This window comes from Rhyacophila brunnea, unplaced genomic scaffold (assembly GCF_057557595.1).
Source record: "Rhyacophila brunnea isolate RB1 unplaced genomic scaffold, BYU_Rbru_1.0 scaffold_23, whole genome shotgun sequence".
Classification (NCBI taxonomy): domain Eukaryota; kingdom Metazoa; phylum Arthropoda; class Insecta; order Trichoptera; family Rhyacophilidae; genus Rhyacophila; species Rhyacophila brunnea.
Window position 1 is genome coordinate 6,363,751 of NW_028232893.1, and position 100,958 is coordinate 6,464,708.

The window sequence follows — 100,958 nt, forward strand, 5'->3', positions numbered from 1 at the left end:
ATGTAACGTAGATAATTTTAAATTATAATAACATCAATATTATAATAATAATATATTTTGTATCGTCGGCCCAATTGAATCCATCTAACTCCTAAGTTAAAATGTATATTGAATATTCAACTATACTGCCATCTGTGTCTTTATGAAAAAAAAACAATTTACGATAGCTGAATACCTAACATTTTTACAATTTCACGCATAAACTATCGTGTCTTATGTAGGTGATCCATTGTCACGCAAGTGAGAAGACTAAGCCATACCGCGCGGAGGACAGACTGCTCTACAGTATGCTAGGCGTGATAACCTAGTCCGGCTGGCATCTTTTGTTGCGAAGGCTTTTATTTAGATCGGTATTGCCTAGAGTCGTCTGACTTGCGTGACAATGGAGTGCCTGCATAATGTTAGGTGATCATCGATATTTTTACAAAATATTGTAACCGTCATCGATGATTCTACCCCGTACTTGAAATATCGTAACTCCTAGGGATACGATTATAACCTTATGTCATGAAGATTTTCACTGCATATACAAAATAACAGAGTTAGATGTTTTCATTACACTGGGCAAAAGATACGACTACCGTAACATCAAATGACATGTCGCCGACATTATAGAATAGATTTCCCAAGTATACGACCACCCTCATTACACATTCATTAACATAATGATACCATAGTAGCTTGCGCAGTCGTTTTTAGTATTGTTACAAACAGTAATCTATAACACGTTTGGAATTTGGGGAGATATTTCTCGGAGACTCGCTCGCGGCCAGAGATGCGGTAGTTTCGAGACCGGATGGAAAATGGGAATAATAGTAATAATAACGTGGAAAGGAAATAGGCGGCTCGCGGGGATTCCCCCTAGCCGCTCTTGAAAAGTAGAATGGCGACCTGGCCAAGGTAGAAGTAGATGAAGTGGCGAGTCTCGTGCGTCACGTAAGAGCCGAAGTTTCGCCCCACTATGCAATGCCATGTCGGGTTGTATTTCTTGTCGAATTCTTTTTTAATATACGCTGCGATATCCTGCAAGCGAATGACAAAAACAAAATCATTTAAAATGGAAAGCGAAATCATCACGATGAAATCGAGGCAATACTTGTTACAAAATCTTCCAAAACCCACTTATCTTAGGATCAATTTTCAGACCATTTTAGAAAATACATTTCATCGGTGTCCCCCATAAGTCAGTCAAAAAAATCATCAAATTTGAATAAAGTGAATATTTAAAGTGCAATGTTTCTTCATATACAATCAGAACGAGTCATGGATTAAAAACACATAAAATGACATATAATGGTGAAAAATCATTTAAATGCGATATTTGTTCATAAACAATGAGATTCAATCATTCAATTATACATAACATTAATGATTTATAGTGTTGAAAATGAGAGACGTTCTGTATTTGTCATCCTTTTAGACTATTTTGGAGCATCCTAGGGTACCCAGGGTGGCATATGCCCGGAATCACTACTCTAGCTGGAATTATATGTAAAGCCTGTAACTTCAGTGATCGCCTTCCCCAGAAATTGTATCAAGGTGTAAAAGGTTTCAGCAAGGTGGCTGATGGGTATTACTTTTTCAATGTTGTATTTTTCGAGTGCCTGCGTTGCGCAGTCCACCGCGTCTTGCTGCATCTCGTCTCCCATGTCCGCATTCTTGATCACCGCCTTTCTGTCGCACATTTTGTCGTCTTGTCTATCACGGGGAAAAAAACAAAATAAATTAAGCATTGTGAGTTTATCTACAAAATTACAAACTTTGCAGAGGAGGCATAAGATTGATTTTATCAGATGTTCTTTTACGAGACGCGACACTAAATACATGAAAGTGAAGATGGAAAAGGCCTTAATGTTAACTGTTTAAAAAGTTGAAATTGCGTAGGCACAGATATCGCACAAATTCCAATTGTCACGTGAAAATTCAGACGCTTCTAAACTTTTTTGATCTATGCATGCAATCTTGCAACGTTCAATACGTGTTTACACATGCATTTTCTTGTTATAGCTGCGATAATACGTACAGGGCAGCACGTGAGTGGATAACTACAAGGTTTTAAATATTTGGTCTTGGTGAAACAAAAGTAACAATGAGGCAGCTTAGAATACTACTTCATTGATGGGTTCGTTTTCTCAAGGTTAAACATTTAGAACTTTGTAGTATTATACCCCATTTACACATGCGTGGATTTACTGCTGACAGTAAGTATTATCGCAGCCATAACAAGAAAATGTAGGTGTTAACATCTATTATCCTGCAGTTGGCAAGATTGCATGCATGAATCAAAGAAAGTTTGGAAGCTTCTGAATTTTTATGTGACACTTGGGATTTTTTCGATCTGCACCTGTGTAGTAGAACAATAGTGGCGAACCTGCCGGAATAAAAATGAACTAAACCGCGGAGACTCATTTTGAGGTTAATCAATTTTTACGACCTGTCAAATAGTACCATAAATGACAACATCGCGTCTCGCTCGCTCTTGAAGAATAAGATTGGAGAGACAGTCAGCACTTTTACTTGTAAACAGTTATTGTCATGACAGTTTAAAATAAGCACTATTGCAGCCAATAAATGCATGCACGTGTACAGGCATTATTGCTCTAGAATAATGAAATTGGAGACAGTCAGCACTTACACGTTATTGTCATGATAGTTTAAAATACAGACTATTGCTGCCAGTAAATCCATGGACACGGACACGTAAATGGGGTATTACATTTTTCCCTGTCTTTTTAAATCATAACAATTGTTTTAAAATGACCTCATTTACCCAGAATTATAAACGAAAAAAAATCCTTGAAATGCTAGAAAATATCTTGAAAAGGTTATTGCAGATGTAAACAAGTGTATATATTTTTCCCCATGTTTATTATAAGTCAAGTTCAACAAATCTTTGACCTCTAGTTGAATACAGCAAAAGATTATTGCATCAATAGTTGGCAGAGAATATCATAGTATGATTTATTTAAAAACATTGTTATCTGACACTAACTACAATATAATATACGACATTTTTAAAGATTGATTTGCAAAATTTTGCTAATCATTTAATGGATTATTATTAATTGTGTGAAATCATCGGAAAATATTACGAATAGTAAGGTCATATTACAACGCAAACGTAAAAATGCAAATTTTTATTCCATTGCACAATAAAATATTTTTTCAACAGGCTGCAAAATGTTCTTTTTTCGAAATTAAAAAAAAAAGAATGAAAAGAAAAATGTGCACGTTACCGGCCGTGTGAAATGAGTAGGCGGTAAAATTAATCTAGCCCAGCCGCGGGAGCGAAAAACTACCTACCACAAAATGCCCGATTGTACAATATGAAATGATAACACAAAACGGAAAGTAATTAATGCACTGGGACTCCGATCATGTCTTCGGTTTAATTGTTACCTATTATTTAAGTTGTACGCCGTTTTGTTTCGCGTGAGAACTCTGACAGTTGCGCTAACGTTCAATTCTGTCATCAAATATTTTGAAAGAAGAAACACGGGAAAGGGTGAAAAAAATTAGGGATGTAAAACATAAATCACCTTTATTTTAGGGCGAAAATCGCCATTCGAATCTCAGATGTGCTTTATTGCCTAGACAACGCTTTGTCAATATCTAAATACATTGAAATCGTGCTCATTTCTAGAACGAATGCAAAGAATGTTGGAACGAATATGAAACGCCGACGGTGATAGCGGGGGATAAAATGCAATATGAAATGGGCTTACCTTTCTAATTCGTGTTATTACAGATGGAATACACTAGATCTTTAGATCCACAACGAAAATCTGCAAACGTACGATGAAAGTTGACTGAAAATTTATATGGTTCCCCTATTCGCGGATAATCTTCAATAAGATGGATTTTGATAACTGCAAATCTACCATTGGTCGGGTTCAGAATATCGTCTTTCAGATGCGTCTTTCAAGGATGTAGAGCTAGCAACATTATGGTGATATTAGCATCAAGGGATGCTTAAACATATAAAAAACGTGTTATTTTTTTATTTAGTAACTGTTTTTTAAGTTCATAAAAATATTATTTAATTATGAATGTTTTACTAGTTCATCTTACAAGCCCAAAAAATCTATTTTTGCATCTAAAAAATATTTTTTTACCTACCTATCAAACACCTAGGTAAAAATAAATTATTGTTTTTTTTGTGAACATAATGATTAGGTTTGACTTTACAAAGAGATTTGATGGTGCCAATCTATTTGTATTATTATTATATTATATAGGTGTAGATCAAAGAGATTGGACTCCTTCCTCCAATCTCTTTGGTGTAGCTGTAGATATAGGATATTACAATCTCTTTGGTATCTATCTAAAAATAATATTATTGTTATATTTTCTTTGTGGCATAACTACTATAATATGTAAGTAGGTACTTACTCAGAATTAATCCAAAGGTAGTAACCTACCTACTTGTTTTCAGTATATTTATTTCAATTATTGATGAAAGAAAGCTTATTTAGCTGGCACTAAAATGAAAAGGGATGTAGCAGGATTGCACGGTAATGAGGGTTATATACAGAGTAGCTTTATATTATATTAAAAATTCATACTATCTCATAGTACATTACAGACAACGCCCATGATAATAGCTGATAAGTCTCACGATGGACAAACGATAATGTGTGAGCGTGGGTCCAGGGTTCAAATTCCGGATCTGGAATATGCACAATATGTTGTTTTTTAATGTGTGCTTAAACCCATAGATTATTAATAGGTTAAGCCGCGTTGACACGGTCCAAGTACGATCCAAGTACACTCGGACCGAGTGCCATCCAAGTGCACCCGTTTGAGACATCTTCATACTAATTATTATTCCTATCCAAACTACTTGGACCGCGTCCTACTCATCCAAGTTAGCTTGGATAGGAATAATTAATATGAAGCTGTCACTTGGATGGCGCTCGATCCAAGTGTACTTGGATCGTACTTGGACCGTGTCAACGCGGCTTATTAGGATATTAAAATGTTATCCAAAAAAAAAAAACTTTTTAATTCTGATTAAATTAATATTTTAAAGCAATAAGAATTAAGATGATGAAAGGTTGGATTTGTTATCATTGCTAGCTTCACATCTGTGCCAGCTATCTAGGTGGTCCTTTATTATTTATTAAAAAATACAAGAGGCTTTCGGGAATTTAAAAAATGTAACTGGCCACAAAATTTTAAACGGCTTCTGATGTACGCCATTTTGTAATTCTTAACTTTATTTTATTTTATTGCGGCAGGATCGGTGCGTTGTGCGGTGTTGTGCATTAACTTGAATTTCTCGTAATTATAAAATAACAATGTCCGGCGAACGAAGCGGCGGTGGCGAGGGCGGCGGCGGTGGCGGAGGCGGCAGCCGCAGCAAAAACGAATGCAGGATTTACGTGGGTAATTTGCCGCCCGATATCAGAACCAAAGACATCCAAGACCTCTTCTACAAGTTTGGCAAAGTTACTTTTGTCGATCTGAAGAACCGACGCGGGCCCCCCTTTGCCTTCGTCGAATTCGAAGATGCCCGGTAAGCGGAATATCAGCTATTTCTTCCACCAATTGTACTCCGGTATCTTTAAAATTTTGACCCTGAATTTTAGCATAATATTGTGATAGCGGTGCGCGTAGTAGGGCCTATGTCTTGTTACGGCAATTTTTATCCGCAAATGTTACTGTTTGGTGTTTTTAAGCTTGTCTCTATAAAAAATGCTATATTTGCTTCCAGGACTTCCCTGTTTGGCCAAGTTCTTATGTTGATTAAACCATACTGGGTTTGTTGCCTTTTTGAACTTTGATACTTAAACTTTCTTATCTCATTTGATTTATTGCCTACATTAAAGATAATTTATTTAAGTAGGTATAGTAATCTCTTTACAGAAACTGGTTTTGTGTGTTATAGATTCAAATTGACATTTTACAGTGTGTACCATTTATTATCATATTTTAAAATGAAATACAGGTCAGTAACCAATGCAAACACTGAACATGAAAATGATGTTTCTGCTTACAAATAAATTTCTATTTTTTTCATAATTGACGTACAAAATAGCATTATTGAGACTTGTGTACCCCTGATTGTGATGGTATGTTAGGGCAGTGGCTTACAAACTTTGGGTAATGGTGCCGCAGATGACAGCATGACTTTTTATAACTTTCATTTTAGACGGTCAGAAGTGGAGGTTAGTAGTTTTCATTGTGTAGCGTCCAGAATCTGACAGGTAAACCTTATATTAGTGCCCACTTAACGTGACGCATCAGTGAAACGGCAAATAATTTTCAACTGTAGGCGCGATTAAATTTTGGACTCGCTCGCATTCAGTGAGAGAACGTCGAGCTAGAAACACGTCACTTTGCTTCGTGATGGCGACGGGCCAATTAATTCTTAAATCGTGTAAAGATGACTAAAAACGTTACCCATTTACTTTAAAAAGAAAACATGTCAATGAATATATTATTATTGTTACTAATAGAACAATAAACAGAACATAAAATGGACGTATGTTGGATTTATATGACAAATAATATTTCGTTTGACAGGCGTCATTTGCACCCGCGACCTGCAATCCGCGCATCGCCTAGCAACGATCTTTTTAGACCGTGCCTCAACTGATGTACGGCCTTAAGTCCAAAATCAATAAAAAAAGGGGTAAATATGTCGTATTCAGGTACCTAATTATCCCGGAAAGTTAATTGTCAGGTTAACACAGCCGGTCGCCCATGACCGCGTTAACCGCGAGCTGTCAAATGACGTTGAATACTTGATTCCAGAACCATCCCATTCGAATCGCCAATTGGATGTAGTTCAATAATATAATTAACCACCTATAATGCAATATCTACACCTAAATAAACTCAACTTTGAAATAAGCACTCCTTGCTTAAAGGCAGGCCACGTTAAACCTTACTTTAGCTTTTATGTCCAAAATCGTTTCAAGATGTACCTTATTTTTGGGTGAGCTTTTCCGAATTCTCGTGGAGCCCTGATAGATCTAGCGGAACCCCGGTTAGTAATCAGACTTCTATGCGGTCTTTTGTTCAACTTTATGAGTTCATCAGCGCATCAGGATTGCTTGGAATTATTACAATTATCAAGTATCGGGCGCAAAGGTTTATATTTTGATAACCTCTGAGGGTTTTATGTCCATGGGTAAAATCAAGAAAATGACAGAAGTGGTCTCAGTAGTATAGCCAACGCCCAACATGAATTGTGGAGAAACCTGAAAATTCATTTGTATTAGGCAAATAATTGCAAAAGCTAGTTGCCATAGACCCAAGAATTTGACAGCAGTTTTGGTTTATGACTTAATTAGGGGCAGGCCATTAAATGAAAGAAATTTGACAGCCCCCTGAATGTACTCAAATATTACCAATATTAAATGCATGTTTCCGTTATGTGACAAACTTTAATGCATGGTAAATATTGAAAATAACATATTCTTTAACATGTGTTTAAGTTTTTCCCATATTTCCCCACACTTGAGAATTAATTATTGTCTCGTCTAATAACCGCTTTTCATTATTTTTGTGTTCCTTGGAATTATGTGATTGTAGGTTAGGTCAGTGGTTTTCCAACTGGGTTCCGCAAGATATGCCAGGGACTGCGCCGGTATTCACAAAACCGTCCGATAAAAGATATAATTTGAAATTTTTTGGTTGTCTGCTTAAAAATGTTTGATGTGACCTTCTTTCAAATAACGAATGCGAGTAAGTAATTCACGCATTTTTCAGGGACGGTATTTAATACAAATTTTGAGAAGCAATTACACAAAGATTACAAAAATTTAGACTGCGGCACCAGTAGACAAGATTTTTTGTAAAATATGTTCTTTGCATGTTACTTTGGAAGAAACTGACAGGTGTAAGGTTTTTATAGAGGCATCGTTTGAAAGTATCTGCAATACTCATTTCTCATTGTTTGACAGGGATGCAGATGATGCAGTGAGAGCACGCGACGGTTATGACTACGATGGCTACCGTCTGCGCGTGGAGTTCCCTCGAGGAGGCGGACCCGGTGGCCGAGGGGGTGGTCGCAATGACCGGCCTCAGGGCGGGCAGAGGGGCGGCAGAGGACCCCCGGCCAAACGGTCAGAGTTCAGAGTGCTTGTCACAGGTAATGTCAAATGAATTTTTTGCCTTCTACAATAATCATAATATGCTCATCGATTTATCATAATATAGGATTGGCTATTGGTTAGATGCGCATTTGTGTGACATCACAGACGTAGTGGCGAAGGTTGGAGGTAGGCTGTCAAGATCTCAAATAAATAGTGCACACTAAAATTTGTCAGCCATACAATGTATTATAATTATGTTTTCATTGAACTACGACTACAAATTGCAGATAGTGTTGGTTAGTTTTAAAAATTCAATTAAAGCCTGCATAAACCAAGCTATTTATGTTAGATCTTAACAGCCTACCTCCATCCCACACCACTACAGCCATACTATATACTCGCTGAATAACGCAATCTGATGGCAGTGTTATCTATTTTGCGGGATTTTTCATTTCAAACTTCAAATGTAATCCAATATACAGTTAGGTGTACAGTTCACTAGAAATGAAGTGTTTTTTTTATAGAGAAATACTCGTCATAGTAAATTTGATTTACTACATGCAAGTAATTCTTTGTACAGAAAATACTTTGATAAAAACAAAAATCTTCTTCTTCCACCCTGTCACGATCCATTATTGGGGCATACGGCAAGCACAAGTTCGTGCCACTTCCCTCGGTCCATCGCCAACTCTTGCGCCTCCCGCCATGTCAGACCTGCAGCATGTAGGTCGCTCCTGTAGCACCGCTGCAGGGTGAGGGAGGGCCGGCCACGGCGTCAGAACCCTTGAGGCTGTGCCATAAGGTTACGAAGTGTCACACTCTTTGGCGGCATCTCTGCATATAAATATAAATTTTTTGCACATGGCGAACTTATACCAGGTTGCATTCGAAGTTAGAAATGAAAAATTCTATGAAGTAGATGGCACTATTATCGGAATGCACTATTCGGCACCCTGGCCGAACATGTACACAGTTTCTGACATTCCTATTACTGTAGGGGTTGAATTAGACAGGGGAAGCATGGTCATAAAATACTGAAAGTGGTATGACATCATTAATTATAGATGGTCGGCAGGAAAGCGTCTCCATTAACGCAGCGAAAAAATATCTAAACCTCTTGATAGAGGTTGTTAGCCGACATTGGTTTGAATATGAAAATAATAATGTAATAAATTCCTTACAGGTCTTCCGAATTCGGGTTCATGGCAGGACTTGAAAGACCACATGCGTGAAGCAGGTGATGTCTGCTTTGCGGACGCCTTCAAGGACGGCACCGGCGTTGTGGAATTCCTCCGCCTTGAAGATATGAAATATGCCGTCAAAAAATTAGACGACTCCAGATTCAGGTCTCACGAGGTAAGATTCAAATTTAATAAAATGTATTTACTTTGCGGCGTCCTCTGCTTCCTTCCATTTTAACCCAGCAACATGCATAATTTATTGTCGATTGCGGTTTTTATACCAAACAATTCTTCCGAAGGGTTTCGAGCTGTTGTAGTGGGAACATGTGCCTTTTGAATATATGAGGCGTCTAATTCCAAAAAGCGATAAGTCCACATTTGGTCAAAATCGAGAAAAAAATACGCACGTATTCTTTGTAAAATTTTACACAATATGTATTGATCTATAAATTCCAAAACGCGACATAACCCTACGAAAAAAAATATTTTAAGTCTCGATTTATTACAAAAAGCGCTAAGTCCGTGTTTCATATTATTTAAAGCTTGGTTGATTTCGCGCGTGTTTAAGTCAACCAATAAGGGAACGTTCAATATTGAAAAGGGCGTCTCCCATGCTGTAGCATCTGGTAAACTCATGACAGTGCCACGGAAATATGTGCTTTATGCTGAGTAAACTAAAAAGTTAGGTACAAATAGCGCTACGTTCAATTTTATTTTGCCTATATTTATTACATTTCAGAGTTTATCGGCTGAAACAAATTGCGATTTGGTTCTAATTTCGACATAGAATACAACGGAAAAAATAATCTCACGTTAAAACAAATAATTGAAACTTGAAACATAAAAACGTTGTTTCCCGAAAATATTGAATTGTGGACTTGTCGCTTTTTGTAATTAGACGCCTCATATGTAAATTTGGCATTTTTTAAAGATGGTAGACACATAGATAGATAGATACTTTGAGATGCAATCTAATATGTACATAGAAGTGTCTTGCAAACGACTTTATTACTATCCTACTACTAAGTACAAAGAAAAAGGACAGTGTTATTGGTTTTAGTGAATTGAGAAGCCAAGTTTTAAACTACCTTCTCTTTTTACTTAGCAGGGCAGATTAGCTTATAGCTCTACCAATGGGAAAAGATTCCCCATCCGTAGTTTATACTAATAGTGAGGGAAGTGAGCCTATCGAATTGATTATAATCACTGCATTAAATTTGATCGTGGTTCCAGAATATTTTTAGTATGATTAAATTGGTAACTATGGACTGGTTAAAATGTTGGCAGCACTGAATACATTATCAATAAACTACAAATGGTAATCTGCTGTTGAGGTAACGGCAAATAATTTTCAACTATAGGCGCGACGAAATTTTGGACTTGCTCGCATTCTTAGAGAACGTCGAGCAGGAAACACGTCACTTTGTAGGTAGGGTAGGAAAGTATCGAATTATAAGACGGTACTTCAGTGAAACGGCAAATTATTTTCAACTATAGTTGCGACGAAATTTTGGACTGGCTGGCAGACGGAGAGCGAAAGTCGAGCTGTGAACAGGTCAATTTGTTTCGTGATGGCGACGGGCGTATTAATTCTTAAATCGTGTAAAGATGACTAAAAACGTTACCCATTTACTTTAAAAAGATAACACGTCAATGAATATATTGTTATTGTTACTAATAGAACAATAAACAGAACATAAAATGGGCATATGTTGGATTTATATGACAAATTATATTTCGTTTGGCATGCGTCATTTGCACCCGCGACTCGCAATCTGCGCATCGCCTAGCCACGATCTTTTTAGACCGTGCCTCAGCTGAGGTACAGCCTTAAATGCTGGTTTTATGCGATTGTCCATCTAAATACGCATAGTTTATTTTATAAACAAAATCTTTTAGATTCCAATTGATTTGTACTATTCCATTTGAGTCATTTTTTGCGTTACCCATTTCCATTGTCTACGAACAATGATATTTTAATGTGCTTATCTACTGAATGTATTTGTGATGGTATAATATTGTATAGTTATTTACTTTGCATTTTTACAAACACTTTCAATATTCAAAATATTATAAAAACGTTTTTTATATCTTATCCTTTACTTGGGTAATATGGTTTTGATCTTTTGTTATGTAAACAATTTTTAACTGTATTCGTTGCCAGGTGTGTACTTGCCATTGGTGAGTGCACATAGTGCCTGAAGATGCCAAAAGGCGAAACCCGGGTTGCAAAAAATGACTCAAATGGAATAGTACAAAACTCAAATCAATTAAAATTTAAATACAAATTCCATCAGGCACCTACTTTTGGTCGATTGTATTAAAATCTTTTAGGTTTGTAACTTTGAGCGAAGGATTCCTGCAAGCGCCGTGCTGCATCCATTTTCTCTGCCTATGAACATTGACAAAGATGGAGACTATTATATTAAATTAGCCTCACTATAAAGTGATGATCTGTCTGCATTGGATGAGTGGCTTCGTTTCCAAATCCTGCGTGTTCAAAATCCTCTAATTGCAGAGCGTTAGATAGTATAGATTGTCAAGACATTTTATATCTATTTTATCTGACTTTTTTTCATGTTTAAACTAACGATGTTCATAAATTATTTTCGTAACGGTCTAGACATCAAAAGATAATCGCACGGTTATTAAGATTAATGCGCACAGATAGTAAAATGAATGAATCGCTAGGACGACAAAAATGTCAACGCAGAAATATTTAATCATCAACAGAATTGAGGAGTTGCCAAGATAAAAAAAAAACATCTTCATCTTAATATCTGCTATTAAACCACTTTATCAAAGTATTCATTCTATTTCTGTGGGTAATTAATATTCCTGTGGAGTATGTCTCGTAATAATTTTATTTTCGAGACGGATTATTATTTTTTATGAGATTGATGAGTTTTAAAAAAATATTTGTTTATCTAATTAAACTTCAAAGGCCGAGACACTTATTACATAGGACAGTTTCATAACTCAAAGCTTGGTTTTATCTATCAATGTTTTACGATCGATTTAGATTTATATACCTTCACAGTGTCGAGGCCCATAATGTTCGTGTCTCGGAGTGGACACGGTGGTAACCAAGCCTTGAAGGAAATGTGAAAAGGAGAAAGCATCCAACACGCGCTTAATCTCCACAACATGTTTTAGAGGAAGGGGTGGGGAACCAGGAAAGACTCGATACACCTTAATGAAATTGCATAAAAAAATAAGCGTGGTGTCTGTCATTATATGTATGCTCAAAACTTTTGATGACCATGATAAGAAAGTCTTTTGATAACAAGGCTTTTTTATTGTTGATCAATTCAGACAGCGCTTGAATAATTTTCGATTCTCAAAAATGTTCAGAAATCGATTGAAGTCCGAAACCAGTATCCAAATTCTTCTGATATCAAACAGTCCTAATTTTTTTGTATATCATGTAATTTGAAAACATCTTAGATATTATATTGTATTAGGTCATTAGGCCATGTCCGATCCTAATAAGATCATATCGTCACTGTTCTGTCAGAAGACACTAATTTGAAAAAATGACATATTGAGTTAGTTATACCAAAATGTTCCTTATTTCAAACATTACCGTCTGGAAAGCTTCTTAATAAATAGAGTCTTTATTTTAAAGTCATCCTTTTAACGATTACTTAATACACTCACATGATAGACCATTTCAAACATTTTAACAACTTCAAAGTCAAATTACTCAAAAATAGTATTCTCCAGTTAGTGTGTTCTGCCAGAACAGAGATGATATGGGCCTCCATAGGGTGGAGGTTTTGTATCAGCAAATTTTTGTTTTTACGATAAACGGATGTTAGCCACATGCGCAAACTATTAGGTCCATACTTTGACTCAAATACACAAATTGAAAAACAATATGTATATTTTCGACCCAGGATTCGAACCTGCGCCCACTGCATTATAAGCCGACATGTCAGCCGCTCAGCCATCGTATGCGTTAGGCATCTCAGATATACCAACAGGAAAAAATCTTTGATAAAAATTCAACGTTAGACGGGATTCGAACTCACATCCAACAAATTCGCGCCAATGTGCTTTACCGATTGATTCACCTGCTTCCTATCTAATAATGACAAAGTTCGCTGATATTCATACATCTGAATCGCCCTTCATAAATTGCGTTAATTTTGGCAATCGTTTTTGTGTTTTCAATCATGGTACTAATAGCCAAATACTAACAATAAACCTATAAATGTACCACATAAGCGTGAAGTTTGGTAGTTTTTACAGAAAATATGACCTAGTTAGAGCTACGCCGAGCGAGAGAAAACGACGCAATAGGCTGCGTTAAGAGCACTCGGAAATAATAGTGGTATAGATCGCACAACCAGAGTTGAGGCGGCCGAATACTCACGCAGACGCATTCAAAAAAGGAACCGCCTGTAAAAGAATACTGTATTCTTCAGAAATTCACCAATACACATAATCTTTCGTATCTGTGTTGCACCAACTCTGGCTGAGAGACCTATAACAATAATTAGATTTACACTATCTAATTCGTGTGTAGTAGAAGAAATCGCAATCTGCGCCATTTCAAGGTTTAATTGTTCCACTATACTTACTTTTAACCATTGATATAATACTAGATGAGGATTTCCCATACAAGTGTCATTTTAAAAATGTACCACAAAAGAAGATATTACGAATATCGTCTTATAATATTTCCTTGTAGGTATAATGCATTAAGACCGTTAACATGGATTCCCGAATTTCACCCGTATTGCCCTGGCTGTAAAACTAAATTTGCATTCTTGGAATAGTGAACCTAAGGGTCTGCAACCCAAAGCTTGCAAGCTACCAAAAATTCATGTCTGAGCGGACAGAGCAAGTCGTCATGCGCTGACTATTAGTTAGAGTAAGATGCAAGCTAGATCGGGCTTACTCATAATTATTGCCAGGTCGTTTTCGAGACAAATATTAAGTGAGCTTATATCGAGTTAAGTCCGCTGATATTAAAACAGTAAGTTTTAACCTTTTCCACTCGAAAATTTTTTTATAGGTACATACCACCCACTCGACTTTTTTCTGTAAAAAGCATAATTTCAATATAAAACATTTTTTTTTTTTTTTATTTCTATAAAATAGATTTATAATGAATATACTATACTTATTTTTAGTTTATTTATAATTCTTCATTGTGTGGTATTTCACAAAGCAATCTCCAATATGTAATCCTGGCTTATCACAGAATCGTAATGAAATAGCGGTATGTAGAGAAGTGGCTATAAAGTGTAAATCGTCCATACATATAGTTATGACTGTAAATATGATCCAAATGATTTGCCTTCAAATACACTTGTAATATAAGCAGCCGTCTCGTAAATTTTCTAAATTAGTTTCGGGCTCATAACAACTCATTCCCAGTGCGGTACACATTATCAAAAGATTTCTCAAAAAATAATAAATCGATACGTAATAATTTTCATTTGACTCATAGAGTATTTCACATTATATTTGTAAGGTTCTGAATCGGCATAATATAATAGTAAGTATTGTCATCAAAAACAGTCTATTCAAATATAAAACTGTAAACTATACGAGACGCCCCTGCGCAAGCGAGAACCAATAAAAAAAATAAACACACTTCAAAATCATGCGTGACAAACAACTGCAGTTCACTCTAGTCTGGGAACGTTCAATAAATAAAATTTATGTGACAAAAAAACATTGCTTGCAAGCAAGCGACCTACGAATAAAAAAAGAGAAGATTCCGATAAAAATACTATGTAGAAATTACGCGCGCAGTATTCTTTTGCCGACTTCTTTCTCAGATAAATGTAATAACCTATTATTATTCATTCTAACTTGATTGAAATCGCATTATAAAAATTGCTGAAAATATTACAAAAAATTACTTTATTGGCGTGCCGCCGCTACGGCGGCACTCGAGTAATACGGGAAACTTCTAATGCCGCCGATATGGCGGCACTCGAGTGTTAAGGGTTAACACTGGCCGAGTCGCTGAACATTGGGCGTCATTTTAAGAAGCATATGATTCATCCAGTAGTATATCAATGCTTTTAACATACTTGCTGCACTTGCTCAGCATCTTTTGGTTTACAGGTTAAATTATTTATTTGTAGTGTTGCAATAAACTGAATCTTTTTCTCTTTTGCCAACAGGGTGAAGTGTCATACATCAGGGTGAAGGAAGACTACGGAGGCGGAAGCAGTAGCAATCGATACGGCAGCGGTGATAAGGATAAATATAGGTGAACGTCATCAATAATTTTTTTATGAAGATACTTTGGAGAGTGTAACGCTCCTTGAAAATTGTCTTTTGTCCTTGTTATTATAGAATACAAGGACTTATCCTTTGTATGTGTTACGTTTGTCCATGATTGGTTAATTTTAAAATGATTCAAACAAAATTATCGCAACTTCTTCCGGACATGACGGTAGTGTTGCTACAGATGATCAAAAGATGCATTTGTTACCCTACTGCTAAAGCTGCCCAGGTAATCACATCAAGACAAGTACTGAATTACGTGTCAGTCTATTAGCTGGTGAGAGGGGTACTCACAATCAAAGGCTATGCCATTTGAGATGGCGAAAACACATTAACCTACTCGCCGACCATCCAAAGTTGGCATGATATTCATAGTTATTGATTATTTTCGCATTTATACAATGCAGTAATCTTTTCACCGTAAATGAAGATTTTTTATTTTATATTTCATTCAAACTAATAAACGTATTACATACCATTTATTTTAATATGAAACATACATCATTTTCTACAGTTCATGTCGCACTAGGAAGTATGAGCATTACTAGTACATACATAATTTTAAAACACTTCTGAGAAATATATAACCAATAGAACCCAGCAGGATTCGAACTCGTCTCTCGGGAATCGTGCCCACATGCACTGACCACTATGCTATAGGTATCTTAATTAATTGCGATGAATTTTAACTAATTTAAAAAAAATTTTTTGTTATGTATTACGCCCACGGTGGCCGCGCGGCATAAGCGTTGGACTATAATGCCGTGGGTCCCAGGTTCGAATCCTGGGTCTGGCAAGTACACATATTGTTTTTCAATTTGTGTGTGTCAGGGTATGGACCTAATAGGTTGAGCAAGTGGCTGACATCCATTTCTCGTAAAAAACAAAAGCTGTCAATACAAACCTCCACTCTGTGGAGGCCCATATGATCCTATCAGGATCGGACATAGTCGAGAAAAAAAAAATTCTCAGAAGTGTTTTATTACACATTGCAAATTATTACACATAATCTGTTGTTCACTCTAAATACCTAAATTATCGTCTTACCAACTTTTGGCAGTATCCCATCATATTATTGCCATTAAAGCAAACATTTGAATGTGAAATTTAAGATTGTAAAATGAGTAAAAGCAAAGATACCTCTGGAAAAAAACTTCCTCGTCAATTTTATGTAGACAGTCAAATGCAATTCTTAAAATAAATGAATAATCATGTAAAACATTGAGATATGTGTATGCGAGATAAGAATTGCCTTTTTTTATTCAGTGCTGCCAATAGAATAAGAAAAATAATGAACTTATTAACGATACAACCACATCTACAATCATTTGATTCGAAAATCAAACTACATTTAAAATTCCTAATTCGATAGGTATATGACTCCTATCTTATTTTACCCGTAATTAATAAAAGTAACATGTGAATTTTGTTTTGTGTCTCAGGTCCAGATCGCGGTCGCAGTCGTACTCGTCGCGTCGCAGCTCGCCACGCTACACTCCCGTCCGCCGGGTCTACAGCCGTTCCCGCTCTCGTTCCCGTTCCAACTTCTAAATCACCCGCCGCAAGTGTATGTATTATAAAACCACCACCCCCCCAACACTGCTACGTACAGGCCAGCCAACCTTTAGCGTTCGCGGCCAGAACTAAATCAAACTGCCCCTGTTTGCGCCAATCTTACTTATATTCAATCAAAAAAATAAACTAAACCCCCCTCATACCTTGTTTGCATGCGTCGTTATTCAATTCTCTTCGAGTCACTTTTCGAATCTATCATCTGTGCACAACATAAACATATTGACAAGTCGGATGTCATCGATGTTATTTTATATAATTCCATTCTACCCACATACAACATGTGTGTTAATATTGGGGTTCAAATCTGCGGCTATCTAATTCATACTTTGTTTTTAAATATGCCTACAATCCAACATGGATCAAGGCCACTTCCCAAAGAGGTTTATCAACAGTTTCTCATTCACTCAATTCAATGGGTCCATTATTTCGATCAGGGATTTGAACCAACCTGCAATTCTTAGCTTCAGAATTGTAAATTTTGAATTGGTACACACGTGTCTGTATTGAAATATGTAATTTATCGTCATTGCATTGTAAAATTAATTGTTTAAATTGAATCAAAGATAGACATACAAAATGGTAATTTCGAGTTGTCAATGTATTATGTACTTCCGTACACAGATGTAGAATCGTTTTGATTGTATTCAATCCGTTAATTTAACTGTAAACGGGCAAAAATAGTAATCCCTGTTACTTACTCTCATTGAGTTTTTTTTAACCAAGCACTGACCAACGGTTATAGCCAATGACATTGAAAGCCTTCTCTACTAGATAGAGCCTGACTATATGAAAGTGAAATTGAACAAATAATAAAAATAATAAAACTCGTGGACTGCTTTTAAATTTGTGCATAGCGGATTCATTTCGAGGAAACTTACACACATTATTATCGTATTATGGGCCGCATTTGTTAGAAACCGCAAGCATTTCAAGACCATTTTAGATTCATTCAAGACGCGTCAATTTTGTCGTCTATTGAAACCTCCATTTGTCATTAATGGATGTTAATATTTTATTAATTACTACGTCCTGTGTACCGTACTTCGGCTGACTTGTAATGAAAACCAAAAGATGTTCACAATTCAAGCCAACTAGACAGAAATACAATTATTTAGATGAACTACCTATAGCTGTAAGTCATACGTATATTTTTTTTTGACCATGTCTGCCCATATGGACATCATATGGCGCGTCCAAGAATCCCTGTCGCTCGCCAGTCTACTTGTATCCTCTGAACTCATGCCAGCATTCCGTAGTTCTGTCGTATTCACTCTATGGACGGTATTTATTTGCCAGCCCAGGTCCAACGTCGCGTCTTCCTCTTAGTGTGACGAGAAGCTGCCACCAGTATCTGCCGCAAACATTGTGTATATCATCAAATGTTAACTGCTGAACCAAGCTAGTATTTATAGTGGAACCATTTGCGGTGTGAATATGTACAGGTACGAATCCAGTTTGCAGGAAGCAGGCAGGGATTATTGTTTATGGTCACTATTGTCAACTGTACTTATATGTCTGTCATACACTTTCTTTCTCCTACGTATCAAAATTATCAAACCTCACGGTAATATGGTACATTTATATAAACATGTTTCAATATGCCGAAGTGCTGTCAACCATTTAAATCTCATATGGCTCCTAGTACAGTTCAAGTTCTATGGTTATAGTTGTTTAACAGTGCGCGGAGGACTTCATTGTTATTATAACATGCACCGTGTGTTGGGTATTACACGCTCTCGTAAAAGTTCACATTACAGGGCTAATGCCATTTTATAATTAGGTATAGTCATCGGTGGTTTTTTTTTTCAAGCGTGTGAAATTTAGGAGAGTACCGTAACGATTATTGACCATTCCTATGTTTTTTTTTCTGTTCACCGTTTGATAGATCTAAGCAACCTTTTGTCACTTTTAATAATCTGTAATAACAATCATTAATTATTGTAAGGAATGTTTTTTTTAACTCGTATGACAATCCAGCACTTACAGCCATTGTTGGAAAAAATATTCTTATTTTTGGACAGTTTTATGGCCAAGTTACACCGCCTGATGTCATTAATTCATCGTGGATAAAGGCTGGTCAATTTTTCCAATTGGAATCATCTGAAGTAGTCAAATATGAATCCTACGCCAAGAATTAACTTTTAAATTCAGTATTAACTCAACTGCGGACCAGTTAATTACTATTTAATTACCGCACTTAAATAACATGCTAATTATATCTTATGCCGACACGGCAGCCGTGTTGTCAGCGCTGCATGAGTTAATTAGTGCATTTAAATATTTTCTATTATAAAATTAAAATTCACAAGTAAACAGACAAAACCTGTTGATCGCTAACAGTGACAAATATTTTCTTCTTAACTTCTCAATAGTCTAATGGCATTGGGGGATAATAGAAAATATTTCAAAGTGTCCACGATCTTATTGACTGAAAACTGTCATTTTTATGACAGTCAGACTGGTTGTGTAATTTCGTCATTACTAAATTAAAAAATGTTATTTTAAATGATTCAGATCAAATGATACATGCATTAAATCCGATGATTGAATAGCTTATAAAAAGTCTCCTGTCCGTCTACTCGACGTAGTATTATTGAATAAAATTATTATTAGCTGTTAATATTATTACTTGGCAGGTGGCAGTATTTTGAACTATAGATTTTCAATAAGACTCTTGACACATTGCATAGATAGTGGCGCCATTGTCAATCTGCCAAATTATACTGTTTTCTTTTTGTGTATGGGCCAAGATAATTTAATTTCGAGAGGATGTCTTGTGTTAAAATATCGAATTTGACATCTTGACGGGAGACTGTTAATAATGGCTTATTAATCATCTTTTTAATGCGTTTTCTTTTAGTTTTTCTTCTGTTATTATTTACAAAATAATACAGGTATATTCTTTTATAAGATATGATAAAAGCCAATTTTCTATTGTGATATCGTAACAGCATGCAATTAATAATGAAATAAACTGCTATACGAAACGTGTCGTTTTTAAATAACAAAAATGCCTGTATTACTATGTCAAGTTTATGATTATTGGTTTAATGAAATTTGAAATAATTTTTAGTTGCTAATGTTAGAGTCATAAATTTTTTCTTTTATAAATGAACCGTGGAAATTTGGATGTTCCAAAGACGATGGTAACGCTAAATGAGTTTTGACAAGGAATTTAGGGAAATGAATGCTTTAGTATGTAGTTATTAATTGTAAATCAATTCATTGTAGCGGATTATGTATTTTCTTTCATACGCGCTCATTGTAATATTGTGGAAAATGGAAATATGGAATAAGAACAGTTTTATTGAATATCGTCTATGTCAAATGACATAGAAAAGTTTGTAAATTCATGTCGGGAAACATACATTTGAATTGAGATTAATGCCTGGGCTCAATTTTTGAAATAAACAGTACCATAAAAGATTTCACTTTGCTCCAATATGCGAGATAGTTAAAAATGTCAGTACATATTGCACTTGGAACAGTGTCCGATTTATTGGCCTTAAATTTGGTGCGTGCATTTGTAATCGAGTAAAACTTTGTATAATATTTTAGTCTATGGACTCCATGACAGCTGAAGTTAACATGTTATCAAGAAAATAACTACAGTGGTTATGATATTATCAAATTTCATTTGTAATTATAGACGCCGTATTGAAGGAAACATAATTTTTTGATTTTCTTTGATAGTATAGTTTATTTAAAAAATTGCCCTCCAGATATACTGAATGGTAGAACTCAAATCAAATGAAATAATCCAAGTATCAAGAAAGAATTGCTCAATGTATGGGAACGCTGCGTGTGTTCATAAAGTGATATTTACTTGTCTTTTTGAAGCATCCAAACGTCCCACTATTGTAGCCTAAGAATGTATCGTTGTAATTTTCTGATTAAAAATGAAACAAAAAGAAAAAAAATCTCTGCCAATTGACTAATGTGTTTTTTTCTGTTCATATGTATGATACGTCCGGGTGGAAGGAAGGATGGATAAGGAATGGATATTTAAGGAAACCGATCATGATTGACGGACAGGATAAAATGGAATCCGGAGACGGTTGAATTAGGATTATTGCCCGTTGCGATGCGGACACTGTCTCGCGCAGTAAGGATAAATGGATTGTTATCTTACTCTTATCTTCTCGGATACTCGGAGGACCTTTGGAATTATCAGGATATTCAGGGACATTCGTGATGGATTGCCCCAGGATTTCAAAGGACCTATCTCTCTCGCACACTAGGAAGGATAATATTATTTGGAACCCAAAAATGATAGCTTCAAATGTCGTTATTGACCGGAGGATTTTAGGACCGGACGCAATGGATGGATCCCTCTTTTGAATGTCTTGACTTCTCGCACATTTTGAAATCATCATTCAAAAAACACATAGGATAATATAATTCATAACCCAAACGTAATTTAATGGAGGATTTTAATCTTGGATACATACACTGGAAGGATTCCCCCATTTTGGATATATTAGAGCTTTCACTACCTTCTTTTACGGGACGTGATAGGAAACACTAGCTTCGAACATAATTTACACTGGAGAATTTTAGGACTCTGGATTTCAAACACTGGATGGATCCCTCATTTTGGATACGTTAGACTTTTCACTACCTTCTCTGGCGCTACGCGACGGGAAAAGTGCATTATAATATATGTAATTTTGAATCCAAAATAAATAGCTTCATATAGATGTCTTAATTGACTAAAGGATATTGGATGGATCCTAGTGGATATGTCGGACTTCTCACAACACTGGGAAATCCTCGATATAAAAGTGCATAGGATGATATGATTCGTTAAGCCAAACTAAATTATTTACCGGAGGATTTTGATCTTGGATAATACATAAACATACCCTGGGAAGGATTCCTCCATCTCGGAGAAGTCAGACTTCTCACTAGTTTTGTCGGATGCGATAGGAATACCCTAGCTTGGAATGTAATTGACACCCGAGAAATGTAGGACTTTGGATTTCGGACATTGGATGGATCCCTCATTTTGGATGTGTTAGACTTTCACCACATATAGCCGGATGTGATTTAAAAACAGATTTAGTTCATTCGCCGGAATATTTTAGGACTTTGGATTTCAGAAACTGGATGGATCATTCATTCTGGATACCTTGGACCAATCACTAATGTGCAAGGAAATTATGGAAATCAACCATTTAGTGCATCGAATTTTTCGTAATAGTAATTCGGAACCTAATACTTAACTAATTATAAATAAAATTAATTTTCGAGGATTTTTTTTAGAAAAACAATTACTTGGGTATGTTTTGAATTATTATTTGGAAACTAAACGTAATTCACTGGAGGAATACTGGATGTATCCTTTATTTTGGATATGTTAGGCTTGTCAGAACTTTGCCGGGATGTGATCAGGAACCATTTAAAAAGAGTGTTAAATTATATATTGGTATCTAATACAATTTGAAATTGAATACCCCAAAGTGTTGCCAGCTAAAATAAATCTTTTAAATTCGAGTGAACTAAAGTAACTTTAGTGACAGGATTAAGACAGAGACCATTTAAAGTGATTCGGAATCATTTATAAATGATTCAATTATTGACACTATGATTTTTAATGCTTTGTGACGACAAATCATGAAGGAAAACGCGGATTCCGATGATATTTTCAAAATGGCGATCACCTGGAACATTTAAAATTGTTCTCTTCGGATAATGGACACCCGATGGTGAGCATTTGTCATTTCATTATGATCAAGAACAAACAAAAACATATCAACTTTCCTGGACTGCGTAAGAATTAACTCAAAAGTTTATTAAAAAAAAGATTAAAAAATATATATTTCATTGTAATTACACAAAAATGATACGTATTATAAATAATTTCCTATATGGGGACTGCCTATTTTATCTTGCACTAAAGTAAAGTTTTTTTCTTATATCAAGTGACATAATTAACAGGATTTAAAGATAACTGCTTTGAATGTAAAGACATATGTATGTTAAGGTTCAAATATATTATGATCACTTTATGTTCTGTCACAGTAAGCTGCCGCTACGGGAAAAAGGTGTATAATGTCGTTTCTTGGTTTTAAAATGTTATCAGAATGATGTTCCCATCCCGTAGCATATTATGAACCTTTAAACGAATATCGTCAGTTGACAAAATCTGCCGAAATCAGCAGAACAAAAGTAGAATTTCTGTTTATAAAACAGTCTTCTCATTTCCATGAAAGAACCAATACACGTTAGATCCATTAAACATTCATCCTCTACTTTCACATTTAAATATTATATAAACTACTAATATTAATGTGTCAGTTCGCATTGCGTTCGAAACTTTAAACCTCATTATCTCAGTTTGAGTTAAAATAAAAAAAAAACTAGTTCCTTTCTCTAGTCAAATTATAATCATATTAAAATAATAATAAAATATTCTATTCGGAAAAGTTAGTGTCCATATATTATCATGTAACCCCACTGCTGTAATTATTCTCCTGCCAGATCATTGCTGACTTCACTTTGGTGTCGGTTAAATAGGCAGTACCAATTTTAAAATGTTCAATATACTTAGTAGCAGGAAAGTTGATATTTAAATATAAAAAATAATTGACCCCTTTGAATGCACGTAGTGAATCATAATATTTGTGAAGATTAAGTCGCATGCAAATTAATTAAATTATCGGCTTCATTTTCCGACACTAGAATGAGTAACCAAACCATATATTCAAGTCTTTGAAGTTCCTATAGTTGGTAGAGGTATGTTTCAAATCATTATATGATTAGTATGTGAGTACATATAACACCGTCTTACCAAATCAATTCAATCATAAAGCATCATTTTTTTTCAACCTATTGATTATCCATTTTTAGAAATATTCTCCTAGCTAAAGTTTGGTAGTGTGGCAACTTGACAATTAAAATATGTATAATAAATGAATTAGACGTTGTTATACCCGAACATCTTTTTTCCCATGCGTCATCAACAATTAGCCATGTCAGTATCATTGCATAAAAAAAATAATGGGCATATTTCTGTACTATTGTTACTAGGTTTATTATTAGATGTTAGTGGTAAATGATAACGGGCTGGGGGCCTAATGCATAGTAATTAAGGGGGCTTATACATTTGTCAGACAATATCAAGTAACGGGTGGTGAAATTGAAGCTACCGACGGCTACTGACATGTTCTACACAGAAATCAAATAAATATAAGTTTTAAACATCTTTTACTTGTACCTGACCGAGCAAAATTTTTTAAAGTACCGATTATCTATGCAAACACGAAAGACTGGTGGTAGGTATTAAGAATTTCTTATTATATTTAAACGATTGAATCCAGATTGATATCATTTAATTGTATATAATCTTCAACTGATATAGTGTTGCAATATTCGTAAATATTGTTTAAATATTAGGGACACTAGCGATTTCTGCATTTATTCGATTAACCACCGATAAGCAAATTATTGAAATTTATAATAAATTATGCAATGTTTATATTGTGCAGTTTTAAACAATATGTTAATAATTTGTTGACAATCGTAATTTAAAAAATGCCAAAAGAGTATGCATTGCTACAATGTCATCTACGCATAGGGTTCATAAATACCTTGTTTTGCATAACGTCATCATTCTATGCATTAGGCCCTAGGTATTCCTTAAACATTCATAGATTTATTAAGTCCCAAAAAAATTGTTTGAGTATCATCTACCAGAGAAACCTTTAAATTATAACATAAAATATTTATGAATGTTTTACAGACTTCAATTAAGCACCGTGTTGCATACTTATTTCAGATAGGACAAAATTTAAGAACAACTTGTTCTATAAATGAATTATATTCTATGTACCAAACAAATCATTTACAATAAGTTCAAGTAAAGTAAAACACAATGCGTTGGATTCATTCTTATATCTTAGAAACTAGATAGATATATTATATCTTATCTAAGATAATATCGCTTAGCAATAATGTAACTGTTATCTGTAACGCGTTGCATTAATTTTTTTAAATCGTAAGTTAGGTTATATTGTGGTTTTCATTAGCCGATTTTCATTGGACAAAGTGTGACGTGAAATGTAACATAGGTCTTTCTAATATAACTCTAGAAATCTTTTACTAATTAAGTTAGCTTGAGGCGGAAAGAATCCATTTTAAATGCAGGAATTTTATATTATTGAACAATTAGTTCCAAAAAGTCATTCTGAGTAACGCAGTTATAATTTCGACGCATATGTATAGAAATATTGATATCCAATATGGTAGTTAATAAATTCTATTTTTAAATTAAATGATATAACCCTTTTTGATGTTTTTTTTAGAATAGTGATTATTATGGTTTATAATTTATTAATAATTTAGTTTTGTGTACTTGTGACTTTTATTGTTTCAAGCTTAGGAATGATTACATTAATAATTATTGTAATTATGTTCAGGATGGTAATAAATTCTTTTTCAATATTTCAATGATGAATTTTTATTTTTTTTAAAACCTATCCACCGTAATCCAGGTCCCCATCACCTGACCCCGATTACCACCGTTCCATAACCAGACTAGTAGGTATGTGAAAGATCATAGTTTCGTGATAATTGAAACCAAAGAATTTGCCGTCACTAAATAATAATGAATGGCGAAGGTTGGAGGTAAGCTGTTGAGATCCGACATAAATAGTGCACACTAAACTTTATCACAATATAAATAGTGTTAGTTAGTTTTCAAAATTTAATTAAACCCTGCGTAAACCAAGCCATAATAGATAATATTCAAAAAATATTCATCTATCTATACTTCTATAAAATATCTTAAATTGTGCCATATCATACATAATTTTAGATGGAAGAATATTTTTTATCTATTGTGGTTTGGTTAGGTAGTTCATAAATTAAAAAAAATTGAAAAATTGAAAACACCATCTGCGATTTGTACTATCAATTCAATGAAAACGATTAATTAACTATTTCTTTTATTCAACGAATAATTCAAAAGATTTTAAGAATGTACCATTCTAATTATTTAACATACATAATTTTGAAAAACACTCATGAGAAAATATAACCAATAGAAAAAAATCTTAATCGTAGCATAGTGGTAATGCACAAGGCTCGATACCCAGGATACGCAGGTTTGATTTCTGCCGGGTGTCGTTACTTTTTTCAAAAAAGATTTTTTCTATTTATATATTTTTCTAATGACTTTTCAAAATTATGTATGTTCGAAAACAATTAAGTATGACTGACAAAGTGTAGACTATTTTTGTCGAATCTACACAGTCTACTGGCCTGTTGATACATACATGGATTTGCTGATGACAGTACGTGTTATCGTTGCCATAATAATAAAATGCACGTGTAAACACGTATTACCATACAAGATGCATGGTTCAAAAAACTTCAGAAGCGTCTGAACAATTGGTACCTGCATGGCGGCGCGCATGCGCAGTAGAACGATAGTGGCGAACTTGCCGGAAGACATATGAACTACACTGCACACAACATTTTGACGGTTACCGATCATCCACAAACCCATCCGAGCCTGTAAAATTGCACCATACAATGAGAACATTACGTCTCACTTACGCTTGAAGAATGAGATTGTAGAGACAGTCAGCACTTTTACGTGTAAACAGTTATTATCGCGATAGTTTGAAACGTGAATGTGCACAGCAGTGGCGAAGGGTGGAGGTAGGCTGTTAGGATTCGCTATATATAGTTCACACTAAACTTTTTTAGTCATATGTATTTGTTTTTATTGAACTAAGACTACAATTTACAGATGGTGTTAGTCAGTTTTTAAAAATCAATTAAACCCTGCCTAAACGAAGCCATAATAGTTTTGGTCTAATTTGGGCAATACGACAAAATTGTGCACACTTTTTCATTCATAGTTATTTGTTTTCATTGGATTAAAAATACATATTACACATATTGTTGGTTATTTTTTTTAATTCATTAAGCCCTGCCTAAGCCAAACTATAATAAATAAAAAATATTTCTCTATTTATAAAATATTCAAAGTTATGTATGATTTAATTGCATAATTTTAGATATTTTATATATAGACATGTATTTTTTGACTATTATCTATTATGGCTTGGTTTCTCAGGGTTTAATTGAATTTTAAAAACTAACCAACACTATCTGTAAATTGTAGTCTTATTTCAATGAAAACAAATATGTATGTCTGAAAAAGTTTAATGTGCACTGTTTATGGCGGATCTTAACAGCCTACCTCCACCCTTCGCCACTGGTGCACAGGCGCTATACCTCAACTATGATGGTTTGGTCTGGTTGAATTTTAAAAACTAACCAGCAACATTGTAATTTGTATTATTAGTTCAATGAAAACAGCCTACCTTACCACTGGTATTTGGCATATAGGTAGAAATAATTTGATAAAATAAATACAAAAACATAGAACTGACAGTTGTTTAGATGTAGTAAGTTAAACGTAATAAGTTCGAGCCACAGTTAAACAGCTGTAGTATGCATTTTATCAGTGGATGGCGATACAGCTCATTTTGAACCATGGACTCTTCCAACAGCCACGATCCTATGTGGAACCTCTCTAGTTTCTTTTGTCAGTCTTCACCCCTTGCTTTCAGCGGATCTGTGGTATTACGGTGCATGTGTATATTCATTAGAATTGAGATTGTATTTTTGTAAGTGAATTTAGATTTCACCAAAGATGTTGACAAAAGATGTAATCTACATATTGTCACCTTGTTACCGCCTAAAGCATGGCATCCTCCAAGGCCATGAGGCCTAAATCATCATTGAGCGGGGATTCATGCAGACATGAGCAGATCGACTACGAGACAGAAATTTCTAGCCCTAGCTAAGCTTAGATGTAAGAAAATTTTATAGTCACCCTTTAGAAACTTAGCCAACAAAGTCTAAACTAAATAAGTATTATTTCATAAATACGTAGGTATTAAGAATAATTACTTTCTAAGCATTAATAATTTTATCAGAAGCCTTGCCATTAAATTTGTGCCTAGCATAAAAAAATCATTGACCTAGCTTTATTAAAAAGAACATCTGTGTCGCTACATTTCAAAATCAGCAATTCTGTAAAAGCACTTACCTACTTATATTAAAGTCATGCATAATAATAATTAAATACCTAAAAATTCATTCATTCCATGCCATTCATATAATCAATATCAAAACTGTAACTGCAAAATGTATTTTGTCAAATAAAACGCCCTGTTTTCGCCCGCAAATCCGCATTGGCAATCAACAAGCATGTCCCCGAAAGAAGAAGCCAACAGACGATAAACCTTGACCTTTATTCACCCACGGGGGGGTCCAGCGCAACCTACGCCCCCCCACTCCTCCTTTCGGTGGTGACAACCTCAATGCTTCAACTAGATCAGCGGCTCCCAAACTTTTGGACCTCGCGGACCACTACCATGTATATTTTCCACACTTGTTAAAAATTCGATGTCAATATAATGATAAAAGAATTATAAATAAACTGTCTAAATTCATTACGAAAAATGCAAAAAAAAAACATTTTATGGAAAAAGAATCTGTACAATTACTATTACTAAATTAATATGAATTCTATGAGACGAATTCGACATAGAGGTGCATAAAAGATTAATTGTGTCGCTGAGTTTCATAACCCCTATAACACCTTTTCATTTTTTTGAGAAAATCAATAAAAACTTCTCAGTTTATGGATAAAGGGATTATCGATGTTTTTCTTTTTTGCCCAATGATGGATTATTTTTGGAAATATTTTGCAAATCTATTTATATTGTATTCTAGTCCACTGATTAAATAAAAGACTTAAATGTTTGGTTATAGCGGCTTACTTACATAGTGTTATAGCGGTTTTTGAAATACGCATTGAAGGTTATAGCGTATTTTGTTAGGGAAATTTTTGACAACTTAAGTCGGAATCTTCCATTGGTGGCGTGTGGTAGGATGAAAAAGAGTTACATATTTTTATTTAATAAACGGCTTTTTCATTTAAAATTAGTATTATAAGTAGGTAGATATTCTAAAATAGCAGTTTAAAATGAAAAAAAAAACATCTGGTTCTTATATTACATAAATACAAATTTAAGGGGGAGAGGCATGCCAGCAGAGAACCTAGCGGAAAAATGCGAAGCTTGCAATTTGAGATTTTTTTTTGATAAGTTACAATTTCAACTGTATTAATTAATAAATATGTAAGTATCTGAAAACATTAAAAAGATTTTTTATTTATTTTTTAATTTAAAGATAAATTTACAATTGTAAGAAAATGTGAATTCGTTGCAGTGTCACATCTTATTATTATATTATATTTTATGATCATATTTATTATTAAAATTTAGTTTATTAAGTTTTCAATTTTTCGTCGTTTAGATTTTTGACTAATTTATCGTTTTAATATTGTTTATATATATTTTAAAAAACATTGATTTTTGTAAAAATATAAATGTGTTTAACTTGAAATCGTTTTTATTTCATCAAAAAGGTGTTATAGCGGGTTTTGAAACTCAGCGACACAATTACAGGTAACAGAAAGATAATCAGTGTGTCTTTTGTTGCTGCTTCTTTGAAACAAATATAAGAATATACTGAAACTTTTTAATAAATACTGAAATTGCAAATATATTCAAATTACTCTGCGGACCACCAACATTCTCTCACGGACCACCGATTGGGGACCGCTGAACTAGATAACTCTGATTTGGTCATTGTTGGTAAAATAAAATTTAAACTTTACTTGATTAACATAAATCTAGGCTATAATTATTCGTGTCCGGAAACTTGTACATATGCAGTTCGCCGTATTACACTTCACCATGAAATATTGTACCGGAAATATATGGCCGTTATATATATATATTAAAGACCATCTAACCTCTTTGGGTCGGATAGTACTGACATAAAATTCATGTCCAAATAAAACACGGATTTTGTCGGTTTACAGTATTTACACTTTAGAGGAAGCCAGCAGCAAACAAATTTTGAAAATAGCCGATATACTGGATTATTTGTTAGGTTAGGTTAGGTTTTCATTCTTGAATTCTTGAATTTTGCGAAAATCAACTATTAAAATTAAATTAATGTTCTTCCGATAGAAAGCTCACGGAGAAATGTTTTACCAACAATTTACATGTAACCATAATTATTATTTAAAATAAAAATGGCAAATTGCGCTTGTCTTCAATTAAATAATGTTCAATTATACGAACAAATATTATAGATATATTATTTTATTTATTTAATGCATTTATGGTTTTAAAGTTATCTAATATTTTCAAACACTTAATTAATACAGTTCCTATTAACTTCTGACTTACCTAGTTTTATCATTTTGTAGAGAAGGAAATGTAGAATCATATTCAATAGCTATCTTAAAAACAGTGAAAATCAAGTTATCTAGTTGTAGTATTGAGGTGACGATATATAAAATTGAAGCAAAAATGGACCTCTGTTACACTAATTGTTAAGTTAGCTACAAGTGACTTCGAACTGCAGGTTTTAATTGAATTTTAAAAACTAACCAGCACCATCTGCAATGAAAACAAATACGTATGATTGACAAAGTTTAGTGTACATTATTTATGTCAAAACTTAACAGCTTACCTTTACCCTTCGCCACTGCAGTAGGCCTAAGGAGTCATCGACACAAAGAATCATCTTTTTAAAAAACTTTCAAATATGGTCACGTATAATATGTTTTGATAAGAATTTTTAATAAAAAATAAGATTAGAATTTATTTTCATTTACCACACTGTGGTCTAAAGAGATGTTTTTCATAATAGTTTTATTATCTGAAATCGGATTATATTAAATAAGCTGTTGCTATGAATAAGCTATTTTTATCCAGAGGTTTTGATCATGCAATTAATCAATTGTATTCAGTCAGTTATTCCCAATCTTTTTTGTTTGGCAAAACCCTTGAAAATTTTTATAAAATCTCGAGGAACCCCTAATTGGCTGATACATATTAACTTGTTGACCGCGGAGCATTTAAATAACATGTTAATTATATAGAATGGCCAATTAATTAGTGTACAACAGGTGTTCCGTCCGCGTGGAAAGGATTAAGGTTGTAAGGTGTAAAATTAAAATATAGACATAAATTAGCTATGCCATTTAATTATATATTTCTATTTTACTGTTTTAAATGCAAAAAAAAATCTTTTAAGATTCTGATAGATATAGATATTATAAAATAATGCAGCCTATTGGCGTACTTGGCAGACTCAGATACATAGATTATGTTAATACATTTCTATAGTCCATAACTAATCAGATTAAGCGGTTCTATGCCTTTAGCGAGGTATCTCGCTCTATGAGGCCGTGATCGACAGGCCGAACATATAAATTTCGCAAGTTATCTTATCCTACTTTAAACTCAAATTACTAGTAACTGTCGATTGATTTGCATAATATAAAAAATTAAACACAGTGACATCTGTTTGAATAATTATGAAATACTAAGCCACAAATTATCGATATTACAGCGATTTTAGTAAGTGTTTCGCTCTACATTCAATGTGTGTCGTTAAAAATCTGCAGCCTTTCAGATACTGCCATAGTAATATCGTGAGTCATAGTGTACTTAAAAAAATTCAAAGTCGTTTTTTGGTTGAAACTATTTGCAATTAATTCCAGAAATATATTGTTATCACGTTAGGTGAGCTCAAATGCTAGAACCATCAAACGTATGTTGATTACCTGTCGTTCGTAGCTCCCTTCTATACCAACAGTGACATTCCTAGACAAAGTGCCGTCCCTTTTCATGTTTAGTCTCAGATTGTATGCAAAATTTTTGACTTCATACGTACCTATATTACTATTTTGACTGACAATTTATTGCAACAAAAATCTTGAAAAAAATTATGTAGGTATATAATATCTACTGACGATTAGAGCATTTCTACGAAACCTCCTCTCAAAAAGGGATGGTTTTAGGTTTGTGGAGGTCTGAGGCACTGACAAGCTTGGAGGCCCTATTGTGATTTCTTAAATAACTCACTTAACTAATATGTCAATACATTCTAACGAAAACCGCTATTACGTTCGAAAGTTGTAATGATATGGTTCCACTAGTATAAGCTGTTGTCCGCTGAGTGAGGGCGCCACATGCTAACATTTGGCATAACGTTCAATACTTTTTATACTGTGATGAGCTTAGTTCTAAATTTGAACACCAGACGAATAATGATGGTATATCTATCTATAGTAAGTATTCATTCCTTCATTTACTACCCCTAAGCAACGGATGGCCAGTCTAACCCCACGGGACGTCACTGCATACCGATAAAAACAAAGATATGTGTGGTCAGGTGAGTCGAAAATATGTAAATTTACAGAAAATAAAAATGCTCTATATTACGTGTGAGGTGACTTCAGTATGGTTCTGATACATTTAAATACCAAGTGAAATGACTTTTTCTACGTGGCGAGCTTATGGGAACTCGCATAACATGATAACAATCTGTTTCTGGCTTAATAATTGCGGAACCACTGACACCGAACCTGGTTGGGAATCACTGTATTGGAAATGAATTATATAACTACTATAATAGTTACATAATATGAACAGAAAGTATATTACATTAATATGTGATAAATTGAGTTTACCCTACGTCAGCTGAATGCTGAACTATTCTAACATACATTTGAAATATTTCGGAAGGGAGTTCTTTGAAACAACCTACTTCAAGTATTTATTATTTGTAATAACATATTATGTTACGCCGAATGTGCGAAATTGACTATTACATGAAATGGGCAAAATTTTGGCTAATTCATGTAATAGTCAAGCCCATTGCCTTATTCATGAATTAGGTAAATAATCTGCCGAGTACCTACGTGAATTCGCCAGGGTATGGAATTCTTAACTAACAGTAGAAAAAGTAAATTTAATAAGGATGGTTTTATTAGTTATAATTGGACATAATATATTATTATTATTGTTGAAAAATCTGATCAATGTATCTATATAAATAAAAAATGAACTATATAAATAAAAAAAATATAAGATAGGCTTTTAGCTAAATTCTCATGGATTTTATGCCTACACAATTTCTGATAGTTCTTAAATCAATTATGGCCATTGAGTCAGTCTATCGGTATGCAGCCAATGGGGTGTCGGCTGATTAGTTCGGACCGGTTTTCAGCCAATGAGATTGTATATTGCTATGATGCAGGTAAGCCTAAACTGAAAGTGGGCACTGTACGATTGTTAGCGCAGTGAAAATAATTAAGCCTACAAAATATGGAACGTCCACAGTTAACCGGTGCCGCTGACTTCTGCTTTACATACCATATTATCACATCGCTTCTACCATGGACCTGCACACTTTTTTGTCTACATAATGTATGACCTGAACTGCTGCTGAACGAGTCACAGTAATCTGTCACACTCTCAAGCAGTTATTGTGGGAGCATAGCCTAACAGTTCTAATTATTAATACCATTAGTGCTCGTTTGTGTCATCATGGGTCATGGTAATATTAAAAGCAATCATTTTGTTTAACATCACTGCGGGAAGTAATATTTCATTCACCTAAATAATGTAATAATAAAAAGCACCCTTAGTGTCGCTGTTTATGTATAAATATGAAGCTGGATATCAAAAAATTGCATGTTATTTTTTCAAAGATGTATTTGGTCCAGTGTAAGGATACAATCGGTTGTGCAAATGGCTAACAACTATTCATCTTAAAAAAAGGTCTGTTAATAACATAAACCCTACTCAGGAGGCCCATATGCTCAGATCAGGAATGAACATGGTAATTTTTACTTAAATAATTTTGAGATTATCATGGTGGCCACGCGGGTTAAGCGTTGGACTATCACGCCGAGGGTCCCAGGTTCGAATCCTGGGTCTGGCAAGTACACATATTGTTTTTCAATTTGTGTGTGAGTCAGGGTATGGATCTAATAGGTTGAGCAAGTGGCTGACATCCTGTTGATACAAACCTCTACTCTGTGGAGGCCCATAATATGATCCTATTAGGATCGGACATGGTCGAAAAAAAATAATTTTTGAGATGCTTTTCATTCATCGAGGAGTCTGGGTCTGTGGACCGCCCCCTTGTGTGCCCCCTAGGTAAATGATTATTTGAATGAGTGCTTGAACAGGGTGGGTGGGAGGGTTTGGAAACTGGAGAATATTGGCGAGGGTCGGAAGCCAATGGGGAAGGCCGAATTCTGCTCTACGATGTATTGATGAGAATGAAGAAAAATATTTTCTATGTAATGGTGCATTATTATTAAAGATTTTGAGTTTGAGAGATTCCAAGTGTAGGCTTCTGTGGTATCTTTATAAGAAAAATCTGAAGGCAATTTCATTTTGATGTAAATGCTATTCTGAGAGATTATATAAAAATTAGTGATCCTTTTTTGCAGTTTCATTGCAGCTCAATTTCAATTACATTACATTACCATGTTCGACCGTAGGTGGATCATATGGGCCTCCACGAGTGGCGAAGGGTGGAGGTAGGTTGTTAAGATCCGACATAACTAGTCCACAATAAACTTTGTCTGTTTTCATTGAACTAAGTTTACAATTTACAGATGTGAGGCGTCTAATTACAAAAAGCGACAAGTCCACAATTCAATATTTTCGGGAAACAACGTTTTTATGTTTCAAGCCTCAATTATTTGTTTTAACGTGAGATTATTTTTTCCGTTGTATTCTTTGTCGAAATTCAAACCAAATGGCAATTTGTTTCAGGCGATAAATTCTTAAATGTAATAAATATAGGCAAAATAAAATTGGACATAGCGCTATTTGTCACTCACTTTTTAATTTACTCCGCACTGTCATGAGTTTACCAGGTGCTACAGCATGGGAGACGCCCTTTTCAATATTGAACGTTCCCTTATTGGTTGACTTAAACACGCGCGAAATCAACCAAGCTTTAAATAATATGAAACACGGACTTGGCGCTTTTTGTAATAAATCGAGACTTAAAATATTTTTTTTCGTAGGGTTATGTCGCGTTTTGGAATTTATAGATCAATACATATCGTGTAAAATTATACAAAGAATACGTGCGTATTTTTTTCTCGATTTTGACCAAATGTGGACTTATCGCTTTTTGGAATTAGACGCCTCATGTGTTGGTTAGTTTTTTAAAATTCAATTAAACACTGAAAGCCGAGCCATAATACATTGATTATAGTAAAAAAATAATCGTCTATCTATAAAATATCTAAAATTATTCCACTAAACCATACATAATTTTGGATATTTTATAGATAGAATAATACTTTTTATCTACTATGGTTTGGTTAGGCTGCGATTGTATATTATGCTACTTTTCAACATTCTGTAAATGGGGTCTTCTAAAATTTGCATTCATTCTCAATAAAAAAATAAATATTGATATATCCGTATATTAATTAATGTTTTTAATGCTATACCTCAGATGAGGCATGGTCTAAAAAGATCGTGGCTAGGCGATGCACGGATTGCGGGTCGCGGGTGTAAATGACGCCTGTCAAACGAAATATTATTTGTCATATAAATCCAACATACGTCCATTTTATGTTCTGTTTATTGTTCTATTAGTAACAATAATAATATATTCATTGACATGTTTTCTTATTAAAGTAAATGGGTAACGTTTTTAGTCATCTTTACACGATTTTAGAATTAATTGGCCCGTCGCCATCACGCAGCAAAGTGACGTGCTTCTGACTCGACGTTTTCTCAATGAATGCAAGCGAGTCCAAAATTTCGTCGCGTATACAGTTGAAAATTATTTGGCGTTTCACTGATGCGTCACCTTAATGGATTTAAAAAAATTAACCGATATTATTCACCTGACTAACTCAACTCAACTAACCAATGTATTCTTAATTGAACGAAAACATACCGAAACTATTATCGTTTGGTTTAGGCAAGGTTTAATAGATTTTTAAAAATTAATCAACACCATCTGTAAATTGTAGTCTTAAAAACAAATACGAATGACTGACAAAGTTTAATGTGCACTATTTATGTCGGATCTTAACAGCCTACCTCCACCCTTCGCCACTGGCCTCCACATTGTGGAGGTTGTATTAACAGATTTTTATTTTTACAAGAAATGGATGTTAGCCACTTGCTCTACATATTAGGTCCATACTCTGACTCCAAACTTACACTTAAAAACAATATGTGGATTTGCTAGCCCCAGGGCTCGATGACTTTATACACCGATACGTTACCATTGTGCGAGTCCATCTCTATACAAGAAGCTTTTCTTCAACACCTTTGATTATTATATTATTATTTACTTCCAATAGTTATTATAACGTAATCAAAGTTATTAGTCAAAATTGATAAAAGAGTTGCGTTATTAAAAAACCACATCTATTTGAAGATTTTTATTTACTTCATAATACAAAACCACAAATTTATAACGCTCCAAAATTATACATCAATTATTTCGAATTGGTTTTGCACACAACTTTTTTTCAAAAGGATTGTTTGTATTACTTAATGCACACATCACTGTGTGTTTTTAATTTCATTTATAAGAACAAACATTTACCTCAAATTATCATTGTTAGGTGTGCTTTCATCACAGCAACATTCTATTAAGCAACTAGGTAAGTTATTACTTAATTTATTAGTATTATAGTATTAAAAAATAATAATATAAACACACTTCATTTATCTTAATTAGTATACTAATTCATTTAGATATTTTAGATCTTCACTAAAATCAATAATCTCATTATAAGACATTAGTAAACAAGTTATAAATTAAGCTATTGATTATTACAAAGTCGTTAACTTCCATTTTTAATTTTCTTAATTTATTTAATATTGTCGGTGTTTTGTAAAAAGGGCGAATCAACCATTTTGGCGAAATCGAGATTTTAATTAAAAAACAATATGTACCTACCTCACTAGCTTTGTTGTATAAAAACGGCGAATTTGTATCTCCACAGGAAAGTATTTGAAAACGATAATCGTAATATCCACTTAGTGTTACGGATAAAAAGCGAATGTGACATATTAGGCATTTTAAAATATTACATTATAAAGCCTATAAAGACAGTATTCTTTCTAAGCTTTATTATAAACTTGTTAGACATTTATAATCATCCACAGGTAATTAATAAATAAATGTCAAAAGTTAAAAATCCTCCTGTAAAATAGCATTTTGGTTAATTCGCCCTTTTAGAAAACACCGATGATATAATTAAACCAGAGATTGATGCAAAATCGTTTATATTCATCTGCTGCCATTTTTTATAATTTACAACTGACTTATATTATAAGATTTTCTTATTATTCGCTTTTTCTAATTGAGGCTACTATTTGCAAACACGGCTCGTTCCCAAAAACATAATTTGCGGCAAAATGCAATAAACTCTTTTATAAACTAATTCGTATGATAAACTATTTTTTTTTATTCAACGAATAAGACGCAAGATTTGAGAATGTAACATTCTATATATTGATTATACATAATACATGAAATTAATGAAATCCCAATTAATTCATTTAGTGCTAACACCGCGACTGGCGCGTTTGGAGTTATTGGCCATTATATATAATTAACGTGTTATTTAAATGTGGTAATTAAAAGGTCGGTCAGCAGTGATTGTGTTAATTGCCATAAAAGCATTAAATAATTGATTAAAAATAATGCGACGTTTACATTAAATCTACTGATTAGAAAATATATTAGAATGCTTTAAGCAAGCTACCTACTGACACAAGTGTCGGTTAAGGCACTCACCCAACAAGCGGTAAATTCACGTTCAAATCCCTCTCATTCGAAGATTTTTGTATGGTATTTCCAATGAAGAGTACCACATTATTCAATGTATGTTTTCATTGAAAACCAATTTAGTTACATAACATATATTTATAATAGTAAATTTCTTTCACAAATGTTTTGTTGATTTAATATTGCATTTCTTTCAGTAAATCCAACCAAATCAAAATGGCTGACAAAAATAATCTTCTCCTGCTGTTCGATCGCCCCAGCGAGCCCGTCTTCGTGCCAAAGGGTGATGAGAAAGCTGTCTTTGAAGTCCCTGACATGTTCTTGGTGAGTCAATTAAACTATTCTAACACTTTATTTCAATCAGACTGAAAATGTGCCCGAATATAAAGTCACCTAAGTTTGACACTAGGCACCAGGGAACTCAGAAATAATGGGAACTGAAATACCTAACGGGTAAGGAGTAGCAGGTAACTGATCTCGAGTAAGGAATACTCCGGGATAAACTTAAACACGTGTCAAGAATACGTCATACGTCGAATACTGACAATTGCTCTTGGTTTAACGCATTGATGCTCATTTGATATTGTTTTATTACACACACTATTGCATGTGCATAATGCGTGTTTCATTTTCGTAGGACACTCGCACATAACCCTGCATCAAAATGTAGTGTATTGAATATTGCCTATCGGAATTCCATTTATTATCTGTTCTGTGCTAAATACAATATTATACACAATATATAACATCTAATATAGACACTTAGAGGATTAAAAATAGGTACCGAAAATCGTATGATGCCATTTATATACAACCCCTTATGTGTAGTATCTTCAGATAATGCGTCAATTTCATTGAGCTACTTTACGAGCTGTTTGTTGGCGAATTTAATAGCGGGCGATTCAGCTACTGCGATTGTGATGATGACACACAAAACTTTCCATTCGCTGAGAAGCCACAAGCCAGCGACTATTTTGACAAACGTAGTTCGTTTTTTTACCGGGAGGTTGCCACTGCGCTCTACTGCGCAGACGCAGTAGGCCCACACGCCAGCGTGCAGCGTGTAAAGTTGACCGGCTTTCAACTTTTCTCGGTAGAGTGTTTACAATCTGCTTGTTAGCTTGTTCGATGATGACACTGGGCGACTTTACAGGCAGTTTGTAAATTCACCAACAAGCAGCTCGTAAAGTAGCTCAATGTAATTGACGCATAACTTACTGTTTATCACTATCAGCTTGGTACTTATAACATTTTTCTATTTAGGTAACTAATGCGATGTTTGTCTTAATGTTTCCAGCCTGAAAAATACCGGCCAATCGGTAGCCAGCTGGCCAACAGGTTCGGAAATGATGCCGGAAAAACGATTCAAGTGCAGAATATTTCCATCCCCAACCTTGAGGTGCCGCTTCAACTGGGAAGAAGAGAAATCTTCTCACTCTTCATCCCCAAGCACAGGAAGATGGCGGCCAGGCTTATTGATATCTTCATGGGTAAGACGATAACTTTATTCTTTTTTTCAAGAGGGTTGCGTGAACAATGCCCAGGTTTATTAAAAAAATATTCATAAGCTATCATTCATTTTACATTGCGAATGCATTTGTAGCAAACATCAATATTTTCACCCACATATTCTAAAATTATAAGCATTTAAATCAAATTTCGTCAGCATTAGATTCACTTAGAAATAGTCAATTCTATAAATTATTATATTGTCATGATCAGTTTATGAAGTTGCAGAATAAGAATCAGGCTTTCATGAAATGATTGGATACGAAATGAATCATCAAATGACTTCTTAATATGGAAGATTGATTTACCATACAAGAATAGATTTTCGGCTTATTTAGAATATTAACGCATACATATTTTTTGACATTTCGTATAACAATTACGACCATTCATTGGTCAGCTTATTTGTATTAGGCGGTATGCAGCCAATGAGGTTATATATCGCTAATGCTCTGGTGAGCTTAAACTGATTGTGAACTCATTTAAGTCCTATTAGACCTATGGCCTAATGTCCATTAGACCTATGTATAGATTCAGCAGATTTTGCCAACATATTTAGATAAACAATCAAAAATATGTCAAATGCGTCTATATCGTTTATATCAGGAAATGAAAAGTAAAATTGCGAATATGAATAAGCCGCCATGTTTCGAATTCAAATCTACCAATTTAAAAAACATTGATTTTGATTTTGCTACTAAATCTACTGCTTTACTACATTAAAAATGTTATGCTGAAGTGATCAGAAACCGAAGATAATAACGTCAATTTTGTGTAAAAATTTTGCTTTTCTTTTTTTTAGGCATGCGTGACGTAGACGATCTACAGTCAATGGCTGTGTACTGCCGTGATCGCATTAACCCTTACATGTTCAATTACTGCTTGTCTGTGGCACTTTTACACAGGTAAGAAATTATACAATTAACAAACGATAACATTCTTCAAACGTGAAGACTACATGTAATTTTCTGGTTAAAGCAAAAACGAATTAATGCATCATTTTGTTTTCACTGCATTACGGTTAATGAAATTTTGTTTCCAGGGAAGATACTAAGGACCTTCCGTTGCCAAGTTTCATCCAGTCATTCCCTGACAAATATGTGGACAGCGCTGTTTTCTCCAGGGCTCGTGAAGAAGCCACCGTAGTTCCTGAAGGATCAAGGGTGAGCTGTCTTGATTGTCTAATAGCATTTAATCAAAATAGTTATAGCTATTTTTCGTAAGTTTTCTGACCATTTATAGTCATTTTAATATAGTTATTACTGATCTTTTGCAATAAAATCATGCAGATTTATTATCACGGTGCGAAAAAGTTACTTTATTCCACATAGTTATATCTATCAAATTATGGTACAGGATCCTATCATGGGCGTACAGGCAGAAGTCACTAACTCTAAATACACAGTTCTGAGTTAATCAATGTTTTGTGTTTTTGGTATTCTTAAAATGGTTGTAAAATCTTTATTTTTTGAGTTCTTCATTAGTTTTATTTTTTTATATGTTCAATAATCTTAAATCATGACTTGTGCCAGTCAAGCAGCATTACTTTTTCTATATAATGACATTAAAATCTTAATTTCGTCAAAACTGGAGTTAGTGACTTCTGCCTGTACGACAACGCTATGTCCTTTCCTGTTATTAATTTTTTACCTATTTAACCAAAAATTAATAAAAATTATTATTAATAAGGCGTGGTTGAAAATATTATTAAAATTTTTATTATATCCAACAGGTAAATTGTTATCATAAAATCAATTCGATAATTTGTTTTTTATCACTTGCCCATATCCGCTCTTGTTTCCTGTGGTCGGACAAATAACAGCACTCATTTATTATTAAAAAGGAAATTCCTTAAAGGAAGCCATGAACTTATAAGACTCTTTTGTGGTTTTATGTGACCAATATGATTATGTTTTCGTATTAAAATTGAACGATAATTCTTGTTTACACGTTTTATATAATGCATTTTAAACATGCCCAATGAAACTGAATTCGCATGTAAAGCAATAGATAGCCACGGATCTTGCAATATAATTTAGCATATTATATTTCTGTACCTGAGAGGTAGACTGTCTTATGTCCAAAGAGAACACTTTCAGGAAAACACAAATGAAGATTGTGCCCTTAAAATTAATGTACTTACGGCTTTATTGCTTTAAGAATTTCGGTTTTAGACTCAAAGTGTAAATCAGATTTGACAGATATGATAATTTCGGTTCAAAAGGTGTATCCACCTGACTCTTTTTCAGTAAAAGATATTGACTCTACACGGCTAGTCTGAATAGGTAACACATTAACATGTTTCTGTTAATTTTATTGCTCCAAAATAATACTGATATCAGTCGGAGCAATGCCATAAACAAGGCGGTTATCCGAAATAATTATTAGTACAGTTAACACATCTTACTTGATTCCAAATAATAAAAAAATAAGATTAGTAATATAAGTAAGATAATAAAATTAATCCAATTGGAGATTCTAATATGATGCATTTGGAATCAAGTAAGATGTGTTAACTGTGTTAGTCAACGACATTTAATTTCCCAGGATAATTAACTGCCTGAATACGACATAATATTATATTTATCACTTTTTTTATTGATTTTGGAGTAGTGATATGTACAGATTTAAAATTGGTCCCTTAACAAGTCTGAAATGTAGAGATAGGAGAAGGAAAGTATAGAACATACGATGGTGACAGAAATAACAAAAAAGAAAAGAAGATTGTGTCTGTATAGTATGTAATAATTCTAATATCTTTTAATCTCCGCTGCAGACTCCAATCATCATCCCCAAGGATTACACCGCGTCCGATTTAGATGAGGAGCACCGCGTTGCCTACTTCCGTGAGGATATGGGCATCAATCTTCACCATTGGCATTGGCATTTGGTGTACCCCTTCGATGCCACCAACCGCGCCATCGTGGACAAGGACAGGAGAGGAGAACTCTTCTATTACATGCATCAACAGATTGTTGCCAGGTATTAATCAACTCAATTAACTTATAATTGATACATGAGACAATAATTAGAATCAGGATTAGGTACCTACCTAATGTAGAGAATGTAGTTTTACTATAACGAATACATACTGATATAAACTAAGTACATATTTCACAAGATTAGCAATGAGAAACGTGTTTTATAAAACATAAATTAGATGCATGCATTCCAGTCATTTGCATTGAATTGTAACAGACTGCTGATTTTTAAAAGAAAAAAAAGCAGTTTTAATATAATATAATATGTACTTCTTAAAATATGGCTTCAGTAGTTCTCTGCATATATTTTACTTCAACAATTCATTAGACAGCTAATTAAATATTAACAAACACATTCTATAAGAAAACAATGCCAAATTAAAAAAAGGATAATCGGTAAAATGGTTTACTAATTAATAATTAAATTAAAATTATTATCTTTGGATACTAACTAGACTTCTTTTGTTGAGAATATCACTTGTAAAAAGTTTTCATTGTATTTTTATTTCAAATGCACTATGCTAACATCATTAATGAACTCGGAATGTTTATTTAATATGCCAAATATATATGCCGAATGTTTTCTTACAGATACAACTTTGAACGATTCAGCAACAATCTGGCTCGCGTCAAGCGTTTTAACAACCTGCGAGACCCAATCACGGAAGGCTACTTCCCCAAGATGGACTCCCTCGTTGCCAGCAGGGCTTGGCCACCAAGGTAAGCATTATACATTACCAAGCATGTATTACTTAAATTTTTTGATTATGGCGGCTTTTATAATGTCTTTAAAAGTGACTTCCCATTGCGTCTAAAATACAAAGTTATCATTCTGTGATCACATTGGCATGTGAAGCATGGATTCTCAGTAAACGAGAGATTTACAAACCAGAGACATAAGGTCAAAAAACGAAATAATTTGATAAAGATACTTGGAAAAAATCTTAAATAGAAACAAGCAAGTAAATAATTCAAGAAAACGATAATCGCTGGGAAGACATAGTCATTTATTGGTACTCAAAAGGTAGAAAGTCTTTGAAAAGGAAGACCTATAAGGTGTAGAACTATCTAGCAAACTCAACGCACATGCCCAAGGACAATGGAATTAAATCGGACAGGTCTTAATTCAGCAGTGGATTGATCCACAATGCTGCTGATGATAACAACACGTTTGTTTTTAAATTGTGCGTCTATCTTTTCTAGGTTCGTCAACACCCGTCTGAGTGATATTAACCGCTCCGTAGACCAGATCAGAATTGATTTGACCGACATGGAACAATGGAGAGACCGATTCCGGGCTGCTGTGGAACAAGGATTCGTAACCGATGTAAGAATAAACCTTTCGTCTTGCAATTCAATGCTTTCTTTAGAAAAAAAAAATGATATTCATGCTGATACAACCGATGGTTTGCGCAAATGGCTAACAAACATTCTTTGTTAAAATGCCTCTCAAGATAATGTATATTAACGTAATTCAACTATTAAAGAATGATTGTTATTTTATTTTATTTCAGAGCAATAACCGCCGTGTGCAACTGACAGAACAGGGCGGTATCGATACACTCGGAAACATCATGGAAGCGTCAAGTTTGAGCGTCAACCGAGGATTCTACGGTGACTTCCACAACATGGGACATGTCTTCATTGCTCTGTCTCACGACCCTGACCACAGACATCTTGTAAGTTTTCTAACATACTAAAACACCTCGAATCCAAAATAATTCTTAGTCAACTGTTGAAGATTGGCTATTACTAATTACCCGCTATCTTTTGTTAGTGGTTCTAGTTACCTTAATTTAATACACTTAAACCGATAGCCAAAATTATAACGCAAATCGATAAGCATTTCATGTAACAACTACTAGTTTAAATCGTTGTAATTTTGTAAGATGTCCGTAGCTTAATTGGAAAAGCATACTGGTGCGAATCTAACAGATACAGGTTAAAGTCATATGTGTCATATTTTCTACAAAATGATTTTTTCTAATATGTATATGCATGAGATGTTTTCAAATTATGTATATTCGATATATAGAATGTTACATTCTCAAATCTTGTGTCTTATTCGTTGAATAAAAGAAATAGTTTATTAAATTCCTATAATTATTAATTTTATAATCATCTCACTTTAAGGATGTCACAATAATTAAATGTGGTAGATCGCAAGACCTGACATTTTTTTTTAAAAGTAGCATCTATACCGCTCATTAATTTAAATGAAAAATCACAAAAAATCGCACATTATATTACATATATATATATTATAACAGGTCAAAAATTGCCATTTTTCAATGTGCCAACGAACAGAATATTGAATTTTGTACATATCGGTGTGGCTAAGCCATTTATCAGAGACAGTGGATGATGACGATATATTGTTTTCATAGGAAACCTTCAGCGTCATGGGAGACTCCGCCACAGCCATGAGAGATCCGGTCTTTTACAGGTGGCACGCCTTCATCGATGACATGTTCCAGCTCCACAAGGGATCATTGCCAAGATATACTGTTGCCAGGGTATGATTGTCCACATTAAAAACATTAATTTTATTAGGGTCACTTGCTATGTGCAGTAACGTCAATAATGAAGTATTTTAAGAAATGCACCTGGAAAGCGAGATACCATATATAATGGATCATTTATTTTGATGCCAAAAGGCGAAACCTAGGGTGCTAAACCAATCTAAAAATAATGAAAAAGTATAAAAAATTTTACATACTTTAATTGCTGCCTAATCAAAATATCAATTTGCCTATGGAGTCCCGACTCATGTAGTGAAATAAATAATTGTGTTGGGTTTTTCATGGGTACATGTTTATAGCTACAATAGTATATCGTCACCTTACTATTAAAACCTTGTAAGTCTGTTTGAGAAGAATGTTGAGGGGAAGAAAAAAACGTAATAAAAACAATATTTTAAACACTTCTCACACTGGTTGTGAAATACGAGGTCTTAATTTCATGTTTGAGACCACGAGACTTACGAGTTTTTAAAATTTGTTGATAGACGGACAGCATACTACATTAGAAAACCGAGGTTTTGATATGATTTAAAATATTTTTTTGTTTAAATTTTGTCGAACAAACTTAATTTTTCCATAAAATCGATATAAAAATGACATGAATTGATTTTTGTCCATAGTTGGACTACCCCGGAATAACCGTCGGTGGCATTGAGATAAGCGTCAACGGAGGAGGTAGCAACCAGCTGCAGACATTCTGGCAGCAGAGCGACATCGATCTCTCCCGAGGAATGGACTTCACACCCAGAGGTGCCGTGTTTGCCCGCTTCACCCATTTGCAACATCAACCATTCTCTTACAAGTAAGAAACCAGTGATTTATTAGAACATCCGTGGACATTGTACATTTTTAAAGATATTTCCAACGAAAATATAAGTGAAACTAGGTGTTTTGATCTCCATTTTATGGCAACTGTATACAAAGAATTCTCATCATCACTGTGAACCAGTGATTCCTAACCTTTTTTGTTTGGCAGAACCACCTTTGGGTCTTTTTTTTAAATCTCGCAGAACCCTCACTAGGCTGACTGATAGTAGAGATAAAGGTGATAAATTTCAACTGAAAATTTCACTCCTTACTTATTACCTATTACAATTTCTGCACTGATATCTGTATACTTATGCTATGTGCTACAAAATATTCACCGGATATTAGTGCCACAGGTAAAAAATTTGTAATTATTTGTATTCCTTCCTTAATTTGCTTCACTATTAGAATGTCTTGCCCTAAGCAACGCACGACCAGCCTATCGGCATAGTATGTCACTGCCAGTAGGGTTAGTAAACAATAATTAATAGGTATCTATGTATTAAAAAATTAGTTAAAAACTCCGAGTAATAATATAAAGAGTGTGTATTGTTCAGCTATATGAAGCCGTGTTTCTTGCGTGTAACGTACAGTAGAACCTCAATTTTATTATTATTAACTTAACTATGAAACGTTATATCATTATGTAGCTTCTCAGTACAGCTACCAAATTTAAACACAACATAGTTATCCATATTTTATATTAAATTAACTAAAAATAATTACCACACTTAATATTTAACAGAAAAACAATAAATTTCAGCAATACGTACTAGCAGTTTTTGAATGAATTGTCATTCAAACCAATATTTACCGGTGAAAAAAATATTTAATTCAGCTGTAGAAATTCTATCTTACTCTAACGCATATTGCGGAGAATATAAGCGTGCCGAAAGCTTTCTCACTTGCTCTTATGGTTCGATTTTGTTCAGGCCTTGGTTATTTTTTAATACAAATGAATTTCTGTTCCTTCCAATATATAGCTGTTAGAAAATTCTTTCCTCAAGTAGAATTTGCTCTAGTTCAATAATAACTATGATGCAATACCTAAACCTAAACAAGCCCAAGTTTTCGAATACGAAGTACATTGGTTATAATATGTAGGTCACGATAAACCTTACTTTTAGCTTATTTCCAAAACGGTTTCAAGACGTGCATAGGTACCTTTTGGGTGAGATTTTGCAAATTCTCGCAGAGCACCAGGGTTCCACAGAACCCGATAGGGAATCATTTTTTTTTTTTTTTTTCGACCATGTCCGATCCTAATAGGATCATATGGGCCTCCACAGAGTAGAGGTTTTTGTATTAACAGATTTTTTTTACGAGAAATGGATGTCAGCCACTTGCTCAACCTATTAGGTCCATACCCTGACTCACACACTTCTTACTTCTCATAAAATACTCATGAGTTACATTATCTTCATGACACATTTGTACCTCTACAAAATAATAATTCATTTATATATTGTCGTGTCTATAATGATTCGAATGCTTGATGTAGTACATTTGAGTGTCGACCAGTAATTTCTGTTTGAAACATTGAAATAAGAAACAATTTTTTTTAACAGCATCAACGTGAACAATGGTACCGGAGCTGAAACAAGGGGAACAGTCCGCATATTCATGGCGCCCAAGAATGACGAGAGGGGAACTCCCATGCAGCTCCGTGACCAGCGCCATCTTATGATTGAACTCGACAAGTTCGCCACCACACGTATGTTTTCAATTACTCTAATGCTGATATCTATTAATTGACAGTTTAAATTTGTTTGCAAAGCAAGGCTAGTTTTTACAATTCAATGCAGTTAAAATGATAGATATTTTTAATATTAAACCAAATTGATTTAATCATGACACCAATACTTTAAACTCGTTATTGTCATAGTAATTGGTTATATCCAGGGAATATCCTTGCATTTTATTGCCTGACCATTACCAAAGCTGGCTTTAAAGTCTTATGGCTATATCCGACTAGAACACTATTTTTTGATAAGAATAAAATAAAAGTTTTTAAATTGGTTACATCAGAAATTGTAAAGTACAATTGGAGCACTTAATAATAAAAGTATTTTCTATAAGAGTAAGTTCCTTTGAATTAATAAAACATAGTGAGTTTTTAAATGCCATTATCGTTTCTCAGCTTGGTTATTAATATAACCACAATGGTTGCAGCTGTATGCTTTTGCTATGATCATTAAGAAGATTTTTGCAATTTAAAAAGGATTCAAAAACTATGTTTATAATAATTTTTCATTATAGTACCGAACCGTTATCCATTACATAATATTTTGGGCTGATAATACAATATTGAATGTTTTCATTCCAGTCCAACCGGGAGCGAACCAGATCACCCGTCGATCTGATGAATCTTCAGTGACTATTCCATTCGAGAGGTCATTCAGGAACCTGGATCTGAACCGACCGGCCGTCGACTCCGCAGCTGAGGCTCAGTTCAACTTCTGCGGCTGCGGCTGGCCCAACCACATGCTCATCCCCAAGGGAACTCCCCAGGGTATGCCCGCCGAGCTCTTCGTCATGGTCTCCAACTATACTGACGATAGGGTGATTATATTATGTTTTTAATTAATTATAATAATCATTAAAACATGAATGAGTCTGGCTAAAAAAGATATTGAATCAGATAAAATATTATTGACAGTTAGGGATCAAATCTATTGGTCAGTGGCGGGGCAGTGTGCAGGGCATGGTGAAATAACCTGTATTTTCTAGGTCCCATTTTAAAACGTAAATACAATTGATATAAGTATCTTTAAAAATAATATTAAGTAATTTGAAGTGTTACTTTGACAATAATATTTGAGACAAAACAAAATTTTCTTTCCCAATTTATTATTAAACGTCCTAAAATAAGTATTACTTATAACCTGTTTACACGTATAGATTTACTGCTGACAGTACATATTATTGCGGCCATAACAAGAAAATGCACGTATAAACATGTATTATCGTGCAGTTGCAAGAATGCATGCATGGATCAAGAAAGTTCAGAAGCTTATGAATTTTCACGCAATAATTGGTTAATAATTAGAACGGTAGTGGCGAACCTGCCGGATGAAATACGAAAAACTACACAGCACAGAACATTTTAACATTTACCGATTATCTACAAACCTGTCAAATAGCAGCATACAATGACAACATCACATCTGGCTTACACTTTGAGATTGGAGAGACAGTCAGCACTTTTACGTGTAAACATTTATTATCGTGATAGTTTAAAATACACACTATTGGTGCAAGTAAATCCATGCACGTGGACAAGAGCAATAACTCCACAAACAAACCTACAATTTATTAATACTATAAAGGGGGCTAGACGCCAGAAGTTTGGCTACGGATTAATCAACAGTATTTATTGAATGATATATTTTATTTTTTCAAGTAAATAAATCCTTTTCTGTTTACAGGTTGAACAAGAACTCGTCGGCACTTGCAACGATGCCGACAGTTATTGCGGTATCCGCGACAGGCTTTACCCCGACAAGAGGTCCATGGGATATCCGTTCGACAGGATGCCCAGAGAAGGCGCCGAAACCCTGGCTGAATTCCTCACCGGCAACATGGCAATGCAAGATGTCACCATTACGTTCACCGACCGCACTGTTCAGAGGACAAACAACTAAAACCATTGAAAATCCAATTAAGTATTTGAAAAAAGAACTGATTCAAAGAATAATAGACAATTTAAAAAATAGCATTCTTACTTATTCCTTTTTCTTTTTATAGCAATAGTGTATTGCCGGATTATTAATATACCTTCTATTATGTTATTTTTTTTTAAATAACACTTGATCCACTGACGGGGATGTTAAGAATGATATAATTAGAGTGGCAATAGCTTTTTAAAATGGTAAATGCAAATGATTAATTTTATTTATAATTAAGTTTATTGTATTATATGTTTAGGTAATCTCAGATTTGTATATAATTTGTATAGTACATAATATATAGATATATTTAGTTAGTCTTATTATTTTTACCACATAGCGATTGCAATTATTCACTGCAATAAATATTTATTTTACTTGTATGTTTAAATTATTGAATTATGTGAATTTTATTGTGCTTATGAAGATATCGAATAAAAACCAGTTGAATTAACTTTATCTGCTTATTTATTACCCCAATCTTTAAAACAATATTATTGTATTATGTAATAAGTAAGACTTTTTAATGTCAATGCCCCTTATTTTCATGCCTTTAGCGGGTGTTCAATCGAGAGCAACCATTTGGACGAATGCCTAACCACCATTCCTCATAAAAAACCTCTCTTAATAAAACCTTCACCCATGAGTGGATAAATATACAGTAATCAATAATATTTGGCCTCCAAGCTCTGTCAGCTTGGTTTTATAGAATCTCCGACTTGCTTATGTGGCGAATTGCAAGATGCCGATCACATCCTCTAGGAGTGTTTCCATACGTCAATTGGAAGGGAAAAGCTTCTTAAGTCGGTCCGACCGTCAGTTGGACCGGTCGGCCATTGCGACTAGGTATCTACGAGGGAAAATTTCTCAGCCTTTAAAAAGTCTGCGGCATTTTACGGAGAGCGAGTTTTTTTCTCATCGACAATTCGAGGGCTTAGTGTCAAACAACACTATCTACAAAAGTGCAACTTTACAGGAGAGCCAAAAAACGTTATTTTAGTTTCTTGTAACTTAACAAGGAAAATGTTTATTTAAAACCTAATGTTAATATTTTATAATTTATTGTACATTTATCTTGCTTATGATGATGTTAAAATTTATAGGGATAGTTTAAAAAAAATATGAAAACAAGGGTAACTTATGTAGTTAGCTTTAATCTTTACTGACGATTTAATAAGAAATTAGAAAAGATTGACATAACGTTGTTTGACTATCATGTAGCTGTAAATGTAAAATAACGTTATCTCAAAAAAAAAAAAAAAAATACTTTTTTGTAGATAACGTGGTCTGACTTTAAGCACTCGAATTGATCGTTAATACATTATGTTTAGAAAATTAATACTATGTTTATTTTGATTTCTACATTTCGAAATGTGAATTTTGGCCAGTTTTTTCGACGGTCTGGCATAATGCATTCTTTACCAGTTACCCGGCAGTGAAAATGATTTACTTATATACTAACGATACAACTTGGTACGCCAATTTGCACTAAATGTCAGTGAACAGGGCAAGGTATACTATGCTCAGTGAAAAGGCACCGCCAATCCGTTTCAAATGTCATAATATCCTTAAGCTGAACACGTCCTCGGGGAATTCCCGCTGATGGGATCCGACTGAGCAGAGCTGTTTGCCAGGGTCCGTCCACACGCGGGCCCGATTAGCCACGCCGACTTGATATCGACCAAGGCCAACTTGGAGGCATTTGAAAAATTTGCTGTCATATGGAGGACGGAATAATTCCGATACCTCTTTGGATTCATCGCTTTCAACTCCTTCCTGACTTCGGAAAATTTTCATATTTCAATAAGCACCAAGGTGCATGGTTGCTACATCAGTCCCATGCAGCTTCGTTTCGGGACAAGGAGATGTGGCACTAAAATCTTTTCATTCTGACACGTTTATAGCGTCATTGAAGGTGGCCTGCACAAATTGCGGCTGCATATACATGGCAGGTGGAGATGGGGTAATTTAAATCATTATCCTTACATCTCCTTCTCACAAATCACCATGATTGACATTATTTTATATTCAATAAAACCCACATGTAAATAAATGTTTAAATATTTTATTAAAACCTAAAAACAGAAAGGTGTTGCTAGGTATAATTAAATTTTACTAAATTAACATTGAGTCTATCAATATTTTTATTTGATGTCAACAGTGTTGACCGATAATATTATGACATATGTACCATTTTCTTCCATTCTAAACGCAACAAGGTATTAATAAGAATGATTACTCAGTTACAGGGAACTAGCTTACCCTACTGGATGTGATATAACAGGGTACGGATCTCAAGTGTGGCAAAATATGGGATTAACTTAAACATGTGTTAAATAATACGTTATTTTCAATATTTGAGGACAGTCGGCGCGCTTTGTTTTACTTGGGTTTATGGCCTGACCGTAATAAAGTACCCTGCTTCAAATCCAGGTCCAATGGCGATGGCTTTTACATATCTATTTTATTAATCTGTTCGGTGCTCAGCAATGTCGGCAGTAGTGGCAGAATAGTGTGAAACCGTGGGTGCGGGTTCAAACCCCGAGTATAGCAAAAGTCACATGTTGTTTTACAATGAGTGTCATACAAGGGCAACGCTGTAATTTTAACTATCATTTCCCATAAAAAACTATGACAACATATCATCGCCTTGGGATTGATTTGTCGAAAGCTCCATTTATGGCGAAATTGAGTTTTTAATACAGTTCAATTTCTGTTGTATAAACGCATCGAAATCATTAAAAAAACAGAGATATTTTTTTAAATATCCACGGTACAAAATAATCATTCCATGCTGGTTTGTCTAATGTATGGACATTTTACAAACCAGCACAGAACAATATTTTAAAGAAAAATCTATGCAAAAGACCTTTCGAGTGTCGAAAATCCAAACACCGCTGGGGGTATATTTGTATATGACAGTGGCGAAGGGTGGAGGTAGGCTGTTAAGATTCGCTATAAATAGTGCACACTAAGCTATGTTAGTCATATGTATTTGTTTTTATTGAATTAAGACTACAATTTACAGATGGTGTTAGTTAGTTTTTAAAAATCAATTAAACTCTGCCTAAACGAAACCATAATAGATTTGGTCTAATTTGGGCAATACGACAAAATTGTGCACAATTTTTCACTCATAGTTATTTGTTTTCGTTGGATTAAAACTACATATTACACATATTGTTGGTTCATTTTTTTAATTCATTAAGTCCTGCGTAAATCAAACTATAATAAATAAAAAATATTATTCTATCTATAAAATGCTCAAAGTTATGTATGATTTAATTGCATAATTTTAGATATTTTATAGATAGACGTGTATTTTTTGACTATTATCTATTATGGCTTGGTTTTTCAGGGTTTAATTGATTTTTTTAAATCTAACCAACATTATCTGTAAATTGTAGTCTTATTTTAATGAAAACAAATATGTATGTCTGAAAAAGTTTAATGTGCACTATTTATGGCGGATCTTAACAGCCTACCTCCACCCTTCGCCACTGGTATATGACGCTTACGTATATAATATTATAACTCAATTAATTTAAATATTTTCTGCCACTCTGTAGTTTATGATGACTAGGATTTAAAAGTACGGTTCGAATTGTCTAATCTCCACAGTTCGGAGCGATCGCTGCTTAAGTGCAGTATCTGCTGTTAAATAAATACAAATTCTTCTGAATTAAAAGAGTAATATCGTAGGATTAGTCTTTTAATATATTCGAACGTAATGTATCTCTCACTATGTAAAATAAATAATCATAAGTGATCTTCAAGCATTGAAATATAAGGTAATGAACTTTGTTTTTCGTCTTTCATTAAGGCCATGCATTAGTTGAGGCACGGTCTAAAAAGATCGTTGCTAGGCGATGTGCGGATTGCGGGTCGCGGGTGCAAAAGACGCCTGTCAAACGAAATATTATTTCTCATATAAATCCAACATACGTCCATTTTATGTTCTGTTTATTATTCTATTAGTAACAATAATAATATATTCATTGACATGTTTTCTTTTTAAAGTAAATGGGTAACGTTTTTAGTCATCTTTACACGATTTTAGAATTAATTGGCCCGTCGCCATCACGCAGCAAAGTGACGTATGTCTGACTCGACGTTCTCTCAATGAATGCGAAGCGAGTACAAAATTTCGTCGCGCGTACAGTTGAAAATTATTTGGCGTTTCACTGATGCGTCACCTTAAATTGTCGCTTTCATCAAACCTATCCTAAGGCAACGAATTACGACTAATTAAATGTTAAAATCTGTTGGTCTACATTTGAATTCTATCGATTGGATAAAATTCTCAGTATTTTTTGAATGTGTATCTAGAATAGAAGAGTTCGCTCCAGATAGACAGATTAACTCGAGAATACCACGGGTTTCCTGGAGGGATGGAGCCAAGCCGTTAAGAAGGATGTCAGACGGCCAAATCATCCGGGTCACGATTCAGTGATGAGATCCCGACGAAGAAGTATTTAGAATTAGGCTTGTACATTCGTAATGTTCTACCTTTTTTACATTCCCTGAATAGGATTCGAGTGATTGACTACTAATCTTAGTAAAAAATCTGTGAGTGAAATGTTTAATCTTCTTGCAGGGAAAGTGCGGTACACTACGAAAATCCAAATACTAAATCGACAAATGAAAATTCAAAATCAAATAATTGTTAAACCGACTGGGGGTTAGGACCTAGGGTCTCTTCCGTGTAACTGATTGCATTGCATAACTGGCTGACATGAGTATTTTAGCAAATCTTACCAAATCTTTCGTTATCAAACCAATTTTCAATACTCACATGGCGATTAGTATGGCAGATCACAATATTAAATAGAACACATATCACTGGTAAGGGACTTGAGTGAATTTCCTTAATATCATCCGACAATTGTCCACGTTTCCGGCGCAAGTTTCAAGATACAACTGCAGAGGTAGCGCCTGCGTGGAGTTGGTTTGATGGACGATGTCCCTGGCCGTGTTGAGGTCACCTCGGAGAGCGTAACACACCGCTCCATTCATACAGAAGGCGATATGGATGGCTTCTTGTGCGGCTGGGTTTGTTTTAGTTAAATGGTATACAGTCGTCGGGTTTAGATGATCGATAGCTTCCGATATCCTATCTAAAGATATCAGTGACTCCGCTGCGTACAAATGAGCTAACGCTCGCTGTACAGGACTGACGGAACGAGATAATAAAGCTGTACAGTGCTGCAACGCTGTTACTGGATCACTTAATCGTAATGACACGAAACTATATAAAAGAAGTACTGACGATCGAAGACTGGAGTATTGTTTAAAGTTCATCGGAGAGCTGGGGGCCGCTTGGAATATAAGCTGGTCGGTGTCTTTCGGTGGGTCGATCGATGGCAATAGAGTGACGGAATTCATTAAACATAACGCAGCGAATTCGAGCGATAACGTAGGAATCGCGTATGATTCTCCTGATATAGTATATCGATCGTGGCTTATATTACTTGGTAATAGTTTGGCATGTGGTCCGGAGCCTATTTTACGGAGTACCGTCTCTTGCCGGTTAGTTTTGTTGTAATTACTGACGCAGCATTCGGCGATTCGTAACCAGATACGAGGATTGTTTGGAAAATGCCTCGCGGCTTCTACTAAACAGTCAAAAGCGTCTTCTGGTCTGTTCGCTTTCAAAAGCGCTATTCCGAGATTAAAAATATAAATCGGTCGATCTCTCGGAGACATCAGTTTGATTGCATTTTCCCCATCCGCAGATTTAATATGTTCCTTAAGCGCCTGTTGCATGTATTTGACTGATAAATTCGGTTTATTCATTGCTGAATATAAAACACCTAGATTATTATTTATGGGCGCCCATAGATCGTCGCCATCTGGTTTTTTATTGACCACATCCGGAAGTTGCTTATGGCGTCCCAGCGTCTCGACAGCTCCTTGAAAATCTCCATTAATATACTGTTGGTGCGCTATCAGAAACAGCCATTCGACCGAAGGTATAATCGGGGGCGTTAACATTTGTTTTCGGCACATTAAAGTTGATCTAAGTTTGAGTCGTTTCATCAAATCAACGAATTCCGGCGGCTTGCTATGAAAGAGGTTACTTGCTTGCTCTCCGAAGTACGTCACTTTATCAGGCATCCGTCTACAAAGACAGACTTCCATAAACAAAAGAACGATACTACACGATAAACTGGTGTCTTTTATTTGATCTTTGAAGGTGAACAGCTTCTCTAAAATATTATAGGCTTGAGCATAATGTCTGGTATGATATAGCAGCACAGAATAACTGTAATAAATTGCTGTGTCTGCAGAAGATTTTATTTCTACAGCGTTGACAGACGGCCACAACTGTCCGGTAATTTGTATCAATTCCTTTCGAAACGCGTCGTCGTTTTTGAAATTGCTCATATAGAATTCTGTCACGGCTCGGTTAAATGTCAATTGTTTGTTTTGCTTCACCAGAGTTGATAATTCAGTCAAATGTTTGATGCAGTCTTCATATTTCCCGGCTGTGAATTCGCCCAGGGCACGCTCGGCGGGGTCGTAACTGCTTGCTTGATTTTGTTCGGCCATTGTTTTAACTTGATGATTTTGTAAAATATACGATGTTTTATATAAATTTGTGCAATTTATGTATCCATAAGGATTAGAGCTCAGAATTGACAGTTCGATTTTATCATGAACTTTTGTCTATGGAATTATTAAACGTAGAGTTTGGGTTATTATAGTATTGCTATATGATAATTATAATCAATTTTCACTTTATGTAACGAATTTGTGTAGGTTTATAAATTCAATATTCAATTTACCTTCATGAAATTCACATCTGGCGCCTGAATAAAACACACTCAACCAAAGAGATTGGACTCCTCTTGGAGTCTACAATCTCTTTGCACACAACACATTAGTATTGATCAATAAACATAAGAAAGACTTTTGATGACGTACTTATCTACCTATCTAATAATTTATTTTAGCATTTAAAAAATTAATATAGCTTTACACAATTAACAGGGAAAATAGATTCGGGTACGTAATTTTATGAACAACAAACACGTCTCAGTACTATTGGAAGTAGGTACCAATTGATAGAAACTCGTGACTGAGAATCGTGGTTCGATAACTTATTAAAAATCAGTAAACTACACCCATGATGGCCGAGTGGCTTAAATTCCGGCCTATATAGTCGAGGGTCCCAGGTTCGAATCCTGGGTCTGGCTAGTACACATATTGTTTTTCAATTTGTGTATGAGTCAGAGTATGGACCTAATGGGTTGAGCAAGTGGCTGACATCCATTTCTCGTAAAAACAAAAATCTGTCAATACAAACCTCCACTCTGTGGAGGCCCATATGATCCTATTAGGATCGGACATGGTCGAAAAAAGAAACTACAACTCAATATTTTAAATTCAAATAATTACTTTTTGTTGGAGTTTAATAAAATCGTTATTGTTTGTATTGACGTTATTGTCTATTAAAATCATATGACATTTCGTCGAGGAGGGCAATACCGCTCGGACAATACATCATGGTTATTGGTTGAATAGGTGATTCGTGTGACGGCCGCAAATAAGCAAAAGATTTTTTTTGTTGTGTCAAACGTCACTATTTTCGAGCCGTGCTGTATTATACAAATTTCACAGCGCTCATTTATGATTTCGTGATTCGAATCCGCCACCGTAAAAGCGCAACGCCGAACGATAAACGTGGGTCGATTAAACTTTGTGTCAACATTGCACATTGTAAATGTTTTTCGAAAAGTTACTTTTATATAAATCGATGATGGTTTATGTTTTTAGATGAGGCAGAGGGGTGTGTTTTCGCTGCTGGCTCTGTCGACCGTCGGATCCCTGACAGTGGCAACCGGATCAGTTCTGGTCTTGGGACCCGAAGACAGGTAATATAATTAATAATTCACGTGAAAGTTGGTTCAAGACATTTACGCGTGCACCGTAAAATTGCAAGCTACACACTTTTATCTCTTAGTCGGCTCGCACATTGGAACTCGTCTCGCCTAAAAACGCATCGAATACGTCGATGTGACGTCATCGTCATTTAACGAAACAACATAACACGTGTTGCCAAATGGAGCTTCGCAGATCGATCGAATGCAACTGTTTCGGCTGAAAAAAACATCTGGCTGTTGCATTCGACATGTTGCATCCTTCTCGGGCTCCGAGTCGGTGGGTCGAAGTCACAAAGAAACACATGCGAATTGGTCATTCCTATACCGGCTCGCCGATCGCCGCATTGAAATATCAATACGTTTCGAAGGCTACGCGCGACTGTCGGTAGATAGATGTGCGAGGTTGTGTCATGCAACACTGGCCGCCTGTTCTCGGAAGCTTTGATTTATGGCGGTAAGGCACACGAGGCGATTTGTGATGTGCGAGCCGGCTTAAGCAGTGACGTCCCGTGGGGCTAGGCAGATTGATCGTCGCTTGGGGGCGGCAGTTACTCGAAGAGCGGCAAATCGAGGAGAATCATTTCGAATATATATAAATAGCTACCTTAACTCATTTAGTGCTGGCAACGCGATCGGCGCGTTTGCATTAGTTGGCCATTAGATATAATTAACATGATATTTAAATGTGGTAATTAATTATTAATTATATGGTCAGCAGTAAATGTGTTTTGGTTTTTTCGGGTTCGCGATATCTGGTTTACTACCGTTGCCCTTCGGCATCCTTGATGACCAGAAACGACACGGGCAGATTTGCGAATAATTAGTCTGATGTTTTGTTAGTAATGGATCCATACAGCACATTTCTTAGATACTGCACTCATGAAAGGATGATAAAAATACTGTATAAAAATGGAGCGGCATTTTATCTAGGGACGTCACTGCTCTTAAGTAATATTTTTAGAACTTACAGAAGATGTAATCGTAAAAGAAAGATGAATAATAAAATACAAAACATGTGTGTTGGTCATATTTATTTTTATGACAAAGTTATGATTCATATCAGCTCTATTATATAAAATCATGTGGCCCAGTGGACAGTACAATGCATAGTCTATTTTGAATGAGTATTATTTCTTCAAGCATGACACTATAAATTTAATGGGTCACCAGACAATTTACGCATTGATGGATTTACAAGCTTATACAATTACCAAAAAATACCTAAGGTATTATATATTATTCTTTTTAACATTACGACAAGAGATGGGGCCCAATGAAAGTAGTGTAGTGAAACAGTAGCGTAGTTAGTAATATAAGTGAGACACCGTAACATCACCGGAATTGAACCCGGAGCCCCCGGATAACAGGCCAGTGCTTTATGTACTACGGGGGCTGACTCACAAACCGGACTCACCTATTGAAGAAAATTAATAACCATTATAACATTTATTATTATCATCATAAGTGGCCCAAAAACTCAGGGCGGGTCCTAGCCTCCATCTCTCCTTATCCTGGGTCAGTGTCCACCAGGTATCTGCGCCAGAAACTCTGGCATCTTTGTTGAACCGTCAATCCACCAAAATCTGGGCCTGCCAATTAACGTCTGACGGTCCGGTATGGTATCCAGGATTACTCTAGACCAGGGGTCGGCAAACCACGGCTCGCGAGCCGCATGCGGCTTTTTGGGTGTTGGCGTGCGGCTCTTTGCCAAATTCCCAATTCACAATTTTTACAAAAAAAGGTATGATTGTTGTTGTTTTAAATCCACCCATTGCAAAAGTCGACAAACTAAATTTTTCTCCATTTCATATTCACACCAGCACTTTTGAAATACATTTTTTGGTGGATTTAACAAGCAAAGAATTATGGAGCTCCAAATTTGTAGGTCTTTTCACCAAAATTGAGGATTTGGAAAGAGAAAAATGCAATTTAATTTTACAACACAGCGGAGCGCTCTAAAAGATCTAAATAATAAGGTAGATACTACAATTTTTAATACATGGTATAGCTTTCCGAACTCATATTCAAGATACATGGTATGTATGTGAACAATCATTTTCAAACATGAACAATATTTAGAGCATCTAGAGAAGCCAAATAACCGATGAGAATTTGGAGTCACGCCTGAAATTAAAAACTACAAGTTACATACCAAACATACAGAAACTCTCCAAAGAAATGCAGGAAAATGAAAAAGAAGGAAAAAATACACGCATGGCTCTTGAATTTTTTTTAACCGTTGTGATACTCATATTTGGCTCTTTTGGTCCAAGAGTTTGCCGACCCCTGCTCTAGACGGTTGAGCACTGTGTCCATTCATGCTACATGGCCTTCCCATCAGATTCTACCAAGTCTAATACATGTGGTGATACATTATTCTTGGAAGAGGTTGTTGAGCTACGTTAAGTCATTTTTCTCCTTCTAGTATGGGCCCCATATATTCTACACTCCATCGGTGTCCAGAGCTATGTTTCGATTGCAGAAGAGATATTTTATTTTTTCAAAAGTACTTTTTGCCATCTCAAACCTGATCTTAATCCATGGTCTGGGATCCAGTCTTCGTGTAGGCGGCAACCAAAGTATTTTACATGCTCCACCGTGCCCGCAACGTGCAGGCTGATTACAGCATTGCCAACTTGACTTTTTTCTTGCCAGATCAATCAATCTTAAGTAGATAATATCTAGCTTACGATCTGGCGATGGTGTTAAATGTAGCGTTTTTCGACAACCGAAACAGCTTAAAATTTCTGATTAAAAGCTAGAATATTACACCAATTTCATTGCCCTCTTTATAATTAATAATATTGTACAGATAAATTAAAGACTTAGCGAAACAATTAATTTTACTTCCATATATTTTATTCAAGCAGAATGATGTTCAAAATTATGACATATTTTTTTGTTACTTTACTAATTTTTTTAATTACAAGAAATTGTTAGCATACACTACAATTACATTGCATTACAAGACCTAGCATATTTTTTTATACCCTATCTGACTTATTTTTTGGCAACACTGGGTGGATATATCCGACTTTTTGTTTACCTATTCAAACTAAGTCCGTATGTCTTACTTGTGTTGTTGGGCTACGTTAGGTAGTTTGTATTAATTAGTTAGCATATCAATTATCAGTATATGAGATCTCTTTGCCACCTTATATGACTGTTTGCAACCTGTTACTAAGAGTTGATATCAACTAACCATGCATACAAAACGATTTGATTAGATATAATATCTGCACTTGTAATTATGTAGGTGAAGGATTCAGAATATATATTCATAGATTATTTTTGGACATCACCGGTCATTAATTATTGATTTTAGTGTTCAAAGACATACGGATTCTATCTTTATGACAATAAAAATCAAAGGATCTTTCCCACCGTGTCCGGAAATTTGTACGTATGCAGTTCGCCGTATCACACTTCACCGTGAAATGTTGTATCGGAAATATATGGTCGTATATTAAATACGGTCCAACCTCTTTGGGGAACCGGAGCGCTCGGAAATTTTCTGAGGATGTTAACATGGTTATCAAATTTTATGGGTATTTTATAAACATAAGTGTGCTAGATTTTTTGTTATATGGCATATCTAGCTCAGACGGTCAAATATTTTAACCATGAGACAGAGAGAGAACTTTACAGATTCCACAAACCGGAATGGCGCTCCGGTCCAATTTGAGCCGTGGTCGTATAGTACTGAAATAAAATTCATGTGTAGATAAAACACGGTTCTTGTCAGTTTACAGGAAGCCAGCGGCAAACAAATTTTGAAAATAGCCGGTATACTGGATTATTTGTTACGTTATGTTAGGTTTTCATTCTTGAATTCATGAATTATGCCAAAATCCGCTATGAAAGTAGAGATAACCGTATAGTATACGGCCATCTCTTTCCGATAAGAAAACTCACGGCGAACTGTGCTACGGTGAAATGTAATACGTAAAATTTACATGTAACCCTTTCCAAAATGTTTTGTGCTTTATATCGACTGGTTAATCTGCAAACCGGCCAACTCCATCTGGGCAAATATTTCAGGAAGGAGAAAAAACATAATAATTTAACTATCGAGCGGAATTTAACAATCCCAAACATATACTTGGAAAATATTTTTTTTACAAATAAGCTGCACTATGAATTAATACACTATTTTAGCTTCTCTTTTATATGTATAAATAAGCTAAAGCATTTGCTCAATAAAAAAAAATATATATACTTTATTTGATAACATCATTTTTTTTAGTAAGCAAATACTTGGTTAAAATAAGTGCGTCAAATAATTCTCTGATAACTTCTGATCCTATGACGTAAATTTGTTATTAAGTTTTTTATCAATATTTTAAATATGTAGTGTTTAAGGTTTAACAATTTTGCTCAATCTGTATATGAGGTAACCGGACAGGCCAGGGGAAAAATGAAACATTAATTTTTGTGGAATCTATTTCGGTTAGGTTAGGTTAGGTCAGGTCATTATTTCGTTGTACCTGGTCACCCAATGATTTTGAACATATTATATTGATTAAGATGAGATATCCTAAGCTTGCCGGCAACACCAAGTTAAGTCCCGTTTATTTGAGGCTTTCTAGCGATTAGGAATGTAGAAATTAGGTATATAATTTGATTTATTATGGCATATTGAAAATCTGTGCTATTAAAAATCTATCAACATAATAGAGATAGGACAATTCATTTCAATATTAAATTTATATTTTTCCTGAAAGGTCATAGTTATATTTATCGTTATTCTGTTTTGTCATGTTCTGTTTTGTCACTGTTCTGTTTTGTCATGGAACCGTATATAAGTACATTTTTACTTGGTTAAATTCCAACTTAAGTGATCAACCTGGAAAGTTGTATAATATGGTACAATGTTACGTAGGTTTGTTTTGGCTTTAATTAAAACCACAGATTTGGAGAAATTGGATATTAGGTATATTTTACTTTTTACACAAAATATTGGATGTAATTGTTTATGGAGGTAACTAATACGAAGGCGAAAGTTTATCTAATAATTGTCAAGATATCACGGCACTTTGTTGTTAGGGGCGAGGCATACTTTATTTATTTTATACACTGATTTTCGCTGGGGTTAATTTTTTTTTTAAATTTAATATCGGCTGGAAGGTATGAGCACTTTGGCACTGAAAAGGTTGCGTATTTAGGTTTTGGTACCTGCCTAGGTTTTTAAGGGCTGGTTGCCAGCCGGCCATTATCTTGTGGACTTGTCACCTGACCAATACGTCCATGGGCTTCGAGAGGGAAGAGATGCTCAAGTCAGGTCAACCATCTGACCTGGTCTAGTTTTTGTATGTCCGTTTATTTTTGCATTATATATTTAATTAAATTTTCTTTTATGTTAGTTCTCCGTGCCTTTCTCTTCCATGGCTCTTTTTATCAACTTAAGTCAACTCAGTAAACTCAGTCAAAGCTCAATTGAGAGCGTGGTGACCACTTTCTTGGGTATTTGCTCCTGAGACATTACTAGGCATAAAAACTGGTGATGTTTCACATCCAAACGTAGGGCCTCATATGGAGGGGTTTGGAGGGGTCTTTGTTTGTGTTGTTTGGCCATTGTCCGTTTTTTCAAGCTACATGAGGGCAGCAGAAAAGACAATTCCTCCATTATGTTAAAATTTGTAGAATTCTTTACTTTGTTGTAAGTTAGAGATATATCTGCAAGTGTCCTGTTTAAAAGTTAAATATTTATCTCCCTAATTTTATTGATTATAGGGTTTTTGATGGGAGAATTCGGTATTTATTACGTTAATTGGTATGAGTAGGTATATGTTAATATTATGCAACACCCGGATCGGTTGTAGACTTACGTTAAGCATGCATGAATGATTAATTAATTGGGCAATGATTGTACTCAGCCGATAGTAACTGAGGCTGGTTTTTGATAAGCAGATTAACTTCAGCACAAATGAACAATTAATAGTTAATCGGCCAATATGATACGGTATAGTACGATTTTAGTCGTATTGTGTTACTTGTATAAGGTCACTCGCCATCAGGAATGCGTGCTCGGATCATTTAAAAACAATGACAATCTTGTGATCGTTCATGCGAAATTCTCCATACAACGTCGCGGTTGTAACTACCCGATTGCTGATTGACTGATTAATAAATCATTTGTGCGTGCTTAGCTTTAAACTGAAGGCAGAAATGACACAAAATGTTTGGAAAAGGGAGTGGAGGGGAGTATTCTTTTTGAAAGCGCAAGTTGCAGACAGCACAACATTTATTTTACTATAAAAGCGACATTTTTACGTTTCATGGTGGCGCTCGTAGTAATATGTATGGCACTGGCATCTCGTCTGGGGCTCTAGGTTCAATTTCATAGTGAAGTCACAATATATTACGAGAGAAGTGATTGATGACAAAAAACGTAAATAAGGAACGTAAATTTATGTTTTGAATGTATTGAAAATATGATGAAAATGTTGTAAAAAAATCCCGCATTTTTAAGGTTAACAAGGCGGACATTTAGCTGACATTGTCTTCCATACGTAATTTCCAACATTTAAAAAAACATTTATCAGCATTAAACTATTTTGTTTTCATTTTCCATAAAGTTATACAAAATTAAAGTAGTAAACCTTCCCGGCGAACACCCTGTACAATTTTATTGCATTGTGTAACCTTAGTTTTAACTGTAGACATGTCTATAAATAGAAATGCAGTCATGCATCTGGAATTCATTTCAATAATTGTCATGAATTCAAATAAATTAGATTTTACTTTTAATGTCATTTTATGTTTACATTGTATGTGATTTTCTAAAAGCCTGGGTGTGTCGCTGGTGTCATTTGGCATCATTGTTTGGGCCCCGCATCAGTTGAAATATGACCTTATGGTGGAGTGAGTCCAAAAATTTTTTTTGAGACTCCTTTACTTGAGGTTGTATGGATACTATCCATGTATCCATACTATAGTTTAAATACTAAACGATATTTATATTTGGCCATGTATTTTTTCCGACTTATACGCAGTATAAATGAGAATTCTGTCATTCTTGGTCATTGTGTCATTGACCTGTGTGTCCTTGATAACCATTGTAGAAATCGGGAGCATCAGTTGTTTGTTCTCCCAAGTTGCAGAACTAACCTGCCATTGGTAATGCACAATTGGGAGGGCAATACTCTGTCCAACCAAATTGCTTCGGATATTGACATATTCCACCTACGTGAGATGAGAATTATAGGTCGGCATTGTTTTATAAATTCCTAAAATAGGGTCTGCTTAGCTCATTCGGTGTACTTCCTTGTATCTAATTTTAAAATTTTTGTATTCACTCTTTCTACTGTTTAATCTGTTTATTTTTGTCAAAGTCTTAAATTAATAAAATTTTATGTTCACTATATTATGTACAATAAATAAAATTTCATTTGATTTAAAAATTTGATGATTAGTTGTAGAAAATAAAAAATAAGTAAATATTTATTCAGTTTGTCACTTGTGTATCTTGGCGACTGATTTTGCCACTCCGCAGATAGAGGGATATCGTTTCATTTATTGACGATTAACAATATTTTTTTGATTCCAGGATATCCGTGACCCGAGGTGTCTTCCTTACAATACTGGGACTGATATTCTTCCTCTCTCTTTTTGACTTTTTGAACCATGTCGCCCTCAAGACAAATTCGGGACTCAAAATTAGAAAAAAATATCAACTCACCATGTTCGATGTCCTGGATATTAGTAACAAGTGAGTATTGTATGCCTCGAATGTTAGTTGCACTCAGCGGTGAAGGGTGGAGGTAGGCTAGTGAGATCCGACATAAATAGTGCACACTAAACTTTATCAGTCATACATATTTGTTTTCATTTAACTTACATTACAAATTGCAGATGGTGTTGGTTGGTTTTTAAAATTCAATTAAACCCTGCCGAAAGCAAACCATAATAGATATTAAATAAAAAATATTCTTCTATCTTTAAAATATCTAAAATTATGCCATTAAATCATACATTATTTTAGATAACTATCTTAGGAATCGGGAACATCACTTGTCTGTTCTCCCAAGGTGCAGAACTAACCAGCCATTGGCAATGCCGATTATTTCCTGACCATTTCAGATCCTAATAAGATCATATGGGCCTCCACAGTGTGGGGATTTGTATTAACAGATTTAGTTTTAACGAGAGATGGATGTCAGCCACTTGCTCAACCTATAAGGTTCATACACAAATTAAAAAACAATATGTGTACTTGTCAGACCCAGGATTCGAACCTGGGACCTACGACACTATAGGCCGACGCTTAAGCCGCGAGACCACTGTGTGTGTGGCCAACTGGGCAGGCGATAACTGTGTTCAACCAAACCGCTTTGGATATTAATATCATGGCCCCCACATTCTGAAGCGGGCTCCCAGGCCACGTGCTTTGACGTCCCATCAATGAAGTTAAGGGCAGTGTGGTGCTCTGCAGCAGTGTTTTCCAAATGGCATTCTGTATGATCACAAAATGTTGATTTTTCGGATGAGAAAAAAATTGGGCATAATAATGACAAATATTACTTTTTTACAAAGTAGACAGATTGTTCAGACTTAACTATCAAAGATACCCCAAATTCTTCATTTTTGACCTTTATATGTTACGCCGGCCTTTAAGTGTTGAAATTAAGATTAACCTTTTCTATGCCTGACGATATTACTATGGCAGTATCTGACATGCCGCAGGTTTTTAACGACACACGTTGAATGTATAGTGAAACTCTTACTAAAATCGCTGTAATACCAATAAATTGTGGCTTAGTATTTCATAATTATTCAAACAGATGCCAGTGTGTGCTTAATTTTTTAGATCATGCAAATCAATTGACAGTGGCTAGTAATTTGAGTTTAAAATCGGACGATATAACTTTAACAAAATTTGTATGTGCGGTCTGTCGATCACGGCCTCATAGGCATAGAACCGGTTAACCAAATTATATCGTGAATTTTTTGGACGGATTTGTTGGATGCCGCGAAGGATTTCAGATCATTCCACGAGTAATGCGTAGCGTTGATACCCTTGTTAATGGTTGCCAATGTTACCAGTGTGTCTGATTGGGTAAATTGTAGTTTGCTGGTTACTTTAAAAGTATGCCTGATAATCTAAGCTTAAGTCTGTTAATGTAAATTTATCACTCGGAAAGTAAATGTCACATTTGTTGAATCACTCGAGTGGAGGCGTTATCTTTAAAGTTATTTTAGATAAGCCTTCATGCAATTTTACATTTATCTTTATTGTCGTTATTTTTACTAATGTCATTCTCATCCATCAACTGTGCCAACTTATCTTAAACAAATATAACCATTACTAGCTTATCTTAAGATGAAACTTACGTAAAACACTTTAAAAAATCCTCAATTTCGAGACACATTCAACATAGAAAGTAGGATCTACACGCCCTTACCCATGATGTCATATTTTTTATCTACACATAGATGTACTTGATTATTAATTAATATAAAACGAAAATTTTTATCGTAATTATTCCACTTTTATTAATTAATCAATAATTAATGCATCAATTACATTGAGCTTCTTTACGAGCTGTTTGTTGGCGAATTTATAATCTGCCTGTAAAGTCGCCCAGTGTAATCATCGAACATGATAGCTTGTTCGATGATTACACTGGGCGACTTTACAGGCAGGTTATAAATTCGCCAACAAACAGCTCGTAAAGAAGCTCAATGTAATTGACGCTTACCCAGTTTCGTCCGCCTCAAAGTGACAAGGCGGACGAAACCGGTCCATATATTAATTAATAAAAGTGGAATAAGTACGATGAAAATTTGCATTTTATTAAATGAAATTAATAATACAATGCATTTCCACCATGAATTCAATAAAAGATGTACTTAATATTCACACAACCATACAAACTTATCTTTTGAATGAATCATAATAATGTATTGTTTTCTTCATAAGACGTTTATTATGAAAACAAGTGTCTCGAAAACTGATGCACCTGTTTAACCCTTAATTGCATGGTGCTCAGCAACAAACTGTATTATTCTTTATATTATTTTATATATTTTTTTTTGTGACCGAAATTTTATTTAAAGACTTGCAGTTGACAAAATGTATTGTAAGCGTTAATCAACATTATATGGTAAATCGCCCCAGCAAAAACTTACCAAATTTAAATATGTAAGGTGTAAGAGCTCCAGCGTTTCGGTCGTGGTTATTTATCTACACATAAATAAAATTTTTAGTAGACGTGCGTACACAAACATTATTCCTCTGAATGTATACAAAGTGTAGACTAGAGATTTTAAATTATACAAATGAAATTAAAATTTTAAGCTTCAAACTTCAAACCTAACGATTACCAGTCGGGTACACTACCAATACGTCATTATCACATTATATGATACTTTTATATGTCTTTAAACCACGATTTGAAAGAAGTTTACTAGGTATAACGGATTAGCTCGTACAAATTATAGATAGATCAATTTTTTTTACAAGTTCTCCAAATAAAATTATTGATATAATTTCGTCACTGTTCTGGCAGAAGACACTAATTCGAAAAAATGACATATTGAGTTAGTTATACTAAAATGTTCCTTATTTCAAACTATACCGTCTGGAAACCTTCTTAATAAATAGACAGTCTTCATTTTAAAGTCATCCTTTTTACGATTACTTAATAAACTCACATGATAGACCATTTCAAACATTTTAAAAACTTCAAAGTCGAATTACTCAAAACTAGTATTCTCCAGTTAGTGTGTTCTGCCAGAACAGAGACGATTTGTTCATATAAATATGCCAATGTTTGTAAATATTGAGAAAAGATGGCAACATTGATGCCCAGAAAGTTTTTGGCATTCAATTTGGCTCTTGTGATAAGAATGTTTGCTCAACACTGATTCGTTGCCGATTCGTCCAAACCTAAACGATAATTATTGTTTTTCCAGAGTGGTGTCGGCAGTCCAAGCTGCACTCTCCTGTGTGACGGGTGCCATCGTCTGCCTGTGGTCGTGCACCCGCTCCTTCCTCCATTCCTCGCATTTCATGTCTGAGGCGTACGCGTGGTTCGGCGCTGCCTACTTCTTCTACGACATCTGGTCCATGTACAAGGTCCATATCAGCATGTTGTCGGGCGTGGCAAATATCCACACCAATGAGAAGACACTTAGGAAGATCGCCGCCAAGACTTCGCAGAGTTATGAGCATATTGATGGCAGAAACGGTGGAGGGAAGGACATAGCGACGGACTATGTTAAGGGAAGCAAGACTGACGGCGAGGGGGTATTGTCTTTCTTTTCATACTGCAAGGATCAGCCTATCATCATCATGCATCATTTGTTCATTGGTGGCTTTGGATTCCTCGTCATTGTGGTGAGTTGTATTTGGATGTAACACAATACTAATTAATGATGTTATAGTAAAACCTCGTTAGTATGAACCCTGATAATTCGAAATTCGAAATTTTCCTGAAAAAAATGTCCCTTGAACATTATTTTCATATATAAAACCATACCTTTAATTCGAAATCATTTCACAGTCCTGGCATAGAAAAATATTAAATAAAGAAAAATATAAAGTATTTCACGAGCCAGTCATTGAAAATTGTGACAGACTTTTCTTAAAACATCAAAAATTACTTATTTTATGAAGGTAATAAAAATAATCCTGACATTTTATGACGCAATTTGTTATATTTTTTACAATATTTTTCCCCCACACATTTCATATTTCGTAATTTGAATTTTTTTTCGATTTTCGGTCCCATGGAATTTGTATTAACGAGGTTTTACTGTATATGTTATAACCTAATCTAATCATAGCGAGAAGGAATAGCTGTAACCATTGCCGACTCAAGTAGAAAGCCGATACATTCACAACGACTGGTCCTACCTTTTCCGCCCCCCCCCCCCCTCCCCCGTTGTTGACTATGGATGACCTGTCATTGCCTGTCATTGTTCTATAGAGTGCTCATACTGATGCGTCTGTCGTGTACACAGGGAATGGTTTGATTTGGATAGATGAGTTACATGATAAATAATACACTAGCATTAACATTCCATCTACAATAATGTAATGCATAGTTGAATGCTACATATTTTTTGGAAATCGATATTACCATCGGTTTTTGTGTGAAGGACTAGTCTGACTTTGACAGCAGCTGATGAATAACAGGAATGTATATTATTTATAAATAACACTGATAGTTAATATATTTGATTTGAGAATTTTTTATAATTCAATTTGAAACGAGAAAAGGGTGAATCAATATGTCAAACAATCTGGAATCTGATTTTAACAGCTGAACAGTGGACCACTCGTTGCTTGTGCAAAAAGACATGCTCAGGCTTTATTAATCTAAAGATGGCGCTGCTGTAACTCCTTAATAAAATTAACACTAAGGTTTACAATAACTGCACTTTGATCTTTCATAATATGTCAGTCAACGTCACATAAAATGGCAACATCGCTCTCGAGTGCTGCCATTTTTTAAATTGTGATTTTACATAATTTTTTTCAAGTTCTTTTAAATTGACTTACAATGGGTAAATGTATGGGTTACATATAAATTGTACGTAAAACATTTCACCATGGCACAGTTCACCATCAGCTTTCTATCGGAAAGAGATGACCGTAAACTATAAGGTCTCCAATTTTATTAGATTCAATATGAACATTAATTCAATTTTCATAGCTGATTTTGGCAAAATTCATGAATTCAAGAATGAAAACCTAATTTTGCCAAAATCAGCTATGAAAATTGAATTAATGTTCTTATTGAATCTAATAGAATTGGAGACGGTATAGTATACAGTCATATCTTTCCGATAAGAAAGCTCACGGCGAACTGTGCCACGGTGAAATGTTTTACGTACAATTTACATGTAACTGGGTTAAAGCATTTGCTGGAGGAGGCCAAGACTCACAAAGGGTAGTATCGCCAGGAAGAAAAATCGTGTGTAGTTTTGCAAAATATTAGGTTTCTCACCCCAAGTTATAGCTGCTGATCCTTATATAATTAAAGTAGTGCCCTGATATTTCATACCCTAGATAATTAACTCTTGGAATGCAGCATAGCAATTTTATCACTATTTTCAATGATTTCTCACTTAGGTATTACGTTTGAATAGATATGCTGATTGTAGAACCAATTATGATGACCAGCTCTGTTTCACTAACCAAAATTGAATGTTAGCACATAACACTCGACTTTTCAAGCAAATAATCCAATATATCGGCTGTTTTTAAAATTTGTTTGCTTCTGGCTTCCTGTAAAGTGTAAATCGACAAGAACCGTGTTTTATTTAGATGTGAATTTTATGTCATTACTATACGACCCAAAGAGGTTGGACAGTCTTGAATATACGGCCATATATTTCTGATACAATATTTCACGGTGAAGTGTGATACGGCGAACTGCATATGTACAAGTTTCCTGACACGAAATGTATGAAAACAAGTTTGTGTAGATAATCATTACTTGATGCAATTTTGCTTTATTGGACTTAGGTTTTTATTGGACACCCATAATGCATTATGTGTAACACGTAAGCACATTAATTTACGTTATCTTAGCGGTTTTTGGAAATAGACACCTAATATTATGGATCTTTTCAGTATCTACGAGGTGGTCTGGGTGACTGCGTGTTTGGCTTCGTCTACCTGATGGAGCTGTCAACGCCGTTTGTCTCGCTCCGCTCCATCCTGAGTCGCATGAAGATGAAGGCTTCCCAGCTGTATGTCTTCAACGGTGTCGCCATGCTGGTCAGTTTCTTCGTGTGCCGCATTCTTCTGATGCCGTACCTCTGTCTGCTGTACAGTCAGAATATCGGCCTGCCGTATTGGGAGGTATGTATCTCGAAATCTATTATACATTGTCGGCCATTGTAGCTTGTTTAATAGACAAGCAGACTAGAATTCCAAATATCCTTGGTTTAAATTTCAATTTTGTTTATTTCATTTTTAAATTATTTAATTGTTAAAAGCGAGGTAATATAATATACACTTATCGGTGATTTCTCTGCGCAACCCGTTGTCACATTAACAGATTCCAAAAGCGCTTCACAACACGCGACTTTGCCTACTCATTCACACAATTGTAAGCCGGTTCTCACATCTAAACTCGCCTCGTCTGCCGCACAGCCATAAATCAAACCTTCCAAGAACGTCGATCCGGTGTCGTGATGTAGTGACAGTTGTACGTAACCTTCGAAACGTATATATATGTGGATGCGGCGATTGGCGAGCCGGTGTAGGAATGATCAATTCGTAGGTGTTCATATGCGTCCTAGTGTCTTCGACTCGTAGCCCGAGAAACATGCAACTTGTCGACTGCAACAGTAGATATTTTTTTCAAACTAAACGGTCGCATTCGACCAATCTGCAGAGCTCCATTTGGCAACGTATGTTTTGTGATTAACGATGAAGTCACATTAATGTATTTGACACGTTTCTGGCGAGAGCCGGCTAAGAGTATATCATACTCCATCCTTGACTAGGTCAAAGGCAAACAAAATAGTTGTGTAGACATATGCCTTCAAATGTGATTCGATTACATATAGGAATTGAGGGAAATGGAAAAATGATCTGGCAAAAGAAACTGATCAATCAGGCACACCATATCAGTGGATCTCAGAATGCTTCGACTGGAATGTGTCCATAAGGAAAATATGTGAATAGAAGCCATTTTCAATTGACAATACTAATGCCAGGTTAGATATTACTAGTAAAATGGCCTCATTTATTTTAATTGTTGTATCTCTCATTGTTATAGGTTTGTGATTCCTTTCTTCTGTAAAAAAAGTAATATTTATAATCCTATTACAGGCAATCAACGGTCTTCCCAGAGGCTGCAAGATCTCCATATGTATCCTGCTCTTCCCGCAGTTCTACTGGTTCTATCTGATGATGCAAGGCGCCCTCAAGGTGTTCTGCGTGCCAAAATCAAAGTCTCCACCACTCGCGTCTTCTAGCGGCGTCGCTAACGTTTCCTCCCAGGAAAGTGAAAAGGTTGGCAGGAGTGATGCCGGCGCCAATGGGTCCTCCTCGCACTCCAGCTGATTAAGGAGGAACGTGCGAAAGCCAAAGAAGAATCTCAAGTAATTCTTGCTTTAAACACATAGGTAGATAATATTATTATGTCGAATGAAACCGTGCATTTTTTCAATTGTTTATTCGGCATGGAATCGTGCACGTTGGGCATAATGCGAAACAACTAATTGGTTAAGCACACGGATAAAAGTATATTATGATGCGATAAATGTCAGACATAACGCTTGGTGTTTACATACCCGCTCGATTGACGAGTTGATTAAGTCAATTCAGTGGAAATTAATCTGGTTAATAACCGATAGGAGTTGAAGGTGCATGAGAGCCCTATATCCTGCCAGGGTTGATCCATCAGTAAATGAAAGCCTCCCCATTGCTTCTTACACTCTCGGTTGTTAGCTTTTTACTGGGATATATTTTTTGTCAAATTATCAATTCTAATTGATTCAAGCAGGGAACACAAAAACAACAGGAAGTAGGTTGCTTTTTGGTTGAGGCTGTCACAAGGTTTAAATCTCGAGTGTGGAGAAATGCAACAATTACGTTTATATTATAATATACATTTTTAAAGTATGTCACACTAACAAAATGAGCATTTAATATTGGTAATATTTGAGGACACGTTTTGTATTTTTTGCGTGACCGTCATAAAGTAATGAACCGAATCCGGTTACAAAACCCCGATCTATGGTGACTCTTTCTCATTAATTTGTTCTGTGGATTTGAGTTTTATACTTTTCCATTTGCGACCAGAGTATCGGTTTTAGTCACCTTAGGGCACTATGCACACTCACCAATAGCAAATGTACAAGTGACGGAATATAGTTGGTTATCCACCATTTATATATTATATTAAATGAGTGTGAAAACATTACTAAGTAAAGAATTACTCAGGCACCGGGAAATCTGTTCGTCGATTCAGCGGGTTTTAGGATGGCCCTGGGACCGTTAGGTGCCTCTTGTGTACCACTGTACGACCGCATTCGTCCAGCGACACGCCCAGCCCATTATCATTTCACAATAACATATATTATAGTAAAAATGCATGGTTGAATTCGCAAATAAACAGAACGGACTACGGCTTAAAGCCATTTTTTCATTGTATAGATTTCCATATTGTAATGAAGATAGAGCTTAGTTTATTTACTGGTGAAAGTCAACCGACCTAGTCGTGCTCAGATGATGTTTGTTTATGGTTTCGATTTCAATCAAAATCGTCGGTGTGGTTTTTTATGTATAGAATTTGAAAATAGAATAGTGAAACAAAGGATTACCAGAGTTTGTTTTGTTTTCTTTAATTTTTAATGTGTTTGTTAGTGGGTTTGAGCAATTTTTGAATTATTCATTTGATAGATCGTGTGTGACATTTATAAATTCTGAATTTAAAAAGATTCTGATAATGTTGCCAGGAGAAGTGGACATATATACGACAAGGCAGACATTTTTTGTAAACTGTAATTACATTGGCATAATTGTGAAGGGGTTAAGAAAAGTGTCTTAGACCGCGATGCAGAACCATTGACGTTAAGCAGTCGTTCTAATAAGAACTATATAATATCTTTTTCTCACTGAACTTAGGTCTTCGAAATCGGCCCCTCAAAGTTAGGCGCCTATCTTAGGGACTTACATATGGTTCTGCATCGCGCTGTTTGTCTATATGACTTTTATTGTAGCAAATAACCTCTACAACTAACTGTTCACCGTGGCTTTTTTTTTTAGATTAAGTGTCAGTAGCCTTGTATATACGACCTTTTTCTGCAAAGTAATTTATATAGGAAAATAAAGAATGATCCTTAAATGTGTAATTCAAAAAATGCGTAATATATTATGTTATGTCAAATTCTTGAAATTGCGTAATCTGTGAAATTTGAACACTGGCTATTATAGAATGTGTTATTTTACTTGTTTTCGGATTGGGTACTTTTAAAATTTCCAAACTGGAATGCATACTCGTTCTACGGGTGCCCAAAAGGTTTAACTGTTATTTTTTTATTGTTTCGTGTAAATACATATTTTTACATAATATTTACGTGGGGGGAAACAAAACATTTTTCTATGTATGTAGACTAACTGGTTGTATTTTGTATTCAAGTTGTGTTCACTGGGAAAGAGCTCATGGAACCTAATCCATAAGTATTTGTTTTTACTTATTCTTTAACTGTGTTTAAACACCAGTTAAACGTGTCAATATTTTTTCATGAATAATATACAGATGTATTTTAATGATGTAAACACTGTCTCTAATTAATTTTTAATTATTATGTTACTTGTACACCTTTGGTAGTCAGCCCCTCAATTGCACTTTGTTCGTTGGTAGTTGATAGTACTTAATAATGTACACAAAAGCGGAAGAACATGTTTTTATCTAAGCCCGTCAAACAACATAATACCTACGTATAAATCGATTGCGTTTCAATATAATTTAGTCAGTAATTAATGAAAAGTTTAAATTTCACGGATTAGGCAATTGCACAAAATTCAATGTAACATATAATTTTTGAAACTAAAAATATGACAGTATTTTTAGTGCCTCCTAGAGATTATTTTGTTAGTCCTGTTTCCAATCTAACCTGATGTGCGATTGTTTTCTTTGTGTTCCGAGTTTGTTATTTAAAAAAAAAAAAACGAGTTTTAAATAATATATCGTTATAAATGTACTGCTAAATATAGCTTTAGAGATAAAATGAAGTTTACGACTGACAATATATATATTATATGTGACAGAATCAAATTGAATATTTTTTATACAATAAAAATTACGATGGGCCGAAAATCGGCCCTTAGGTAAAATAAAAAAAAATGATAAACAACATAGAGTGCTTTTTGCTAGGGATACGTGAACGTGTAATTGTTGAGAAAATAACAAAATATTTATTATAAAAATTAACTATTGTATTAATAATTGTTAGAGTAGATTTATATAAATAAAATTGTGTATTTATCACAAAATAATATTATATATAAATATATATTGTGAAATATCCTTTTGGGAAAATGTAATTTTTTATAAGGCGACACTGTCGTTTTTTAGTGTAAGCTTAATGAACCGCTTGTCTGTGTCCTGAATACAAATTTAATAATTGATGTGTGATACATTAATTAATTATTTTCTTTTTCTACTTTTGTTTAATAATTGTTTAATAATTAATATAAAATGATAAAATTATGACTTAGCTTACTCATTATTGTAATCATTTTTTCAAATTGTATTCAGAAGCAAGATTTATTAATTTAGTTTTTCAACGAGGTCTAACCAAATCTAATAATGTACTAATTATATAAAGAGTTGAGATTCAGTATTTTAAAATAACATCCTTGCTGTGTTTTAAAAGTTATCTATATGGTGGTTTAAAATATTATGAATATTTGAACAAAGAATGTTTTATTTTAAAACAAAAGAATGCCAAGTATAACCAGATATATTTAAATATGGAATGAAAAAACTTATGTGGCAACATTGTTGTCAGTCCAAAATATTAATCATTGCTGCCAACATATTAATTTTATTACCTATTTTATACATAATATTATTATGGATTTAAAAAATTTGTATTTAATTCAGATATAGTTTGTTGATCAAATGCATTTTATATACTTAAATAATCCATTGTAAATAGCGAATTTGTTTAGACCAAATTTTGTATGTTGAAATTGGAAAGGGTAGGTGTGTTCTTTAATTTTTTTTTTTTTAATTAACAATCCAAGGTTGTTAAATTTATGCATTTAATTGTTATTATGCCTCATAGCAGGGTCTCCGATATAAATTATGGTGCTAAATTTTCAAAATTTTGCACAATCGTTTCACATAGAAGATATTATGTAAAAATTTGACATTAACATCTCCATATTATATTATAAACTTCAATTTAGAATAAACAGGCTTAATTTTGTTAACCTTTACCGTTCTGTGGTGTCAAATCATGTTACATAGCTTTTTTAATATTTACTTTCAGTTTATATGCATTTTATTTACTTCATATTATTAGAATCGTCTACAAAAAATATAGAAATTAATGTTAAAGAAATATTTATAAGTCTATACAGTTTTAATTGGTTGTAAGTAAGATCGAATTCAAATACACAAATCGTAACATCGTTTGATTATAAATGGCAATGCCATCAGAATAGACCGAAACTATGCAAATTCAAGTCATAATTCAGTTAAAATACAGCATTATCATAGAGCCTAGTATGGTAACCCGATGTGAAATGGTGACGGATGGAATTTTTTAGCACAGTATGAGAAAGGTTAATTATCTCAGTTAGAATACATGTTAAATTTTTGTTACAAAATTCCGTTACAAAAATGAAAAAGATTTATTAATCTTAATGCAGTATTATAAAAGAAAATATCCGATATTTTAGTTTCTTCCTCGATCATTGACCGAATGACTTTAAAAATTGTACCGCAGTGAAGAGATCTAAATATTTTGATGTTTTGATTATTATAAAAACATGTGTTTATTAAGACATAGTTTTGTAAAAGACATTTAATTTTACTAATGTGGAAAACAGATCGCTTCACCACTGAGCAACGATGTTTATTTGTTTTTTTTAAATTTATAATTGAGTTAAAACCAGCTGGAAAGGTGTTTATGTATAACATAATAATGTAGTATTCATTTTTTTTATAGTATTTTTGAAAATATAAGCTTGAAAAGTCCAGTGTTATGTGCTAACATTCAATTTTGGTTAGTGAAACAGAGCTGGTCATCATAATTGGTTCTACAATCAGCATATCTATTCAAACGTGATACCTAAGTGAGGTCATTGAAAATAGTGATAAAAATGCTATGCTGCATTCCAAGAGTTAATTATCTCGGGGTATGAAATGTCAGGGCTCTACTTTAATTATATAAGGACCAACAGCTATAACTTGGGGTGAGAACACTAATATTTTGCAAAACTACATCACGATTTTTCTTCCTGGCGATACTACCCTATGTGAGTCTTGGCCTCCTCCAGCAAATGCTTTAAAACTGTAAAACATTTCACCGTGGCACAGTTCGCCGTGAGCTTTCTTATCAGAAAGATATGACCGTCTCCAATTCTATTAGATTACATTAATTCAATTTTCATAGCTGATTTTGGCAAAATTCAAGAATTAAAGAATGAAAACCTATCGTAACCTAACCTAACAAATAATCCAGTATATTGGCTATTTTCAAATTTTTTTTGCTTTCTGTAAAGTGTAAACCGACAAGAACCGTGTTTTATTAGACATGCATTTTATGTCAGTACTATACGACCCAAAGAGGTTGGACGGTCTTTAATATACGGCTATATATTTCTGATACAACATTTCACGGTGAAGTGTGTGATATGGTGAACTGCATACGTACAAGTTTCCGGACACGCTTTAATCCAGGTTTATACAAAGCCACTTCCCTCCAGTTTAGGACGCTCAAAGTCTTTAAATCTTGCTCGACACTATCCCCCTACCTTGTACGAAGTCGACCAGGTTTTCATTTGCCTTTCGGCTACCTGAATGACAGTTTCAATGTCATGCATGACTCGACCATCCTGTGCATAACCACGTGATACTGTCATTGTCATGTTTCACCATGACACACCCTTATATGGAAGATCACAATATAATATAATCACTTTTGTTTAGGCGGGGTTTGATGGAATTTTAAAAACTAATTAGCACCATCTGCAAATTGTATTATTAGTTCAATGAAATCAAATAGGCATGACTGACAAAGTTTAGTGTGCACTATTTATGTCGAATCTTAACAGCCTACCTCCACCCCTAGCCACTGCTCCAACATAGGTACAATTAATATTTCAGTCATTTGTGTAGTTTGTATGGGTAGCTCCGGATGTTTATGAACAGGGCTATTTAGTAGAACGCTTTTGTATTTTAGATGCTGTGTCCATTAACACAATCACTGCGAACCTTTTAATTACCATATTTAAATAACACGTTGATTATATCTAATGACCAACGACTCCAAATGCGCCAGTCGCGGTGTTAGCACTAAATGAGTTTTAATATGTTGAAAGTGTTTCACTAACCAAAATTGTGCATTTATTTTATTTATTGTTATGTAATTCTAATTATTTATTTGTTTATTAAAACGCAATGTTCATTAATAAAACTATTTTTTTTTATTAATTTTTTTTTCAATAACAGAATTTGATAATTTGAAGATGTAAAAACTACTACATAGTTAATTTCGTTTTATTTAAATAAGACGCCCGTGGCTTGAATTGGTAAAACGCATTGGGTTGATTTCAGTGAAAATCAAGTCCTGTCGGGTGTCAATCCTTTCAAAGATTTTTTCTAGTGGATATATCAAATTATGTGCGCGCAACAATTGCGTGCGGTGTCTTTTGAGATCGGGCATTCTTTTCAAAAGCATATTTCTATAAAGTGGGTATTTTGAGATGCTTACAAAATTTTTATGTCAACCTGAATGGTCCAATTTTTAAATACAATATTTTTAACGATTACTCATGACAAGTTTTCAAAACAAATGAATGTAGTGTTACTGTCATTAGTTGCTAATTAAATCATACATTCACGACAGTGGTGAAAGGTAATCCCATCGGATTCATTGAAAGCCTGTGACTATGACTAAACCAAACCCATAATAGCTATTTTGGTTTGTTTCATTTATGCAAGGTTTAATTTAATTTTAAAAACTAACCAATTTTTATTCTCAGTTCAATGAAAACAAATAAGTATGACTGACAATGCTTAGTGTGCACTATTTATGCCGAATATCCACAGCATATCTCCACTCTTCACCGCTGGTTCACGACCCTGTCAAATAGTGTGGAACAATGGAAAAGACACTACCAAATAACATAATCCCACGCCACGTTTGGTCTCATAGGGAGCAGTACTCCCTACTATGTCATTGAGCAACTACTATGTCATTAAATTTATTGGTTTTATGGATATTTATACTATTATATGAATATCTTGGAATAATAAAGGCATACATCACATCCACAGCATCTATGCACCGCACGCCACTGATGTGCAATGTTCATTGTTTTTTTTCTTTAAAATCTTTTATTTGTTGATTTCACAGATGCATTCCGATCGTTCAAATATTTTATTTTGATAGAATTAACATTTAAGGTCCTTTTAAACGTCAGTTCTGTTGTCCATTCAGTCGAGGTTTCCATTGTGGTTGTTTTGAAACGCCGGTGTATTTAGACAATCAGTTGTCCGTTCAGTCTAGGTTTCAGTTGCCAGGTCAGTTCGGAATCGGCGGTGTATATTTACGTATTTTTTATCCACTAAAAATGAATATTAATTATATAATTACTTTCTAAACATATTGGTTGGTGTAATGCAGTAACTATATTTAAATAAATTATAATATTTTAATCAAAATGGGAAAGTAATATGAAAAATATGATAATAATAAACGGATGCGAAAACTGATAGAAAATCCATTCTGTCTTGTCTCCGTTTTGGTTTCAGTCGGCCGCTTCAGTTTTGCATTTACATGTCCATGTCAATTTATCTGACAGATTGACAGAAACGGAGACTGATTGGATAGCAAAACTGATTGTTTAAAAACACCTTTAGAAAATTGAGTAATACTTTACGGATTATAAAGATGCAAATGTATGATATCAATATAATTACACCTCACCATGCGACTGCTCGTTGTACGTCTTTTCTCGGTATAACTGCCATGTTTGATTATGGCACAATTTCGTATCGCAAATATTTTCATATATACGGCCCGGATCCGAAACAAGACAGCCAGAATAATTAGTTTGCAAGTGTTAACTGTATAAAAAAAAAAATAACTATGAAAGCGAAAAGAAATTCAAATTTGAAGTGAAAGAATTACATATAATTTATTTTGTTGATTATGTATCAACCATCAGAACTGCACCACTTAACAGTAGAATATACATATAATATAAAACACAAACAGTAAATCGATTAGCTGTCCTATCTACTTAAGGCACTATCCATAAGCGGAAATTACATCAGGTTTTCTATCATATGATAAAATAATCTTATGATTTATATTCATGGAAATATATTTTCATTACGTCCATAAGCATATATAGCCGAGTTGTAACGTGTCGTCTTATAATGTCGTGGGTTACGGATTTGAATCCTGAGTCTAGCAAATTCACATCTTGTTGTTTTTGAATGTGTGTTTGGATCCAGAGTATGGGCCTAATAAGTTCGGCAAGCGTTTAACATTCACCTCTCGTAGAATCAAAAAATTGTTAATACAACACCCTCCGCTCGGTGAAGGCACATAAGATCTTCTTGGTGATGTATCAGGCATTTCCGGATTTTGGTCGATCGCACAATAGCCAGATATAATATGATTTCATTGAGATTTTGAACGGAAAGTATTAACCGTTCCTGGCTTTATTTCTTTTACCTGCTCACGTGAAAGTCGTTTTCAAATTAACCATAAGAAAGTACACGTAACGTCATCGTATCAATTAAATTGTATTGCATCACTCACTGCAGGAGGCGAAATAAAGAGAAGATGTGAATTTCCTTGCTTTAAACTGAAGCGTAGTTCCCCTTGCTGTCACACAGTAGGCTCTTTGCGAGTAGGAGAATAGTTTGACAATGAGTGCTTAAAAGAAGACCAATGACAACTGAGTATTTCTTTGCGGTGGTGAAAACAAGTCGGTACTGTGATGATAAACGGTTATAACTGCTGTTTACACAATTTTACAGGAGAGCAAAAACAAACTTTTGAAATCAGTCTGACAAGAGTTTATATGATATCTTGAAGTATTTTATATCAAAATAAGCGGAATAAGCATCCCAACTCGAACCTCAAATCATTTCTTTTATAAAAATTGAAGTTTTATTTATCTTGCATTTTAAGCAGATATATCTTTTTGCCATATCAACTTTTTTTCACACTTGGTCAGATGCAGATATCTTTTAACGTTACTTTGTGACCAATAAAGTTGCAGCTCTAATATTTTGCCACATCAAATAATGTACAATTTGGAACATGTTATAGAAGAAAACTAAAAAGTGAAAAAACAACTAGGGAGCGGATTTATATGCAACAAAAAACATGATTATATGCATGCACGTATGGACTTAAAATCAAAAAAATATGCACTAATACCGAAGAAATATGCAGTTAAAAATTTACATTTTTTATGGGAAAAAATTGTAAATACCCACTTTACTCAATATTACTGATAAAAATCCCGTGAAACTGAAAAAAAAGTGCCCGAATTGACTTCACTTTTTCGGATAAATCCACAGCTCGGAGATTTCATTAAAAATGCAAGTGCATCTAAACTATCTACCTTCCTAACTTAGTTATATTTCGATAAAATAATTTAAAAAAACTAAAATTATAAATTCAAAAGCTTCAAAATATGCATTTATTTATGAAATATGCACTAATGTCTCAAATATGCTCTAACATCTCAAATATGCATTTATATGCACAATAAAATTTTATTTTTGGATTCTGTGTCTTTCAAAACAGATTTCTGTGCAATTCTCATAGCTGTGCATACACCCTAACAAAACATGCACTAGCATATAAATCCGGGCCCTAGTTATAACCGTTTACCATCACAGTACCGAAGTGCTGTTGTTTAATTTGTAACTTCTCACTGTCTTCAGTCAAAGTTGAAGAATAATAGTGGAAGAGTGTGATGGATAATACTGGATAGAAAGAAGATCACAGCCTTCTTGAAATTGGACATGCCTGCAGTATATAAACAGATACGATCAGATGCCTATATACTTAATAAAAATATATTTCCATGAACAGAAATCATAAGTTTATAATGGCACATGGTACAAAACCTCATGTGATATCTATCTATGGATGGCCTCTAATTATTGTGCTCGTTGAATACTTGACTTAAGACATATAATTCCTACTTGGTAATTTATTTATTACAAATTACATCTTGTATAGCTTGCCAAATTTTCTATAGTTGATTCAATCGTAAAAAAATTAGCAAAAATATCATAGAAATCAAGTGAACATAATTAATGGATTGCATGAGGAAGCACATTTTAAATACATTACGTAATAGTTGAAGTTATCAGATAATCAAAATTATAATTATTGAATATGCTCAAAGATGTTGTTAACCTTCTTGTGTAAAGGAAAATGAGGCAAAAAAGAGATCTGGGAATACTGCACTAATTTTTAAAGAAATTCTAATGCCGTTTACCAACTGTACGTTGAATGACAGATGTGATTCAATTGATTAATGTAACCATTGGGTCTATTCTATACACAAGGCGGCTATCGACGGTAGTTTATCATATTTATGTATTGAGGAAGTTAATTGTTACAATAAGTTAACCATCTAAACCAGTGGTCGCGAACTTATGGCACGCGAGATGATCGCATGGTATAAAAAATAGCAGACAAATACTCTTCAAGAACAAACATTACGTTTGATGTAAATATATAATTGCATAGGTCGATCCTTAGGCTTTATCCGTCACATATAATATTATCGCACTAACCTCATCAGGCAGCGGGGGAAAACCGCGCCACGGACCTCTGATTGGGATCGATTTCCAATGCTTGAGACCACTGTAGCGAAAGAATGCCTCATCTGATCGGAGCAATTCTGGTATCAATTTGTGCGTAAAAAACCAAACTAAGTAATAATTTCATTTAATCAAATAAGAAACAAAAACTTGGTGGAGCTGCAATTCTGGCAGACAGTTTCAAAATTGGTGGACTGAAATGTATGGCGTAATTGAATAAAGTGATAAAGCTGTATGTGTGCTATGCTCTTTTAGTGGTATCTAGAACATTATCATTTTTATTAGAATTCTTAATTTTGAAAAACTGGTTGGCACGGAAGACAGTTGAAAAATGATATTTGGGAAATTTTGGCATGCGTACGTAAAAAGATTCGCCAACCCTAGTCTAAACTGTCAAAAAATGCTGTGTTTCAACAGCCCCCCTCCCCTCTTGGCTGTGTTAACTTTTAAAGCGAAATAGACAATTTTGACAGTTTGGACGGCTAGCTTATTGTAACAATTATAATATCTCGATACATAAGTATGATAAACTACCATCGACAGCCGCCTTGTGTATAGAATAGACCCACAGATTTGAACAAAGTTGAATTGAATGTCCTTTCAACCTTCGTCGATTCAACAGTGAATTATCATTCGAGGCTACTGGTTGCCTAGCAACGTGCCTAGTAATAGTAATCAAAGTGATAACAACTCGAGTCGGCACATTAAACTTGTTTATTTCACTTCATGCCATCTTGATTACGACTCGGTTCAATTTAATTCAATACATGGGAAGATTCTCTTTGATTTCTATGTCAAACCTGGCATCTATTTCAAATCGAAACTTGGTTCAGTGATTTTTCTGGTGTAACCGCAGATGACTCCATCAGGAAGATGATTCAACATCTTTGTATTCAGATTTTTGTATTACCTGACGATATTGGAGAAGTATTCATATTATGCCAATTATAGTTAAAACCAGACGACTTTGGCAATTTCATGAATTGTAATAGAGACAGTATATAAAAATCGGTGTGTGTACTTATGTACGCGCGTTAGAAGTTATACTTCTTTGGCGTAACAAAACAAAAACAAAACTTGTGATAAACTAGATTCTAGCTCTTAATTATCTTGTTAAATTACACACTCAAGAAAAAGGACCGCTTATTGAAACGCCGTTGGTTTATTTCTATACACTTTAACTTATATTACTAAATTATATAATGGTTTCTCATTATTTTGTTTTATTTTGAAAGTACCAACTGTCACTTTGACGTTTAATTGTTTGTTTACGTAAGGAATTGCAAATGGCCGACAATAATAAATTCGCTACCTAGGCTACGGAACAATTCTAAACTATAATACTATACTGTATAATCGTCACGATTGCAGTATTATACTGTGGTGTAAAGGTAGTGCGTGCGCTGATAACCGAACAATCGGTGGTTCGAATCCAATCGAGTGCGTTTTTTTTCGTGTGAACAAAAAAATTATGTGTTACATGTCACACGCCAAAAATACACTCTGATCTGATTTCCCAAACGCACCAAAAGAAGTATAACTTCAATAATCTATTTCGGTGAATCTAAAATTGTGCTAAAAATAAATTTGACAGATGCGGACGAAATTACGCAAGTTTTCTACAAACAAAACCCCAATGTAAAATGATTCGCAGCTAATTTAAACATTAGATCATGAGTCCTTTCTTTCAGCTTCAATTTTATAGATTTTAGCTATGTCTAATAGAGAAGAATTTCTTCAATGTCTTTGGTTGCTACTTTCATAATATGTCAGTTCGCGTCGTTGTGTTCGCACCCTTCCATTTAATCACAAAGAAAACAATTTTAAAAATCACATGTTTATGAATTATTTTTAATTTAAATTGCTATACAGTGAAATCCTGATTTTAGGTTTTTGAAAAGACTGACAAAAAAAACATAAATACAGTAAAACCCTGTTAATTCCAAATTCGCTGTAAATCAAAATTTTCGCGATAATTCATAAAATCTATTTCTAATGATTTCAAAAAAAAATTGAGTGTTTTTTTTTCCATTCGTAATTCAATTATATTTAGATTATTATGTCCTGTCGATTTCAAATTAACGAGGTTTTACTGTAAAGGAAAAATGTAAATTGGGGTGAGGTTATTAGTTTTTTTCAATTTTTTTATTAAAAATGATACAAATTGTTTTGGAGCATTATTATGTTAATAATATTAAATTTCAACTTTTCGAGAATATTCCTTTTCTCTTGAACTGATAATGTTTTTCTTTAATGAGATATTATAAAAAACGGTTACATGTAAATTGTTCGTATTACATTTCACCGTGCACAGTTCGCGGTGAGCTTTCTTATCGGAAAAAAATGACCGTATATTCTACGGTCATCTCTGATTTTGGCAAAATTCATGAATTTTATTCGTAAATGAAACCCTAACCTAACCTAACAGATAAGACCAGTATATCGGCTATTTTCAAAATTTGTTTGCTGTGGTTTCCTGTAAGTAAACTGACAAGAACCGTGTTTTATTTAGACATGAATTTTATCTCAGTACTATACGACCCAAAGAGGTTGGAAGGTCTTTAATATACAACCATATATATTTCCGATACAACATTTCACGGTGAAGTGTGATACGACGAACTGCATATGTACAAATTTCTGGACACAATAAAAAACAACAAACTTATACTAGAAATAGAACGTACATATGTGACTGAAATTCATTTTAATAATTGTCACGTGTTGAATTGAATGTGTTCAAATAAATTGAATTTTTAATTTTAATACGCAGTTATAATTGAATTTTGAACATTTCACATGGAAATTGCGGGAAATAAATGTAATAAAATGAAATGGTACTGCAGAAACCAGATGTGAATCCCGGGCACCTAAAATTTGGGTTCTACTGTTTTACATTATATACCTATGCAATTTTGATATGCGGAAATATTGCTAAGTACAGTAAAACCTCGTTAATAAGAACACTGATAATTCGAAATTTCGCCGTAATTCGAAATTTTCCCGAAAAAAAGTCCCTTGAACATTATTTTCATATAAAACCATACCTTTAATTCGAATTTCCCTGGCATACAAAAATATTCAATAAATCTTAATAAAGTACACTATTTCATGAGCCAGTCATTGAAAATTGTGACAGACTTTTCTTAGAACATCAAAAATTACTTATTTTATGAAGATAATAAAAATAATCCTGACATTTTTATGACCCAATTTGGTAGGCACATCTATGATCGGAAACAAAATTAATGAAAATCAAAATTTTAATATTTTTCCCCCATACATGTCATAATTCGTAATTCGAATTTTTTTTCGATTTTCGGTCCCATGGAATTCGTATTAACGAGGTTTTACTGTATTAATGTACAGAAATTGTGTGAATATTATATTCAGGGTAAAATTGAATGACATATTATTATTATGTTTTTTTATGAAACCTATCTTTTAAAATTAATAATGAAACAATAATAATCTGTAAATTTACTATTTTTACTGTATAAAACCAACAATTAAATGGACTGTATTTTGTATTGATACTTCAAGCGATTTATCTATAAAAAATTACATATGAATAACAATAATTGATGGTGAAACCTTTAAATTATCATGTCAAACATAAAAATAAGAAATTAAGTTATGTATTGTGTTCTTTTTAGTAGCGTCAAACTGATCTGCAGTTACTGATAGAATTTGTGCATTTTTATCAAGGAGGTTTGCATATCATCGCCCTAGTATTGGTTCGTCCAAAGCGACAATATGTGGAATGTTCAGGAGACAAAAAACAAAGTTCATTTCATTATATTAGAGATACATTATATTAGAATATATCGTCTCTGTTCTGGCAGAACACACTAACTGGAGAATACTAGTTTTGAGTAATTTGACTTTGAAGTTGTTAAAATGTTTGAAATAATGGTCTATCAAGTGAGTTTATTAAGTAATCGTAAAAAGGATGACTTTAAAATAAAGACTGTTTATTTATTAAGAAGGTTTCCAGACGGTAAAGTTTGAAATAAGGAACATTTTGGTACTAACTCAATATGTCATTTTTTCGAATTAGTGTTTTCTGCCAGAACAGTGACGATATTAAAAGACTAATCCTACGATATTACTCATTTAATTAAAAAGAATTTGTATTTATTTAACAGCAGATACTGCACTTTAGCAGCGATCGCTTCGAATTCTCATAAAATTGATATAAAAATTATAACGTATTTAATTGTGTAATGAGGACTAGTCAGTAAATCTAGACAACGCTAATATTAGAAAAGGATAAGCGATCCGTTGACTAATCACGTAGTAGAGGGGACGGTATCCACATAACCCTCGGCGACATTTGGTCCACACATTGGATAAACCAATACCGAATGAATGTTTGTACTGTGGTTTCTTAGACATTTTTGAAAAAAATATCTGTAATGAAAAATATCAACAAATAAAAAGTCAATTTTGCCAAAAGTGGAGCTTCCTAAAACCAATACCATGGCGACGATATGTGCCCATATGTATAAAAATCATACAGAGCCTACTGTTATCTTTGACTATCGTGAAGTTTGCTGCACACTGCCTCATACCAATTCGAAATTAGCTAAAAGCATATCTTATTTAATAATATACAAATGGTTTCTGTCATTCAGTAGCTGGTTGGCCCCTTAGAGTCAAAGTAACGTATCTCAATTTTTAGTAATTTTGTTACAAAGAGAGTTGTAATAGATTTTTGGGTTGTCACTGCTGGCACTACAATTCTCTCTGAAATGAGTCACAATCGCCAAGGAAAGAAGGAGAAAGAATATGCATTGAGCCTAAAAATCTTTTACGATTACAAACCGTGAAAGTCTCATAACATAACACAAAAAAAATGTACGAATGCAAAGCGAGTTCAATACGTATCTCCTGAAAACAGTCAGTGGAATGTAAATTTACTTGTATTTTGTGTCTCTTGTAAAGTAGACAAAAATGAAACATGTTTCTTTGACTCTAAGGGCCGTAGTGTGGAATGTAAATTACCTTATGATGTTGTTGCTTATGACCCATTCATTGATTGTAACAATACATATTTAATATTTGTAGAGAAATAGAATTTGTTTTACTAATTATGTTAAGAATTTTTGTATTTCACATTTATTATTAAAACATGATATTGATATTATGTTAGTTATTTGCCTACAGCCTAAATCTACATAAAATAATATAGTATAAGAAATGTTTATTTTGTGTTTGTATCTGTGCTAAAATTTAAAAAATAACTATTAAAATATATCTAACTGTTTTTTGAGTTTTATAAAAGAGTGTTTTGTCATGTTAGAATGAGGGTGAATTAACCATGTTTGTTAATACAAAATAATTATATATTCAATTCCGTTTGTTACAAAACCAATCAAGAATGCATTTAGGGCATTACCAATAAATTAATGACACAACTTGGAAGCTCAAAATATTGTTTAGATTGCGTTGATTAATTTAAAAAATTGGGTGTTGCCACAGTTTTCTGATTAGAGATAAACTTACCTATAGACAATAAATCAGTATCCACATTATCTGAGAAACATAATATAATAAAAAAAAAACAAAATTTATATAACTTCTACACACAGTGTGGTCTCGATTATCTGGGCTATCAACGAGTGGCGGGACATGGGTTATCAAAGAACACAGATTAAATTATTTTATTGTTTAATTTAATTTTATATGTTTAAAATATATTATTTGAGTGGTGAGGATTGAACAAATGAGGTTGTCAGTTTCAAAGTCGGATTACTCCGTCAATATATTCCGTCATTTTGAGATGGTCGCAAAAAACCGTCAAGCACATTTAAGACTGCAAACGAACAGTGAAATAAAATGTCATTAACGTAGTTAAAATGATTAAAAAATCCTTTTAAAAGTTGGTTGTAGAATATATAAAAAATAGCAGCTGATGAATATAACTGACTGTGCAATCAATATCCGGCTTAATTTTATTTTACTAACAAACGTAGCTGGATTTGGTATTTTTTGAATATAGATACAATGCAGAAGTATACAATAAATTAGAATCAAGAAAAATTGGAGGTTACTGACTTTGAAACTAAGGCTTTTCGCTCATGGAGAAACTAAAATCTGACGAACTAGTGACATATGCTTCGCACACAGCGTGACTGAAACCCACTTGCAATAATAATCTCATAACTTCAAACTGTCAAACCCATTGTCTTTTCTACTTCAATCTAAGCTTTTTCAGTAATATCTTATGGGAATATTCTGGCAGCCTGTAATTATACAGGCAGGAGTATTTCTCAACTTCTGCCACAAGTTTAAAATTAAAAACGGTTTGCCCAACTTTTGATTTGTTATTGCTTGTTCAACAACAGTGGTAACAATTTTGTTAAGAAAATATGATTTTTCATCGAATCTACTGTTATTGGCACCACTGTTTTATGGAATACTGGAAACTGAGAGACGGAGACTAGCATGTTGCGTCTCTCCAGTTTAGTAGCGAATGTTTTGAAACTGAGAGATTCCAGTCTTGCCGTGAGTGAGCCGCCATTGAAATACATTAGCTAGATACTGACTGGAATTTTAGTTTCAGTCTCGTCTTTTTTGAGTATTCTTGTGAGCCTAAGGCCTAATAGGTAGCCTCATATTTGAATCCTCTTTCACGCAACCGCTCCTAACTGATTTTGAAATTATGTCACTTGAACTGAAGTCGCTTTATTAACAAAATGCTTACGGGCCCTTTTAATTAATTTTGTAATTAACGTGTTAATTTGCATTTGAAAAGCAATTAGCAAAAACACAATTTTGTGCGGCCCGTAAGCATTGGGTTAAAGCCAGGAACTTAAAAATATCACACGAACTCACACATATACTAACAGGCCACGGAGCGGTGCGAGCTTATCTAAAAAGATTTAAATTGAGGGATGACGACTGTTGTCCATGTGACGGCAACACATCTCAAACTGTGTGGCATGTCATCAACGACTGCCCTATACTAGAAAGGGAGCGATGGACTCTCAGGACTCGATGTAGACAACATAATCACGAAATTGACCTCCAAAAGCCTCACGAAGCACTAAGCAATAGAACAACACAAGAACACTACACAAAATATTTAATCCTGGCCATAAAGAAAATTAAAGATATAAATGGAGGCACCTAATTAGCCCCACATCAATGCAACTAACCCACCCAACCACCTTGTACGAAAAAGCAAGGGTATGGTTATTATTAAAAAAAAAAAAAAAAGCATTGGGTTATGATAAACTTTGATTTTTATTTGTTTTTGAATCTTGTGAAACCTTGTTTATTTTGTATCCGAATAATCGAGAGCTCAGTGTACTTAAATAAAGATCAGAATCAGTTTTGTTTGCTTACAGGGATATTGATCAAATGACATCAGTTGACAATGTCCCTCGAAGCGGGCAGGATCAGTCCTGATTGTTATTAAATTATTTGGAATAAGTACTATAATATTTTGTGTAACAGCTTTCCTTCAAGAATTTACAATTAACACCGTTAAAATGTTTGATAATATAAACCACCATTTTATATCCCTCGGTTATACCAATAATAACTGAAATAACGCCAAAAATATTCATAAATTTTCATTTATAAAATCCTACAGTGTTAATAATAATAATATAATTGTATACTGTAGTGCTTTTTTTATATCGTATAAGAAAACATTCTCTAATTTAGAAAATAAAAAATATATTTTTCGCGTTAAGAAATAAATATTTGATTTTAGATTTACGATTTACAGAAAAAAATATCTCATACTGAGTCGCAGAATATCTTTAATTGAATTGTTTCCTTTTCATAGCATGTAATAATTACTTGTCCCGTACAATATGCGAATATATTATTATACTCGATGACTGACTAATAAAATTGACGAGGTGTGGTGGTTTTTTTAACTAGAAAACTAAAGACATGCTTATTAGAGATATAATCACTAATATTATTCGATAAAAGTAAAATATTAGAAGTCGTTGGTAGTATTGCAAGGATCATTAATCATTATTATTGCTTTTACGAAGAATTTAAATTTTACCGTTACAATTTGTGATTATTCATCTAACTACAAATTTGAATTATTAGTGATACTTTCCCGGTTAATGTTTAATAGCACCTGTACACGTGCATGGATTTTCTTGCAGCAATTATGTGTATTTTGATAACTGTTTACACGTAAAAGTGCCGTCTGTCTCGCCAATCTCATTCTTCAAGAGTAAACGAGACGCGATATTGTCATTGTATGGTACTATTTGACAGGTTGTGGAAATCAGTCTACCTCAAAATGAGTATCTGCACGGAGTAGTTTGCTTTTTTACCGGCAGGTAGCCACTATCGTTCTACTACAATAATTTTTGCCTGAAAATTCATAAGCTTCTGAATTTTTTTAATCTAAGCATGCAATTAATTTAAACACGTGCATTTTTTTGATTTTCCGAATTCAGGAATTAAATTTTGATGATTAATAAGTACTTTCAGCAGTAAATCCATGCACGTGTAAACGGGGTATTAATGTAGAAATACACAAGCCACATGACCTATGTATTCTATTGGCAGCCTTAATCCACGGGTTTGTACTATTTTATATAGCGTATTATTTAATATACGATACGGGAGGCAATACAATACTTGAGCTTTTATAAGTATGGCAACATCACGTCATATGGTGCGGTGAGTATGTTTCTACTTTTAATTAATACATTTAAATTGGAAAATATTATTAATTCAATTATTGTGATAACACCGTAACAAAAAAAAACAAATTCTGTGAGTTGTAACTTTAAAATTAATGCTAGTAGTTTTAGTGGGTGAAAAGACATTTCATTTTGTTCCTTATTATTTTTATAATATATTTATAAAATATATATAATACTTGAAAGTACATCAAAATTAATTTTAGAGATCTTGGTTTTCTATGCAATTTTTCTGTGTAGTGCTGTAAGTCTTTAATTTATGTATTTTTCTTAGTAATAAAATTATCAATGGGCCTGTGTTTACTAATTAAGTGTGTATGTTTTGTTGGAATAATATTTTTATTGTTCAATTTTCGCTATTCGTTTATTGTTTATGGTTATGTTAATTTATTAATTATTTCGTCAATATTGATTCAATAACATTTAGCCATTATAAAATATGATATGTTTCATTTCGTAACTTTTGAACAAAGGTTTCTTAAGCGCGAAATATATTGAGGTGCATGTCGCGTACTATCATGTGACGTCACAGTAAGCTTGCCGCTACGGGAAAAAAGTGTGTAATGTCATTTTTCTTGGTGTTTTAAAATGTTATCGGACTGATGTTCCCATCCCGTAGCACATTTTGAACCTTTAAATAAACATTGTCAGTTAGCAAAAATCTGCCGAAATTGCCAGAACAACAATGAGATCGCCTCATGTTGTACTGGACTGCATCGATACCTGCATAACTCAATGAACGTTTTTTATCATTTCCTACATGCCTACACATTTTCAAATGATGTCAAAATCGTATGTTTTTTGTTTTTAGCAGTTGGCACTATGTATTTTCTATAAGAATTTTGTCTATTATCTATGGTCTGCGGGTCGGGTTTCGTTTAAAATATTATTGAATTTACACAGAGACCGTGTTCGTTCAAAATATTCTGCAAAATGACGAAACCATAGACTAAATTTGTCGCTGTGACAGTACGCGACATGCGTCTCAATATAATCACAACTTTAATGGTACCCGTATATGAGACCGTGAGTACTATAGTGACCTAACCTTCATAAAATTACCTAGTTTAAAATAGAGAATAATATGAGTCCAAAATTATTAAACTATTCTTTATTGAACATACATAATTTGGAAACACCTCAAAAATATAGGCAGAAATCTTATTAAATGTATGCCACCGGACAGGACTTGAACCTGCATCCAACGAATTCCGGCCAATGTGCTATACTTATTTAAAAAAAAAATTAACAGTTATGTTTCTGAGATGTTTCAGAAAATTTAAAGGACTGTGAGTTACAGCCACTGTAATGCCGTGTCCACACTGGCAACCTCATTAAATTTCATGAATTTGTTTGACCAAAAATTATTTTAATCAAAATTTAATGAGGTTGCCAGTGTGGACACGGCATAAGACTCACACCTTCAATTGATTTATTGAATTATGATTTTTAATAATAATTTATTGTTGATGGGTAATAAATAATATGTCTATTTTCCTAATTCAGGTAACACGCTTTAAGCACATACATATTAATTTCGTAATTATGGTAACATTATTCAATACTATTTCCAATGAATGAAGCATTTCAATTTTTTTTATTGTGTTTGAACATGTATAGTCCCCACAGCCTAGCTAGTCACTTTGTGAACACGAATATCATTGTCTCTTTCCCGGATTGTTTAATATAACATTATCGGGACAAAAAAATAGGTTCTACATTTTTTTAAAGCACACACAGTATTTTATTATTTATAAATGCTCTCGTCATGAACCAGAGATAGAACATTCGTTTCGTCAAGTGACATGCTATAAAAATTTGACGATAATTATTGTTTTTTTTTATTGCTACATCATTGTCATATTTCCATGCATAAAATGTTTTAAGATATAAATGGCTGTTATAAAATATTGTCATTATCACTGGCAACCTTGCGCAGTTTGTATTTTTTAAGCTGTCAACCCAATTGTTTATCGTGTTGGCACTACTGGTGGAATAAAAACAATTCAAATAATTTTATCTTATCAAAGGAATTAGTGTTTGTCGTTGTTTTATAAAGAAAAGAATATTGTGTTTTAATGAATCAGGTTTATGCTATTAGTTTCGTGATACGTTTTGGACAGCCATCGTATCTTCTTGATTGTTTAAATTTAAAAAAAAATATGTATTATGTGAAAGTTTTACTAGTGGTTGTCTTTAATGACGTAGTAGTTGTAGACGTGCATGAATTTACTGGCAGCAATAGTGTGTATTATAAACTATCGTGACAATAACTGTTTACAGTGCCAACTGTCTCTCCAATTTCATTCAAGAGTAAGCGAGATGTGATGTTGTCCATACTGTCAGCAGTAAATCTATGCATGTGGAAACGTGGTATTATCCTCTTGTCACAATATGATCTATATAATGTATGCGGTCCATTTGTAATTTGACATTTGGTTTATATAAATTTTATTTCCACTTGGTAAACAGATGGGTGAGACACAAATAGCCTTTAATAATTTTAATCCTATAAATACTGAGCTTACGTGAAATAGATAATACCAAATTTCAATTTTTACTATCATTTACATTTTTACACTAATATATTGTAAGGAGGCATAGGTACTAATTTGTAAATTTACTCAAAAGTTAAGATTGTTAGACACTCATTGTCCTGGAACTAGACTGTACTATCTTAAAGAAATGTAGTTTTTTTAGTTCTTCTTCTCGGTTGTTCCCTAGTGTCTGAAGATCGTGACCGCCTTGAAATCTTTTGAGTGACCAAGATCCTCTGCTTCTCTCAGGACAGAGTGAATGCTGCTCCTAATCAGCAAGTTCCTTCCAGTGGTTATTTTTTAGCTTCAATTTCATTACATACATTTAGATCTTTATAGAAGGAGGTTTTTAACATCTTTGGTTCAATCAATGTGGTTTCTGGGCTTTTTCATATTATTTTACCAAATTATGCCTATCTCTACCAATTACTTACTATATTCATTGTGTTATGGCTTCGTTAAATGTAAAGACTCTCAAGTCTGGTTCCAGGATTGCAAAATTTAGATTATTCATTTTTTTTCTTATGCTCCTATTCACAATGGGCCAAGCAACGCGAATGTTGGCGCCCTTTGATGTGTGTAGATACACCGATAATGCGCTGAACATTTGCCGGCCATGGGCCACACAACACGTATGTTGCTGTTTACACAAAGGTGCCATTCTCTTTGCTTGGCCCAATATGAAGGGGATTGTTAGAAATAGCTGAATATGTATAAACATGTATTTAAATGCACAGTGATATCCATTTATTAGACCAACCAAAATTTAACAATTTTTAAAATCTTTATAGGTATGAATTTAAAAGTTTAATTTCCTTCATTCCTCCATTCATAAAATAGCTTGATTATTCATTGAAAGAAACAGAAATACTATGGTGAAATATTATGACACAAAAACACGCGGTTAGTCATTGATCTTTATTTAAGTGAGATATTTTTACCGATGGGTGAATTCAGCTGATGTTCAAGTCGAACAAATTGCTATCGCCGATTAAGAAATCAAAAGATGCCACAGCATTTTTTTGTTTGATAGGCGAGCGCGCTACCAATTGCACCATTGAAGTTGTATGTCAATTTTGGTTTGTAATAAATGGATAATTCTTTATGAAACTATCTATATAACATGGTGGCGAAGGTGAAGGTAGGCCGTTTTGATCTAACATAAATAGTGCACACTAAAGTTTGTCAGTCATACTTATTTGTTTTCATTGAACTAAGAATACAAATTGCAGATGGTATTGGTTTTAGATTTTTAAATTCAATTAAACCCTGCCTAGACCAAACCATATTAGTAGTGAAGTAGGCTGTGTAGATCCGACAAAAATAACACACATTTTTTCAGTCATATTTATTTGTTTTCATTGAACTAAGAATATAGATTGCATGTGGTTTTTAAAATTCGATTAAACTAAACCATAATAGACTTTTTTTAATTAACACTCCCCCGTTACTGTAACGTCACCTTAGGTTATCCAGCCCATTAAACTGCATTATATTAACGATATCTTCATATTTCAGCTATTCTAGAATCATTACTATTACATCTAATTGAAATATTATATCTTTCAAAATCGATAACATTATCTAGTACATACAGTTGAACTCGGTTATTACGATCACGAAAATAGCGAGATCTCGGATGTAATGAGGAAACATTCGTTGACATTTTTGTTTATGATTTTCTCCATACATTTATTCACTTTTATGACGAGCTACTTCTCAGGTATACCGGGCAAAACTGTTAATGTGTCGATCGTTTCAAAACAACATTTTCGACCCTAAGCAATAAAATCCGACCGGGCAGTTTAAGTAGACTGAAACCGCCAGGATCGGATTACGTTTATGACACTAGTTAAGTGTCTAAATACCGAATTTGTGTTTTCACCGAATAGTTGAAATTGCATGTAAAAAATCCAAGCTTTGTGAAGTCAGTACCTACCAGCGCCGGCGGCTGAGCACTTCATTACAATCTTACATCTTCTTTAGTAGTTTATGAATGCCATGCTTGTTTCGGGGATTTTTATGATGGTTTTCAGATTTTTTATGTTCTATGCTTAAATAGAATGTGGCGCGAAAAATGTTATATAACAAGCAAATTCAGTCGGTCCCATCTTCCTCGTAATAACCAAGTTCGACTATATAATAATTTATAGATATCCATCGGATTTCATTTACCTGTCATAAATAATTATAAATGCATATTGTAAACAGAGTGTCGCATTCCATATGAACAAAAAAGATAGATCTAAAAGTATATGCGACAAAGACAGACATACTCAATTGCGAGAAAGAGATATGAAAGTAAGCGGTGTGATCAAGATAGTGTTATGACCTGTAGGCTGTAAGAATGTATAGAAATACTCATAAGATCATTTTATAGATAAAAAAATGACAAAATAATGGTGACGAATCCTTATTAGGCTTAATGTTGCCAAAATAGGCATTTCCCTTTTACCTACTATAATATTATCAATCTCGTACAGTAATCGAAGGTAACATCACCGGAACGTACGGAATTTATTGGCATCGTAAAGGGAAGGTTAATATCTATTATGGTTTGCTTTAGGCAACTAACTGACACCATCTGCGATATTTGTATTCTTAGTTAAATGAAACAATTAGGTATAACTAACAAAGTGTGCATATTTATGTCAAATTTCCAGAGCCTACCTCCAACCTACGCCACTGAATTATAACATGAGAAAACTGTTGATTTTTGTCTGTTAAAAAACAAATATTTAACATTTCAGTATGCACTGAATAATAAAAATGATGGAATTGGATTTATTTACGACTGTATTGATTAACTAAATACTAAGGGTGCTATTTTAATCCTTTTAAGAAAAATATTTTTAAAAAAAGTATGAATTTTTTAACATAACTATTGATAACAATTTAACGTGAGCGTAATGCATTTTCCATCTTTTCTTATGTAAAACTATGGCGTTATTAACTCTGGAGATTGTAGTTCAATGCGTAATGCATTAGCTTTTATCTGGTGACTCCGGTTTCCATTCCTCAGGTCATAATGTCTATATAATTTTCTCAACGCCTGAGTGTTTTTGTGATCGTTTTGCTGCTACTACACTACTTTCATACTTTTGTCCGAATAAACTATGACATATTACTCTCTCAACTTACTCGCCAGTGTTTCTCAAACTTGACATGGCCACATGACCCAGTATACTTTTTTGCAGACCAGTATTTAGTCTTAAAATTTTCAACTTATTTTAACAGTGGACACACATATTAGGTACTTTTGATGCGTGTTGATTACATGTCATTGTGTCCATATTGAATAATATTTCTTTTAGTTAATTGTAGATGTCACCCTAATAAAGCTGTATGGCATATTTTGGTGATTTTACGGGAGCTAAATAGAAACTGGCTTTTCTAATTATTATACTATTCAATGTGTGTTTTTAATATATTATAAATTACAATATTATATCTTTTATCAAATTTCACCAAAATGTGTGTAATTTTTGTTCAATTATCTATTACCTATATCAAACGTCTTCTCCCTTTTTAGACTGAAGGAAGGGGGGAGGGTTCATCTTGCTGTCTCCGAAATACTCAAAACAATTGAGTAATTGCAACATTGTACATATATTTGAGTAGCAGAAAATAAATAATTCAATAGATGTATAAAATTTTTCAAATGATTAAGTAATATTATGTTCACTACAATACGTTGTGATTCAGAAAATTATTTCTGGGACCACCCTGTTGGGGTAATGACTCGTTAAATGAGAAACTCCGGCGTAATTGAGAGAATGTTTAGTTTTTCAAACGAGAGGTTAATTTAATTTAGACTGGGACTGCCTAAAAGATTTATAAAATATCCCTAATAATGTGCCACAGCATTAGACGCCATTCATAGACGTGTGACGTCCTAAACTAATGATTTCTGTTCATGGAAATATATTTCCATGAACAAAAGTCATAAGTTTAGTATGGCACGTGCAATTTCCATCTTATGATGGTTTCTTGTTTTAAAAACAGTACCGGTGGTTATTTCTTTTCTTCTAATAATATTATGCTAATGAATTCTAAAATTATTGCAATCGACTTTAATTTTTATTGTTAAGTTTAACTTAGTAGTCATTTGGAAATTGAGTGTTATTTTGTGGATTTAATTTGAGAATTAAAATTTTGAGTGAATATATAAATCATAATGCAGAGTTTATAATTATAATGTAATAAGTTGTTATCGCTCTATTTTTCAATAACGAGTACCGTATTTGATAATTTATTGTTTCAACGCAGCCAGTTCATTATCGTTTAAGCGTATATTATTAAAATATATATGTTTCCTTTTTACTATTAAATATATTATATATTTAGAAAGTTATATTAATATTGTTTTTGCTTTCGTTAATTTTACGCACTTGTAGGTAATAATGTTTATTTATTATAAAATATTGTTGTCAAATAAATGTTGCATCCAAAATATACATTGTTTTATTTATTCTTTACCAATATTCAAATTGAGACATTGATGAAAATGAAATTGAAAAAGACAATGATGAAAACATACTCTAGAACAGCGATTTCCAAACTGGGAGGCGTGGAGTGTTGCAAAGGGAGGCGCTAAAAGTTTAACACAAATCTAGCCACAGGTTTGCAGTTTTCAAATGCATAGTTTATAAAACGCCCACTAGAGTTATAAACTACATAAAAAAACATCATATAAAAGGTTGTTTCCAAACCTTAAAAACTCCAAAAGATATGGAGAATAATTTTATAAACCTCACTTCTATACCATTGTGAAGCGTGCTGGCTATCTCGTGAAAAATGATATAAAAGGGTCAAATCACAATATTGAAATTTGAGGCAATTGTTTAGAGACGATAAATTTTTGGTTAAACTTGTCTATTTTTTTTTTTTTTTTTTTTTTTCGACCATGTCCGATCCTGATAGGATCATATGGGCCTCCACAGAGTGGAGGTTTGTATTGACAGATTTTGTTTTTTTACGAGAAATGGATGTCAGCCACTTGCTCAACCTATTAGGTCCATACCCTGACACACACAAATTGAAAAACAATTTTTGTACTTGCCAGACCCAGGATTCGAACCTGGGACCCACGGCTTTGTAGTCCAACGCTTATGCCGCGCGGCCACCGTAAAAAAAAACAGAATGAATAAATCAATGCAAGGACCACTAATGCATTCACTGATTTAAAAAGATAAAGTGAAGGCATCCATAAAAAATTGGAGCTTTGGAAATCAAAATTACAAAAAAAATAAATTCGTCATGTTTCCACTTTTAAATGATTTCTGCATCAGATATATTGAAGCAAAGAAAAATCTATTTACTGAACACTTGGATAGTTTGCTAATGCACTTTTCACATTATTTAATCATGTTGATAGGGCTCAAGCCTGGGGGCCCGGACCTAGGAGAGGCCCGGTGTGGCGGGTCGACCAGCTAAGTGAGATTAACATACATCACAAATCTACTCTAGTAGTAAAAAAAAAAGTCACCTGGCGCTACTTTATTTCAGGGTTATTAAATATTTTATATATGTGGTTGTGCGTTGCAATTTGATGTGATTCCTATATGACGATTGATATACAAATGATAACTCCCACTTGTAATTTACGAAACACTACTTTAGAGCACCACACTGCCCTTAACCTCAGCGATAGGTAGGTGGGCCCACCAAAGATCCTGGCCTGGGGGCCCGCTTCAGGATGTGGGGCCCATGATAAAATCCATTCTTCAATGAACGATGATGAATTGAAAAGGAAAATTGATAGAATTACCATGAGATAATTCATTGAAACAAAAACCCTAGTTCAATTTTGGTTGAATCGAAGTGAAGAATCACATATATTACTAGCTGACCCGGCAAACGTTGTTCTGCCATATAAATTATTTCTAGTGAATATTTTGGTTGTTAAATAAAAAATAACGAATGTATCGTAAGTGTGTGGGGATGGGATATATGACAGAAAGAGGAATAGAGCGCTGTAGACGATGACCGCCGATAAAAACAAAAAAACATCAACCATTCATTTTCTCAATTCAAAATGAGTAATGATGTTCATAATGAATGAATTACATGTGACAGGATCTCGTTGTTTACTGTTTATGCAATACCCGTCTTGTCCCTACCAGAAAATTAGCGGATATTGGAGAGCGTCGTATGAACGGTGTGTGTCAGCGATGAACTCCAGATTATTGTTTCTTCTTCGAATCACGATTTCTCGCGTCGATGTGCGGTCGCCAACCATGATTCCAGCAATGTCGTCAACAACAGTCGCATTGAATCGACGTACATGCTCTCCAGCTGGTGTTTTATCAGGATTGATGACAATAGCGTGATTGTCACTTTGCAATTCGTGCATGTGTGCTTTGAAGAATTTCAATAATTCATTGTGGTCATTCAACAGGGCGTCCAGTTCGCTGACGATGCGCCTGGCATTAGGCGAATTGAGGCTATTGTAGCCGCAACGTGCATCCACATGATTGATGTCCTCACCGCCGCGCCGCGCCCATGAAATAGATTTGTAAAAATGTATGAAAAATGTATGTGGTTCGTTTGGCATTGGCAGCAATGAGCCTACTTTGTGGTATACTTGGCCTTTGATTTTGAACGTAGAATGGAATTGTTGACCATTTGCCGCAGTATTGTGAACTATTTCTGTTGCTCCGGACGAAGTCATTTGGAAGCATGAATTGAATGTGCAAATGGACTTCAGGAACAGGTTTGAATCTGGAACCGTGCCAATGAGCAAGCCGTTCAATGGTTCTGGTGGTATCTCAATTTCTGGTAGTTGCACTTTTCCTGATGCGCAACACATCCCGGCTGACTCATGTTTGAATTTGAGCGCATGACAATTGGGACATTCTTTGTCCATAGCACCAATCAGCACTTTCGGATGAGCGGAATATTCAATATCTGGCTCGTACTCGAATGCGAGACGAAGGAACGAAGCGGATGTAAATGTTCGATGTACTTGTTGGCGTTGTCGGTCATTTGCTCTGCGTGTGTTAACTACGAACCGGCGCGCTTGGCTCCGTTCCAATTGTCGTTGTTGATTTCGTTCAGCTCATGCCTCTTGTGATTGAGATGCACGCAATTGCGATATGCTTACACGCACGTTTTTGTTA

The 100,958-nt window shown here is 34.2% G+C and overlaps 5 protein-coding genes across 5 annotated transcripts; 3 read left to right on the forward strand and 2 right to left on the reverse strand.

Moving 5' to 3' along the window:
• Positions 1-608: 608 nt before the first annotated feature.
• On the reverse strand, positions 609-3,866 carry LOC147069381 (dynein light chain 1, cytoplasmic). The gene is made up of 3 exons (XM_085950786.1): positions 3,726-3,866; positions 1,578-1,698; positions 609-1,023 (listed from the first exon to the last, which is right to left on the reverse strand). Exons 2-3 carry the CDS (start codon positions 1,683-1,685, stop codon positions 862-864), a joined length of 270 nt encoding a protein of 89 aa, XP_085806912.1. The 5' UTR covers positions 1,686-1,698; positions 3,726-3,866; the 3' UTR covers positions 609-861.
• A 1,324-nt stretch (positions 3,867-5,190) lies between these two features.
• On the forward strand, positions 5,191-20,987 carry SF2 (splicing factor 2). The gene is made up of 5 exons (XM_085950784.1): positions 5,191-5,518; positions 7,914-8,101; positions 9,229-9,401; positions 15,373-15,461; positions 16,921-20,987. The coding sequence occupies exons 1-5, from the start codon at positions 5,301-5,303 to the stop codon at positions 17,027-17,029; spliced, it is 777 nt and encodes a 258-aa protein (XP_085806910.1). The 5' UTR covers positions 5,191-5,300; the 3' UTR covers positions 17,030-20,987.
• Positions 20,988-36,549: 15,562 nt separating this feature from the next.
• On the forward strand, positions 36,550-49,674 carry PPO2 (Prophenoloxidase 2). The gene is made up of 14 exons (XM_085950890.1): positions 36,550-36,599; positions 37,930-38,056; positions 39,030-39,222; positions 40,044-40,146; positions 40,284-40,404; positions 42,018-42,223; positions 42,814-42,942; positions 43,426-43,549; positions 43,737-43,901; positions 44,610-44,738; positions 45,365-45,546; positions 47,120-47,265; positions 47,878-48,113; positions 48,980-49,674. Exons 2-14 carry the CDS (start codon positions 37,949-37,951, stop codon positions 49,193-49,195), a joined length of 2,058 nt encoding a protein of 685 aa, XP_085807016.1. The 5' UTR covers positions 36,550-36,599; positions 37,930-37,948; the 3' UTR covers positions 49,196-49,674.
• A 1,605-nt stretch (positions 49,675-51,279) lies between these two features.
• Positions 51,280-55,871, reverse strand: Not10 (CCR4-NOT transcription complex subunit 10). The gene has a single exon (XM_085950489.1). The coding sequence runs from the start codon at positions 55,769-55,771 to the stop codon at positions 54,059-54,061; it is 1,713 nt and encodes a 570-aa protein (XP_085806615.1). The 5' UTR covers positions 55,772-55,871; the 3' UTR covers positions 51,280-54,058.
• Positions 55,872-56,705: 834 nt separating this feature from the next.
• Positions 56,706-74,907, forward strand: LOC147069385 (ceramide synthase). Its single transcript, XM_085950797.1, has 6 exons — positions 56,706-56,905; positions 56,999-57,096; positions 64,655-64,816; positions 68,023-68,446; positions 70,691-70,921; positions 71,900-74,907. Exons 2-6 carry the CDS (start codon positions 56,999-57,001, stop codon positions 72,131-72,133), a joined length of 1,149 nt encoding a protein of 382 aa, XP_085806923.1. The 5' UTR covers positions 56,706-56,905; the 3' UTR covers positions 72,134-74,907.
• The last annotated feature ends 26,051 nt before the right edge of the window (positions 74,908-100,958 follow it).

Excerpts from the sequence above, each read along its gene's own strand:
- LOC147069385 (XM_085950797.1), top strand. The coding sequence starts at position 56,999 with ATGAGGCAGAGGGGTGTGTTTTCGCTGCTGGCTCTGTCGACCGTCGGA. Across the intron at positions 57,097-64,654 it reads GTCTTGGGACCCGAAGACAG|GATATCCGTGACCCGAGGTG; the intron begins GTAATATAATTA and ends TTTTGATTCCAG. Across the intron at positions 70,922-71,899 it reads TCGGCCTGCCGTATTGGGAG|GCAATCAACGGTCTTCCCAG; the intron begins GTATGTATCTCG and ends ATCCTATTACAG.
- PPO2 (XM_085950890.1), top strand. The coding sequence starts at position 37,949 with ATGGCTGACAAAAATAATCTTCTCCTGCTGTTCGATCGCCCCAGCGAG. Across the intron at positions 42,224-42,813 it reads CATCAACAGATTGTTGCCAG|ATACAACTTTGAACGATTCA; the intron begins GTATTAATCAAC and ends GTTTTCTTACAG. Across the intron at positions 43,550-43,736 it reads AACAAGGATTCGTAACCGAT|AGCAATAACCGCCGTGTGCA; the intron begins GTAAGAATAAAC and ends ATTTTATTTCAG.
- Not10 (XM_085950489.1), bottom strand. The coding sequence starts at position 55,771 with ATGGCCGAACAAAATCAAGCAAGCAGTTACGACCCCGCCGAGCGTGCC.
- LOC147069381 (XM_085950786.1), bottom strand. The coding sequence starts at position 1,685 with ATGTGCGACAGAAAGGCGGTGATCAAGAATGCGGACATGGGAGACGAG. Across the intron at positions 1,024-1,577 it reads AAAAATACAACATTGAAAAA|GATATCGCAGCGTATATTAA; the intron begins GTAATACCCATC and ends ATTCGCTTGCAG.
- SF2 (XM_085950784.1), top strand. The coding sequence starts at position 5,301 with ATGTCCGGCGAACGAAGCGGCGGTGGCGAGGGCGGCGGCGGTGGCGGA. Across the intron at positions 8,102-9,228 it reads GTTCAGAGTGCTTGTCACAG|GTCTTCCGAATTCGGGTTCA; the intron begins GTAATGTCAAAT and ends AATTCCTTACAG. Across the intron at positions 9,402-15,372 it reads CCAGATTCAGGTCTCACGAG|GGTGAAGTGTCATACATCAG; the intron begins GTAAGATTCAAA and ends TTTTGCCAACAG.